The sequence below is a fragment of the Pelodiscus sinensis genome, chromosome 2 (assembly GCF_052426305.1).
Source record: "Pelodiscus sinensis isolate ZL-2025 chromosome 2, ASM5242630v1, whole genome shotgun sequence".
Classification (NCBI taxonomy): domain Eukaryota; kingdom Metazoa; phylum Chordata; order Testudines; family Trionychidae; genus Pelodiscus; species Pelodiscus sinensis.
In genome coordinates this window covers 203,707,612-203,828,061 of record NC_143053.1, presented here as the reverse complement: position 1 = coordinate 203,828,061, position 120,450 = coordinate 203,707,612, and the positions used below count along the sequence as shown (strand labels likewise).

The window sequence follows — 120,450 nt, the reverse complement described above, 5'->3', positions numbered from 1 at the left end:
CATCCGGGACATGCCATTGCATATTTCAGTACACCTTCAACAACAGGAGCTGCATGAAATGAAATAGAAGCTGGAGTGAGGAAATCGGTCAGCTTTCCAGCTCCTTTACCAATGTGAATAGAGAGGAGCAAATCTGGTATAAATCTGTTGATGGGAGTGGGGAATGTCAGGCAGCCATAGCATGCTACTTTCTCAGACCCCGCACCATGAGGTTAAGGCTTTGAGTGGATATAAGAGAATGGGAGGGGATAAAGCCAAAGTGATGGTCAATCTCTGTGTCATGGCCTTCTCTGACAAACTCATTTATGGACCTGCACAATATTTTACACAGAAGATTTTCTCATTGGATTTTTTTTTTCATTTCCCCAAGAAAATGCCGCTTTGGATTAATTTTATCAATTTTCCAATTGGGAGAATCAGAATAAAAGACCTCAGGAGAAACAACATTTTAAAATGAAATGGCTTTTTCCCTTTCACCAGGTTAAAATGATTTTTTCCTGATCAAAAATGTAGACATTTCCAATGAGAAATGTTTTTGACATTTTTGCGCTGAAACTTTTCAATATTTCAGCTTTCAGTTCCAGTACAGAACAGAAACTACTTTTAACATTTTCCATAGACTAAATCAGGGGCGGGGAACCTTTTTTGGGTCGGGGCTACTGACCCATAGAAAATAAGTTGGGGGCCACACACAAGTGAGAAGCAACTGAAAAGGAGAAAGACACTCCTCACATTCCCTTTGCACACCAGAGCCGGGGGGGAGGGCAGGCTAGTAGATTTTGTGTGCTCCAGCTCCGGAGGCAGTTGCAGGGGTCCTGGAGCACCAGCTCAGTCTCTCCAGTGCAGGGGAGAAGCCCTGAGACTTGGAGGCCAGATCCAGGCAAGGCAGGGCCTTAGGTTAGTCCAGGACCTGGACTAAATTCTGGTTTCCAACCACCTGCTCACTTGTATTTCCTTATAAGTCCAGCCATTACACTGAAAACCCCTGAACTTCAAGAGGTGTTCAGGATAGCTTCTTAGATAAGTCATGGAAGCACAACTCCAGAAGACTCCTGTTGCCATTGGGCAAAAGAAGCAAGAAAGCAACATCTGTGATGTATTAGCAGGAGTTTTGTAAGCAAGCCATGAGAAGTAATTCTTCTGTTCTACTCCATGCTGATAAGTCCTCAGCTGGATTATTGTGTCCGGTTCTGGGCATCACATTTCAGGAGAGATGTGGACAAATTGGAAAAAGTACAGAGAAGAGCAACAAAAATGATTAAAGGCTAGAAAACATGACCTATGAGCAAAGATTGAAGGAACTGGTTTTGTTTAGTCTGGAAAATAGAAGACTGAAAGAGGACATGATAACAGTTTTCAAGTACCTAAAAGGTTGTCACAAGTAGGAGGAAGAAAAATTATTCTCCTTCACCTCTGGGGATAGGACAGGAAGCAATGGATTTAACTTGTAGCATGGGAGCTTTAGGTTGGACATTAGGAAAAACTTCCTGTCAGGGTGGTTAAGCAGTAGAATAAATTGCCTAGGGAGGTTGTAAAATCTCCATCATTGGAGATTTTTAAGAGCAAATTCGACAAACACCAGTCAGGTATGGTCTATAGATGATGCTTGATTCTGCCATGAGTGCAAAGGCCTGGACGTAATGACCTCTCCAGGTTCCTTCCTGTCCTATGATTCTATGATTACCAGCAATATAATATGATGGGAAGTGGTGTATGAAGGAGAACAAGGATGAAAGAGTGGTTAGTCTACTAGCCTGGTATTTGGGAGACTTAGATTTAATATTTTTGTCCAGTATGGAGTTCCTGGATGACAGTATGAAAGTCATTTAGGCTCTCTGTGCTTCCTGTTCCCAACAGTAAAGGGGAGATACTATGGCTTCTGTGAAGATACATATATTAATGATGGTGGTGCACTCAGATAAAAAGTGGCCATACAAGTGATGGAAGTATTTTTGACAAAAGAGTCTTTATTGCATTCCTGGCTACACCATATTCATGCATAACGTTTTCTAGCCAGGACCTAACTCAGCAAATCATCCTCATGAAAGAGCTCTTATTCAACCTGCTGGGTAATATAGACACCCAAGAAACTTTCATATCTCTCAGGGTACATCTACACTAGCCCCCTAGATCGATCTAGGAAGGCTAATGAGGGCAACCGGAAATGCAAATCAAGCCTGGGATTTAAATATCCCGTGCTTGATTTTCATGTTCCCGGCCAGTTGCCATTTTAGAAATTGACTAGCCCGAAGTAACTGCCCGTGTCAACATGCGGCAGTGAAATTGGCTTCCGATTTAAAGCCCTAACTCGAATAAGCTGGTATTCCTCCTGCAATGAGGTTTAACAATTAATTCGAATTAGGGGCTTTTAATCGGAAGCCCGTTTCACTGCTGCATGTAGACGTGGGCAGTTACTTCAGGCTAGTCAATTTCTAAAATGGCGACCAGCTGGGAACATGCAAATCAAGTGCAGGATATTTAAATCTTGGACTTAATTTGCAATTCTGGTCACCCTCAAATAGCCTCCCTAGATCGATCTAGAGGGCTAGTGTAGACGTACCCTCAGTCCCTTATTTTGAAATAACAAGCGGAGCGTCCATACTACCAAGCCCATTATTTCAAAATAAGGGGCTGATTATTTTGAAATAGTAACTCCTGCTTTCCACGAGGAATAACACTTATTTCAAAATAGCATTCATGTGGATGCTCCTGTGCTGCTATTTTAAAATAACTACTCCCCAGAGTCATTCAGAGTAGTTATTCTCCAGTGCTTCCTAGGGCTCTAAGTCAAGGTAGTGCAGCGTTTCTCAACCTTTTTTTTATAAAGTACCCCTTTTAAAAAAATTATAAGTACCCCCAGTACCTACAGTTTTCAGACACACAACATTTATTTCTACCTTTGCAACATATTTCTTTAAACAACTTAATCATAGCCGGGCGGGTGATGAAATTTTAGGGTATAAAAAGTACAAAAATAATAAAGCGCTGTAAAACTTAAAACAAAAATTCAGTTTTCTCCAAATGTCAGTTGTATTGACGTAACCCCCAGACTTCTCTCGAGTACCCCTGAGGGTACTCATACCACTGGTTGAGAAACACCGAGGTAGTGCATCCATATTAAGGGAGCCTGTCTAGGACTAACTTTGAGGCTTCCTTGTATTGTGGACATACTATTTCAAAATTATTATTTTGGGAGTTATTTTTTCAAAATAAGCTATTTTGAAATAATTTCTTTGTGTAGACATGCCTTCAGATACTGGGAACAGATTTCAGCTCAAAGACAACTTTTATTGTACTTGTAAAGTAAAAAATGGGTTTTCAATAGAAGGGCTGGCTCAGTGTTAACTCTGTGCTATAAAATAAGCACTGTAACATAGAAGACAGTATTACCTTCCCCAACTCTCCCTCACTACCACAGAATGATTGCACATCATAATTGTACCATGTATCTTTATAAGAAAGTCAGTGTTGTGAAAAAATTAACTAAATGAAATAGCTAGTTTTATTATAGCTTTTTATTAAGGAGAAGCAGTGGTATTTTCCATACGAGCATGGTCTTCTACTCTTCTTCCAACTTAACTGGATAGTGGGGTGTTATTCTAGTGTTACAAGCCATCTTTTCACCCTGCCTTCACTTCTGCAATGTTCTGCCAGATTGGAAAGCAAAAGACCAAGATCAGGAATTAAGCTGGAATTCCCTGGGTTGCTTACAGACCAATGTGCCAAAGAACTGAGTTATAGCATTCTTAGTAGCCTGATTAAAATGAGTTGGTGGGTTCTCGGTCCAGTCCCTATCTGCCAGCTGAGTCCCATTTTGGGCATTCTTGTTGGAGAGCCCCAAAACTATGGAAGACTGACCTCTCCTCTTTCCCCTGTAGTTGGATCATCTAGGGCAGGGTTAGGGCACCTGGATGAGGGAGCAAGAGGAAAGCTTGCTGTCTCATCACATATGCTTTGCGTCTTCTCTGGACAAAAAATGTAAAGTCCCTAGAGCTGTCCCACAAATTAATTCAAAATGGTTCTTGAAAATAAGTGTCATGAACCACACTGAAAAGAGACCCTGCTGACCTGATGACACTCCGTCATCATGATTTTCCGCAAATGCTTTTAACGGAAAAGTTTTCCGTTAAAAGAATTTGCGGAACAGAGCGTCTAGATTGGCATGGGCACTTTTCCGCAAAAGCACTTTTTGCAGAAAAGCGTCTGTGCCAATCTAGACGTGGTTTTGCACAAGAAAGCCCTGATCGCCATTTTCGCAATCGGGGCTTTTTTGCGCAAAACAATACCGCGTTGTCTACACTGGACCTCTTGCGCAAAAGCATTTGCACAAAAGGGTTTTTGCACGAACGGGAGCAGCATAGTATTTCCACAAGAACACTGACAATCTTACATGAGATTGTCAGTGTTCTTGCGGAAATTCAAGCAGCCAGTGTAGACAGCTGGCAAGTTTTTCCGCAAAAGCAACTGCTTTTGCAGAAAAACTTGCCAGTCTAGATGCAGCCCGTAGGTTTGGAGAACAATCCTTTGTGGTGTGACTGCTTCATGGGTGTCCAATCTTCGCCAACTCTCCAGAAGTCTTGCAGGAATTGAATGTTGTAATGTGTAGCAGTCAAAAAATATAGCTCAGCTGCTATCAGCTTGAACTAATTATTTCCCTTCGAGCCCAGAAGGGTTTGTTTTGGGGAGCCTTAAGTAGCTGGATGCCTGTAACCCAAAGGAATTTTCATACTGAAAAAGGGCTAGTGTCTCATGTACAGAATATCAGGGGAATTACATTTTCACTAAAATAAAGTGATTACAAAAGAGTTTAAGGATGGGTTGGGTAAGTGGCAGCTGATTTAACATAAGAAGTCAATAAATAAACCTGTATAACCTCATAGGCAAAATAACTAGCTCCTTTCTAACAACTTCTCCAATACAGTGTAGGGATACTCAATACAGTGTAAAGTATCAGAGGGGTAGCCGTGTTAGTCTGAATCTGCAAAAGCGACGAGGAGTCCTGTGGCACCTTATAGACTAACTGAAGTGTAGGAGCATAAGCTTTCGTGGGCAAAGACCCACTTCGTCTTTCCACTACATGCATCTGACGAAGTGGGTCTTTGCCCACGAAAGCTTATGCTCCTACACTTCAGTTAGTCTATAAGGTGCCACAGGACTCCTCGTCCCTCAATACAGTGTAGGGATACAAAGCACCATTAAAGAGGGCTGCCCAGAGCTGAGTTGGGCTTCACCCTTTAGTACTGAAAGCCAGGCTTTCCTCACACAACTTGTATTAGTATTACTCTTGCAAACCAAGGACCACTGTCACTGAGGGAATTTAAGGTACGTTCTTTCCACTCTCAAATCTCTTACTTGACAGAAAGGTTGGATGTCCCTGGTCAGAGGTCCTGACTGGTCCCAAAGGAGGGAATTTGCTGGACCAAGGGTGGTCAGCCCCACTGCTGACAGACTCCAGGCTCTCTCAGTAAATGGCCAGGCTCCCCTGCCTCTGGGCCACCAGGCTCCTAGCTCCTCAGCTAGCCCAGGGGCTTCACTGCCCCAAGGCTGCCAAGACGCCGCAGCCCAGGGGCTACTGGAGCTACACTGCTCTGGAGTCACTAGGGCTCAGTCACCCCATGACCACTGGGGCTCAGCTGCTCTGGGGCCACCAGAGCTCCATGGCCTGCCCCCGGACCACTGGGGCTCTTCTTCCCTGGGCTGCTGGAGCTCTGAAGCCAGCCCCAGAGCCTCCAGAACTCTGCAGCTCCGAGGCTGCCCCAGGACACCAAAACTCCGCTGCCCTAAGCCAGGGCTCTCTGGTCCAACAACATCCATGGTCCTGCCAAACTATGGATGTTGCCTGACCAGACAGTCCTAGACCAGAAAGGTTCAACCTGTACCAATATACAGGAAATACTTGGCCGTAAAGATACTGTATTATTAGTAAGGAGAGTGGTGCCTCTGTGTTAGACAAGAGTTGTGTTATATTAGCTATAGGAATGTTCATGCATGACTAACTAAATGTGGTATACTTCAGTCAGAAAGATGTCTCTTTTTCTAACAAGTCTCCATGACCAAATTTTGAATTGCTTTATATTTACGTTTGGCTTCGGCGTCATTAGCATGGTCTTGAGTCATGTTTACAAGCCTTTCTCTGCAACCATGTGGGTTAGAAATTTACTCATATAAAAATTGAAATCTGAGGGTACATCTAGATTACAAGTCTCTTTCAAAAGAGGCTTTTTTGAAATAATCTTTTTGAAAAAGCTTCTTTTGAAAGAGATCGTCTAGACAGCCACAACTTTTTCGAAAAAGCGCTCTGCTTTTTCAAAAGAGAGCACCCAGGTAATCTGGATGCTCTCTTCAAAAAAGCCCTATTTGCAATCAAGAACGCCTTTTTTCAAAAGAGCTCTTTCAAAAAAAGTTGTTCGTCCTTATAAAATGAGGTTTACCACTGTCAAAAAAACCGCCGCGTTCTTTCGATTCAATTTCGAAAGAACACAGTGGCAGTTTAGATGCAGGTGAAATATTTTTCGAAAAAAGGCCACTTTTTTTTTTAAATAAACCCTGTAGTCTAGACATAGCCTGAGATTCACACCTAACTATATGCCTGCAGGAGCTGAGATGTTACAAAAACCCCAAACCAAACAGTTCAAGATTCATGACATAATCATGAGAGTTGATAACATTATCTCAGCAACAGAGCAAGTACCTCCAAACCCTTTTTAATTTTTATTAAATTATATAATATATAATGACATGTATCATCTGTTTTTGGTAGTTACCTTGTGGAATATCATACAAACAAAACGGAACTAACCTTTCCCAGATATCACCACTCACCCTCAGGATTTATGGCTGTCTTTGGGAAAAAGAAGCACTCAAGACTTCCCCATTATCGATAGCAGTCAGACAGTCTGGAGTAGTCTCAGTCAGTGACAGCAGCAGACAAGGCAGAAAAGGCACTAAAAATTAATGTTGAGGGACCTTCATCTTGCACTGAGATCCGGAATATTTCAGCCAACTAACAGTTACTCCTGCACCCCAATGGCCATGGAATCCTGCCCCTTTGTCTCTTCTCCTGCAGCTTGTTGTAGGAACAAAGGTTACAGACTGTCATGGCTCCTTCTCCACTCTGGCACGATAAATGCAGAAGTGGGGACCAGCAAACATACCCCAAAACCTTATCTACCAGGCTCTGGTATAAAACTCCCCCCCCATCTTAAAACCCTAGATTTTGGGGGATAAAATCTCCGCTGTCACCACCCAAGTATTGATGTGAAAATCAGGGGAGAGATCACTTGGGAAATCTCAGCCTAAAGTACAGAAACCAGGACACAACCATTAAGTAATACCTGGTTAATAAAAAGAAAAGAGAACACTTTTATTATCACCACAATATTCCTGTTGCAAGCATAATGACCAGATGGAAAAGCAACAAAATAATATACTCATGGAGAAACTCCATGGGCCTAGAACTTAGGGTATGTCTACACTACCACCCTAGTTCGAACTAAGGTGGTAATGTTGACAACCGGAGTTGCAAATGATGCCCGGGATTTGAATTTCCCGGGATTCATTTGCATCTCGCCGGGCACCGACATTTTTAAATGTCCGCTAGTGCGGACTCCGTGCCACGCGGCTACACGCGGCACGGACTGCGGCGCCCGGCTATATGCAAATGAAGCCCGGGAAATTCAAATCCCGGGCTTCATTTGCAACTCCGGTTGCCTACATTACCACCCTAGTTTGAACTAGGGTGGTAGTGTAGACATACCCTAAGTGACAAAATAAAGCCAAAGCATCAGATCCCATTTCCCAAACCATAAAATAATAAAATCTAACCTATTTATCTAAACTTTACCCTACTTCTTGGAGAGAGAGACATGTCTGTCTCCTTCAGTAGTTGGAGGTAACTCTCTGAGACCAAAGGAGGGAAACCCAAAAATTCCTTTGTCCTAGTTTGAAATTCCTACCTCCATTCCTATTGGCCAACTCTACCTGAGTTAGGTACAGTTAAGCCCTTAGTTCCCAGGATACTGGCTAACCCTCATGATCATGACACAAATGCATAAGCCACTACACCAAAATAACACTATTAAAAACTTTCATGCAATTCCAACTGATTAGATAAAACCAATATGATCTGTTGGATAAAACTTTGTTTGTGAGTCCGGACTAACCATTGTCTTGCATTCAGGGAAAATGGAAAGAAGTCATTGTAATCAGGTGGCTGAAACAGTTTGGCAGTCTCCATTCCAATGCTCCTTGTCTCTGGACAAAACAAAGGCATGTCCACGGTCACTCAGGAAGTTGACTATGTGGGCAGAGTTCTGTTTGGTTGGGTAAGCATGTGTGAGAGTGACTGAGTGAAAGGCAGGATGGACAAATGGACGGAAATAGGCCAAGCAGACATGAACAGATTCATGGGTAGCAAGGCCCTGAAATACAGCTAAGAAAAGACTCTTTTGGGCCGAGTGCAAACTAGACAGGACTTAGTCTCCCACTGTTTGATTCCTACTATGTTCAGGGAAACAGGACTTTAAGCATAATCTTTGTAACCAAAAAAGACCATGTCAAAGAAAATATCTCACTCCATTCACAATTTCTCTTCCTAACTGGAGTACCGTGCAACACCCCGAATTTGGCTAAGCATATGTTGCCCTGCTGCAGCAATTGGCCACAATTGCCTTCATCAAATGTTCACAAAAGTGCTGGAGAGGCCCAGTGCTCCACCCTGCATGCTTGGATTGAGCCTTTGTTTGCTGTCCCTTATGGAGGCAAAGCAAGAACCTCAGCCATGATGTATTATGTAGATAACATATTTTTACCTCCTTCAACCCGTGGGCTTAACCATGAATCATATTAAGTGTGGCATGGCATTGTGCTGTCTATTTGCACCAGGTGAATTCCATACCATATGCATTTCCCTTTCACTTTTTTGGCATACTGATTAGTCTTTGACCTCCTTTAGACAGCTTTGTATATCAAATAAAGCAGATGAACTCTTCTCATGATGTGAGTGTTTACTAGACTGAGTTACCAAATGCATGATGAGAGACACATATGAGGCTGCTCCTGTTAACATATGAATTTGTTTGCAAAGTTGAATATCCAAAAGCTCCAGTTCTGCTTGGATATATGCACTAAAACAAGTACAGGCTGGATCTCCCTGGTTTGGCACCCTCAGGGCCTGACCAGTCCTGAAAAAGGGAGTTTGCCGGACCAGCAGAGGTCAGCCCCTCTGCTCACAGACTCTGGGCTCTCCTACGATCTGTCAGCAAGTCACCAGGCTACACTGCCCCTGGGCCACTAGGCTTCCAGCTCCTCTGTCAGTCCCCAGGCTGCTGGGGTTCCACTGCCCTCAGGCTGCCAGATGCAGCTGCTCCCGGGCTGCTGGGGCTCTGTTGCTGTGGGGCTCTGCTGCTCCACTGTTCCGTGGCTCTGCTGGTCTGGGGCTGCCAGGCCTCCACCATCCCAAGACCAACAGATGTCAGCTGCTCTGGGTCCGGTGGCACTCCCTGGCCAGCCACAGGCCGCTGGCACTCCGCAGCCCCAAGGCTGCCTCGAGGCCTAGGACTCCACTGCCCCGAGTGGGGACTCTTTGGTACAAGGGATCTCTGGTCCAGCCACGTCTGTGGTCCTGCCAGACCATGGATGTTGCCAGACCGGAGAGTCCCAGACAAGAGAGGTTCAACCTGTATATTCAAAATCTATGTGTTGAAAGTCACTGTATGTCAAAACCTGCTTTCAACTCTTTAGGCCAGTTTGTGATACTTGGGGATCACTGGATAGCTGGCTTAAGCTGGAGCAGCACAAAACAACCTTAATTGTCACCAAGATCCGGCATTCTGTCTCCTGTGATGAAGGAAATGCATGCTTTCATTTCACCATGCAAGAGAAAAGATCTTCTCTAATGTCTGGTTCTTAAGAGGGCTCATAAAGCATTTATGACCTGTAGGATTTATCAGTGCATTATTTTATTTTGAATTTATCAGAAAAAGGTTTCCTGGTCCAGAGGAGCTGAGCCTGCAGTAAGGGCTGTGTTTTGTTCTCTGAAAAAAAAAACCATTGCACGTTCAAAACTTAGAAAAAAGCTTAAATCACTATTGAGGTCTGTCAGTTGAGCAAGTCTTGCAATCTCCCACAGAATTGGATTGAGAAACTGGGGGCATGGGGAGTGGGAAGGAAGGAATACAGTTTATATTCTGGATTATGACATTGCCTGGCCGCAAAACAAAAAGTCAACAAACACCATGCAAAACCATGAACAGCTAGGAAAGCCACTGTATGAAATACCAATAACATACAAATTAATCAATCCTGTAATGCAACACAATACACCTGAAACAGCACTGCTGCTCTCACTACATCTAGACTGCAAGCCTCTTTCGAAAAAGAGCAACTAGACTGCAAGCAGTACTTTCGAAAAAGCAAGCCGCTTTTTCAAAAGAGAGCACCCAGGCAGTCTGGATGCTCTCTTTCTAAAAAGCCCTGTTTGCATTCAAGAACGCCTTTTTTTGAAAGAGCACTTTCGAAAAAAGGCGTTCTTCCTCGTGAAATGAGGTTTTCCGCCGTCGAAAGAAAAGCCGCGTTCTTTCAATTTAATTTCGAAAGAACACGGCTGTAGTCTAGACGCAGGTGAAGTTTTTTCCAAAAAAGGCTACTTTTTTCAAAAAAAACCTTGAGTCTGGACACAGCCCAGGTGTATCTAGACTACATGGCTCCATCAATGGAGCCATGTAGATTAGACAGATCAGCAAAGGGAAATGAAGCCGTGATTTAAATAATCGCGGGTTCATTTAAATTTACATGGCTGCCGCGCTGAGCCGACAAACAGCTGATCAGCTGTTTGTCAGCTCAACGCACTAGTCTGGACGCTCCGTGCCGACCTGAAAGCCTTTTATCGACATCCCCGTTATGCCTCGTAGGATGAGGTTTACCGGGGATGTCGATAAAAGGCTTTCATTTCGACAGGGGAGCGTCCAGACTAGCGCGCTGAGCCAACAAACAGCTGATCAGCTGTTTGTCGGCTCAGCGCGGCAGCCATGTAAATTTAAATGAAGCCGCGACTATTTAAATCGCGGCTTCATTTCCCTTTGCCAAACAAACAAATCTACATGGCTCCATCGACGGAGTTATGTAGTTTAGATGTACCCTCCATCTCTGCTGGGATTTTTGGCCATATGACAAAACTGTCACACGCATTTCATTCAATTTTGTATCTTGGCAGCCTCTACTGTGACAAAACGTGGCTAATTCTGGAGTTAACTGTTTAATACATTTCACTGCAGGAGACAGTGCTCCTTTCAAACTAGAAATAAAAGAAAGTCCTTACATTTATGTCCATGTTTCGTCACTGGAAAGTGAGTTTTAAAGATATTTGTGTAAAATAATGAAAGCAAATCAAGTGCCAAATTTGCCCCTTGACTTCAAATTCACTCATTAAATTCAATGATTTTTACTTTGCATTATGGCATTGACATCAATGAAATTACACCTGATGAATTTGACTCAATATGCCCAATTTACTTGGCTTTGAAAAGTAATCAGGTATACGTGCTTGTTGTTAAATAGGAATCTGGACTTGAGATTAAACTAGGTTAGGGCTGACTATGATGTAACCACATATTGCCATTAATAGTTACGTTTATTTTTTCTTTCCTATAAGTAAAGCAACTATATGGTTACAGTCAGAATGACCTTCATTTTAGATTAAAGCAAGAAAGTTTTAAAAAAGTTTCCTATGCAAAAGCACATTGTGTAACTGACTCTTTTAATAGTCTGCATCGCTATGATTACACAGGTGTAAATATGATGTATGAGAGAGAGAAAGAAATTAAGAGGGGAGCTGGGCACACAATTCACAATCAATCGTCTACAAATAGACTGAGTGTTTTTCCAAACGTATTTATTATTAAAAGTATTCCTTGAATAATTAAATAATTGTAGGTCTTTGTAATGGTTATTAGCAGTAAGTTGCTAGTATTCAGTATAGGAAGTTCAAGCTGCAGGTCACTTGCAATGATTCTGTTCCCTGACTGGATGAGTATAAGGCCCGAAATCAGGTTTACAGTGCAAGTAATTATAATTATTAAATCTGAATAAAAGTATATCCTGCAGTATGTGTTTAAAAAGTCACTATGTTGGAAAATGCCATTGCCATTAAATCTGCTGCTCTCAGCAAATCACAGTATCATAGAATACTAGAACTGGAAGGGACTTTGAGAAGTCACCAGGTCTGTATCCTGCCCACACAGCAGGACCAAGCACCATCTAGATCATTCCAGGCAGATGTTTGTCTAACCTGCTCGTAAAAATCTCCAATGATGGAGGTTCCACAACCTCCCTGGGCAATTTATTCCACTCCTTAATCACCCTGACAGTTAGGAAGGTTTTTCCTAACATCCACCTAAACCTCCCTTGCTGCAAGTTAAAAAAATTGCTTCTTATCCTATCATCAAAAGTTAAGGAGAATATTTTTTCTCTGACTTCCTTGTAACCACCCTTTTAGGTACTTGAAAGTTGCTATCATGTCACCTCTCCATTTTCTCTTTTACAGAGTAACAAACTCAATTCTTTCAATCTTCCCTCATAGGTCATGTTTTCTAGATCATTAATAATTGTTGTTGTTCTTCTCTGGATCTTCTATAATTTCTCCACAACTTTCCTGAAATGCGGTGCCCAGAACTGGACATTTGAGGCCTAGCCAGCAAGAATACAGTGGAACAATTACTTCTCGTGCGTTGCTTACAACACTCCTATTAATGCCAGGGCTGGATTAAGGCATGGGTTAGCTGGGCAGCTGCCTGGGGTGCCAACCTATGGAGGGTGCCTGATGGCAGCTGTAAGGGGCGCACAGCACCCCTTATAGCTGCCATCCGGCGCCGCTGCCCGGCTCCCAGATTGCGGGCTGCAGCAGCTCCCAGAGGCCTCCCTGCAGCGGCCGCCCAGGGCGGGGGTCGCATTAACCCCTGCAGTGCCAGCCCGCAGCACCCTTTCCCCCGTGGCCGTGGGGCCCTGCATGGCCAGGCTCGGCCCGCCCCGAGCGGCCCGTGGCTGTGCGCCAGTGGTGGTAGCAGGGCTCGGCCGGGCCAGGCATGTGCGTCCTGCTGCCACCAGCTCCGCGCACCCTCCCCCTTGCGCCAGGCAGGGGCAGGGCGCCCTTCCCCAACCTGGGGCACAATTAAACTGTCTGCCTGGGGCGCCGGAATGGCTTGGTCCGGCCCTGGTTAACTCATCCCAGAATGATGCAACAGCATCACACTGCCAAACAAAAGTGAGATGTACACATAGTTAAAAGAAATTTGTTAAAAACACTCAACACATCTCAGACTTTTATTTTATTTTCATGGGATTTGACCAGCTTGAGCGGTTAAAGGTGTTCTATTGAGAAGAGAAACTATTATACACATATGCAGGACAGAACAACTTCTAGACTTAATAATAAGTATTACTGCATAGATGAACAGATAACAAATAACAGAATGTGATTATTATTCTATACTCAGGAATGGATGGGTATTTCCAAGACAGAGAATGGGACTGCTGAAGCTGAGTAGAGGCAGGGGCAGATATAGGGCAAGGCGAACTGGGAGGCTGCCCCGGGCCCCACGCTTCAAAAAGCCCCGCTCATGCGCCGTGGTGCCACTGCGAATGCGCATGGTGTCACTGCACATGCGCCGTGGCAAAGGGGGGCCCCCGCAGAATTATGCTGCCCGGGACCCCACAAAACGGTCATCTGCCCCTGAGTAGAGGTTTGAGACCTATACACCCCAATCCCGTACTGTGCTTAGCACAGCTCAAGGAAGACTAGATTTGTGTAGCTCACCATGTGGCCTTTAAATCTGAGGTTGTTTGGAAGCTAACCTGAGCTAGAACCACCGGATACTGCTCTAATGTATGCTGTTCTCAATCTCAGGGAACTAAGTGGAAAACAGAGGGTCTCCAGTCCTAATCCTTTTCTCATATGAATGCATGTTATACCATGGCCCAAGAATCAGTGGGGATGGTGGAGGGTGGAGTGTTAGGGCAATGGTGCATGTGGTGCAGTTATGCCAAGGTCCACAAGGTTATGGGGGCCCAATGAGATGGAGCAGCATTGTGGCACTTCACCTAACTTACAGGGCCACAACACAACTAATACAGGGTATGTCTACACTACCCCGCTAGTTCGAACTAGCGGGGTAATGTATGCATACCGCACTTGCTAATGAAGCCCGGGATTTGAATTTCCCGGGCTTCATTAGCATAAGCGGGGAGCCGCCATTTTTAAATCCCCGCTGCTTCGAACCCCGTGTAGCGCGGCTACACGGGGCTCGAACTAGGTAGTTCGGACTAGGGTGCCTATTCCGAACTACCGTTACTCCTCGTTTCACGAGGAGTACCGGTAGTTCGGAATAGGACCCTAGTCCGAACTACCTAGTTCGAGCCCCGTGTAGCCGCGCTACACGGGGTTCGAAGCAGCGGGGATTTAAAAATGGCGGCTCCCCGCTTATGCTAATGAAGCCCGGGAAATTCAAATCCCGGGCTTCATTAGCAAGTGCGGTATGCATACATTACCCTCCTAGTTCGAACTAGGAGGGTAGTGTAGACATACCCTCAAATATGGCCCCTTCATCAGACAGAGCAGGTATTGGGCCAAACTTCAATGGCACCGTGACTCTTCAGTTGAATTTGGCCCATGATGTATGAGTGGAAGGTGGGTGATGGGAACGAACAGAGCCACAGAGCTGCTGGGATCAAAGGAGTTGCACTAGCCAAGGGTAGGAGCAGAGCGCTGAGCCAGGAGGGTGCCAGTGTGTGGCCAGGCTGTTCATGGGGCAGTGGGTGATGGGCTGGGGTAGAGTTGTTCGTGGGTTATGAGGCCAGAGGTTGTGTGATATAACCTTCTCCTTTACCCCGGCCTTCTAGGGTTGTTTTACTCTGGTGGAGAGTGAAATGGTTATTTTGGAGAGATTCCCAGGTCACCGAGGATATGTCTAGACTGTATCCCTCTGTCGGCAGAGGGATACAGATTAGGCAGGTCAACATTGCAAATGAGGCAGGGATTTAAATATCCCATGCCTAATTTGCATAAAAATGGCCACCGCATTTTGCCGACTCTTCACTTTGTCTGCAAAAAGTAGCAGTCTAGAGGGAGAGCTGTCGAGAAAGAAAGCCTTCTTTGACAGATCCCTTATGCTTCCTGCAAGGAGGTTTGCAGGATCTGTCAAAAAAGACTTTCTTTCTTGACAGATCCCCCTCTAGACTGCCGCTTTTTGCCGACAAAGTGCTGAGTCGGCAAAACGCAGCGGCCATTTTTTTGCAAATTAGGTGCAGGATATTTAAATCCCTGCCTCATTTGCAATGTCGACCTGCCTAATCTGCATCCCTCTGCCAACAGAGGGATGCATTCTAGATATACCCCTAGACGCTGTCACATTAGTTCTAATCAAGTCAGCATGCTAAAAACAGTAGTGTAGCCAGAGTAGCTTGGGCAGTGTCTAATGACGGCATGAGCTACCTGTACTGAGCACAAACCTGCCTGCTATTGCTCACCACTTCCTTGGCTACCCTGGCTATCCTACTATTTTTAGCATGCTAGGTGAATAATAACTAGCACCAGTATGTCTACATGTAGATGTAGCCATTGTGACAGTTGTATGCTACCCAGGGGTTTTCCGTTCACAAGAGAAATGGACAGGTTGCCAACCACTATGCTGGTTGCTGGCTGCTTTGCATTGATGGAGCTGGGACTAATATCTGCCCAGTGTAAGGAATCCCCTAAACTATTCAAGGGGTTCTCATCTCATTCTAAAGTTCAGTTTCAGAAAGAAGCTAAACTAGGTCAGATAACTTTGGGTCCTTTTCTGGAGAGGTGTTTTTGAGATACACCTGACTGCTCTGATTCTTTCTCTTTATCTTTATCCTGACTCATTGCTCTGATTAAAGATAGCCAATTCCGAGTCTGGTTTGTATGAAACTCAGCTCATTATTTTGCTCCCATTAGGAAGCTTATGGCATTTAGTGGAAAATGTCAGTGATAATTTTGAAAAATTGAAATTCCTGCAGTACTGCCAATAGAAGGAATACATCATCTAAAGTGTTCCACTCTAGTTAAAATACAGCTAAATCTGTTATATGAGATTATATATGGGTCTGCTCAGAGTTAAAGTTATTTATAAGTAGAAAAGGCAGTCTTTATTACACTAGATGCTTTGACAGTCAGTTTTACCGATCTGATAAGAATCGTACCTGATGCATAAATCACTGGGATTTTCATAATGTGTTGTCTTTGGGCTGTGTAATTTATACTGGGGATCAGAAAGCTCCAATTTTCTTAGAATTGGAGGGCACTGCAAAGATATCCTTCCAGTTCAGGGCCGAGTGTAGCTCGATTGGACCAGAGAATCTCCCCCAAAGGGAGATGTCTGGAATGGAACCCAGGCATGTAGTTAAGGGGCCCAGCTGCTCTCAAGACCCTCAGCTGAAGGCTCCTTTCTGCCCAGCAGGTGTCAGAGCAGCCTGGTTGGCACTGGCAGAATCAGTTTGCCCTTTGGAAGCTGACTGATGGAAGATTTGCTGAAGAGAGCATCAGACATTACCTCTCTGTTCCATCCCCATCAAGCAGCTGAAAGCTGGGGAAATTAGAGATAACACATTAGTGTCCCTTCTAGGCTGAATTGAAAGCTGGTAGGAGGCATGTCCCCCAATCTCCCTCCAGTGGGCGTGGCTATGGATGTTATTAAGGAAACAGAGTTCACAGCTGGAGACCATGAGGCTTAATTACAGGCCTGTCCCATTCCTCGGAGTTCTGAAGTGTTCTTGAATCCAACTTTTCCCAAGTAATTTCATTCTCTCCACTGCTATTCTTGGAAGTCTTTAACAGGCAGTTTCACACCTTGTGATTCAAAAAAGCATGTAAAGAACCTTGTGTTAGTGACAGATTTTGTGACCGCCATATGTTGCGAGAGCAGGGACAAGCAGCACTATTTTAGACACAAACTAGCATTGGTGGCATCCCAGACATGGAGGAATTAAGCTCTGTTCATAGAGTCAGGGAATTTAAGACCTGGATGGATCACCAACTCATCGGATTGGACCTCCTGTATACCAAGGGACACAAATACTGTCCAACAACTGCACACTAACCCCAGTAATTGAAATTAGACCATCAGATAGCCATACAATAGTTTAGATGCTTAACTAAGACTTGTCTCCATTTTTCAAACATAGACAGTTCCAGTCGAGCCCTGGGATCTTCTGTCCACACACAGTCCCCTCCTATGACAAGCCCTATGTTCCTCATTCCTGTATGGTTGTCATCTTGTTAGGAGTGCCTACTCTGTTAGCAACAATAGGAGTCAGTTGGTTTGATCTATCTTCACCACCACTACAATTTACTCTGATCTTCTCGGGAAGCAAAGAGTGGTACTTCCTCCTCTGGTGCTGAGGAACTCAGTAACTGTTCTGCTGAGCTCTGCTGATGGGCCTCATTAGCATTTAAAAGACTCTATTGTATACAAGGTGATCTCATATAACTCCTTCCAGTTCTCTGACACTGGCAGATAACAGCAGGAAGATGAGTGGGAATTTTACTTCCAGATCTGCCCATACAGTGCTATGAGACCTTGGCAGTTGATGTGACCCTTTGAAGCCCTTGGATGAAAGATGTGATATTACTTCAGAACAGTTGAAGCATTATCACATTCTTTGGCATACAACTTTTAGGCTGTGTCTAGACTATAATCCTCTTTTGACAGAGGGATATAAATTAGACACTTTGAAATTGCAAATGAAGCAGGGATTTAAATGTCCCGCACTTCATTTGCATAATCATGTAATGGCGCTCTTTCGAAAAAGCGTCATTTCGAAAGTAAAACCATGGTCTAGACACGGTTCTTTTGAAAACAGCAGGCTTTTCCGAAAGATTCCGTACTCCTCAAAAAATGAAGTTTACAGGATCTTTCGAAAAAGCCTGCTGTTTTCAAAAGAACCGTGTCTAGACCGTGGTTTTACTTTTGAAATTGCGCCTTTTCGAAAGAGCGCCATTATGTGATTATGCAAATGAAGTGCGGGATATTTAAATCCCCCCTCCATTTGCAATTTCGAAGTGTCTAATTTACATACTTCTGTCGAAAGAGGGATGTAGTCTAGACACAGCCTTAGTGGGTTAGCCAATGTACATGAAGGGCCTGGTTCTCTTCTTACATGCATCACTCTGAGACTGGAATAATTCCATCAATCTTGAACCTTGTGTAGTCATTTACACTTGTGCAAAGCGGGTGCAAAATATTGCCATTCTGAGCTGGTGGCAGTTAGGATCCATTTTACATAGATACAAATAGTTACACAAGATTCAAAGCCATTTAGAATCTGGCTCTTTGACTTCAGCTGAGTTCTTCCTGATTTTCACAGGTGTGTGGTGATAACTGGCACCAAATTCTCTGCTGGTGTAAATGGTCAAAATTCCACTGAAATTATTTACACAAGTAGCAAATTTGGCCCACCATGTTCAGAGAAATTTTACTGTCTGTCCGCAGAGGCAGAATCCCTATGTCATATAGACAACTAGCTGGAGTTACCCGTCATTGCTCAGGAAACCGGAGGAACAAAATGTAGTAAACCCGTAGTCCATTATCTTTTTTTGAATGGTAGAAAAGTTGCACTGATTTCTATAGGGATTAAAATATAGGTCTGCATCATCCCCGGAGGCAGAGGGGAGGTTGCAGGTGGAGAGCAATCCCAGGTGGAGGGGAGGTTACATGCGGGAGGGGCGCCCCAGCTCGCTCCTGGGGCTGCAGATGCCGTGGGGGGCAGGTCACTGAGTGCCGGCGCAGGGGGCAGGGGAGAGGGTTGCTTAGGTAACCTCATGGGCGGGAAGGGGGCGAGTCCTGGATGGCACTGGGGGCAGCAGGCAGTGGGCATGTGACTTAAGGTGGGCACGGCGGCCCCTTTTTTATTTTTACAACTTGAGCTTGGGCCTGATTGGGTCCAAAAGTACCTTAAAAGCCTTCTCCTGGATGAAAGGTTATCCCATGCAAAGTTATCCCCTTTGGGTTGCGGTAGCTCTTATAGGGTCCAAGTTATTAGCGCACAAACTTACAAACATTCTCCTTTATATATTAGATTTACAAAAGCTATACTGAATAAGGCATTCCATTTTAATTATGCTGGAATGTCTTATCCACAGCCATATGGTTGCATGCACAATTTAACATTCCTCAGTTGCCTTTAGAATGAACAACTGTTACCACTCTGGTGTGAAACTAAACTATAATTAAATGATCTTAAAGGTTATGCTACACCCCTTCCAAATTTAGTACACTGAATGTATTGTGAAATGTGCGTCTTTTGTCTTTGTTCTTTAGTTCCCTGTAAAGCAATGCTGTGGACTTTTGCATAAGCTCCTTTGAGTAATTTTAACTTTTATCTACTGCCAGGCAAATGCTCATGCACAAAGAAAAGTGAGTCCATGAGGATGCAATCTAAAATTAGTACTAAACTATAAGCTAAGGAAAATGTACACCTAAGCTACGTCTAGACCGGAATGATTTTCCGCAAATGCTTTTAACGGAAAAAATTTTCCGTTAAAAGCATTTGCGGAAAAGAGCGTCTAGATTGGCACGGACGCTTTTCCGCAAAAGCACTTTCTGCGGAAAAGCGTCCGTGCCAATCTAGACGCTGTTTTGCGTAAGAAAGCCCCGATCACCATTTTTGCCATCGGGACTTTTTTGCACAAAACAGTTTTTAGCTGTTTACACCGGCCCTCTCCCACAAAAACATTTCCGGAAAAGGGCTTTTGCCCGAACGGGAACATCAAAGCATTTGCGCAAGAAGCACTGATTTCAGACAGTAGAACGTCAGTGCTTTTGCGCAAAATCAAGTGGCGTGGACAGCTGGCAAGTTTTTGCGCAAAAGCATGTGCTTTTGCGGAAAAACGTACCAGTCTAGTCGCAGCCCTAGGGTACAAATCATCCTGGTATAGGTAGCCGAGCACAATGACTCAACCAAATCCTCAAGACAGGTCGTAGGTAATATCTATGTTTTGTGCTTGTGTAATGCACACACCTTCTGGGTGTGGTGCACTGTCCAATGTAGTGGCACTTAGACCACTTACAGAGTGAGAGAATGAGTTCGCTCTACAGCAGTGGTCTCCAACCTTTTTAAGCACAAGATCATTTTTTTGAATTGAAGTGCAATCCAGGATCTACCTCAAACCCAAACACCCTTGCCCTGCCTTCTTCCCACCCCTTCTCTGAGGCCCTGCCCCTGCTCACTCCATCCTCCCTCCCTCCCCCATCCTCAGGTGGTGGGCAGAAGGCTGACATGCAAGGGAGGGAGATGCAGGCTCTGATCTTGAGCTAAAGGATTTGGAGTGTGGGAAGGACTCTGAATTCAGCTGGGGCAGGGAGTTGAGGTGCAGGAGTGGGTTCAGGGTGCAGGCTCTGGGAAGGAGTTTGGCTGTAGGGGGGATTCAGGACTAGGACAGGGGCTTGGGTTGCAGGAGAGGTTCAGGACCGGGGCTGGGGTTTGGAATGCGGGCTCCAGTTGGGTACCACTTACCACAGGTGGCTTCAGGATGGTGATACAGTGGGGCTAAGGCAGGCTCCCCCCTACCCGAGCCCTGCACCACTCCCAAAAGCAGCCAGCAAACTCTCTCCATTCCTGTCCTGCCCTGCTTTGTGGAGATGGGGTATGGACGGGAGAAGGGCACCCAGATATCAGCATCCCCACCTCTTTGTCCCATGCCTTGCACAGCAAGCAACAGGCTCCCGGGGGTGGAGGGCAACTGCAAGGCAGAGGGCAGGAGCAGCACAGCAGTGCTGAGAGGGGCAGATGAAGTACCAGCACTTGACAGCCTCCCGGACAAACCTGTCAGGATCAGCTGACAAAGGCTCCAAGATCTACCAGTAGATCCCGCTGTACTGGTTGGTGACCAAGCTCTACAGCCATGGCTGAGAACCAGCTGGCTTTTAACTCAAGCTGTGGAGACTCAGGCCCTAAGCGCCAGAGGACTGAGGTTCAGTTCCACCTGTTGCACTCAGCCTGTGGTGCATTTCATCCTTGTGAGAATATTGGTCTCCAGCCTGCATGTAAAGGCCAACATTTTTCACGTTAGTCCTTGCCACCCTGTGCCTAGACTAAGCCCAGCTCCCTAGATCACAGCAGCTGAGCCCAATCCAACTAATTAAAAGGGCTGAGCTATGGATTATAAAAAGGGCTGCTAGTAGGCAGCCAGAGGAGAAAGGACTGGGACAAGCTGAGGCCTAGGTGGGAAAGCCATGCTAGACTGAAGCTAACTCCTATGCTTGGTCCCTGGGGCAAGGGACCTGGACTCAGGGAAGCTGCTCCGAAACTACTATTGCAGGACTACTGAACTAGGAGGCTGCCAAGAGCTGGGGTGCCAGAGACCCTGGCAGGGTTGGCCCTGGGGCCAACAATTGAGTTAAGACTGTTTCCTGTTGGCTTGATTATCTCTTAAAGAAACAAACCTTCTTGATGGAGATTGGGCATGGCAGTGTGTGCGTTGCAGCTGGGAGAAGCACAGCTCAATGACTGTCTCAAATGAGGATCAAGCTAACTTTACTGAACACACCTATAAAAAGAAATGTTAACAGAAAGACAAGTAAGATGCAATATGGGAAAAGACGGTCCCCTTGGTTAGGGCTTGAGATCAGAACATATTTTGGAAAGGAAGGTGTTAACAGCAAAGCAAACCGAATATTAATGAAAAACAATTCGTGAAGATAAGTGTGAGCTCTGCTCTAAGGTACATTATTTCAAATTGCAGCTAAGTGCACTGAGCTCTTGGCCTTCTGCAGCTGACATCAGATGGACATTTTGCCATTTGTTACCTAGTCTGTGTCAGAGGTACGTGTCCTAAAGGAGACTGACCATGTCAGTTCAACTTAACAAAACCAACAAACCAAGTATAATGTGGCTCCCAATACCCACTGGGGTTTGCAATAAAATCCCAGTGACAATCTCCACAGCTTTACCAATGCTACACAGTACACTTCTGTTCCAAGAAAAGCAGTAGGCTGATCATTCTCTTCATGAAGAGCTTAAAATAGAAGCATAGCTGCAGCCAGCATCTTCAAAGCCCCCAAAAAGTAATCTTTAAATCACCTTAGCTCCGCTGAGATCAATGGAGATTGGCTGACTTACATCCGTGATGGATCTGGCCAACTATTTAACCTTCTGAGCAGCCATGTGAGGTTGCTATATAAACTTTATTGTTTTTATTTTGAAGGCATTGAGTTTGCTATTCTCACAAGTGATTTCTAACAGTTGCTGTGCATCCATTTGTGGGTGCAACTTTAGATGTCTAGGCTGACTCTTTCCATTTAGATGCCTAGAGTTAGTTATCTGAATATATACAATGATACCTAGAAATGTGGCATTTTTATAGGTCCTAAGCCTCTGGAACACCTACTGAGTGCAGGAAGAGATATGGGGGCTTAGCACCTCTGAAAATCAAGCAATGGGTTAAAAAAGTCAAGCTGAAGGTTTAAAAGGTTCACTAATTCTGGGTGCCTGGTTTGAGATAGTTGGGTCAAGCTGGTCTCTCAAAATCAGTGGATGCTTTGGGGAAATATTGTCCTGGGTGTCATGTGCAAAGCCACAGAGGAATCACTGGAGAGATAGGAACAGAACTCATGAACCCATGCCCAATATACTAGTTATCTCTGTTTCTAATATGAAATATGTGCACACACACCCCACTAATCTAAATTAGATTAGAATCAAGCCTAAGTGCTCAAATCACTGTTGCAGAATCACATAGCTAATGGCAAGGAAATAACACAGTGACAATCCAAAGAAATACAACAGCTGTAAATTAATGGATATCTGCAACCTTTCTGCATAGACAGGGAGAGAGAAACTACTATAATTTATAAGACACTTTACAGTTAGATTCTATATTTGCTTCAAGGGGCTCTTGTCAACTGTATTTCACCCTGAATTAGTGCCTAGCAAAATGGGACCCCGATTCTGACAGAGGACTCTAATATAAATAACACATAATATGAAAGTCCTTTTAAATATTGGCCTAGGCTACCTTTTGACCTTGCACCAGCTTTGTTTTCTCAGAAGCCGTTTGAAGAACTCAAGAACTAGCTCCTAGTGTTCTTTTTTTCTTTCCTTAAACCAAAACTGAAGAGGTACTTATTTTTCCTTTGTTTTCAGTCAGTTTGTCATCATAGCCTGCATTATTCCACTGCCTCAAGACAGCTTGGTGCCATTACATAATAATACCTAAAGGATAATATTTAAGGCCTGGTCTACACTAGACATCAGAAGGCTGAAGTAAGATATGCAACTCCAGCTACGTAAATTACGTAGCTGGAGTCAATGTATCTTACATCACATTTAATGCCATCCACACAGCAGGAGGCTTCCCTTACTCCACCTGAGGAGCAGGAGTACTGGCACTGACGAGGGTGCCTGGTGAGTTCAATTTGGTGGCCCTATGCTACACCAGCTAAATCAAATTCTGGAAGATCGATGGGGCAGAGCTGATCTTTTGCGTAGTGTAGATATGCCCTAAGGGCCAGATCCTTTGCTGTTATAAATTAGCATGGATCTATTGAATTCTACTGATTTTAACCTAAATATTTGGGTCATGTTTATTTAAGAAAACAACATTCCTTTGTAAGAAGTTTAGGGATATCATATTTTGTATTTTTGTTTCCAGTATGTTTGATTGGGCTTTCTCAAAATCAGCTGTACACACACAACACAGCCACTGCATGTTATCTACAGTAATATTAAACATGGCACGGACTTATTTATTTTGCAGTAGCTCCCCAAATATTTTCTACATATTTTCCAAACTGAGCAACCTATTGCTCCCAAGGAGAATACACTCTGAAAAAAAATACATAGTCCTGTATTTTGTTTCAGCTACCCTAGACTAACACGGCTACATTTCTATCACACTCTGAAAAGTCCAAGATGGGAAAGGACATGAGATATAGGCCACATGATCACAGTGCTTGTTGCTAGTTTCACATCTGATGGCTTGTAATTTAAAAATTCAATGCCCCTTTCCTGATGGTAACCAAGTCCTTCATCTTCCCTTATACAACAGTTCCCAACTTCAGTTTTCATGTCCTGCCATGTCTTCCTTCCAACTTTCACTCTCCTCCTTCTGAGTACATGAGCAGTTTGCACATGGAAAGTAATAAGTAACTGATTTAGTTTTTTATAAATGTCATGGTAAAAGTGGGACCTGGATGAGAACCTGAAGGGTGTTATCATGTGTCTGGGGTGGCATGGAATTAAGGTGTGGGAATGGCCATGGGAGATGAAGGCTAACAGGGCAATAGACAGTACCATACGTGATGTGAAGGGAGCTGGAGGATGTAAGGTTGGGAGAAGAGCATCAGAGGACAGTGATTAAAGAAAAAGGTGGATAAAAGAGAGTTGTTGGGGTTATTGTAATAATACACATCTTGAACTTAAGGTTATGGAGCAGGGAGAGCTAGCAGAGCAATGTAAAGGGGAGGGATATGACCCAGTCAGCATGATGGACAAGGGAGAGAATCTGAGCTTTATCATGCTTGTCTTTGTAGTGGCTATTGGCCGTTGCTATGTTGGTCTTTACAAAATGCAAAGAAGACATAAAATTACAAGTAGGACTATACAAACTAATGTCTACAGTTCCTGCTGGGTTACTGCCTTATCTTATACCAAAGTTCAGAGCTAATTGATTTGACTGAGGGGAGTACTAGCCGCAGATGAATATTTTACAGAATTATGTGGCAGCCACACCAGGTTAGAAAAAGGCACCTATATTTTTTCATTACTATAAGTATGTGCAAAATCCATCAGGTCTCTTCCATTAAGTGACACACAGAAGGAAGAAAATGCCTTCAGAGGGATGAAGAATCAGTCTGGTTCTCCTCTTTAATTGGTGATTTCCTAGAGAGAATAAATATGTTGATCATAATTTCCTCCAGAATCTGGTTGTTTTGCAAGTTTCTGGTACGCCCTAATAAATCTTTGTCATCTGAGAGTTCTGTGACTGCCACCACCATTTTATTTCACTGCTGACTGCCATGTATTAAGAAAAGTGGACTATTCTGGCTCCTTTCAAGCATTTGTGTAGATGCTTTCCCTATTAATATAAATCTCAGGGTTATGCAGCCAATATTTTAACAAAGCGCTTTCACAAAAATACCCTCCCTTACTCTGTAATAAATCCTGCATCCCAGTGGTGCACAGAAAGGAGGAGGAAAAGTACTGGGGCATACTAAATTTCTTTTGAAATGAGAAGAAATGAGTGTTTTAAATGTGAGATTTTTAACCTCAGGGATGTGTGTGTGTGTGTGTGTGTGTGTGTGTGTGTGTGTGTGTGTGTGTGTGGTAAAGAACTGAATATTTTGTTAGCAGACCTAGGATATTTCTTAAAGTGCAACCGCATATTGTATTTCCTAAACTAGATGCTTGAGTTTCAATTACATGGTGACAGAAAGGCAGCAGAATACAGAACAATATAACTGCTGAATGTTAGGATTTTAATAGATATAATGAAGTCTCTCATTATATCATTACATGCAATAATGTAGGGACAGGTCAGCCTTGGCTTATGCACATTTCTTCTAATGAGTGCAATCTACATTTGATGGGAGACAGCCAGAAGCAATATTCCAAGTTAATGGACAATCCTGAGGCCAGAAATAATTGGAGTTGAGAAAAACCTGTTTGAAATACAGCTCCCAAGTTTGGAGGCCTATGTGAGGGACCACTACAGCGTGAGTGCTATGCCTCAGAATATGAGATAACGAGGAACATATTTAGCATGTGTCACTCTGGGGTGACACTTTGTGGTGTCACTTCCAAATGGCCAATCTGTAGGAGACAGCATCTCTGAAAACCAGGTTAAAGCATGGAGGCTCCCCAGTGTGGGAATGATGTGAACCAGACCTTAATATGGTGATTAAGAGAAATAGTTAAAACTCTGCTTATGTTACATGCCAATGATTTTCCTGCCATTATCCCCAACATACACTCTAGCTAAGTAGCTATTTTCTTCCCTAAAGACTGGCCTGCTTATTGACTAATGGAGTCTTGGGGAAGGCTCCTTCCTCTGTATTCATTTCATTTCCTATTAAAGATACTCCCCAATTTAAAAAAGAAAAGAAAAGAAATTTAACTTATTTCAAGGGAACAAGCCATGTATGTATTTCCCAGGCTCAAAGGGAGCTCTTATAAAGGTTTCTGCTCTGCTGTCTGCCAGCGGGGAGTCACTAAAAGCATCTCCCCCACAGCTAGTCATGTAAACTTGTATATTAATGAATGACAAGTTAATTACAGTGGCAGCATGGCCCAGTGGATAAGGCATCAGAGTAGGCTTTTGTGGACCTAGGTTTTATTCGTGGCTCTGCCACTAACTATGAGTGTGCCATTAGGCAAGTTTCTTCACTTTTCTGTGCCTCAGTTTCCCCTCCCACATTTTGTCTGTCTTTTCTATTTCAACAGCCCCGTCCTGACATCTCTTACCATGCATATGTACAGCAATGTGCATAAGGGGGCTCCAGACTCAATTAAGGTCTCTGGTGTTAACACAAAATGTATTAATAATAATCCAAAGTAATCCCTCTTTTCTCCCTTTCAGACAGACAAACAAAACAACCTGTGAGGAGGGTTTGAAAACACTTGCTTTTCTGTCATGTAGTGATGCTAGAAGATTTTATATACATCATCTTGTTTTCTGTTATTTGTTACTGAAGAAAGAAATATAACGCTCTCTCTGTTTAATAGGAATTTATTAATCACCTATGGTCTCTATCAATAGGATTCCTATACTCTAAAGTTGTGAATTTCTGCACCAACAGTGCTCATCACATTGCAGTTATTCAGGAGGCAGCCAGGATTTACTGCCGAGGTGTCCTCACAGGTCTCTGGCTCCATTGATGATGGTAACCAGAAGGCTGCTTGCATGTGTGCCATGTCAGCTTGTGCACTTAGTCTCCACAGCAGACCCCACGAGAGCCCCCAAAGACCACTAAGGATCGAAGGCGCCAGGCCAAGTTTATTGTTAAGTGAAATACAGTAATAGTTGCCAGTAGACTCTACCAAACCACTACACACATGTACCCTGTAACAATGGAATGACTCAGCCAGTGGGAACTTTCCACTGCCCCCTAGGCTATACAAAGATTGTCCCCCCACAACACCACTTTATATACAGGTACAAACAAATCACACATCACTGCTGACATATAAGGTTGCCACCCTCTGATGTTTCTTAGATAACACCATGTACCTCATTGTTTGATTAGATCATTTCTATCCATCATGCTGTCATTTTAGACCCTTTCCTGAACCTGCGTCTGTATCTGTGAAGAGTAGGTACCAAGGTCTTTTTTTAATGAGCTGGTGGTACCATGTGCTTTCCATTTCTGATCAGTACCAATTACTGTTCTACACCTGGGTCTCTTACCAATTAGTGATTTGCACTCTTAGCCCTGTTCATGCCAAGTTCTGTGAGCAGGGGTCTGCCTCTTGCTCACAGCTTAGCTTTGCTTTATGTTAGCCATGTTTTGTCTGTTGTTAGCTAGGTCTCAGACCAGGCATGCGTGACACGGGCTTATGTTTTAGGCCTTCTTCTTCCTACACACATAACCTAACCCCCAAATTCCTAATTGCGAAGCCTCTCCCAGGAGAAGAAAAGCCCTGCTAGGCTAAATACCCTGTCAAAAGTGGGAGACTAGAGTGTATTTGTAGACTCGAAGAAGAGATGGCTCAGGAAGTCCAGTTCAAAATGTTGTCTGGAAATCCTAGTGTGAGCAGGTGCCTTTTCCAGCCTGCTCTATAATAAAGGCCAACTGCTGTACAGAGTCCATGCTCACCTTCTACTACAGCTTGCCTTTTTAACAGATAAATTAATTTTATGAGAACAGAAAGCTCTACTCAAGTCTTCTCACCAGGTTTGGCTATTCTGGGCTCCAATCCTGGAATTCCCTGCATGTGGGCAGACCCCAAATTCTGGCTATGTCTACACTTAAGTTCTTTTTCAAAAAAAAGGTATGCAAATTGCGAACCGCAATTTGCGTACCATTTTCTGATTCTTTTTTTGGAAGAGGCTTTTCCGACATTCGGCCCCTCTATGCGGGGTCAAATGTAGAAAAAACCTCCTCTTTCAGCATAGCCCTTATCCTCATAAAATGTAGGCAGTATTATTAAACCATCAGTTATAACTTCTATAGTAACAGCATGGCAAGCTTGTATAAGAATAATTCTATATACGATGGTATTAGGCTCTAAAAACAGTTTCTACTCCTAGAATCATCAAGTCATGGCATTTATGGCTGGGGGGGAGTGGTCCAGCAGATCATCTATTCTGACTTCCTGTATCTTGAGGTCACCAACACCCAGCACCCACCCACTAAGCCCAACAACCACAATCACACCTAAACATCACAGTTCATTACCAGAGCTATTTAAAAACTAGGCTTTCTGATGTGATATTTCCTTCCAGATTTATCTCACCAGCTTAGCTCTCTTCCCTGGAGAACAGCAAATTGGGGGGGACCATAAATAATATTCAAAATGATGTGATGCAACTGGATGTATTTCATATTTCATCTTTGAATGTTATCCTAAGTTCACCATATGTCCACCCTGTGTAGAAATGGGCTTGTGCCACACTATTTAGTTGGTTTAAAATTTAAAAATTAAGGTTTTAAAATTAATTTAAGATATAAATACACAGCACAGTAGCTCCTGTGTTATTTGTTAATTTAAATACTTTGCTGCCATTTAGGACTGATGTATAGAAAAAACTTCCTTTCTATGTCTGGTACAACGAACAACAATAAACTGGTCTTCAAAGGGGTAGCCGAGTTAGTCTGTAAGGCTGTGTCTAAACTGCATCCCTTTTTTGATAAAGGGATGTAGATTAGGCACGTTGATGTTGCAAATGAAGCCGTGATTTAAATATCCCATGCTTCATTTACATAATGGCGGCTGCCGCTTTTTTCCAAAACGGGGCTTTTTCAAAACAAAACAGCAGTTAGACGGGGCATTTTTTACAGAAATCCCCCATTTGGAAAGATCTTGTACTCCTCATTTTTTGAGGAGTACAGGATCTTTTGAAATGGGGGATTTCTGTCGAAAATGCCCCATTTAAAGTGCTGTTTTTTCAAAAAAAGTCCCGTTTTGAAAAAAAGCGGCAGCCGCCATTATGCAAATTAAGCACAGGATATTTAAATCCAGGCTTAATTTGCAATATCGACGTGCCTAATCTATATCCCTTTATCGAAAAAAGGGATGTAGTTTAGACACAGCCAAAGTGGAAAAACTTGAAAAACAACAAATAGTCTAGCAGCACCTTAAAACTAACAAAACATGTAGATGGTGTACCATGAAAGCTCATGATACCATCTATATTTTTTGTTAGTCTTTAAGGTGCTGCTAGACTATTTGTTGTTTTTTAAGTTTGGTCAAATACTGACATTTTAAATTGTCATCCTCAAGTTTCAAGGTTCAGCCAGTGATGCATAGGGCCATTCAAATCACACAGAACTATTGCATCATGATTCTTGAAGGCTCCGAAAAATAACACGTCTTTGGTTTACACTTGAATCACATTTGTACAGTTATCTTCAAAAGCAGGTGGACCAGCAACATATATTCTTTAATAAAATCTGAGAAGCTAGAGCACAATTGTATGGTAACTGGTGGATTCTTCAGCATATTACATGGTATACACAGAGTCCTGTCTACAATAATACATTTATTCTATTGTTTTACGAAGTAGTATTTTTACTTACGGTGAGTGGTACAGTTTGTAGCTGTTAACCTAGCAGCAAAACCATTAGTAAGTTTCACCAACAGAGGTGAAAGTGCAGTGTGTCCTTTTTTTAATGAATGAAGTATTACTGTATTTTCTCTATTACTACAAAAGTCTGCAGTGTCTCAATCTGTGACCTCTTTTAACCTCCTGTAGATGTAATGCAAAGATGCAAGTACACACAGTTAGTTTTCCTCATTTATTAAGTTTAAAAATATTTACTGTATTTAAAAAACTCAGATAAAAAAAGAGATGGTTAACAAATACAAAATCACAATTTTTTCTATATTAAGAATAATACCAGAAGGACGTTATTCCTATTATTGGGGCCTATTTCGGACCTGTACTGACAGCAAGTAAACTTTGGTGAACTATCAGAAAAAAATCTAGTGGGTTTTTACCCACAAAGGCTCAAGATCCTATATATTTGTTAGTCTCTGAGGTGCCACAGGATTACTTGTTGTATTAGAAAAAATGTTTATCATTACGCACATCTGATTAGCATTGGCTAAAATTATTGTGAAACTTCTTCGGAGACTCAAATAGTTTGATTCTCTTCTCAGTTATGCCATGAAAATCATGAGGAACTGTGTTGAAGTTAATAGGAGTTAAAGTAGCATAGGAGGAGGAAAACAGGCCGAGAATGAGCATCTCTGGTTACATCTACCCTGCACACTTATTTCAAAATAAGCTAATCCTGAATAGTTACTCTGGAATATCTTATTTTGAAATAGCACATCTATACTGCTGAGACGCCTCAAAATTAGTCGGAGGCAGTCTTCCCTAATGTGGATACGCTATCTCAATTTAGAGCCCCAGAAGGCACCGAGGAGGAATAACTTAGAATGGCCCTGGTGAGGGGCTATTTTGAAAGAGCAGCAGTGGAGCATCTACGATCTCGATAAATTGTCGACTTTTCACACCAGAAGTCTTTGGAGGATCCTCCGTATTTTTTGGCCAAGAATAATTTCAAATCAGGACCTACTTGCATGGTGCAAACAAGATGACATGGCTACCCATCATTATGAAAAGATGCTGGAGATGGATTGGGCACGTGCTCAGGAAAGATGGAAGCTCCATCACAAAGATTGCTGTGCACTGGACATGAAGAGAAGCAGAAATGAGGATGACCCAAGACAACATGACGCCGGACCACTGAAGTAGAAATAAAGAGCATGAATTACACTTGGGGCACTCTTGGGTACATCTAGATTACATGGGACCGTCAACGGAGCCATGTAAAATAGTTTACTCGGCATAGTCAAAGAAGCGGGGATTTAAATAATCCCTGCTTCATTAAAATAAAAATGGCCGCCACGCTGTGCCAACGATCTGCTGATCTGGCACAGCGCAGCAGTCTAGATGTGGCACGGTTGACAAGGGAAGCCTTTGTTGACCACTCCAGTAAACCTTGTTTCACAAGGCATACCGAAGCAGTTGACAATGGCTTCCCTAGTCAACCAAGCCGCATCTAGACTGCTGCGCTGTGCCGGATCAGCTGATCGTCAGCACAGCGCGGCGGTCATTTTTATTTTAATGAAGCGGGTATTATTTAAATCCCCACTTCTTTGACTATGCCGAGTAAATTATTTTACATGGCTCCATCAACGGAGCCATGTAGTCTAGATGTACCCATTGAGAGGCTGGCCAGAGACAGACAGAAGTGGAGGATCTTTGTTGCTTCCCTATACACCAGTGGGTGTGAAGGACGATGATGATGATGATAATGATGGAAGGTCAGCTCTGATTCCCCTTCCCTAATCGTCTGCTTCCTGAGGAACCATCAAGGAGGCCTCCCCACTTCCCACCCAGCTGAAGGAAAACTCCTTCTGAGAGTGAATAACTTGCCTTCTGACCCCCTTACCATGTAGCTGTTGGATTTCTGTCCTGCTGCATAGGCCTTTTAAATACTGTGGGGCAGAAAGCCCTCAGCACTTGACTAAGGGAAATGACTCTGAGGTTCAGGAGGAAACCTGCTCTTGTGTGAGTGATCTGGGCAGAGCCTTCCTTAGTCCATTGTGGTGTGGGACATGTCTGTCCTATGAAGGGCCACTGTATTACAACTCATCCATAATCTTACCACCAGATATTCTTACCAAAAGTGGCTGTTTCCACTTTCAGTAGTAACCTAGAATTGGCATTTTGTGGTTTAAAATATTTGAGCAATAAAATGTGGAGTTTAATACCTATTATTTTACACTGGGCGTAGGCTGCTAAAGTAAACAGAAGTATTGCATAAGTCCACACTTTGTTCATATGAGGAGAAACACAAAGCAGAAATGAAATTGGAATTAGCAAATAAAGGTCACAGCTGCAGGCCCTAGAGCACAATCTAATTGGAGAGGATATAAACAAACTTCAAGGACAAATCCCATAATACCACAAAGTGAGGAGTTCACTGACTCAATAAATCAATATTTTGCTGTGTCATTTGGGCCAAATTCAACGTTAGTTCAAGAGTGTCCCACTTCATTGCTGGGCTGGGCTAACGTCAGAGGAGAGGGTAAAACAATACAGTAGGAACATCATCAAAATAAGCCATGTCCTTTAATCATTCCCTGGTCTTGTGAATATCTTTGTAGTGCAGGGATGCCCTACCACAGGAATTTTTTCCCCGACATGCCTCTCTTCTGTTTAGGCCTTTTAAATGTGACAGAACCCTAAAGTTGTCATTTTGTAACTGGTCAGTTCCTGGCTGCATTTTTCTCTCTCTAGTTAGTAAGCAACTCTTATGTTTTCCTTTTTCATTATTATTAATGCTGAGGAAAAAGCAGCACCATTGGCATTAGTGGTAAGAAAAAAAAAAGCAAAAGCTGGCACTGGAGTTGGAGTTATGTGCAGCACAGCAGAAGCAGGTGTAAAAGGCCTTTCAGGGTGAATGCTACGGGGGAAGAGCAGTGAAGCTGAACAGAGCTTGGACAGGTGACATAGTCCACCTCTAAGGGCATATCCACACAGAAGCGTTATTTTGGAATAATGGCTGTTATTCTAAAATAAGCATGGGTATATCTACACTACCATCCTAGTTCAAACTAGGGTGGTAATGTAGGCAACCAGAGTTGCAAATGAAGCCCGGGATTTGAATTTCCCGGGCTTCATTTGCATAAAGCCGGGCGCCGCCATTTTTAAATGTCCGCTAGTGCGGACTCCGTGCTGTGCCGCTACACGCGGCACGGACTAGGTAGTTCAGACTAGGCTTCCTAGTTTCACGAGGAATAACAGTAGTTTGGACTAGGAAGCCTAGTCCGGACTACCTAGTCCGTGCCACTTGTAGCCGCGCGGCACGGAGTCCGCACTACCGGACATTTAAAAATGGCAGCGCCCAGCTTTATGCAAATGAAGCCCGGGAAATTCAAATCCCGGGCTTCATTTGCAACTCCGGTTGCCTACATTACCACCCTAGTTCGAACTAGGGTGGTAGTGTAGACATACCCTATGTGAGTATCTATACAGCTAACCTGTTATTTCCAAATAATTTTGAAATGACTGGCAGCTTATTTTGTGTTTGCAAACCTCATTCCATGAGGATTAACGCCTCTTCCAAAATAGCCATTTCAGAAAAGCAGGAGTGTGACCGCTCCACTGCTGCTATTTTGAAATAGTTCATCCCCCAAGCCATTCAAAGTAATGACTCCCCATTGTTTCCTAGGGTTCTAAATCAAGGTAGAGCATCCACATTAAGGGAGCCTGCCTTGGACTAATTTCCAGGCTTCTCTGTAGCGTAGACATGTTATTTCAAAATAAGCTATCTCAGAGTATTTCTTCCAGAATAGCTTATTCCAAAATAATTGTGCAGTATAGATGTAGTATGGGAAGGCACCGTGAAAGGCAAGAAATGATTAGTAAGCAACTCATTGATGAGCCAAGTCTGCCTGCTTTTAGGGAGGGTAAGGAGTAGTGTAATACTTATTTACCCTCATCATCCAGAAAGACAGTGAGCATGGCTCAGACAGCCACTGCATCATAATGATATCTGCCAGGAGCAGGTTTGGCAGTACAGGAGAAACATGCTGAAGTTGGGACCTAAGCAAGCATTCTGGGAGATGTGACCAGAATTCTTCTCAGGGGTTCACAGTGTGGCAGCCACTCTACTGCTCTTTAAGAAGGGACTGTGAGTATTCGCACACACCTCAGCAGTGCAAGAGGGAAAGATAACATGGGCCATGACTCTGTACCTTCCTCCCCTTTGCTCAGGGGGCTCATTGCTTCCCTGTGGTGCTAACAGGGAACAATCGTTGGGTCCTGCATAAATGTGCAAGGCAGTAGGGAAGCTCTGTGGTACCGTCTCTCCCCAATTCCTTGTACAATTGCACAAAGCCAGCATTGTGAGCATGTAAATGTTTCTCAGGGACATAGAAGGCTACACTATGTAGTCTGTGTGCTCAAATTCTATTTTGTCTTCATTCCCTTGATCACCAAAGATGTTGTTGGCATTAATACTCTGTAGACCCAATTCTTTTCTCACTCCAGTGCAAAACAGAAGTACCTGTGCTGAAGCCAGCCACCTTTCATGAGTCAGTGTAAATAAGAGTGGAACTTGGCTTTCTCTCTCCAACTGCCAACCCTCAGGTTTGCTGTTCAACCAGACTATTGCCAGCAACTAGTGACTTGGCCAGTAGTAAGTTTGCCAGTTTATTCAAATGAGCCTTCAGGTTTTCCAGAGCTGCTCTTTGAGGATTTTGCAGGTTGATTCAATTTTTACTGCTACCTTCTAGCTAACAAAAGTTTATTTGCTTCTTTGTTTTACCAGGAATTATTTGATTGGGCTGCGATTGTTGCACAAACCAGTGTTATCTATAAGGAGGTGCATGGTTACTGCAACTTGGTTCTTGTCATTGGTAAGACTTCATCTGAAAGCATTTATGCTGCATTATTTCAGAGCATGTAATCAGTGGAAATCAGGCAAATACAAATTTCTGTATAAACAAATCATAAATGAACCTCAATTTAATTATTTTTGTTAACAATATGTCTAGCACGTACCTTTCTAGACAAAATACTAGCTGCCTTTGGGTGTGTCTAGACTACATGCCTCCTTCGACGGAGGCATGTAGATTAGCCAGATCGGAAGAGGGAAATGAAGCCGCGATTAAAATAATCGCGGCTTCATTTAAATTTAAATGGCTGCCCCGATCTGCCGATCAGCTGTTTGTCGGCAGATCGGGGGAGTCTGGACGCGATGCCCCGACAAAGAAGCCTTTCTTCATCGACACAGGTAAGCCTCGTGAAACCAGGTTTACCTGTGTCGATGAAGAAAGGCTTCTTTGTCGGGGCATCGCGTCCAGACTCCCCCGATCTGCCGACAAACAGCTGATCGGCAGATCGGGGCAGCTATTTAAATTTAAATGAAGCCGCGATTATTTTAATCGCGGCTTCATTTCCCTCTTCCGATCTGGCTAATCTACATGCCTCCGTCGAAGGAGGCATGTAGTCTAGACACACCCTTTCTCTCTCATTTTCCCTCAATTATGGCACAGATTAGAATTATGAATAATAATGGCATATATATTCTTCCTCTACCCACTAAGCCCCTCTTCTCCATTCAAAATAGCTATATAAGAGGCAGTGGCTTATATGCAAGATCATATGCTGTAGGGCAGCATTGTGGTCACTGTTTGTATGGATCAGCCTTTTTTTAAATCTGATTCCACCCCCTTTTCAGGTGCATGCAGAAGAATTAGTAAATTTGTACTGTGCATCATGTGTACAAATGTGGTAGTGCAAAATGTAGAGAGCTATGTCTGCATAAGTAAGCCAACTTTTTCCAGAAGTGGCCACTAACTTGAATACCCCTTTCTTTCTGTGCTCATTTTAAGACATCTCTGGCCTTTACAGAGGTACTGCTCTCCTATTTGGAGTTAGTTAGGAAAAAAATTAACAAAACATTTTTGGCAGAATTTGCCTATTCATTAAATTTGCTGTGTTTTGTGGATAGGGTTCAATTTCAAGAAACTCTGGATGGATCTCAGGCATCCTGATTTGGGATGAAAAAAATTCCCAAAACCAAAAATTTCATAGAACTGAACTTTGGTTTTCCAGATAGTTCTGCTCTCACTGACTTCCACTGGAGTTACAAGAGCTAACCGAACCTGAAAATCAGACTCGAAGTATCTTCTTCTGTATGCCCAAACTAGGGATGTAAATTGGCATTGCTTACCAATAACTGATTAACCAGCACCCGGCCTCCCTGGAGTAGCCTCTGCCCACAGTGTGGTGCTGCGGATTTTGCCTGGTCTGGCTGTGCTCACCATACTGTGCCATGGGTGTGGGGGTGCTCCAACAGCTCCTCACCTGCAGCACGAACCAGTTACATATCTAGCTTAACAGGTTATCATTTTTAATGGGATTTTACATCCCTAACTCAAACCCCACAGAACTTTCAATGAGAACCCCAAGCCTGCAACAGATTATGAAAAGGCACAGCAGTGTGCTTGCTTGGAACCCCATTGACACCAGTGGGTCTTCCACATGGGCGCAATGGTTAAACCACGTGTTGTAACTTGCAGGATCAGAGTCCAAATTGTTACTTTTGAAAATGTTGGGCAAACGAATGAATACTGTCAGGGCAACCCAAAACATGTGGGGTTTCACTGATCTCAAAATATAGATTTGGCTTTATCATTATCTATAGTTGTAGCCTTATGAATTTTTCATTTAGGAATTGGTCCATGGAATTAAAATCTTTCCAAGGACCTAATTCACTTCCCAACTGCTACTTCCCCACTTCTTGGTCCTCTAAATATTATTCTGCAGGACATAAGAGTCCTTCAGGAAAATGGTGTTCCATAAGGTCTGTGCCACGTAATACATGTAAGTGCAGAAAAAAATCTAAAATTAAAGGATCTGTTATATTTCAAAAAATCACAGTCTTAAAAATAATGATAGAGTATAAAAATCGACACCATAGTTTTCCAATAGATAGTTCATAAAAGAATTTCAGCTTCTAGTCTTCCTCCTTCTTGGAAAAAGCATTTGCCCTTAAGATTTCCATGCAGTTCACTAGAATCAAAGTTCCAGTTAACTCTCGCCACTGCTTGGTTAGAGGGTTTTTCATTTTGTCCAAAGCTGATTGCAGGTCTTGTAATACATCTCTATAGCTGTCTCCATAGTGAGCACCCCATGTGTACAGGAAGTCATATGCAGGTTTCCACATCATCTGCAAAGAATTTTTAAATATTAGGAGAAAATAAAGCAATGTACAATTACTTTCTCAATCCATTGTAAGGGCATAATAAATTAAGCATTCTAGAAAAGGAAACATTAGCTTTTGCTCTTTGAGCACAATGAAGTACTTTCTTCATATAGAGCATGTTTGGACCCAAACTGCCATGATCCATGTATGCTGTTAGCTTTTCTGTAGATACTGACATTTTAGTGAAATAAGTTTCAATAAAAAGATAGAAATGAAAAATCTATCAAACTGACAACCATATTTCTGTCTGAACAATTCATACCTAGTATATTTAAAAGTAACTATCACTAACATTGAAAAGATCGTGTATAGGAGGGAATAGTTTCTTGTCTCACTTTAAGGTGTTCTTTTTAACAGCAGGTTTGCATGTGGTGAGATTCGTTATTCTGTTGATTGTCAGTTGCACTTATTTTTCTGTGAATCAGAATTATGATGTCTCCCTTATGCACTGCTGAGACTGGAGCTCATATCCATGGTTTGCAGAGGCAGAAAAGCTGACAGGGCAGAAAAGCTGAAACTGAAGAGGTTAGTTTACAGAAAAGAAGGAAGAAGAAGTGGTCTTAAGCGTATTTGGACTTATTGCTCTTTGTGGCTGTGATCCTAGAAACACTGGAGTAACTTGTGCATAAATGTTTGCCTAGCAGATGCTGATAAATACTAGCAAGGGACTAGAAAAACTTTTATAAAAAGTTGAATACAAAAATCAGGACATATAATCTATCATCAACGGCTACTAATTTTTAACAAAATAAAGTTGAGAGTACCCCTTTTAAAATATTCCTAAACGTTTACTTCACATCAAGCAGACTTCATGTCATAGCTATTGTTAATTGTCACAGCTCCATTGAAATCACTGGTGCTGTGTCAGTTTTCACCAGCTGAAGATCTGCCCCTACATCTTTTAAAGTGTCAATAGACACTAGAAAGTTATAGGATTCCTTCAAGGACTTCCAGATCAAATTCCCTCACTTGGCTTGGTTTACAAATAAAAAGGTTGTTTTCCTAGTTTCTACTTCTGCAAACTTAAACTGGGTTATGAAAATTAAGTCGTGTTCTCTCTGGTTTGCCGGTTATCATCAGTAATAAAGATTCCGCAACTGGAACTTAGCAATTGTATAGCTGATGCATAAAGCAGGCTGGAATCCAACTCTCTTTCCCAGAGATACATTGGCTCTGCTGTGTTAATGGGAATATAAAGCTACAGTAAACTGATAGGAGTCTGTGTATAAACAAATCGGTTGAGTGGTAAAGTACTATTTTTGTGTAGCCTTTCTGATTATTCTTGTACTTTAAGAGGCTTCTGTTGCATGATACTGTTAGCCTTTTGTGACCAAACTAGTTAGCCAATTGTGAGGGTCCTGTGGGTTATTTTGGCTAAGAGGAGAAACTAAAGATGGAGTCTGATATTTCTTTAGTGCCATACTATTTATTTACAAGGCTGTACAATGTCTTGACTCTCTGAACACAGCAGGAATCAAACCATAGTGGAATTTCTTTGCTCACAGCTACTGTTAGCATTTAGCCCAAAAGATCTCTCTCTCCATCACTTTTTCTCAAGTCCACATGTTTCTTTGCTTTTGCTGTTTCTCTCACAGAAATATACAGTTCCACCAGAGAACTGCTTAGCTCTGTTTCTGACAAGCTGTGGGTATTCTCATGTTTTGGGTGATGGATCCTATTGCTTCAGCTACCCCATTCCATGATATTAATAGCAGTGCCTATCTCATACAGAGAACTATTCATCAGTAGATCTCAAAGTACTATTCAAATTATCTCAATTTTACAAGAGGGGAAACTGAGGCAAGGAAAGGCAACATGATTTGCCCAAGGTTACCCTGCTAGCCAGTGGCAAAGCTGGGAATTGAATTCAGGTGTCCTGAACTCCTAAAGGAATATAAACAGTTTCCTATATTTATCACATATGAAGTGTGGCTGTTACCCTATTCCACCCATCATTTTCAATGAGGCTTAGCACAATAGGTGCATCTAGACTGGCAAGATTTTGTGCAAAAGCAGGTGCTTTTGCACAAAAACTTGCCAGCTGTCTACACTGGCCGCTTGAATTTGCGCAAGAGCACTGACTTTGTAATGTACAAAATCAGTGCTTCTTATGCAAATGCTTTCACGCTCCCGCTCGGGAAAATGCTCTCTTGCGCAAGAGGGCCAGTGTAGACAGGGAAGAACTGTTTTGCGCAAAAAAGCCCTGATGGCTAAAATGGAGATCAGGGCTTTCTTGCATAAAATCGCATCTAGACTGGCCGTGGATGCTTTTGCGCAAAAGCAAATCTTTTGCGCAAAGGCACTTGCCAATCTAGATGCGCTTTTGCAGAAATACTTTTAATGGAAAAACTTTCCCATTAAAAGTATTTCTGCAAAATCATGCCAGTCTAGACTGTGTGTGTGTGTGTGTGTTTGTGTGTGTGTGTGTGTGTGTGTTGTCCAGCACACACACAATAAACAAGGACAGCTATTTGTTTTCAGCATTATTTCATTTGATGCTTCATAACAACAGTTTAATACTATTAGGATCTGCATTTAAGTTTGACTAATATCACTATAGTCAAAGAAGGAATTAGACTGGTATACAATTTAACTCCCTTTTGTGTCAAAGAATATTCTCTGTATACTGTGGGCTGCAAACTAAATGTAATTTTCCATGTAAGATTTGAAATTTATCTTATCAAAGTCACAGTCTGCCATACAAATGAGAGTTGCAGCACAAATTTGAAAACCCAAAGGGCATTCTTCTTAAACCTTTAATGGGAACAAGATAACTATTACATTTTCCCTAAATGTATGTTCAGTTGTTGACAGTGAATCTGGTGAGAAATATGTATGACACCTCCCAGCTCTACAGCATCAGATTTGCTTGGATGTACGAAGAACAACATAATCAGTTGAAATGGAATAACACAGATTTTGAATTCAGCTTTGGGAAATAATTTAATATAAAAATGACAATTTGAAGATGTCTCTCAAAGACGTACTGATTCCATGCTAGTGTTAACAGAAAAGAAAAATAATATAATTGAATAGGCCATAAATTACCAATGTGTCGTGTATGTGAAAAGGAGACTTCAGACATAAATAGTTTTAAGGCAGCAATCCAGTTTTGGCAGCTTTCAGGCCCCCAAAATACTTCTATCCAGGAACTGAGTGAGCATGAAAACTGAGGTCTTCTCAATGTACACATTAATGCCTCTGAAAAAGGGATTTTCAACCTCACTCACAGTGTAGACCTTATCTTCCGAGGGCATGTCTACACTATGGAGATTGACCCTCCGGAGATTGATCTTCTACCATTCTATTTGGCAGGTCTAATGTACACCCTCAGATCAAAGGCTGAGAACAGCCCGCACCAGCATCTGGTACTCCTCGTACGTGAAGAGTAAGGGAAGCTGATGGGAGCATGTGATCCCATTGGCCTCCCTCAGTGTAGATGCCACCGTGGCTCCGATTAAGGTAAGCCGAATACAGCTAGCATTTTGAGTCCCCTTAGACTCAGAAAGGTGGTATCTTTGCTAAGGCCCTTTTCTGTGGTGAGAGCAAGAATATGATTGGTGGGAGGAGAGAGCAAGAAATAATCGTGAATGAAAGGCAGACATTCTCTGGTATTAGATAATCCACCTCAGTATGACTTAAAATGAAGCAAGTCCCAAGGAAGATGAAGGAGAATAATGTGGGGGCTAAGTTGGTCAAGGAGACAACATGATGAAAACAAAGTAAAGGAGCCAGAGGTGACTAAGAAAGAAAGAAAGAAAGAAAGAAAGAAAGAAAGAAAGAAAGAAAGAAAGAAAGAAAGAAAGAAAGAAAGAAAGAAAGAAAGAAAGAAAGAAAGAAAGAAAGAAAGAAAGAAAGAAAGAAAAATTGTTGATTGTGGGGGGGGAGGAAAAATGGTCTTGGAAGGGAGGAAATCAACTGAAGCTTAAAATGGGCCAAAACAAAGATTTGAAAGTAAATTCTTATTTATTATTTGATTACAGTAGTTCCAAGGACATCCAGTGAGATTTTTAGGCCCCCTATAAACAAAGAGTAAGTGGTAGTCCCAGCCCTGAAGAGCTTATAGTTTAAATATTGAGACAATTAAAGGAGGAGGGGTGGGTTGTACAAGGATGGTGAAGGAAGTTTCACACTGGATTTGCACATAGGAAAAGGTGCAAGTACAGAGTGGGAAGCCTTACCTCCTGGGTGACTTCCCCTCTTCTGTCTCGGTGAGGTACTTCATAAGCCTCCATTTGTTGCTTTGTGAGTCGGGCTAATCTTTCTGCCAGCTCTCTCCAGCATTTGCCAAGCTTGACAGCCGAAGTCAAAAGGACAGTGTCCTGGGTAAGGCGTGCTACTAATCCTTGGCAGTCTAACTTCAGAAGTGCCTGTAGTAACAATTTTTAGAATCAAGCTATTTGATCAGTATTTAAAAGGAAGTAAATATTGTTTGTTTTTGTAACTATCCAATAGAGCTTTTCAAAAGTTAAGGAAATCTAAACCTTTTTTGGTTCTTTGTAAATAAGTAATTATGTTTACACCTTTGATACAAGAAAGGGATTGCCAATAATTTGTATAGGAAAGTTGCCAGTAAGCTCAAGAAAAAATTAAATTGGCATCCCATTGCTTCAGCACTCCAGTGTCAGTTGAATTCTGCCAAGTTTGAGGATCCTGAAGGGAAAATAGCCTTCTCCAACATAAATATTTGGGACCTAACATTTAGCTTCATGGACCTGAAAAATGAAATCAGAGCATGGCTATAATAAGGCGCGGTCCTTGTTCTGCTTCTTTTCCAGAAAATCACTGATTACATTGGCCAGAGCATTTTAATTTAATCCCTCCACATACTTGATAATTTTCTGACTATGATTCAAACTTGCAAGGACACAAAAAGGGAAACACAATGTGTTATTTGGAACAAAGCAAATTAAAATGTCTCCAATAGAAAAGTCCTGAAATGAGTACATGTCACATTTCTGTTTTCTTACTGGCTTAGTTTAGAGCAGAGTGAAAAATAAAGTTTTTTCTTTTTTTCCTGAAGAAAAGTGAAAACATCTACAGTTCAGTGAAATACCAAATAAACAAAATATTGCATCCAAAAATGAAAGTTTTTGATTTTCAGATGTTCAGAGAGTTTATACAAACTATATACATTTTCTGAAGAAACCAAATATTTTTCAGGAAACTTTGTTTAGCTGAAAATCTAATTTTCTCTTAAAAACTTTTTAGAGGGAAACTTTTCAAAGGGGGTGCAGTTTGTGGGGCTGAATGAAACCCCTGATCTGTTCTGCCAGACCTTTTGTGGGCAGGGGTAATTTGCCACAAATAGAAATAGTGTTCACTGCCAGGTACAAATTCATTCAGAAGACTGAAGCTCCAGTTCTGAAGTCCTTACTCAGGAAAAACTCCAACTGAAAGCACTAGACATTTTGCCTATGAGCGGATTCAGAACTGATGCTTCAATTACCAAATAAATCACCATTATGAATTTTGCATTTTATAACTTTAATAGTCCTGCGTCTATAAATAACTCTGGATGTGCCTTGGTGCAGTTGAACGGTGCAGGGAAGGGAAATCTCACAAGTTCTATATAAAGAAGCAAATCCTGAATCCCCAGACCAAAATATAAATATATAGGCCTTCTGTGAGACACTGGGAGCATGGAATCCTCTTTTTTCCTCAAAGAGCAGCGACATAGCTGCCTCAAAACTGCCACCTCACATAGGCTACAGTAGGGTCCAGCCCTTGTTCTCTGGGCTTTTCCAGACAACTAATCAGCATATTAACAGAAATACTCACTATATTGCTGCCTCTTCTGCTCACCTTACCTACTGAATGCTCCCATGAATTGCTGTGGAAACAGCTACAGCAGAACATTGTTCCATAGGAAGCTAGTGGTTGAAATCCTCTCTGCCCCAACCTCTGCTCAGACTTCTCTCTTCCCCACAACACAGAACTGATAGTGTTACCACATGTGACAAAGTGGTTTTTTTTTGCCAACAAAAGCTTATGCCTAAATAAATCTGTTAGTCTTTGAGGTGCCACAGGACCCCCCATAGTTTTTGCAGAATACAGACTAACATGGCTCTACCTGTTGAAGCACTGGGATTCATCCTATTTTAAACATTAAAAGGACCTTCTCTTAAGTGGCATGGATGATACTATTTCTGTAACTATAGCTCTTCTGGGGTATGTCTAGACTGCAGGAGGCATAAGGGATCTGTCGAAAAAGGCTTTCTTTCTCAACAGATCCCCCTCTAGACTGCCGCTTTTTGCCGACAAAGTGCAGAGTCAGCAAAACGCGGTGGCCATTTTTATGCAAATTAGACACGGGATATTTAAATCCTTGCCTCATTTTCAATGTCAACCTGCCTAATTTACATCTCTCTGCTGACAGAGGGATGCAGTCTAGACATACACCTAAAGGCAGCAAGCCAAATTTGCATTTCAGAGCTGGAAGTTATATGCTAATCACAGATAAGATATCTCTTAGTTCGTTGAGATCTCTTTTGTCCTGGAATTTGAAAATAATCCCTGTCTTATATTCACACAGCACTATCTCCATTTGATAGGCTGGTTAATTTGTCCTTTAATTCTCCTTGAATAAAGAGAAACATAAATGAACCCAATTCATTTTAATATCACTACCTGGAATGTTAAGATCTTTACTCAGTTTCCTAGTGGCCACTTCTGCCATTGTCTCTGTGTGGCGTATTTCTCTGAGATCGTTTGAATGCTGACTTTCCAAAGGGAATGAATTAGTTATGTGAGGTAGCACTTTCAGTGTGACTGCAATACAGGAGCAGCTAAGGTATGTCTATGCTGCAATTAAACATTCCTAGCTGGCCTGTGTCAGCTGACTCAGGGCTTGAAGGGTTCCGCCTATGCAGCTGTTTAATTACAAAGTAGACATACGGGCTTGGGCTGCACAGTGCAACATGGGGAAAATTTAGTTGTGAACCCACAGTTATGAATTCCTCGGCGAGCCATTATTATAACAAATATAAAGCTTAGCTCTCTACTATTCTTTCTGTTAAGCAATCTAAAGGCATGTCTACCTTTGAGAAAGATCAGTGCTGCTGCGGTTGATCTTCCAGCTTCAATTTAGGTGAAGACATGCTAAATTGAACTCAGAGAGCGCCCTCGTCAGTGGTACTCCTGCTCCTTACAAGGAGTAGTAAGGGAAGCCAATGAGAGCATTTGATGTCATTTACTATCTGATTGTTACTCTCAACACCACTTTTTCTTGACTTAACACAAACCTTGTTGTATATATGCACATTTTCAGATGTAGATTGCATGAGGACTATAGGTTTTATAACTCAAACTTTTTAAATGTGTGCTTACAATTTTCAATTATTGTAGTCATATTTGCAAAGAGTCACAATACAGTACCAAGGTAATATCATATTTCATTACTGAAAATCATTACTCATAAACAATACTCATTTACTATCCATACAAAACAGATGAATCCACTTGAACAGTACTCACAACAATGAGTTCATAAAGAAACTGCCTTTTGGGTCTGTTAGCATGGCAATCTTCCTTCAATTTCTTCACCACGTATGCGACTCTTTCTGATTCTTTATCTGCTGGTACCTCACTGAAATCATTCAATGACATATGTGAATATCCTAGCACATTAGCCAAAGCTTTCCAGTTGTAAACACTCTCTGATACCGTAGATAGGACTAAGGAATAGATATATGTCAGTTTCTTAAAAGGCAGTGCAATTTGTTCTAGAAGATTCCTGGTAGGCAGCAGGCTATCATTGATATCCATAGCTTGTTCTTTTAAAATCACTTTTACATTTTTACAGTGCACAAGACCAATCTTTCTTCGAAGAACTCCGACATACCATTCTTTAACTTTAGTTTGTCCAATGGCCTTCACTTTGTCTTCACCGAGCAATGCTATTGTATCCCCTTTAAAATACTCTAGTAAATAGTCTATCTTATTCTGGCGTAAGACAGTTTTCAAGGCCACTCCGTAGTTGGTAATATTTAAAGTCTTATCTAGAAACTTGGGGTATATAACTGATGGTGTCAAAAGAAAAGGAGCTGATTTGATCTCTTTGCGTTTCTGTAAGCGGGTTGGCTTACCAGTCATCCCAGTTAACTTTGGAGCTGGATCAGGAGTTGTAATATGGAACTGGGTTACAAGGTTATTATTTGGGACTTTAATCTGAACTAGGAAGGTGAACAAATGCATTTCCCCAGTTCCCAGTACAGAAAATGAAAACTGCTGTTGGACAACTTCACCTGCTTTCAACTGCCCTTCTTTAATTTCTTTGCTTTGATCTTCCAACTTCACTTCAAAATCGGGATCACAGGATATCAAAGAAACCTTTAGATCTTGTAGCTTATCAAGTACAAATGTATGCTTTCCCCACAGCTTAAACACAACTGGAGGCATGTTCTTTCCACCCTTTTGAATGTCACAAATTGTGAGTTTTTCTGGAATGTAGTTATGACCAAAGGCTGTAAGAACTGCAGTGAAAGAAGGATGAATATGTTTGGGCCCATAAATTCCAATAGACAGGGTTCTGTGGATGTATTCCCAAACAGTTGTAGCCAGAGACTGAATTGGGTTCGTTTGTACTGCAACGACTGCATACATCACATGACTTAGATCTGTCAACTTCACCTGTAACGTATCTGTGAAAATGTAGTAGTTGTGCAGCTTTTCAAAAGGACCTTCTTTGTTGAGACTATAAAAGCACACAATTTCCGTCATAACTTGACTGAAAGGATCCTTTTTCACTTCAGCTGCAATTTTCATCTCTAGTAAAATGGCTTCCATTGTGTTTAGGTTACTTAATGTAAGTTCTATTAATGGGCTCACGGTGCTTGAAAGATCATGATTAAGTGATTTTGGGGGATTCAGAATAGCTCTTAAACCAACCTCCTGGAATTCCCCAGGTGATACATGACCCTCAGGGATGTGAATTGTGATATCTGAATCAGGTAGCTGCACTGAACCCCCTTTATGATTCACCTTGAAGATTACATGAGTGTCTGTAGGTTGTGTTTGTGCCCATCCTGGACTATGACTCATCGCATCCAAATCTAGACAAGATCGGGCCAGCTGTCGATGACTCAACCATGCCATCTTGTAGGCTTCACGGTCATTTTGAAGCCATTCCATGTCTGCATCTAAAATCTGGCCAGAGGATGCTGTGTTGTCAGGATCAAAGCTTTTGTCATCTACAATGTCCAGAAGTTCAGAGGCACTCTTAGATCTCCCCGATTTCCCTGCTGCAACATTCCTCAGAAGATGATGAATATCTAGCTCATCACCCGATGAAGCAAAAGAATCCCTGTTACTTGAATCTCTGGAGAACAAATAGGGGTCTTCTTTTGAGACAGAAATGTTTTTATTGTTCTTGTCACTATTATTTAACTGAGCTACATCGGATAAAAAAGGGTTGGACGCTGACAGTTCATTCCAGAAAGGATTAGTCTTGGGAACAGTATAAGCATGTTGTTTGAACACCTCTGGCCAGTCAATGATTGAATCCAATTTATTCTCTTTGTCATCTGTTTAAAAAAAAAACAAAGGTAATTATTCCTATCCACACTCAAACCCTATTTATTGGACAAAACTGGCCAAATTCATCTCTTCAATAAATCTCTTGCTGTTGTTACAGTACACTAGGACTACATTTATCCAAAGTTAAAAATTTTTAAAGCTTGTGAGTCATTTAGGGTCAGTTTATACTTTCATATTACTTTCAAGGTTTTAAACGTAACCAACAGAGTGTCAACTATGTAGACATATTTAAATTTGGATTCAAGGAGTGATATTAACAAAAAAACACCAACAAATTAGTCCTTATAATATGGGTTGATATTACAAGATATGGAATATTTGCAGCACGCCTTTTAGCACCTGCAATTCCCAGCAGTAGTAATGGGAGTTGAGAAAGCTGAAGTCCATCAAGAGCAGACCCTTAAACTGTGTGTTCTAGTGAATGTTGTCCATTAGAAAGACCATTGGCATTTTTTTGCCCAGTGGCTTGCTGTGTGCAGAAATACAGTGGCTAATGCTTCCATTTTGGAAACGATCTTATACTCACTGTGGAAAAGATTGTACACCATTCAGACTTCCATTTCTTCCTAGCACAAACACCTCAGAAATGCTTTTGTTGAACTCATTTGGTTTCAGCCCTAGAAGAATTTGCTCATATTTTCACTGTAACAATCCATAACTCTCATTAGGCTAGAGTCAACTACACATTTTACATTTGGAATCGGCAAAAGAGTGAATTTTTCCATTTGATTATTTGTATAGTGAATAGGAGTAAAAAGTAGGGGGGAAATCTTTGTTTCTTATATAGACAATATTTAAATACCCTTTTAGACTGAAATATGCATTGCTAGCAATAAAGTCTATTTTACTATGTCTATTTCTTGTTATAGATGTGCGGACACCCTTTTGTGTAGCACTCATATAGAACCAAAAGCTAAATGAATAAATTTGCATGGTGACAGTATATGGTAATTAAAGACTCCATTGCATGAGAAGCTAATTACCCCCTGCAAGGAACTGACTGAGAGCTTGCAACTCCCATTGCCTTACACAGGTTCTCTACATGCAGATAATAACACAAATAATAGCATTGAAAGGGATTCTTTCTCCTTCCCCAGCCACAATCTGCCAGTAAAGTTCCTTTATCTTTATTTAAAAACCAACAAAAGCAGCAGCTCAGCCTGGTTTTATTTATCCCGTTCGGCACACTCATGACTCCCCCTTTAATGCTGTCTCTCCCTATAGTTTATTGCTCCACCCTTAAGGTTACTGTAATTCTTACAAATTGAGCTGTCATTATGCCAGCTTCCCCCTACACCGGAGCCGCTCTCAGTACTGGAGATGAGTGTGGTAGGGTGATATGGACCTGACTGCAGCTTCCTGATTCAGAGGATGAGCTCTGGCCCCAGTAGTACTAACAGCTACTTCTGGACAAAGATCAAACTGACATGACTGATGTGCAATCCTTAATAGACCCTATGCTCCTTTTCTCTCTCCCCTGACATGCCCCCTTTGCGGATGGAAATAATGCAGACCTGGACCTGGTGCAACAGTACCCAGCAGAGTTCGCCTATACCAAGGAAGTATTCTGCTGAGCATTTGCAGCTAGAACGTGGCCCATTACACTGTGTGAATAGTGCAAAGGATACATAATGCAAAAGAGAGGATGTTGCACTGGATTTAAGACAACAAACTTCCAAGCAGAATAGTTCTTGCTTGGCTATTGGTGTCAATGAGAGTTTTGCCTGACTAAAGCCCACAAGGTGTGTTAGCCCATTATAATAAACAGACCTGGCAACTCGCAGCTTGTTGAAGGTTTTCTGTCATCCACGTCAATCACAGTTCCTTCGGATCTACTCCGTGCTATCTCTCTAGTGTGAGAAGAAGTTGTTCTGCTAGTGGACATTTTTTTTCCTCCTAGGAAATAGTAGGGTATGTTAGTGAGTGTACAGTTTGAGAAAGAGGAAGCTGACTGAAGAATTTTTGAGCACCAGTTCTGCAATGTGACACGTGTGGGCAGAGCCTGAGGTTTCATCTTGGGTGCATAGGTCTCTCCCTTTGTATCACATTTCATGACTGGAGCTTCAATATGTAAAGTAAAAGTAAAAACAGTACATTATGGTCCAATAATAACTTATGTCCTATAGAAAAGACAGGACTATGCAGCACTTTAAAGACTAACAAGTTGGTTTATTAGGTGATGAGCTTTTGTGGGCCAGACCCACTTCGTCAGAAGAAAATTGGCATGACCATATATACCAAAGTGATACAATCAAAAAAAAGTGAACACATAAAATTGACAAATCAGATTTTCCTAATAAACCATCTTGTTAGTCTTTAAAGTGCTGCATAGTCCTGTCTTTTGTTTCAGCTACACCAGACTAACATGGCTGCATCTCTGTCATTATGTCCTATAGGTCATGTATGTGCTTTGCTGAATTGAAACTGATTGCCCCCCCCCCCACAAAATTCCAGTAACTTCATCCTACTGTATCTTTAACAAAAATATTTTCAAATTAAGCCTTTTATTCTTTGCAACTAGGTTCGACGGGGACAGGTGAGCAAAGCCCACAGGTAAGTGCTGAATGTGCGGGACTGGGAGATGGGTTGGAAATGGGGGGGACTAAAGTATGGGTAATAAGCAGGAAGAACTGGAATTGCTAACCAATAAATACAACTATGATATCATTGGTATTACAGAAACCTGGTGGGATGGGATGCATGATTGGAATGTTGGTATGGAAGGGTACAGCTTGCTCAGGAAGGACAGACAGGGAAAAAAGGGAGGAGGGGTTGCCTTGTATATTAAAAATGTACACACTTGGACTGAAGTGGAGATGAACGTAGGAGATAGCTGTGTAGAGAGTCTCTGGGTTAAGCTAAAAGGGGTAAAAACCGAGGGTGATATCATGCTAGGAGTCTACTACAGGCCACCTAGCCAGGTGGAAGAGGTGGATGAGGCCTTTTTTAAACAATTAAAAAGACTATCCAAAGCCCAAGATTTGGTGGTGATGGGGGACTTCAACTATCCAGACATATGTTGGGAAACTAACACAGCGGGGCACAGGCTATCCAATAAGTTTCTGGACTGCATTGGAGACAACTTTCTGTTTCAGAAGGTTGAAAAAGCTACCAGAGGAGAAGCTGTTCTGGATTTGGTTTTAACAAATAGGGAGGAACTAGTTGAGAACTTGAAAGTGGAAGACAGTATAGGGGACAGTGATCATGAAATAATAGAGTTCATGATCTTAAGGAAAGGTAGAAGGGAGACCAGCACAATTGAGGTAATGGATTTCAGGAAGGCAGATTTTGATAAGCTCAGAGAACTTGTAGGTAAGGTCCCATGGGAAGCAAGACTGAAGGGAAAAACAACTGAGGAGAGTTGGAAGTATTTCAAAGGGACGTTGTTAAGGGCCCAAAAGCAAACAATTCCGCTGTGTAGGAAAGATAGAAAATATGGCAAAAGACCAGCTTGGCTTAACAAGGAGATCTTGCATGATCTCAAAATAAAAAAGGAGTCATATAAAAAATGGAAACTAGGACAAATAACAAAGGATGAATATAGGCAAGCAACACGGGAATGCAGGGGCAAGATTAGAAAGGCAAAGGCACAAAATGAGATCAAACTAGCTACAGGCATAAAGGGAAACAAGAAGACCTTTTATAAATACATTAAAAGCAAGAGGAAGACCAAGGACAGGGTAGGCCCACTGCTTAGTGAGGAGGGAGAAGCAGTAACAGGAAACTTGGAAATGGCAGAGATGCTCAATGACTTCTTTGTTTCGGTTCCATACATACAAGATGGGAAGCGACTGTCTAGGAAGGAGCATGGCGGAAAGGGATCTAGGGGTCATAGTGGACCACAAGTTGAATATGAGTCAACAGTGTGATGCTGTTGCAAAAAAAGCAAATATGATTCTAGGTTGTATCAACAGGTGTGTTGTAAGCAAAACTCGTGAAGTCATTCTGCCGCTCTACTCTGCACTAGTTAGGCCTCAGCTGGAGTACTGTGTCCAGTTCTGGGCGCCACATTTCAAGAAAGATGTGGAGAAATTGGAAAGGGTACAGAGAAGAGCGACAAGAATGATTAAAGGTTTAGAGAACATGACCTATGAAGCCAGGCTTCATGAACTGGGCTTGTTTAGTTTGGAAAAAAGAAGATTAAGGGGGGACATGATAGCAGTTTTCAAATATCTAAAAGGGTGTCACAAGGAGGAAGGAGAAAATTTGTTCCTCTTGGTTTCTGAGGACAGGACAAGGAGTAATGGGCTTAAAGTGCAGCAGGGTAGGTTTAGATTGGACATTAGGAAAAAATTCCTAACTGTCAGGGTGGTCAAATATTGGAATAAATTGCCAAGGGAGGTGGTGGAATCTCCCTCTCTGGAGATATTTAAGAACAGGTTAGATAGACATCTGTCAGGGATGGTGTAGATGGAGCTTGGTCCTGCCTTGAGGGTGGGGGGCTAGACTCGATGACCTCTCGAGGTCCCTTCCAGTCCTATGATTCTATGATTCTATGATTCTATCCCAGTCCCTGTTTAGAGATAGGATTTAATACAAAAATATTAACCATGGAAGTTCATATCTGTTCATTCCCCAGCCAATTTCAGATAACTAACTCTCCCTCCCGCCTCCCCCTGTGCTCAGCTCTTCTTTTTATGCATTTCTTTGAAGGGGACATCGGATCAGATTCTCCTCTCAGTCAGCACAAATGTAAATCCCCGTCACTGGGTGTCTGGACTCTGTAAATGTAACAGGCACTCCCAGCCTTGCCAATTAAGAGGCAGACAGCACCTGGGATTATGAAGGATGAGGGAGAAGCTGAGCAGAGGGACACCCAGGCTACATCTACACTGCTGGGTTTTTGTGCGAGAACTGTTTTGCGGAAGAGTTCTTGTGCAAAAAGTCTTCCACAAGAGCACGTCCACACTTCCATGTGCTTTTGCATAAGAGATGTGCTTTTGTGCAAGAGCGTCCATGGCAGTGTGGATGCTCTCTTGCGCAAGAAAGCTCTGATGGCCATTTTAACCATAGGGCTTTCTTACACAAGAAATTCATGTTGCCTGTCTACAGTGCTTTCTTGTGGAAGAGCTCTTGCGCAAGAGGGCTTATTCCTTATGGGGAGAGGAATAACTCATCTGGAAGAAGCCCTGTTTTCCGACGCTGTACTGTAAATTTCCTTGCACAAGAACGCGCATGCAGTGTGGCCGCTCTGCAAGTTTTTGCGCAAGAACAGCCATTCTTGTGCAAAAAGCCTGCAGAGTAGACGTAGCCCCAATGTTTCAGAGCTACCTGAGTCAGCCAGGAAAAAGGGCAGGTGAGAGTTACCCGGTTTGGTCAGAAAAAGATCAGGAGGGAGCAGCTTGGGAATAAGAGATCAGCAGGGGAGAACTTCCATTGACCAGGAGGTTGGAGGAGGGGAAAGCCAGATGGATTCACTGATGTCCCCAAGTCAAGAGGGCCAGGGCTGATGATTAGAGAGGAGCGGAGGAAATTGCCTACTGTGGTCTCTGAGGGTATGTCTACACTACAGCGCTAATTCGAACTAACTTAATTAGTTAATTCGAACTAAGCTAATTCGAATTAGCGCAGCTAGACTTAAAAACTAGTTCAAATTATCATTTTGCTAATTCGAACTAGCATCTCCACACAGAGTGGACCCTGAACAGAGGTTAAGGATGGCCGGAAGCAGTGCCGGCAGGGCATCAGGTGAGGACTTAGAGCGTGGAGCTGCTGCCTCAGGCTAGCCGAGGGCTGTGCTTAAAGGAACTGACCCCCACCCCGGACAGACAGTTCTCAGGGTTCCCTGCTTGCAAAGCAGTCCTGGCTTGGAGTGCCCTGAGTGCCCACACGCGGAACATCACAGCACTCGGCCATCACCCAGGCTGCACTTGCTGCAGGCTGCCATCCGGGGGGAAGGGGTAATCAGGGGGCTGCAGGAGAACTTCCACCCCCAGAAGCCCGCAGAGCCAGCCCAGTCCTTCCCATCGGGGGCGCGTATCCCATTCCTCCCTCACCTCCTTCCACTTATCCTTCCCTAGCCCCCCTTCCTGATGTACAAAATAAAGAAAACGTGTGTTCAAAAATAGAATCTCTCTTTATTGAACAAAACTGGGGGAGACTGGGAAAAAGAGGTGGGAGAGGGGAAGAGAGGCTGGGAGAGGGGAGGGCAACTAAAATGATCAGGGGTTTGGAACAGGTCCCATATGAAGAGAGGCTAAAGAGACTGGGACTTTTCAGCTTAGAGAAGAGGAGACAGAGGGGGGATATGATAGAGGTCTATAAAAGCAAGAGTGGTGTGGAGAGGGTGCATAAAGAAAAGTTCTCCATTAGTTCCCATAATAGAAGGACTAGAGGACACCAAAGGAAAGGAATGGGTAGCAGGCTTCAAACTAGTAACAGAAAGTTGTTCTTCACAAAGCAAAGAGTCAATCTGTGGAACTCCTTGCTGCAGGAGGTTGTGAAGGCTAGAACTAGAACAGAGTTTAAAGAGAAGTTAGATCAAGTCATGGAGGTTGGGTCCATGGAGCGGTATTAGCCAGGGGGTAGAAATGGTGTCCCTGCCCAAAGTTTGTGGAAGGCTGGAGATGGATGGCACGAGACAAATGGCTTGGTCACTGTCTTTGGTCCATCCCCTCCAGGGTACCTAGGGTTGGCCACTGTCGGCGGACAGGCTACTGGAGTAGATGGACCTTTGGTCTGACCCAGTACGGCCATTCTAAGCTCAGGGCTCAGGGTCGGGGGTCTCAGTGGACCACCTTGATTTTCATGCCAACCTGCTCCTGGGTGGCCAGACTGGCAGCTCTCCTGCCCTAAACGGCCACTTTCCTGTGCCTAGTGCGGAGGTCGTACACGAGGTCCATGATGTCTGCACTAGACCAGGCGGGTGCCCGCCTCTTGCGGTCCTGGGCAGGCTCCCAAGAGCCGCCAGCCTGGTCCCGGGAAGAGGCGGAGGGCTGGGGAGCATCGGGTGGCTGGCTCAAGCCGTGCCAGGTACAGGGTCTTCTGGCTGGGTGCTGGCAGGCTTGCACCTGGCACGGGCACCGTAGCCAGCCCGTGCCCCTTTAAGGGGTCCGGGGCCGGGAGGGGGCAGAAGAGTTTCCCTGGTGGTGCCCAGAGTGGCCACCAGGGAAAGTGGGGGAGGGCTAGCCTCCCACTAGTTCAAATTAAGGGGCTACACAGCCCTTAATTCGAACTAGTAAGTTTGAACTAGGCTTAGTCCTCGTGGAATGAGGTTTACCTAGTTTGAAGTAAGCGCTCCGCTAGTTCGAATTAAGTTTGAACTAGCGGAGCGCTAGTGTAGCGCCTATCAAAGTTAATTCGAACTAACGTCCATTAGTTCGAATTAACTTTGTAGTGTAGACATACCCAGACCTAGTGAGTGGAAGTGTGAAGGCAGGGGCTCAGCAGAGAGGCCTACCTGCTGATGGCTCCATGCTGAAGAGGTGGAGCCAGAGAATTGGAGAGAGCTAATGGAGCAAGGGAAGTGAAGGATGCTTCCCCAGAAGCGATGTTGTGGGTATACATGTGGGGGGAATGGGAGTTCCCTCCTGGGAAGACTGGGAGGTCATAGCAATGGAAACGGCTGGGGTGGCTGTCCTGATAGAAGGACAGCAGAGGCCTGTCCAAGTGCCAGGTATGGCAGAAGACACCAGAGTATCGCATGTGGGGCACTGAAGGGGACTAGATGCCCAGGGACTTTAAGGACAACATGCGCGGTGGGTGATAAATGGACTATGTTTGGGGTACGTGTGTTTTGGAATACCAGGAGAGATATTACTAAGGTGGGAGAATCTGGCATAGAGTAACTGGGAATTCAGAAAGAGTGAAACTGAGGCATCATACCTCTTGTATCCCAGCATGGCACAGAAAGGTGCTTTAGGTGGGGCACCCCTGTTATAGTTAATGGACAGACACTGACCTAATGTCAGTATAAGTGAGACAAGATTCAGGTACCTCCTCTTCTTTACACTGGTTGTGATAGCTTCCGCTCCTTCTCTGATGCCATCTGAGTGGTCAATATTAGCAAGCTGCCATGGCAGGACAAAGAAACCAGATACATTTACCAAGAAGAATGAGGCAGGCCAGATACACATTCAAATGGTAATTCCACCCTTATTCTGCAGCCAGGGGATTTCATTGCCCGGGGAATCATCCTCTGCTGCATTGTGTGCACACATGGATGTACTGTGGTTTTGAGAGCTGGTGGGAGGTCTGTGTGTGTATGAAATACCTGCAGTACCCAAGGACTGAAGCGGCCATCTGTAAGATGTAGCGTTTCCTGGGTGCTGACGGTTGCAGGGTAGATTGGGGAATCTTACTTCATCTTTAAAAGGAACAGCAAATGCAGACCTGCCAATATTTACCATGAGGTGTGGGAGCTAAAACTGTAAAGGAGAATATCAGCTATCTGTTAAATCAGCAGAAGTTCTACTCCTTTTCCTTCTGGAGACATCCCTGGTGATGTAAACAGAGTGCTACAGCTGGAAAAAAGAAGCAGCCAGGCTCTATGGCAGCAATAGAAGGCTGGGGGGAGGGGAGGAAATAATAACCTGCCCCTGCCCGCGCGCATGCACGCACACACACACAGATGCACCACATACACTAGAGACTAGTTTTACATAGAAAGTCTGTATCTCCAAGGATCACCATGCTAACCCTCCTCAGGCTGGTTCTGTGTGTAGTGGGATGATGATGATGATGATGGACATGAGACAATTAAGTTTAAGGCAGTGGCAAGAATCATTCGCCGGGCCCATCTCAAAACTCTAAAGCCAGCTCTGCTTCGGGGTCTGATGGACCATACGCTCCCCTCTGTGCAGCAGCAAGATTGATAGCTAAGCAGCTCTTCTCCCACCACTCCCCCACATCTGCCTAGCCAAGGTGTGCTGTGTGGGCTTTCTGCTGTGGCTATGGGAGAGTGAGAGCCTTGCAAGTCTGGGTGTTTGGCTATGAAACTGGAAGTAACACGTTAATTTAAAGTGATGCTAAGGGAGCTGTTGGCACTGCCTTAATTCAGTTTCTGCTTCATTTCATGCTGCAATATACTATGGTAAAATACAGATTACTTCACCACGAGCTCTGAGCATTATTTTTGTTTGTTGCCATCAGCTGGAGGTAACAATGTGTTCCCATACTGACGTCTGTCAGGGCAATGGAGCATTGCTGATGTTCCAGTTGGCTTTTCATCTGAACAGCAGCCCGACAGTCAGTGAGTCGGATACACTTTCAAGTTCCCCTGCCTTGTCTGGAAGCAAAACTACAAGACACCATTCGGACCTGACTTTCCTCCATTTTCTCTTGTCATCCACCAATGTATCTCCATTGACTTCAATGGATCTATTCCTGATTTACACAGCTATGTGAGGAGAACCAGGCTCTTGGTCTATAAAGAGTCTGCTGAGTGACATGTGCTTATTCAGGAAGTTAAGAGGCAGGTAACTGGGTAATTGTGTAGTCGATAAAATTTGTATCGACTACATGATTAGTTGTTAAGGGAAGGCACCACCCCGCTGCAGCCTGGCTCCTACTACATTTAAACTGAAGAGCTGCAGCAATGGTAGCTCCTGTATCCAGCACAGGCCGAGACTGAGCCATGCTTGCTTAGTCCCAGTTCATGCCGGGTCCAGCAGCCCCTGTCCGTGGGGGGGACAGCTGGGAGCTGAGACACACACACCCCTGTGGACAGGGCTGCTTTGCTACAGCCCTGCTGGGCCCCCCTGCAGACAGGAGCTGCTGCTGGAGCTGCTTTCCCTGCTCCTCCACGCTGCTGCCTCTCAGTGGTAGCAGCGTGCCTGTATGTGTGGGGGGGAGCGGCATTGCAGAGCTGATGCTGGGAGAGCCAACTTTTAAGCCAGGTCCACTCAGTACAGGCTCCTGCTTCCTCCTCTCCCCCGCCTTGCTGCTTCCAATATAGAGGCAGCAGGGGGGAGAGGAAGCAAGTAGTCCACTTGAGTACTCTTTTACATCCTTAGTGCTTATCTGTTAAGTTAATTTTATCGATTTGAGATTAGGGCATTGGCTACATTAACATGAGTATCATCTAGAAATAATTGTGCTACCTGACTGCATTTGATATGAATACTCAGAGTTAAGAAAGAACAGAGTCTACGGTCTGCCAAAAACTCTACTTTAGACACAGGGCCTGCTGATAGTGTTAACTCTCTTTCTCTCTCTCTCTGAAGTCATCTGCATGACGAACAAGTGGGCTACGTCTACACTGGCCCCTTTTCCGGAAGGGGCATGTAAATTTCAGCAGTCGTCGTAGGGAAATCCGCGGGGGATTTAAATATCCCCCGCGGCATTTAAATAAAAATGTCCGCCGCTTTTTTCCTACTTTGAAGTAGGAATAAGAGCCTCCGGAAAAGGGCGCTTTTTCCGGAGGATCGGGGCCAGTCTAGATGCTCTTTTCCGCCTTTTTTAAAAGCCGGAAAAAAGCGGCGGACATTTTTATTTAAATGCCGCGGGGGATATTTAAATCCCCAGCGGATTTCCCTACGACGACTGCTGAAATTTACATGCCCCTTCCGGAAAAGGGGCCAGTGTAGACGTAGCCATGTTTTGTAACCCTGTTGCCTTAGCTTTCCAAAGTTATAAAGCATTTATTTCTAGTCCTGAGAGGTTGTTGAAATTAAACTCACAATTCTAAATTCTGTCCTGTTTGTTTTTATTTTTCCCCCTCTCTCCTCCACCTGAATTCCAACATGAGTTTAGTATCTTCTATTCTGAGAATTGCTCATATCAGAAATCTTAATAGTTGAGCTTGAAATCTTAGCTATCAGAACATATAAAATGTTCATCTCCAGTTCTAGCAGTTCATGACAGCTGCTATTAAAATCTTGCCAGAATTGAAGTGCAAACTAAAAGTCATCTTCTAATCTGAATGCTGTGATTTCAAGGTCTGATATACCATGACCAGACAATGCTAGAAGCACTTTGACAATTCTATAACTTTTATTCCACAATATCTATGCCCGAAAATGCTGTAACATAAAATACTTTTACAAAATAATAATTGTTGTTAACTGCAGGGATTATTCACTGAGGCCATATCTACACTAGGGAATTATTTTGAATTTACTAAATTCGACTTCCGGACTCCTGATTTAACATAGTTCTAGGGCCTCACTATGGGGAAGCATCAAAATTAGTCTAAGGCAGGCTCCATTAATGTGGATGTACTCCCTCAGAGTCAGAGCCCCAGGCAGCACTCTAAGGACCTGCGGGAGGCCTCTCAGAGGCCAATAGGTACAAAACAGTGGCACCGAAGAATCCACACTGACGTTATTTCAGACTTACAAGTCTGGAATTAGCATTACTCCTCATGAAATGCAGGCGCACCAAGTTTGAATTCTGTGTCCCGTTATTCCGGAATAATGAGCTTGGTTGTGGACTCACTGGTTACTAATTTGAGCTGGAGGGGCGGGGTGTTTTTCGGACTAAGGTCCTAGTGTAAACCAGGCCTAACAGGCCAGATTGTCAATACTTTACTTATGCTGGTGAGTAACTGTTCATGAGCACTTCTTGAATAAGGACTTTGTAATATAGTACAAAATAAGCAGCACAGAAAAACGATGAGCAGTGTTTAGGAACATTTGCATATGTATGTCTTTGTTTATTTATGCAAATATAAATTGGTCTAAAGGTCAGCATTAAACATTTCAGCCCTAGTTGTGAGTTACTCAGCTCTGAGTCAACAAACACATGAAAGTCCATATACAAGTTTAAGAGCCAAATAAATGAAGAGCAGGACACAATATCACAAATCAGACAGATGCAAAGTGGCTAATTGCTATAAATTACATACATTCGAAAACAAAAGGCCTGGGGAGATGATGAGAGAGTGCCTCTTTGCACAGAGGGAGGATGTTGACAGCATGGATATGACGACAGCATCACAAACAGAAAAAATGGTAAATAGAGCCAACCATTCCTTAAAATTCCCTTTGGAATCGTTGTAAACTATCGGCCTTCATTATTAGTACAAAGACTGTAAAAACAGACTCTCAGAAGGAAAAACACTCTTTTCAAGAGTAAGATTCTACCAATCTCTCTATAAAGAGCTCACTAAGATAATGCCTGGGGACAGTCCTGGGATTTGCACATGTTATTGGTCATCAGCAGGGTGATGAGGAGAGAGAGAGAGATGACACAGTGAAGGAATAAATGCTGGGGGAGGGAACCAGAGCAGAGGGGAAAATACAGCAGCAGAGGGAGAAGGAAGGGAAGGGCTTAACATGGAATAGATCATGTATAGCAAGCAATGGGAGCTTAGTTCTCTGTAGAAACCAAGTGAGAGATAATATGACAACATTTAATGGTGCAGATAATTATTTGTGTCAGCATGCAGTGTGTGGTGAGCAGGAACTGAAATGTGGAGGTTGGGATGAGATTAACCATGCAAGTGACTGGTGAAAAAATGTGAAAGATAGCCAGGGAAAATGGATCTGTACTGCCAGGCAAAAGACACCTTGGCAGATGCTACCCTATTGTTAGGGCTAAAAGTATATCACCTGACTCATAAGGGACTTGAATCAGGAGCTTGCAAAAGTGACACTTAATGGGAAAAAAATAACGCAAGAGAGAATATAAAAAGTTTATGAAATTCTAAAGTACTCAGAAAGAGGTAGCTTGTTCAGCATGTGGGGCTTTGCAAGGTGCTGTGCTTCTATAAAACTCTGAATCCTTTTAAACTAAATGGTGAGCTCTTCAGAGTTATTGTTATCAAAGATAACAACAGCACATTAGCTGTTCGGGAGAGGGGCTAGTTCACCAGCACATTGCCTCAAGCAGAAGGGGCATAGTGAGGGCAGTCAGCCCTTAGCACTCCCCAAAGCGCGGCACCGAGCTTCCCCCTTCAGCCCTCAAAGCCGTGCAGAGCGGTGCTACAGTGCTCTCATGGCAATTCAAAGGGGCCTGGGGCTCCAGCTGCCACTGCTGTTGTAGGAGCAGCAGTGGTGGCCAGGAGCTCCAGGCCCTTTTGAAACACCTGGCCCCGGTGCAATTGCCCCCTTTGCCTCCTCCTCTCCATCAGTGAGCTGGGCTAGAGGCCTTTTTTTTTACTGAAAGATGAGCTTATCCTTTCTATTTACAAGTCCCCAGAATCAAAAGGGACGCTATGATGATGGGCTTCCTGTCTCCCACAGGCTGGATTTTGGCAGGAACAACAATGCAATTCCCGACCACACACCAATTCATCTGGTGTGACTTACAAGCCCTGAAAGGGTAAGACGATAACATTTCCCAAACAAAGACAGACTTGGATTGAGCAGTAACCTAGTCCTTCACAGGGAATTAACATTTATACACTCCACTGAGCTGCATGCTCCTAAATGTAATTACCTTTGCAATTTAACTGTTAATATCAGGCCAAAAAATTTCAACTCTTTCAACATTAAAACATCCCTACCAGCCCAGTGATGCACAAATTGCAATCATCTTACAGAATTCCACTTTCCACGTGCCATTGTCAAGGCAGCCCAAGGAGCAGTGGAGAAGGTGACCCGGAATTCACCTGCATACACAGGGCACCGCTTCAGTGACTCACTGCTCATTTCAGGCAATTCTAAACTGAGAACACTAGAGATAATACAACGTTGTGCTCTTTTCAAGCTGGGCTTATGAGGTTTTTTAACCCTGGAATTATGACTATGTTTTGTATGTGTCTTTATTAACATTGGCTGCATTACAAACTAGATCAGCGTGTCTTGTTACCATACCAGGCCACTGCTAAGGGTTGGGCCTAAAATGTAAAAGTTTTCACAATGAGACATGACCTGGAACTTTCGGGCATGGTGGATACCTGACACACCCACATAGAGAGATGATCCCCTCACCTGGGCTACGTCTACACTGGCCCCAAATTCCGGAAAAGTCATGCAAAGCAGGTAAGTCAGAATAGGGAAATCAGCGGGGGATTTAAATATCCCCTGCCGATTTAAATAAACATGTCCGCCGCTTTTTTTCCGGCTTGGGGAAAAGCCGGAAAAAAGCATCTAGATTGGCGCGATACTCCGGAATAAAGCCCTTTTCTGGAGGATCTCTTATTCCTACCTGAAAGGATCTCTTATTCCTACTTTCAGGTAGGAATAAGAGATCCTCCGGAAAAGGGCTTTATTCCGGAGTATCGCGCCAGTCTAGATGCTTTTTTCCGGCTTTTCCCCAAGCCGGAAAGAAAGTGGCGGACATGTTTATTTAAATCCGCGGGGGATATTTAAATCCCCCGCAGATTTCCCTATTCTGACTTACCTGCTTTGCATGACTTTTCCGGAATTTGGGGCCAGTGTAGATGTAGCCCTGGTGTTAGAAGATATCACAGCTATGACACACAAGGCATATAAATACAGTGCAAATGCTAGAGCAAATCCACTCCTACGTGATTAGGAATGTGATAAGTCTCAATCATGCGTTTTCACCTGATTATGCACTGGTGGCAGCTCAGGCTTGTTAAAGGGATGGACAGGAGAGGCAGACAGGGCAATTGGCATGGGTGGGCTGCTCTTCAGTTGTGACCACTCAGGCCTTGCATCTAGGTGTCTGTGAATTCCCTCTGTTCCAGGTATCTCTGTACCAGATGAGAAAAATTTCCCCAGAAGAAAGAGGACCAGTGAACTCTGAGGATGTGTGGTGCCCTGTACCTCAGTCTGATGTTGGTCTTCTGCTCAAATGTAGAGTGAAGTCAGTGTCTGGGACATGAGGATCAGACCTGGCAGCTTTGACACTGTGTCAGCCAAGCTCCCAAGAGACTTTCACTGGTACATAAGCCAAGATGAAATCATAGTTGAATGTGGAGAGGAAGAAAAACGAGTCCCAGGCAAGCACTCCTTGGCTATGTCTACACTGGCGGGTTCTTGCCCAAGAACATCTTGCACAAGAGTTCTTACTCAAGAACTCTTGTGCAAGAACACGTCCACACTGCCATGTGCTTTTTGGCAGTGTGGACGCTATCGTGCAAGAAAGCTCTGATGGCCATTTTAGCCATAGGGCTTTCTTGCGCAAGAAACCCCTGCCACGGGTCCACACTGCCCTCTTGCGCAAGAGCTCTTGCTCAGGAGGGCTTACACTTGTTAGAAAAGAGTGTAGCTCTTGTGCAAGAAGCCCTGTCTTCTGACGCCGTACTGTAAATCTTCTTGCGCATGAGTGGGCAGACAGCGTGGATGCTCTGCCGGTTCTTGTGCAAGAATGGCCGTTCTTGCGCAAGAACCGGCCAGTGTAGACATAGCCCTGCAGTCTCTTCTGGAAACTCTGATGGGTCTGTGGGGAGCTGGTAATTGAAAGGGTACATTTGTGGGAAGGAAGAACAATCAACATGTGGTCAAATGTCATCAGTAAAAAAATCATCTGCGACAGGAGTGTAGTCCCCTTAAATATAGGAGGGAAATTCAAGCTTTTGGCCTAAAGAGCTCTCTAGCTCTCACCAAATGGCAATTAAAGAGGTGAGGCCCAATGCTCCCTCTAATTTTTTCCATCCACATGCAGAATAAATGTTGTTGTGTGCACTAAGGCAAATGAAGATGTGAACCACCAATAGAAACACATGCTGCCCACTATGGGCAGTTGTGGGTACTCTGCTAATCAGCTGGGTGGCACCTGAATCTCTCCTGAGAGGCCGCCCAAGCACTCAGCATAGAGAGAACACTGGTGAGGCCCCTAATTGTAGAATAAAATCATGTGTTATACTTTAAGTGATGCAGCCATGTGATGTGTGTCAGGCTAATCCTACAGTGACTACTTGATGGACTCAGAGAAGAAGTCACAGTGCATATTACTTTATGTGACTGACAGTGATAGTATTTTCAAGGAAAGAATTATGCTTGTTTGTGTGTATTGATTTCTTGTTTAATAGTCCTTTTATAACACATATTTAGGAAGTGGAGATACTGAATACAGTATCAAAATGAGAACTCTGATCCCTACAATACTTTTGGGATAAAACTCTACAAATCAAGCATTTTATTTCCCTGAATGGCAATTATAATGATGCCTGATGCTTTGGTTGTGGCTTTTCTCTGCTAATGAGACTTGGCATCCTTTGGAAGACCTGCTTGCATGTTGTTAATAAAAGGACTGGCCACTTGTCCATTTGTTTTGCTATTAGAAAAATTAAGCTTCACATGTGGCAAAGTTATTATTTTTGACACACTTTTCTAAAAATGCAGGTGGAGGGGAGGGACATAAAAACAGAATTCATGGTGGCAAAGCTAGGTGAGGAGAGAAAGCAAATGCAACTATTCATGTTATTTTTCTATAAAGCAAAACCAGAACCTTCATTATGTAGCAGTGTTTTCTTCATGTAGCATTTATACAAGCTTTAGGTAAGTGAAGCATCTTTCTGTCATACAGGACTCATGTTAAATGGCCAATTTCTCCCTTAATAAGAGAAGGTGAATTCTCTGAATCCTGCTACTATCAGAAGCATTGCTCACAACCTGGGTCTGTTCCTACTGAATTAAGGTAACAATTGGCTCTCTGCTTCTCATTAGAACCTTGCCTTTTTAGTGCTCACTCTCAGGAATAGAAATTACCCCATTAGATCAGGCCAGTGAGCAACCCAATTTCAGTGCTCTCTCTCTCATCACAGCCAGTACCGAATATTTCAGAGGAAAGGCAAAATTCCTGCTGTTGACAATGAGGAAAACTGCCTAAATGGGAAGTTTCTCCTTAAGCCTGACTTTTAGTGATGGTTTTATACCTCAGAGTATAAGGTCTTACAGTCTTTGTTATATTTTTAAAATACTCTCCCTAATCTAATTGTGGATGTTCTCATTTTCCATATGAGAACCTATAGTCCTGTTTGGAATCTTACCAAGTCCTTGGCTTCAGTGGTATCCAGCAGCAATGAGTTCCACGGGGGTGGATTGTTTTAGTTTTAAAAAAATAGCACCTTTTTTTTTTTTTAGTGTTGTTGCCTTCCCATTTCATTGACTGGTCTCTTGTCCTAGCAGGATGAAGAGAGGTAACCAATAGCACCTGCCTAATCTCTGTACCACTTGTTATTCTTTATGCAGTAGTTATGAAGGGGCAACAGTAGGGGAGCATTAAGTGGTGGCATCAGTGGAGAGTTGTGCCTGGTGCTACTGTAACCCACACAGCTAGGGTATGTCTAGACTACATGGCTCCGTCAACGGAGCCATGTAGATGAGTTTATTAGACATAGGAAAATGAAGTGGTGATTTAAATAATCGCCACTTCATTTACATCAAAATGATATATGTAAGGGCCTCCGTGGGCCAGATCAACACACTTGGCAGGCCGGATTCAGCCCACAGAGGACCTTTTTCCCCACTCCTGGCCTAAGCTAAGAGCCAGCTGGCTTTATAGCTCAAGCTGTAGACAGTGGTAGCCCGTCAATACAGGCAAACTAGGCAGTTGCCTAGGGTGCCAAGATAAATGGCCATTGAGGGCTTTGGAGGCGGGGGCGTCAATCATGTGCCGATCACGTGTTTTGCCTAGGGCGCCAGTTGCTGGCAGCTCGTCTAAGGCCGCTCCTGGCTATAGAGGCTCCTATATTAAGCTCCAGAGGTCCCAGATTCAAATCTGCCTGGTGGGGATCACACTATGTCCTCATATCCTTGTGCTGTACCTAACCTCAGTTCCCCCATATCCTCATGAAGTGGGGGGTATCTGTGCCCCACCAGTGAAATGAACTTATCACTGATCCCCGGTGACACTGATCCCCGGTGCTTCCTCTGGATGATGTTTCACATCAACACTAGCAGTGGCGATATGACAAGCCTGCTGTGGGTCACATGATGTTCACAGGCAGGGGAAACTGTCCAAATGGCAGGTTGGCTCTGTTGCACCAGAAACAGTTTGAGTGCTGAGCCTTCCCCCTTGTAATGACTTTACCTGGGATTGGTGCAGTCTATTCCCCTTCCTGAGTGCCCCCACTCCCACCTCAAGCAGAGATTCCTCTGTTCCTAACAACCTTACTTCCCCCACATGCTCCTACACTTCCCTACTGGGGTCCTAACCCCATTTGGCTCCTTCTTTCCTGCTGCCAGACCTTCCTCCATAGGCTCTCTGTTGAGCCCCTCTAAGTTCAGGAGGCCATAGGAGAACAGAAGTAGCCGACAGAACATCAGTTGTTCAGCTGTCACGCCTGTTGGCAACCATTGCAGGCAGCAGCAGATCCCTGCCTGAGAAAGGAAGCTCTGCCTTCCTCCCCCTTCCCAGCTTCTTTCTGTGTTACCAACCAGGGAGGAAGCTCTGCTTCCCTTTTCCCCCCAGACAATTCACATGCAGCCGGCTTTGGGGAAGTAAGGAGAGTCAGGGCCTCCAGGATCTTTATATCCCCCTCTCTTTCTTCCTTTTTTCACACATAGTGAAAGTGAGGGAGAGTGTGCTGGAGGGGAGGCAATACTGTGAAGGAGGAAGTGGAGGGGAGATGTGAAGGGGTGGAATGAGAGGGTTCATACCAATTCATTTCACTCCCATAATAAAAATCGTAATAGAAGGAATATTATGATGGCAGCAAGACAGCCTCCTTTTGTGTATAAAATGAGTCAGCGAAATCGGGAAGCAGGGAGTTTCCAGTGAATCATCTGGCTGACCATACCCACCCTCAGAAGACAGAAAGGGTGCTACATGATGTGACTTCATTGGACAGGGGTTGGAGAAGTTTTGGGTGGGCCAAAAATGTTAGTAAGCTCACCCTCAAATGCTGTGTGAATCCGCATTTCAAATGCGGGGCGGAGGGGGTGCCATCACAGTGGTTTTTTCCAGCCTTAGATTCTGTGAATAACCATTCCGTGAATTCAGGAGCTAGGTTCAGCCAGCTGTGGTTTATAACCCTTCATTCGTTTGTGCTATCTGTTCTCCAGCTTTTTATCAACTGTAGAGAGTCCTGCACTATATCAAGACATTTGCACAGTAAATCCATCTTCTCAGACACAGTAGTGTCCTGATGATCAGGAACCAATATTGTTGGTGCCTCAACCTTCAACAAGTTTGGTGCCTCTAGCAAGAAGTAGGCACTGAAGGTGCTCAGCACCTTGCAGGATTATGTCCTTCAAGAGATTGCCGCACCGTGGCTTGATAGGTTTCTTGTTACACGATAAAAATATCGGCACCTGACACATCCCAAAACACTCTGCAGGTAGATAACCCTGTACAGAAATACAGCCAGCTCTAAGGTAAATATAGCAGCTACTTAAGGTCAGTATACTGGTTAATACCCATCCTCCTCCCCACCAAAAAAATAATATTAGGAAGAGCTGGTTGAGAACTCAGATTTCTGTTCTATGGGAGATTCCAAGAGTGGGGCTGTAGGAAAATGCTCCGAATCAGAATGAAAAGCTAACATTTTGAGATGTCCCAAGAAACAAACTGAACATTTTGTATTTGGAAACACTGAAATGTTTTATTTCAGTTTATTTAAACTTTATAGTAAATATTAATTATTTACTATATATATTAGAGGTATACACAAATAATAACATTAATATGTTGATATAAAATTGATCTAAACAGTGTCAAAATAAAACAATAGTTTTCAATCAAAAACTGTTCCACTGAAATTATTTCCAACCCACTTTTGTGTCAGAAGTCATCTGGTGTATCCCTGACTTAGCTACAGAGTACATGTGGGTTAGGCTTGGCTGCCTCTCACAGATACTTCCTCTTGTAGCCAATGGTGGTTCTGCCACTCTCTCCTTCAGTTCTTAAAAAAATCCACACACGTACACACCAAACTTTCCCAGATCCAATTACAGCCCTTCGCAGGGTTGGAGTTTAGTAAAACAACGTTCCAAAACAGAGAGTCTTCCATAGACAGACATAAACTGGGCACAGTTCCCCCTCCCTTCAGTACTGTCTCCTCCTCTTCTCTGCACAGCTGGAGAGGAAGCGAGGCCTGCTCTGTCTTCTTCCCAAAAGCAAAATAAAAACCCTTTCTGCTGCCTCTTCCCCAGACACAATGCTATTTCTGGGGGAACTCTGCAGAAGACTCTCCTGCAGCTTCGGCAGTTCCTCCCCCTTTTGATTATTTACTGGCATCTGTTTTTCTCCCCACACAGAGGCCTGGTTTAGTCACATGACTTCCTATCACATGACCTGTTTCATTCTCAGTCCAACTGGGGAAGCAAATCAGCTACGTCACAGGTGGGCTGACTTATTTCCCTTTGGAAGAGCTAGCTGCACTGCAACAGTTCATCATCATGGACAAGTCACTTACAATGGGAATGACTTTACTACCTTGCAGAGGAGATAAGAAGTTAAACTCATTTATATTTGTCAATCATAAGATCCTCCACTGAATGGAAGATAGAAGAGCTGTTACTGTATAACAGCATGTACAGACACCACACAGCTCTTTAAGATGAGTAGCGAAGAAGAAAAGTGTCAAACTGAAATCTCAGGAGGAATGTAATTCTTCAAACTGATCTCTAGGCAGGTCTCTTACTCTGGAAACATCATGGGGTTTTCCTTGGAGGTCTCTCATTCAAGTATTGACCTCTCCTGACATAGCTTAACCTGTTAAAGCTACTAAGGCCAGAGCCTGGGGTCATATCTACAGGCCACCTAGAAGCTTCAATAAAGTGAAAGGAATTTAGACCTTCCCATAAAGGTTGAGGTTGTAATATTCTTTCTATGTCACCATGTTATAACTAGGCCGCTAGCTTCACAAGCATGGGGTATCAGTAAGCAGGTCATCAGTGACCCCATGTAAAAATATCTGTGCCCTTATTTAATGCAAACACACAAGCCAGCTAATAATGCTTTTAGTTAATCTAGACTAGTAATATCTCTGCAAAGCTAATTAATCTTGCCAAGAAGATTCATTGTTGAATTTGTTTGAGCATGAAAATGCAGAATTAGATACATGATGTCAGATTCCGTTCTGTCACAGCTCTGCAAATTCACATTAGCTCCGTTGACTTTAGTAGAGAAATGAGAGCAGAACTTGTCTCTATTTCTGCTAGTATTCAGCACACTGAATCAACACTGTCCAAGGAGACAGATACCTTTTTATTTCAATGGTCTACTGAAATCAGCACAAAATCTCAAAGGCTTAAATTCTACCCTGTGCCTGAATTCTAGATCCTGAAGCCAGAAGGTACTTTTGTGATCATCTACTCTGACTTCCCATAGGAGACAGGCCAGGGACCTTCCCCCTAGAGTATCTCTTCCAGAAAAACCCACCCAATCTTGATTTAAAAATTGTCAGGGATGGTGAATCCATCACAATTCATCATAAATGGTTCCAACGAAGAAGCCTGAAAGGTGGCTCAGAAGGAGCAAGGGGAGAAAAGCAGATTAGATTGCATCTAGTATGAGCTGGAAGCCCGATTGGAGACAGGAAGCTTGAAAAGTAGCACTGTGGTGGAACCACCGAGTAAGCAGAAAACATGCCAGGCCCCAGACAATGAGGTTGTTTGAGGCTCAGGAAAGTGGGACTAGGCATGAAGATAAACGTCAGCATTCAAGGCAAGCCTGTGACGGAGATGCAGCCTGCTTAACCCAGCTGGGCTAAAGATTCTGTTGTTTAGAGTATTTCTGTTGGTCTTTGATAAAAGACTCTGTGGCACTGAAAAGGGCAAGACTGCATAATATTGCTTGTCTGGCAGGTCAAAATACTCCTATGACCAAGTCTACTGAAGGACAGTGTGGGAAAACATAGGCAAACGTTGCTGCAGTGCCCAGGCCAGCCACTAGGGGGTGCACTGGGACAGCCATGTTGCCACAGGGCCTACAGTAGGAAGGAAAGTAAGTGGATGCTGAGCAGTACAAAAATCTGACCCCAAATGACTCATTCAAGACCACTCAAGAAATCTGTGGCTGAATCTATGAATTGAGCACAGATCTCTGTCCCAGTCCGGTACTTTAACCACAAGAGAAACATTCCTCCAATGAGCACAGCCTGCACAAACACATTCTAAGGCTACGTCTAGATTGCATCCCTTTTTCGTAAAAGGGATGCAAATTGGACGTATCGCAATTGCTAATGAAGCGGGGATTTAAATCTCACCCGCTTCATTAGCATAAAAATGGCTGCCACTTTTTTTCAGCTCGGAGCTTTGCCAGAAAAAAGCACCAGTCTAGATGCGGATCTTTCAGAAAATAAAGCCTTTTCCGAAAGATTCCTTATTTTAAGAGGGATTCCAGTCTAGCAAAAAAGGTGAGATGTGATTCTGCACCTTCTCCCAACCCTTCACCCCAAGTCCTACCAAAGAACTGTGGAAGAAAATCCTTTTTCATTAATGCAGATTGCAGACTGCACCAGGACTGTGTCTTAGGGCAATGTTTCTCAACCAGTGGTATGAGTACCCTCAGGGGTACTCGAGAAAAGTCTGGTACGTCAACACAACTGAAATTTTGAGAAAACTGAATTTTTGTTTTAAGTTTTACAGTGCTTTATATATATATTTGGAAAAAGAGGGTACCTTTTTTTTAAAAAAGGGGGTACTTTATAAAAAAAGATTGAGAAACACTGTCTTAGGATATATTTTCATGGCAACTGAGAGATGCAATTCCCACTTCTGGGAGATGGACATGCCTCCACTCTGCTTGAGCTAGTGTGCTAATAGTAGCACCCTGCCCACAGCAATGTGGGTAACAGTTGGGACTAACCATCTCACTACAGTCCCACCTGACATGAGTATATACTCAGGTGGCTAGCCCAAGCCACTATCTTCACTGCCATGGGTACAATGCTATGTGTATCATGAGCGAAGTTAGCATGTTTGTCTATGAGAGCAGGCAATTACATCTGCCAGGTGCTGCATAGATGTACCCTAGGAAACAACTCTGGTCCATGAGTCTGCAGTCTGCATCTGCCATTTTCTTCCTCAGCACATTGGTAGGACTTGGAGTTGAAGAGTTGGGAGATGGAGAAGAACAGTGTCTTTCCTTCTATCTAGACAATCATCTGTCAAGATTGTATGAATAAACTAAATTTACACTAACATCCCCCATTATGCCAGACCAGGAGTTTTCTATCTGCTACCCAAGATACACAAACCTAGAAATCCCAGACGACCCATCATTTCAATCATTGGCACACATACAACAGGATTATCTGGCTATATCGACTCTCTCCTGAGACCCTATTCTACCGGCACTCCTAGCTACCTTTACGACACCACCAACATCCTGAGGAAACTACAAAACATCAGTAATCTACCTGAAAATACCATCCTGGCAACAATGGAAGTAGAATCCCTTTACACTAACATTCCACATGAAGATGGATTACAGGCTATCGGGAATACCCTCTCCGATGCACACCTGATTACAGAGCTCTGCGACTTTGTCCTCACCCACAACTACTTCCAATTCGGAAACAATTTGTATCTTCAAGTCAGTAGCACAATCATGGGCAGCCACATGGCACCACAATATGCCACTATATTAATGGCTGACCTTGAACAACATTTCCCCAGTTCTTGCCCCCTAACACTCTTATTCTTCTTACGCTACATTGATGACATCTTCATCATATAGACCCACAGGAAAGAGACCCTTGAAGAATTTCACAGGGATTTCAACAACTTCCACCCCACCATCAACCTTAGCCTGGATCAGTCCACACGAGAAATACACTTCCTTGACACTACAGTACAATTAAATGATGGACAAATTTCCACCACCCTATACCGGAAACCTACTGACCGCTACACTTCATGCCTGTAGCTTCCATCTCAGACACATTTCCCAATCTATTGTATACAGCCAAGCCCTAAGATACAACCGGATTTGCTCCAATCCCAAGGACAGAGACAAAGACCTACAGAATCTATATAGAGCATTCTTAAAACTGAAATACCCACCTGGAGAAGTGAAAAAACAGATTGACAGAGCCAAAAAAGTACCCAGACATGAACTACTTCAAGACAGGCCAGAAAAAGAAAACAACAGAAGTTCACTTGTCATCACCTACAGTCCACATCTTAAACTTCTCCAACACATTATCAACAATTTACAACCTATCCTGGAAAATGACCCCTCACTCTCAGAGGCCGCGGAGGGGGGGGGGGGTGGAGGGGGAGGAGAGGAGGCCAATTCTCACTTACAAACAACCCTTTAACCTGAAACAAATTCTTTCCAGTATCCACGCAATACACCTCCATCATAATCATCCAGAAACCCACCCCTGCAATCAGCCCCGGTGCCAACTCTGCCCACGCATTTAGACAAGTGATTTCATCACTGGACCCAACCTCAGCCACCAAATCAGAGGCTCATTTAACTGCACATCCACTAATGTGATCTATGCCAACAAATGCCAGCCATGCCTCACTGCAATGTATATTGGCCAAACTGGACAATCTCTACCGGAAAGAATTAATGGACACAAATCAGATATCCGAAAAGGCAACACACAAAAATCTGTTGGAGAACAGTTTAATCTTCCTGGACACTCATTAATGGATCTCCAATTTTCTGTTTTGTTTCAGACTAATTCCACAAGCCAAATACATAGAGAAGGGTTGGAACTTAACTTCATTCACAAGTTTAATTCTTATACAACTGGTATGCACCAGGTGGCTCCCACATTATCTTCACATCTTAATGACTTTACCAACCAAACAATGAAGGTGCTAGACTACATGCCTCCGTCGACGGAGGCATGTAGATTAGCCAGATCGGCAGAGGGAAATGAAGCCGCGATTAGAATAATCGCGGCTTCATTTAAATTTAAATGGCTGCCCCGCTCTGCCGATCAGCTGTTTGTCGGCAGATCGGGGCAGTCTGGACGCGCCGCGCCGACAAAGAAGCCTTTCTTGATCGGCACAGGTAAACCTGGTTTCATGAGGCATACCTGTGCCGATCAAGAAAGGCTTCTTTGTCGGCGCGGAGCGTCCAGACTGCCCCGATCTGCCGACAAACAGCTGATCGGCAGAGCGGGGCAGCCATTTAAATTTAAATGAAGCCGCGATTATTTTAATCGCGGCTTCATTTCCCTCTGCCGATCTGGCTAATCTACATGCCTCCATGGACAGAGGCATGTAGTCTAGACACACCCTAGTGGTTCTTATCAGCCCCTTGTAACTATTTACTCTTTAAAGTGCTACTAGACTATTTGTTGTTTTTTAAGCTTTTCTGTTACAGACTAACTTGGCTATCCCAAGCTTATCTACTCACTGTTTTTTTTTTTTTCTCCTATCCATTTTTTTCCTTCTTCCCCCTCCCTCCTTCCCTTATTTATTCTTGGATCTGGACTTCCAACACTCCAGACATCTGAAGAAGTGGGTTGTGCCCACGAAAGATCATGATACCATCCATATATTTTGTTAGTCTTTAAGGGTGCTACTAGACTATTTGTTGTTTCTAAATATTTTCCTGTTACAGACTAATTCGGCTACCCCTCTAAACCTTAAGAACACATCAGTATTTCCAAGATAACTAGGTATTAATATAGCTCGGTGTCTTCTCTTGATTGTATTTTCATTTTTCTATGAAACATATCAGTCAATAGCCAGTTACATAACCTAAAATCACACTGTTTGTCCCAACCACAGAAAATGAGAATTCAGTTACATTTTTTATGTCGTCTCTTAGTTTGCAGCAATACTATTGAGAACATGTTGAATGTATTTAGCATGTGCTTGTATTTTCTAGCATATGGGGAGAGATAAATAGAAGGGCAGTTTGCCTGTAGGCTAAACATACGTCTGTTTCTTCAATTGGAATCTGAAAATAATATTGTTTTGTAATAGAACCAGTCTTTTGCTATGTTGGCAACTCCCCTGACTAAGCACAGGTTTTGAGAAAAAATAAATACAAGCAAAACACACATATGCTTGACTAATGGACCAGCAAAAAAGCTAGTCCCCAAGTGGTTATCACTGGGAACTTTATTTTTTAAAATGACTTTAAAAAAAAAACTGGAAGTCCCTTTACAGTCTCTCAGAATTTATGTCTAGGTGAGCTGTTACATATTACATACCATGAAGAATATAATCTACTGCATGCGCTACCACTCATAATACTGCTAATCCATGTAAATTAGTCTTTTCAATGCAAGTTAGCAAACAAAATCTAATTTGTAAAACACTTTGAGCACATCTATACGGCATTTTACTTTCGAAAGAAGATATGCAAATTCAGTGGGAATTTGCATATCTTCTTCCGATCACTTTTTCGAAAGAGTTTTTTTCAAAAAAGCAAGCAGTCTAGATGCGGTTCTTTAAAAAAAAACTTTTTTCGAAAGAACCTGTAAACCTCAATTTTTGAGAAAGAAGGTTCTTTCGAAAAAAGGATTTGTTTTTTTTTCTAAAGAACCGCATCTAGACTGCTTGCTTTTTCAAAAAGAATTCTTTTGAAAAAGTGATCAGAAGAAGATATGCAAATTTCTGCCAAATTTGCATATCTTCTTTCGAAAATAAAACATAGTCTAGATGTACCCTTTGGGTATTACTAATCAATTAAAATAAGATGGACAATTTTTAAAAGCAAACTTACAATTGCGTTGTTTTGTATCAGACATGTCTATTGTGTGGCACCTAAACTCTGCAGTGATCAGCACTCTATAAGAAGATAGGGCAAAATGCTGTAGATACATGTTTGAAAACATTAGCAGGAACTTGGAGAAAGGTTTGAGGTGACAGGACAATGAAGATGGTGGGCCTGTGTATTTATGCATGTGCTTGAATAAAACATTCAGCTTAAATGTGCTGATTGCTAGCTTGCTTCAGGCAAAATAAATCATACAGAAAAGAACCCTGTTCCAAAGAGAATTTTTTGAGACTTGTAAACAGTGTATTTGATAACTGTGTATAGAATTTCCCTGTCCAAGAGGTTGGTTCGGCCATAAATTGGTTCAGTCATTCTATGGGTCTCCTTTGCTTTGTAGTGATGTGCTTCTTTTGAAAGGAATAAATGAATATTTTTAAAGGGTGGCCAGTGGAATCTAAGGGCTAGTCTGTATTACTGTGCTACAGCGCCTGAGGACACTTTAGGCCGACAGAAGACCGCTCTCCTGTTAGCATAATTACTCCACCTCAAGAAGAGGTGGAAGCGATGTCGGCAGACAAGTGTCTCCTGCCAGCTTAGTGCTAGTGTGGACAATGCTTAGGTAGATGTAACTTACATCACTCAGGGGAGTGGCTTGTTCTCACCCCTGACCAATGTAAGGTACATAGATATAAGCAGTAATGTAGACAAGCCCTAAGTCTGGTTCAAAAATGTCCTTTTCTAGGAAAAGAGTGCCTCCTTGGAAATTAATGATGAGTTTAGCATTCCCTACTACCCTGCCTCAGTTCCCAGTGCCTGTGACTTCACTGGGAATGGTAAATACTCACTGCATAGAGGAACTCCAGAGAGTAGATGTACAGAGGAGATTCCTGATCCCCTTCCAGGTTAGCAAAACTCTTTTGCTTCAGTTTGGCCAAGAGCCACATCAGAGTCCATTTAAAGGTGCAGGCAGCCCTCAATTACCCGAAAGAACCCAAAAATTCACTCAGTCCCTCCAACAAAACCATAATTTTCCTACTGTAGGAGGCCAGATGGTATTTTTTTAAAATATTGATTTAAATCTACAGGCTACTGAGTTTGTTTTCTATTACATGGCTGTAAAGCTGTTCTATTACAGTAATTATGTGAGTGGACTGGATGTCTTGGGAAATTGGAAATGAGGTTTTCACATCTCTGTGGCTCTTTTGACTTCAGATTCAATGTGATGGTTGTTTGAGACCCCTAACTCATTTCTTACAGGTCACCAGTCCAGGTCAGGAGTCTGCATTAAAAAAACAGACTCAGTAATCTCAGTAGGGAGAAGGAGGAATGACAGAGCATACAGACTAAACCTGGTCTCCTTCAAATCAATGAACTGTCATCCCTGGATGATGTAGGGCAGCTTGCTTCAGCTGAACTGTACCAAGTCTATGAATAAAATACAGGAATCTAGACTCCAAACCTTGTCCAACAAACATGTTTAAAGAAATCCTATAATGGATCCTAGGGTTTAGGTGCATGTACTGTGAAGAGTTCACAATATGCTTCCCTCTCTAATGTTCAGATGTTTGGTGTTGGAGGAGATTTTTTTTTAAAGTTTTCCTTAATTTTTTCTCAGAATTATTAGTCCATGGGTGAAACTGTTTCCCCTCAACTATATAATATTAGGATACTTACCGAGCAGTGCCCTGGGCTTTCAGAGCAGAGGGCTGGCAGTATAGGAGGTACAGGAATCAGGGCAGGGCCTTGGGGATGTGAGAGGCTCAGGGCAGGAGGCTGGGAGCATTGAAGGAAACAGGAGGCAGTAGAGGAAGTGGGAAGGGGCTAAGGGCAGGTAGTGGGGGTGGCTTCTGGCTTCTCCCTTCAGGGCAGACAAAGCAACAGTGACTGTGTATCCCACCCACCAGTTTGTCCCTGGAGACCAACAGTGGCTACCACCCTCCTCTCTGCCCCAGATTGGGGGAGCTCTTTCCCTCCCCGCATTCCAGCCTGGCCTGGCAAAATGGTGGATCCTCAGCCCCGCTGGCCACTCACTTGTGGTATGGCTGCCCCCAGTGCTCACTCTGCAGGTAACTCTCCCTTGTGGGCTCGCTCCCCCCCCCCCCATGTCCATTCTTACTTTGCGTCCCTCAGAACAGCAGCCCCCCCCTTTTGCATGTTATAGAAAACTGTTCCTTTCCTGAGGCTTCTGGCTCTCCTGGCTCAACCAAACCATGACATTGCTTTAAGCTAGAAGAAGAGGAAGCTGCCTACCAAATTTGGTGACCCTAGTTCTTACTGTTTAGGAAGTGTTTTCGAACAAACAGACTCACAGATAAACACACAGACAGACTCACTCTAAAATACATACATACTATGTATATATGCAGCTCGATTGTGATCACCTACACCACAATTAAACAGCCCCAGAGGCCAAGGCTGAGCAAGCTGGCATGGGCTCACTGCGGGTGTCTAATTGCAGTGTAGACATATCTTTAGGCTAGCATAGATCTAGCACAGTCAACTATGTGCTCCATTTCACTATACATGTAGGAGAGGCTGAGGCTGAACATGCTATGTTCAGGCAGACCCCTTCAGCAAAACAGACTCATAGGAGCCATTGCATGCTGATACAGCTTGGTACAGCCCCAAATCTGCCCCGACTTGTGCCAGGAACTGATCCAGAGCTCAGCTTTTCCTAGTATCTGAAATGTGAGAAGTAGTGGCCCTGTTCCAGTGTACCTAAGAATTCAGCCCCTTGTGTTCAAAGGGAATCCTATACTGGGATGATATTTTGGGAGAACTCCTGATATTTAATGATTCTGGGCCTTCTTTTCTCAATAACCTCTATTTACAAGAGAGTGCCCAGCATGGGACCTTGTTTCTCAGTGTATCTGCAATTTTTCATAACATAACATCATAACATTCTTTTAGACTCTGGAAGAAGAGGAAAAAGAGATGATAATATTTATCTATGACCCAAATTACCTAGGTTAATTAAAACTCAAAAACGTGAGTATTTCAGAAGAGCTCAACAAAACTAGGTAACTGGGCAGCACAGAAGATGAAACTCACAGCATGTAAGTGTTTGGAAAGGCACTTTTAGAAGGAAGTTTAAATTGCTGATACACACTAATGGATTCTGAATGAACTGTAACGTCTCAGAAAAAGGAAAAGCATTATTATGAACAATTTGAGGGTGTGCGCTCAATGTATAAGTGAGGCTGTGTTACAGAGTGAACAAAAATAATAAGGAAAATATTATAGAGCCATTACTGTAGGCAAATTGATGTATTGCCCTATTTCATTGTAGAGTCAGTTTCCAAATAGGACATTTCAGAAAACACACGGCATATGTAGAAAACAGAGAGACATGTAAGAAAAAGGATGAGAGAAAAGGGAGGGGGCTTCCAAATCAGGAGATATTTTAAAGAGATATTGAGAAAAGTTCTTCATGAATAAGGCTATGATTTTGTCATGGATACTTTTAGCAAAAGTCATGGACAGGTCACAGGCAATAAACAGAAATTCACAGAAGCTATGATCTGTCCCTGACTTTTACTAAAAATGCACATGACAATATGCGGAGTGGAGAGGGTCCAACAACCTGCCACACTGCATGCAGGGGCAGGGAATTGCAGACCCCCTTTACCTGCCCAGTGGCTGGGAACTAGGAGGGACCCCAGACAATGGGGCTAGGAGCTGGAGTGGGGATCCCCCGTTGCCCTGCTTGGCTGGGAACTCAGGATCCTCCACCACTCACTGGGGCTGGGATCTATAGGATCTGTCACTGGTGGCACCTGGGGAGCTCTGGTGGATCCTGCAGCCCTGCAAGGTGGGAGTTACCAAGTTGTGAGTATTTTCCAAACCCTGCAGGGCTGGAAGCTATGGTGGGGATCTCCCACTGCCTTAGCATATGAGCTGCTGCAAGGCCCCAATGTCATGGAAGTTGCAGAAAGTTACGGAATCCATAAATTACACAACCTCCATGACATACTCATGGTAGTAAGAGCTCCATGCAACTCAAGGGAGATCCCCACTTCCTCTCCTCCAAGAGCATCGGTTGTGTTTTCCCTTTTCTTTCTGTGTTTTCCATTATAGGGCATCATGGAATCATAGAACACTAGAACTAGAAGGGACCTTGAGAGATCATCAAGTCCAGTCCCCTGCCCTCACAGCATGACCAAGCACCATCTAGATCCAGAGACATAGCAAAGGAGGGACAGTTGCACCCGGGCGCCACGCTAGGAGGGTGCCAGCCTGTGGTGGGAGTTAAGCGCATGCTGCTCTGGCCCACGTGACACTTTTGAACAGAGACCCTGGAGCTACGTGCTCCCGGCTCTACACACTGCAAGCAGAGGCAGCAGGGTCGGGAGGCAAGAGTGGACACTTTAAAGTTTAGATTTCCTTACCCGGCTGTCCCTTCCTCCAGTGCCTGGCACTTTTGGGGGGGGGGGGAGGATTTAATGGGGGGATGCTCCCAGTGCTGGGGGGGTCTGGTTCAGGGGGCGGGGTGATTGTATTGGGATGGGGGGTGATGGGATGCCTGGCTCTGGGAAAAGGGTGAGTGCATTGGGATGGGGGGATGCTGGGGAGGGGCTGCCTCTGGGGGAGAGGTGGGTGCATTAGGGTTACTTATAATTTTTTTTAAAAATAAAAGATACTTTATAACAAAAGGGAAAACTTAAAAAATAATAGTCTGGTTACATTTTAAAGACTAACAAACGTATAGCTCAGGCATGTCAAACTTGAAGCCCTCTCAGGGCCACACAAATGAAAACTGATAGCTTTCAGGGACACCAAAGAAAATGTACTTCTATCTGATAGTTGTAATTATTTATTACTATAGATTATGTTTTAGGTATATTTTATCATATTTTTTCAGGTCTTGTTTTAATATAATACAATAATTTGATGTGTAAAATTGTTATTTGCTCATAAAATAATTTTTAATTTCAGTATAAATATAAGATACTTTTAATTTTTTTTATATGATGCATAACTTGTTTTGTTGAAATAAAAACAAGTATAGACCATGGTCAATCAAATAGAACAGGCTTCTGTGAAAATTTCAGATACTTTGTAACTTTGAGATTTTGCATAAACATAATTATTCGTGCAATTGCAAAAAATGGACATATTTATTTATATAAAATGAATATACATTTTGTGATTTTATTTGGAAATAAATAAATAAAAACCAAAACATTAACAAAATATTCCCTTCAACTCCCCCAAAGCCAGGCACTCCCATATCCCCATTCTAACCCAATTGCCTTCCACTCCCCCAGACCATTCCCTCCTCCCCACTCTAACCCAATGCCTCCTCCCTTCCTCAAACCCAGGCACTCCCAGTCCCCTCCCCCCATACGTAATTCCTGGGTCCCGGAGCCAGTGTCGCTGCCACACATTTCTTCCTCAGGCGCTGGGGAGGCGTGAGCACAGCAGCCAGCTGTGAGCAGGCACTTGATGCCTGTGCAGAGCAGCCCAGCCAGCCGTGATCTGCACTCGGCCACGTGCTCTGAGCGGCCAGAGGGCTGCACTTTATTCTTTTATAAAAATGTAGTGGCAGGCCACAAAAAAATTCAACTGGGCCACGTGCAGCCCGCCAGAAGCCTGTTTGACATGCCTGATGTAGATGGTCTCATGAGCTTTTGTGGGCACAACCCACTTCCACCCACAAAAGCTCATGAGACCATTTACATAAGGGGTAGGCAATAATTTTTGCCTGGGGGCCACTTCTAAAATTTTTGAAGTAGCCCTAGGTCACCCAGGAAGGGGCGGGGATACCCAGACCATGATTGGTCTAGGGTGAGGGAGCCCCTTTTCCCCCGCTTCCCACTAGGCACCCATGCCCTGGAAGAAGCTTGGCACATTTCCCTACCCCCAGGCCAATCAGGGCTTGAGGGTGGGGAAGCCTTCTCCTACCCTGCGAGGAGCTCTACCTCAGCTGGTGCTGGATAATCAGAGCCTCAGTACTAAAGGAATTGGCATTACTGAAGTGATAGATCACCCCACGTTTTGTTGCAGATTTTCCATCTCCCAGTCATAGCAGAGATTTGAGATTAATGTGGCTTTCTCAGCTAAAAGAATTACACGTTTGGATGTTGTGATTGTGAACACCTGGAGAGGCAGTCTGCTCAAGGCAAAGTTGGCCTTGAATCTTGATATCTATGGCTTCAGTTGAATGGCTTGTGTGAAATTTGGAAGAGCAGCTCAGAGAGACCTCTCTCCTTTACTTAAGGATAGAATCTCAGGGCAGCCTGAAGGGAAAAGTTCTCATGGCAGACAGAAACACACGCTTGCAGGGTATCCTCAGCCTTAGGCTACTTATTGCTTCAAGTGCCTTCAAGAAAGTGAGGGTGAGTCTTGTGTTGTGTGTTAGTTTTACTTAAAAGTTTTTCGGAGTGTTATATTAACAGGTAAGTTAATCTCTTACATTCATAACTCTCATAGTTTTTCGCTATGTGATAATGTGAAAAACAATTAGGTTAACTAGGTAATTAAATGGGCAGTTAGGAAACATTACAGATTGCTTACAATAAATTTATTAGCTACCTTGTTAGTCTTTAAAGTGCTACATAACCTTTTACTTTTTGTTTTACCAAGATCAGACTAACACGACTACCTCTCTATTATAATAAATTTGATATGCTCAAAATCTTTTTTACTTTTTATTCAGTAAAGCAATGTGTTACTCATTTGCTATAACAGTGGTTTTAAATGCTTGAATTAAATATAGTGATGAAATTCATATTTAGGTTGTATAATATTTATTTCTCTCCTGTTTTATAAAACTTACATATTTAAGAATTTTTATGTAAAAGATATGAAACTAATGAGAACAGGATATGAACAAATTACAGAGAAAAAATTATTTAACAGAATGTAAACCACAAAACTTTATAATTTATATGTCTGTAGTTAGGAAAATAAGTAATTCATTAAGCAGTAAATATCCTAAGAGGTGGATTATTTACAGTGGTGTAGTAAGGAGGGCATGTGGGGGAGCGGGGGAAGTGGCCCCTGGGTGCCACACTAGTGAGGTGCCAATATAGTCCCCCTACACTCCCTGTCATCCCTCTGCTTACCTGCTCCTCCTCTGCCCACCACCACCAGCTGGAGCTACCTCCTCCTCGCCTCTCTGCCCCCAGCCCGACCCCCTCCACCTCTGCCAGAGGGTTAGTGTGTGCAGGACCCAGCCCCAAACTGGAGGGGTTGGGTAAGATGTGGTACAAGCTCCCCCCAGTCCTCCCAGGGTCAGGCTCAGCCGTGCACTAGGTTTGGGGCCCCACCATTTAGCGGTGGGGGGGCACCAATCTTGCCTTCGCCCCCAGGCACATAACACCCTCGCAATGCCTCTGTCTAGATCATCCCTGATAGATGTCTATCCAGCCTGCTCTTAAATATCTCCAATGATGGAGATTCCACACACTCCCTAGGCAATTTATTCCAATGTTTAACCACCTGCCCATTAGGAAAATTTTCCTAATGTCCAACCTAAACCTGCCTTGCTGCAGTTTAAGCCCATTGATTCTTGCCCTATCATCAGAGGCCAAAGAGACAATTTCCCCCCTTCCTTCCTGTGACACCCTTTTTGATATCTGAAAACTGCTATTGTATCCCCTCTCAGTCTTCTCTTTTACAAACTAAACAAGCCCAATTCCTTCAGCCTTGCCTCATAGCTCATGTTCTCTAGACCTTAGAGCTTGAATTCTTGCTGGTGAGCCACAAGAGCACTGCTGATGGAAAATTCTCTGGAGAGCTACTGAGTAGGTGGACTGTCGTGCTGCTCAATCCTCTTGCAACAGCCATTTTTGTTACTGTGTGAGCTCCTTATGTTTCCCCACCCTGTGAGCCCTTGAAGTTCAAGGGTGGAGGTTTGACTGCAGAGTTCAAAGAAGAAATGTATACCAGTATGAGCCAATGTAGTCCTTCAGGGAATGTGAACCACAATTTGGTGTGCAAAAAGGAGATATGTCAAGAGAGTTAAACAGAAGTGAGAATTGCACTGGAAAAAGTCAGTCAAGTGCTCCCATTTACCTTTCTACTAATAAACGGCAACAGAACATTAAACTTTAAAAGGCAACACAATGAAGTAGGTAATAGGACTTTGGATCTAATATATAATTAGCCTGGTGAATACAGTACCACAGGATATCATTGTGCTAAATAACTTAGTGTAGCTGCAGGTGCCAGTCTATTCTTTTATGTTGCTCAGATAAATAGTATTTTATATATCCTGAAGCAAATCTCCATTAACTCTCCCAATGCTTCCACCATTGTGTAGTGCTGCCCAAATCAGTTGAACATGAGAGTTTTACCCCTTCCCTAAGAGTATCTGGCACTGGCTGTTTTGAGGGGCAAGATATCAAACTATCTGTCTAAAATCCACTAAAGATAGGATATTTAGTTCTAGAAAAAGACCAGGAAGCAAAGTGCATATTGCTGTTCAGTATTGCATAATGGGAAGCTAGGCAGAAAGGAAACAAATTAAATTTTCGGGAGGGATGAATTAGTATTTTCACTAAAATTCACAAGCTTTGGGAATTTTGACCGGCTCCATAGTTGGTCAAAAATAGGGAATGTTTTACGGAAAAATTGATTTTCTTCCAGTTTTTCATTGAAATAAGAAACATTGATCAGCTCTACTCATAACATTTTATAAATCCCTTACTTTTCTGTCAGCATTTTCCTTCTTTACTTTTAAGAATATGTAGCTGCTAGATTCCCTCTCCACTTCCTTTAATGTTCATAGTTATACATTTTCTTTACTGCCATCCTTCTGGCCTTCATTATATTTTTTTGTTTCTAATCAGTATGATTCTGGGATTCTTCACATTTCATTGACCAGGTTTGTAAATAGGGGGTTGCAAGGTAGTTACCTGGTGGTCATAAGCTATAGTTACATGGGGGTCGTAAGCTATTAGCAATGTGGGGCTGACAGTGCTGACCCCTCATTAAATAAAAGTACACACACACATTTTTAATGTATAAGATTTGCTATTTGAATACAAAAAGTTTGAAAATCACTTCTAATCCAAAGCCTGTAGAAGCCAAGAAAAGCATTTCCATTTACTCCAATGGATTTTGGCTATGGCCATTAAGAAGCTAACAAATGAGTAATGGCTTTACTCTGTTGGATTCATGAAGGCAGAACAGCCTCCTGTAACACATTGGTTTATGGAAATTGTACCATCTTCCCATGGTATTTTAATCCAGGCTCTCAGTCTTCTCCCACCTAATATTCAAGCACCTCACAGGATTTTAAATGCAAAAAACAATAACAAAGTTAACTTTTTTAGAAAAACAAAACACTTACTATTGTGGAAACAAGCAGCAACTTCTTTTGTTCAGGTTCAAATTATGACATTGTCTAGGAGGTTTGCAATATATAAAGCATGCCCATTTCCGTGCTGGCTTTGAAGAATGTCAGTTGTACAGGGTTAGGTTAGCTGCACTGCACACACCTTGTGTCTCTCAAGGCTTATGAGCAATGCCCTCTGGGACTTGCAGTACCTCTACTGCTTAGCAGCACCTGTTTAAACAGATTATGTGGAAAGCAGAAACTACCTTACCCATAATTGCTTTCAGTTTATTTCTGATTATACCTGAAACCAGGAGAGCAGGTCTGATTGCTGGAGTTTCGCCTTAGGGAGGGAGCGAAAAAAACAAGTGGGAAAAGGAAAGTAACGTATGCTAAATTTGTGCATTTGGAAGACATTCTGTATATTTTTAACTCTTCTGTGTCATGCTGAAGATACATTGATCTCTCTGGAATGGTAGAGAAGAGAAGTGCTAGGATAAAGCTCTAGTTTGAATTTTAAAACAATTATCTTCAAAATAAATAATCCAACATCCAGAATAGCACAAACCTGCATAACCACGTCTGCCTCTCTCTGTGCGAGACACACACTCTCAGCTACAGAATGAGCTAGGGGTGGGTCCAAAACCTTCAATCATCAACTGCGGTGGAAATGCAGAAATATGTTCTAGGAAAGAGAACAGAGCCTTGCTTACCTCATGTGCTTGATCAAACAGACATATAAAGATTCCAAGTGTAAAAATTCATACAGTTTTTGTAATCATCACAACAAATTAATATATTAAGACTTTATCGGAAGTGATGATGGGTGAATATTTTCAGCTGAAACTTTTTATGGAAAAAGATGAAGATTTGGAAGCACTGCAGCATTTAACAGGTCCATGCAATTTATCACATTATTTGTTGCAAAACAAGCCTCACTAAAATTCTGAAGGCATTAGCATGCAACGGTTTGATGTTTTGATTTGAAAAGCCTTTTCATTTCAAAATCTCCTTAAGGCTTAAAGCTAAAAAAAAAAAATGTAAGAAAAAACATTTTGTTTAATCCGAGACAATTGTTTGCTTGGCCAAAAAAAAAATCTAAAGAAAATTCTTTATTGGGTTTTCCCAAAATTTAATTTCTTTTTTTAATAGCAAACTGAAAAATCAGTTATTCAGGCACTCTGGAGAGACAGAGTTCAGAAGAAAAGGTTGTGCCTCTGAAAATAAGAGCAGTCACACTCTTGAGTGGTTTTCTTTCATTTGTCCTCACTTCACATCCTGCTTTCACACGTGGCTCTAAGTAACTCTGAGCTAGCAATAGTAGCCACACTCCAGGACATCATGTTTATTGGGGGTATAAACCAGGTTGAGGGTAGCCATTGGGAAACACCCATGGTGGGGAGAAATGTCTATCAGCAGAATACTTAGTGTGCTTTGGCAGACCAGCAGAGGAGACCTATTGGTCCAACAGAAGGAAAAGCACTGGAGCAATGCTATGTGAAACCACAAGACTTGATGAGGCTCAAAAAAGTCAATGGCTGTCCACTGTCCAATCATTGAAACCATTGTAGCATTGGTCTTGGACTTCACCAAGAGAATGAGACTGCCTTTGTATGCAACAGAATTCTAACTTACAACCTCCTGCAGCATGGGCATTCACATATCAACCCCTGATGCCGCAATGTCACTGTGGGATACAGCCAACAGCCATATGGCCAGAAAATGCACCCGCCACAGTTCAGTGCACTCAGGCCTAAATCCTGCACTTGGCCAGAGCCCAAGTAAATAGTCTTTGAGCAGGGGTTCTTGTCATGAGTCCAAGAGCAAGTAAGTCTCCCATCCCAATTTACATTTCTTACAGAAGTACCTAATGAGATCAGAGCCCTGTTGTACTAGGCACAGCAGTCCCTGCCTCCAAGTTCTAAAATGTAAATACACAAGACACAAAGGGGATGAGAGGGGGGCAGTAAATACTGTTATACAGATGAGGACCAGAGACACAAAGGGATAGTGTCTCAGTAGCATCACACAGGAAGTATTGACATACCCAGAACTTGAATCCAGCTCTTCTGTGACCCAGTCATAGAATCATAGAATAATAGGACTGGAAGGGACCTCGAGAGGTCATCGAGTCCAGCCCCCCGCCCTCAAGGCAGGACCAAGCTCCATCTACACCATCCCTGACAGATGTCTATCTAACCTGTTCTTAAATATCTCCTGAGAGGGAGATTCCACCACCTCCCTTGGCAATTTATTCCAATATTTGACCACCCTGACAGTTAGGAATTTTTTCCTAATGTCCAATCTAAACCTCCCCTGCTGCACTTTAAGCCCATTACTCCTTGTCCTGTCCTCAGAAACCAAGAGGAACAAATTTTCTCCTTCCTCCTTGTGACACCCTTTTAGATATTTGAAAACCGCTATCATGTCCCCCCTTAATCTTCTTTTTTCCAAACTAAACAAGCCCAGTTCATGAAGCCTGGCTTCATAGCTCATGTTCTCTAGACCTTTAATCATTCTTGTCGCTCTGCTCTGTACCCTTTCCAGTTTCTCCACATTTTTCTTGAAATGTGGCGCCCAGAACTGGACACAGTACTCCAGCTGTGGCCTAACTAGTGCAGAGTAGAGCGGCAGAATGACTTCACGAGTTTTGCTTACAACACACCTGTTGATACAACCTAGAATCATATTTGCTTTTTTTGCAACAGCATCACACTGTTGACTCTTATTCAACTTGTGGTCCACTATGACCCCTAGATCCCTTTCCGCCATGCTCCTTCCTAGACAGTCGCTTCCCATCTTGTATGTATGGAACGGATTGTTTCTTCCTAAGTGGAGCACTTTGCATTTCTCTTTATTAAACTTCATCCTGTTTACCTCTGACCATTTTTCTAACTTGCTAAGGTCATTTTGAATTATGTCCCTATCCTCCAAAGAAGTTGCAGCCCCACCCAGTTTGGTATCATCTGCAAACTTAATAAGCATACTCTCTATCCCAATAACTACATCATTGATGAAGATATTGAACAGTACGGGTCCCAAAACAGACCCTTATGGAACTCCACTTGTTATCCCTTTCCAGCAGGATTTGGCACCGTTAACAACAACTCTCTGACTACGGTTATCCAGACAGTTATGCACCCACCTTATCGTCCATTGCCTTGACCACAAAACCATCCATCTTCTAATTATCCTGCAATAGCTGTTGAGGAGAAGGATTTAGCTGGTGAAATTCATATAGTTCCACTGACCATGATCAATCCCTCACCCATAGTTGTGCAATAGCTGCACATTTTGCATTAGCATCACGCCCTTCCCTATTCAGCAGAACTGCACCAACTGAACTGCATTCAATGGTCTGAAGATTTGGTCCTCTGGCAAGGTAACACCCTCATTTAGGGTTTATTTGCATGTATTTTAAAAGTGTCTCTTTCCAGCAAGGAAAAGCCCTAGAAGGACATGATATTCATCGTAGTAATAGAGAGGTAGCTGTGTTAGTCTGATCTTGCTAAAACAAAAGGAAAAACTACGTAGCACTTTAAAGACTAACAAGATGGTTTAACAGGTGACGAACTTTCGTGGGCCAGACCACTTCCTCAGATCATATTCTGGAAGAGAACTGGCATGACCATATATACCAAAGGAATACAATGAAAAAAGTGAACACATTATTAAACTGACAAATCAGATTTAGTACAGAAGGTGGGGTGAGGGGGAGGGAGGGAGGGAATAGCTATTTGAGTCAATGAATGGCTAATCAGGGGTGATAAGTGGGAAGCTATCTTTGTAATGGTTAAGGTAATTAGCATCTTTGTTAAGGCCCATTCATAAAGTGTCAAATTTAAGCATGAAAGAAAGTTCTGAAGTTTCCCTCTGTAATCTGGTGTTAAAATCTCTTCGAAGTAAGATGCATGTAGTAAGGTCATTAAGACTATGTCCAGGTAGGCTGAAATGAAAAGCAACTGGTTTTTCCTTGTGAAGATGTCTGTTGTCTGATTTGTGGGCATTAATTCTTTGGTGAAGTGTCTGAGAAATCTGTCCAATATACATAGCAGAAGGACACTGTTGTCACATGATGGCATAAATTATATTTCTGGATGAACAGGAATATGTGTTCTTGATCATATAACTGACATGGTTAGGTCCAGTGATGGTGTCACCAGAGTAAATATGTGGACAAAGTTGGCAACGGGGTTTGTTGCAAGGGAAATTCCAGGGTTGGTATTAATGTGGTATGTCCTGTGGTTGTTGGTAAGAATCTTCCTGAGGTAAGGTGGTTGTCTATAGGGGTGTGTCTAGACTACATGGCTCCGTCGACGGAGCTATGTAGTCTAGACACACCCTAGGAGACTATGGGTCTGTCCCCCAGAGCCTCTCGCAGCGTAGTATCCTGTTCTAGTATAGGTTGGAGGTTATTGATAATGCTTTGGAGGGGTTTAAGTTGGGGGCTATAGGTGATGACAAGTGGTGCTCTATTGTTGGTTTTCTTGGGCTTATCTTGAAGTAGATGGTTTCTGGGTATTTGGCTCTTTTCAATTTGTTTTTTTATTTCCCTCAGTGGGTAAAATGAGGTGTACAGGATCTGTCGCCAAAGGTTTTAGTGAGCGATAGAACCGTGGCTAGACTGCCACTTTTCGTCGCCAAAGCTCCATGATGACAACAAGTGGCGGTCATTTTTATGCTAATGAAGCATGGCAGATTTAAATCCCCGCTTCATTAGCAATTTCGGTATGTCTAATTTACATCCCTCTGGCGACAGAGGGACGTAGGCTAGACATACCCATAGGGTTGGAAGAGACCCATAGGGTTAGAAGGTCATCAACTCCAAAACAGGACCAATCCCAACTAAATCATCCCAGCCAGGGATTTGTCAAGCTGGAATGTAAAAACTTCTAGGGATGGAGATCCCACCTCCTCCCTAGGTAACCCATTCCAGGGCTTCACCACACTCCAGGCTATGTCTATACTGCAGTGCAAGAACCCTTATTCCTCATTTTAAGAGTTCTTGCACAAAAGGGGTTTTTTTCCATGAAATGGCCCCGTCTACACGGGGGGTTTTTGCGCAAAAACCTCTTCCACAAAAAGGATGGGAAGAGAATATGCAAATGAGAGCACTCCATTTGCAAATGAGCATTCCATTTGCATTTTCTCTTCCAAAAAACTGCCACAGTGTAGATGTAGCCCCAGTGAAATTGCTTTTCCTATTATGTAATCTAGATTTCCTCCATTGTAACTTGAGACCATTGCACCTCGTTCTGTAATCTGTCACCACTGAGAGCAACCTTCCTCCATCCTCTCCTGAGTATTGAGCTCCATCCCTTTTTTCTGTCCTTCAGAATGATTTCCATTTACAGACAGCCTTTACATGGTAGGCAGTTACCATCACACTATTCATTTCTCTGTAGGCTCACTGGCCCAAACTAGAAATGTCGCACTCCCTAGAGAGGCTGTTTTAGACAGTCTTTCTGACTCTCTCGATCCTTCCTCACATTTAGAAAAAAAACCAAACCAATCAAAATCAAAGACGGTTTTACCTAGTAAGAATGGCCTTTGGATTGAATCCTCAGTTCATATTAAACAACCTCTCTTCCTGGAAATTGATTAAATATTTTCATTAATCTAGTATATGTATTTTAAGTGTATTAATAAATATATCAAAATATCTCCCAGGTATAAATATCAGTTAAGCATATTTTTCCCTAGCTTTTGGAATCGTTCAATAGGGGTGAAATTTAACCTCTGAGGAAGAATTGCATGTGCACTACCTGAGTGCCACTTAAAATCTCACAATAGGGTATATGTGGTGCATATATTTATGTGGGCCCTCTCCACAGAAGAATGAAAACTAGGTATATACTTAGTTTTATTAAACAAATGCAGTGCCTGCATGTACTGGGTGCTTTCACATAACAGGATGGAAGTTTGCAATTGCAAGTGTCTGTAGTAGGTGTTTCCAAAGAATCCACATTCTTGATTTTTCTCTCTACAAATAGATTTGACCCGTCAGCTTCTCTTTCCCGACACCACTGAAATCTACTCACCCACAGACCATTTTTCCTTTGAAAACCAGCAATGAGACCCTGTTGACATTCACAAAGTTTGCCTCATTTCCTAAGCAAAAATCCTCTACAAAGCAGATATAGATCATTATCTCCTAGGAATGCTAAGCATTGTTGTGGTTAATTAATATGTGATTTCATGTGTTTGTTTAATTAACTGCAGTGTTTGTATACAGGGGAAACCCACATGCTGTACACGCACACAAAGACAACAACAGATGTTCACTAATCCATCTGGCAACATATTTCCACATTTTTGTTTGCTAGACGGTGGCTCTATTCAGATCTCAGATATGCTTTCTGTGTCTTGAAGTCAATGGGAGTTGTGGGCGAGTATTTCAGGGCAAGATGGGATCTGTGGGCTCATTTATGTCTCTTAGGGGATGTCTACACTGCCACCCAAGTTCGAACTTGGGTGGCTAATGTAGGCATTCGAACTTGCAATGAAGCCCGGGATTTAAATGCCCCATAGTTCGGACTAGGTAGTTTGAATTAAAGCTTCTAATTTGAACTACTGTTATTCCTCCTGCAAGGAGGTTTAATGGTAGTTCGAATTAGGAGCTTTAATTTGAACTACCTAGTCCATGCCGCGTATAGCCGCGGGCAGGTAGTTTGAACTACGGGGCATTCAAAAATGACGGCACCCGGGAACATGAAAATGAAGCCTGGGATATTTAAATCCTGGGCTTCATTTGCAAGTTCGAATGCCTACATTAGCCACCCTAGTTCGAACTAGGGTGGCAGTGTAGATATACCCTTACTGCCTGAAATATCAGAACAAATTTTCCGAAGTGCCTGGGTAACAAGAGAGGCACACTATGAATTTGTCTGCACTAGTAAGGTCACATGTACACTATGCAGAAGATCAACACTGCCACAGTCGATCTTCCAGGGTTCAAATTAGAGGGTCAAGTGAAGAGTCGCTAATTCAAACTGACAAAGCGCCACCTTCAGCACCAGTATTCCTGCTCCTCATGAGGAGTAAGTGAAGTCGATGGGAACATTAGGCTCCCTCAAGTGTTTACCTTGACCTGCTGATACATGTTAAAACTGCAACTACCTTGTCTTCATTAGAGAGATAAAATGGGTAAGGTAACATCTTCGGGTGTATCTACACAACAGGGCTTATCTCAAAATAAGCTACGCAAATTGAGCTATGTCAATTGTGTAGTTTATTTTGAAATTGGGAGCATCTACACAGCACTTATTTTGAAATAAAGCACTCTTCCTCCGACTTCCCTTACTCCTCGTACAATGAGGGTTACAGGAGTTAGAGTAAGAAGTTACAGCATTTCAACATTCTTTCAAAATAACTGCCAGCTGTGTAGATATGGACTAACTTATTTTGAATTAATGTTGCTGTGTAGATGGACCCTTTTATTAGACCAACTTTTGGTGATGATACAGACAAGCTTTCATGTAACACAGAGCTCTTCTTCAAGTCTGGATTCTGGTCTACACTACAGAGTTAGACTAACACAAAGGCAGCTTATGTCAACCTAACTATATAAGCATCTACAGTAAAATTTCAAGTATACCAATGTAACTGCCCTACTATGCTGACTTAATAACTACATCTCTATGGCTGTGTCCAGACTCCATGCCTCCGTCGACGGAGGCATGTAGATTAGCCAGCTCGGAAGAGGGAAATGAAGCCGCGATTAAAATAATCGCGGCTTCATTTAAATTTAAATGGCTGCCCCGATCTGCCGATCAGCTGTTTGTCGGCAGATCGGGAGAGTCTGGACGCGATGCCCCGACAAAGAAGCCTTTCTTCATCGACACAGGTAAGCCTCGTGAAACCAGGTTTACCTGTGTCGATGAAGAAAGGCTTCTTTGTCGGGGCATCGCGTCCAGACTCTCCCGATCTGCCGACAAACAGCTGATCGGCAGATCGGGGCAGCCATTTAAATTTAAATGAAGCCGCGATTATTTTAATCGCGGCTTCATTTCCCTCTTCCGAGCTGGCTAATCTACATGCCTCCGTCGACGGAGGCATGGAGTCTGGACACAGCCTATGAGAGGCATAGAGTCTGTGGAGGCAGGAAAAGGGAATAAGGGAATTTGTGTGCAGCCATCTTGGTCTTGTTAACAAGAGAGCAAGAGTCAGGCTAAATCTGTGGCCTGACAACGCGAGATCTGTAATTAGATGCTGCCTTTGCCTCTCGCCTTCATACGGAGATAAGGATAGAATGCTGACTCTGGCAGGGACCTTGAGATAAGGAGCATCTGGGTGGAACTAAAATAACTGTTAGCCATTGGTGTTTGTAATGGAAAGGAGACTAATTGTTATTGTTATTATATTTAATAGATAGTATATAAACTGCTTCATAATTGCTTGTGTTTGAAGATCTGCCTCGGAAGGGAGGGGCTTTCCCCCTGTCCGAACCAGTTTTTCCCTTGCTGCAGCTCGTAATAAAACTGCCTCTGGCTACTTGTTGCTTAAACACAACGCAGAGTGAAGGCTTGTTTTCTTCCACAGTCAATGTCCAAGAAACGCGTCCACTTTTCCAAAAAAAATTTGAAAAAGCGAAAACGCTCTTTTGCCATCCCTGTAAATCTCATTCTATGAAGCATAAGGGATGTATCAAAAGAGCACTTTTTTCCAAAACTTGGCACTGTATAGATGCGCCAAATTCTGAAAAAGTCTCCTTCAAAAGTAAATCAGAAAAAGATACACAATTTGCATACTGCAAATTACATATCTTTTTCCAATTTAACTCTGCAGTCTAGAAGTAACCTGAGATTGCTGAACACTGAAGAAAACTTTTTCCCTGATGAGCCAATGAGCGGACTGGAGCTGTGATTCTCAGGTGAAAGCTCAAGAATACTTTTTGACATATGTAAATATTTGTATTTCCTTTCCTGAACTGAAGCTGAGAACACCTTTCTAATTTAGTTTATACATATTATAAATCCAAGTATGTTAAGGAAATTGCTTCTTTTTGTGTTTACTCCATATTCTCTGTTTCTTCAAAACAAAAAAAAAGCATTCAAAAGAGGTTCTGGAATTTACACTGTTTACTCTTGTATCAATCAACAAAGCCCAAACAAAGGCGTCCACTCCCCATAAAGGCTGTGATGAGCAAAGGCTCAAGGAAATGCCAGTGGAACCAAAGAAAAGTTGACAGTGAGGTTCTAATTCTTAGTATTAGATTGGCTCCAAACATAGCAGCTCTTGTGACAGGGACACTTTGTTTTTCACCAACTTTCTCACTAAATTCCTCATCTTAATTATAAGAGAGTGATTCATTTATTATGTATTTCTACCACAAATGCTCTTTTGCATGACTGTACAAATATTCAGCTGACAAGAATGTTGAGCCAAATAATAGGACTTGAGCCAAATTTCTCCTTTTAAAATAGCATTTGTCCAGTCAAGCAAAAGGTGCTGAGCTGTTCTCAACTGAAAACAGGACTAAAGGTTTAAATAATGTCTCCCAGTTTTGATGTGGTCTTTGAAGGGTCTCTGTGGCTCCTGATTGGCCCTCCTTAGTTTATCCTTGGTCAGGGTAGTTCTTGGACCCTTGCAGAAGTCTCTTTTGCTTTTTTTGTGAGTGCAGTCTGGTACAGGGATGTCACCCCTTTCCTGTCTAAGACCTTTCTGCCTCCATTTCCTTCTCCTTCTCCCTTTATAGCAGGCCTTGTTTCCTCTGTTCACTGCAACTATGGGTGGCCTGCCTCTATGACTGACAGCTATGTGACGACAGAGTCAAGCTGCTTGCTTGTAAACAGGATCTCCTCCTTCCCTCTTCTATCAGTGCTCAGTGTGGGGTTTTCTATCCCATTGCAAATGTTTATGGCAATAAAATGTTTATGGCAATAAAATGATTCAGTTATGTGCACATAAATACAGATTCTTGGAACAGAGTTGGGATTAACTTGATTTGATAATATACACATCAGTTTCGTAGATGAAATTTTCAAAGGGTTCAGTTACACTTCTTGTTTATTTTCCTAGATCATTATATCACATTTATATCAGTGGATAAATTAATTAATTGAATTATTCTGTGATTTTAGTGGTCTTAAGTACAGAATTGTGAATCTTATCCTCCTTTTCTTATCTTGCTCTTTTTTACAATTGTATTTGTTACACAAAGCAAGGTACATTGTTTAACCTGAATGAGTACACCTTTGGGTTCAATAACACTGTAAAGAAAATAAGAAAGAGTTCTACTGTGATAAGTACACATTTAAACTATGTAAGAATTTAAATGTTGAAATTAAGACCTTGATTCAGAAAAGCACTTAATTACATAGTTAAATCCCTTTGAAGTCAATGCAATTTAATCACGAGTTTAATGCTAATCATGTGCTTGCGTGCTTTGCTGAATAGGGCTGGAAACATCAGCTTTAATTTTAAGTATATCCTTATATATTTTTCTTAACTCAAATTTAAACAATAAAGTTTATGTCTCAGTTCTATCAATTGCTTGTCCTAAAAACAAAGTATTGAAATCCTGAAAATAATAGCAATCTACCTCTTAAAAGTTAAACTTACAAAAGGATTCACAAAGGAGACACCTAATTTGTAATATATTAAATCTGAAACTGAAATATTGTTTGTTCATGTGACTTCGGTGGGCGTTGCTGATCCTTTGGGTATGCTACATCTGGTGCACCTGCTGAAAATGAACACAATTGGTGGCAGTACTGCTCTGTGCAGATAAGTAGGATCTGCAATAATTCTCTAATTTTGTATCAGGGTGTGGAAGAGCTTCACAGGCAAGATATGTGCACACTTTGTTCATGGGGCTATTTTGTGTCATACCTGGCTCTAGTAAGAAGAAAGTAACATGAGCTTGTTGGGTTTTTTGCCAGTGTTAGTTGTGACATTTGGAGAGGAGGATGGCTTTTAGTATTTCTTAAAATTTGATTTGCCAAACACAAGAAGAAAACCTGCAACAAACACATAACAAATAAGAATACAGAAGGACAAAGTATGCAAATCCCCACGTGGCTGAGCTGATTGGGACAGGTACTTAAATCTCCATTATTACTGCTTTTGAAGTCAGTGTTAGTAATGAATAAATATGTGAGAATAAATGCTGGCCCATACAATTCAGACATACTGTACTATGTGAAGTTACTGGGCAATAGCTGTTTCTCCTGAATGCAGGATGAAGAAATTCTCGTATGAATTCATTTGCATGTCCAGAATGTAGCAAGGTTTATCTCTGACAATCCTTACACTGTTCTTTTCCCACCCCATATGCAGGAGGCCACAGGTCTCTTGATACTGGCAGGTGAACAAGCCTTGAACAAACCACTACAGTATGTAGAGAAGTCACTGCATCCAGGTAGTTTGTCTGCTCACAAAGTGATGGAAAAGTGGCCTGCAATAGGAGAAATCAAACCATTGCATGTTCTCATGCCAGTCCAATCCCCATATGGAAAGAATCACAAGTTTAAAAATTTAAAGGAAGACTTTAAAGGGACTATAAGGGAGATTTGAGGATAAAAAAAATATATACATTTGGGCTACGTCTACATTGGCAAGATTTGTGCAAATACTTTTAACTCAAAAGTTTTTGCATTAAAGTATTTGCGCAAGAGAGCGTCTACACTGGCATGTGCCTTTGTGCAAGAGATGTGCTTTTGCACAAAAGCATCCGTGCCAGTGTAGATGCTCTCTTGTGCAAGAAAACTCCAATGGCCATTTTAGCCATCGGGCTTTCTTGCACAAGAAATTAACGTTGCCTGTCTACACTGGCCTCTTGTGCAAGAACAGTTGCGCAAGAGGGCTTATCCCTGAGCAGAAGCATCACAGTTCTTGCGCAAGAAGCACTGATTTCATACATTAGAACGTCAGTGTTCTTGCGCAAGAACTCCCCGCCAGTGTAGATAGGCAGCATGTTTTTGCACAAAAGCAGTTGCTTTTGCACAAAATCATGCCAATGTAGACACAGCCATATAGTATGCATATACAGTTTTATGCAACTGGTTAGGATTACAAAAAGCAATTGTTACTGTACATAGTGTCAAAGGCCAAACAAAATTATTAGGGCTGTCAATTGACCTGCACTAACGCCTGCGATTAACGCAGGACAGGATTAACGTATTAATTTTTTTAATGCATTAATTACAAGCATTAATGCCGGGCTGCCCTTTTGAAGTGCCGCTCCAGCGCTTCAAAGGGGCAGTGCAAGTGGAGCCAGGCATCATATGGAGTCCCCAGCTCCGCTGTTGCAAAGCCCCTTTCAAGCACTGGAGACACACTTCAAAGGGGCTTTGCAACGCAGAGCCAGGGATCAGCTGGGCACTCCAGCTGATCCCCAGCTCTGCTTGCACTTCCTCTTTGAAGTGTTGTTTTGGTACTTTAAAGGGGCAGCGCATTAGGAGCCAGGGATCAGTTGGGGACTCCAGCTGATCCCCAGCTCCATTGTTGCAAAGTACTTCAAAGGGATTTGCAACATGGAGCCGGGGTTCAGCTGGAGTCCCCAGCTGATCCCAGGCTCCTAGTGTGCAGCTCCTTGGAAACGCCACCGCAGTGCTTCCAAGAGGCAGTGCTGCATGGAGCCTGGGGTTTGCTGGGGACTCCAGCTGATCCCGGGCTGCATGCAGTGCTACCCCATTGAAACGCCTCCATGGCATTTCAAAGGGGAGGTGTGCACAATGAATCATGTAATTAATCGCGATTACATTTTAAAATCACTTGACAGCCCTACTTTTTAGATAACCTCATTGTGCCAAATTTTTAGAATCAAATCCTGGCAGGTAGAGTAATTTCCTACTAGATGAGTTTGCTACCAAAGTGAGCAAATTGAAATTAGCCTATAGAGTGATGCAGATATGGATCAGGGTGCCAGGAAAGCACTGCTTAGAGTGGCAGAAATTGGTCAATAAGTTGTGGGGGGGTTGTTTTAAATACATTTATTTCTTTGCACTGTACATAGATTAGTAGATTCTGAATTTGGGTTTCTCTGATATCTTCTTTATGTGTAAATTTCAGTGTAAATCACAACAAATATATTTTCATATTGACTTTCTGTATGTTACCCATAGATGGAACTCTCCCTCTGAATTAGAACTTCACCAGCAACTAAAAACAACGAACCAAAGACTCGAAATTGGGTCACTGTGTTGTTGGAGGTGAAATCTTTGTGACAAGACATCAAATTGAGGCCCAGATACTGATATTCATTAAGGATAGTCACTTTTCCTGATAAAATAACAAAGTACACAGCTGAGGAAGGCTACAATGCACATAGGTGTTGGCTACGTTACACTGAGTACATACACTGACACTGATGCAGTTACACCAACATGCAAGCAGAGTTTGTCTCACTTAACAGAATTTATATCTCATTCTGTTCTAGTCATAACACCCAGGTTTTTGACCTTTTTAATATTTCATGTTTTGAATCGCTAGTAAGGTTCTTCCTCACAGGTTAGAAACATTGAAACAAGAGAAGAATTAAAATGTCCAATGAGTCAAATTAAAAAAAGACAAAATACTGTACAAGTTAAAGGAACACTAATTAATACAAAATGTGAGACACTGCTACAGAGCTGATCTACTATTCAAAGTGCTAACACTGTTCACACTCATTGCAGGTCCATACATTATACAGATAAGCACACATGGATTCATAGACATACAGAGAAACAAGCTTGTCTCTAGTGTATGTTTGAAGAAAGCAATTTCAGTGTGAATTGGAACCAATTAAAAAGTGCTTATTGATTTCACAATGGAATGACTGTATAAACCAGGTGTAATATGGGCCGGATTTACTGGCAAACTCCAGCTGCTTTATGCTGCTCTGGCAGTGAAAAACAGCGGTAAACCCACATCAGTCAGTCATTTCGAATAGTTTCACTGCTGCTTTACATCACCAGAGCAGTGTAAAGGCCCCAAAAAAGACTTACAAATCTGGTCCAAAGTGTATAACAAAAATGAAAAAGTAGGTTAACCGCAGACATTGACGTGTGCTCCATTACGTTTTGTGGTTTCATAAGCATATTTTGGTACTGCATGAAATAAGGAAAGAAATCCTGTTTCTGATAAATACACATCACAGGCAGGGCAGGGTAACAATAGATATTGTTACATTAGAGACATGTCACCATTGTGTAAAAACTATTCTATATCTTAAGAGATGACTCTTTGAGAGATGTGATCAAGCTGCAGCAGCTCTTGTCTTGAGATTGTACTGAACTAGTGTTCATATCGGTGTATTTGAACACAGCTTCCCTCTTCTAGAATCAAAGAAATGTTCATGGGTGAGCCATGGGCCCTTCAGTGCTAACAGCTTGGAGAAATTCCCCTTTAGCTTGAAAGTTAGAGGAGTTTTTGGAGCAGAAGAAGCTGGGTCCTCTCACCAGAGTTACTAAGAAATTTGAAACAAAAAACAGGACGATGTAGCACTTTAAAGACTAACAAGATGGTTTATTAGGTGATGAGCTTTTGTGGGCCAGACCCACTATTTGATCTGAGGAAGTGGGTCTGGCCCACGAAAGTTCATCACCTAATAAACCATCTTGTCAGTCTTTAAAGTGCTACATAGCCCTGTTTTTTGTTTCAGCTACACTAGACTAACATGGCTACATTTCTATCACTAAGAAATGTGAGTGATTATAGTGTGCAGTATTTACTCAACTATGAACTTGTAGATAGCTATGTATTTGTTATAGCATGATCTGCCATTTATACATTCCAGTCTCTATTACTTTAAACCAGAGACATGGGGGAGTGGAGTGGGAGAAGGGGGTGGAGGGAGCAGGGTCACAATCTCGCAAACAGTGGGGCATAGAACTTCTTCAGAGCTGGGGAAGGGAAAACAAGCTCCCTTGTCCCTGGAGTTGCACAGGATGATCCAGATCTTATGGCTGCTATGGGCTTGGGAGGCAGCTCATCTGGCTGTGGGGACACAAAACTGTACAGTGTTTTCTTTTCTATACAAGTAGACAGTGCTTGGTCCTGCCATGAGTGCAGGGGACTAAACTTGATGATCTTTTGAGGTCCCTTTCAGTTCTAGTGTTCTATGAGTCTATGATTTTATAAGCACATTAACTCCCACAGAACTCAAAATTTACTTTTACTAAAAATGCAATAATAAAAACCCATCCAACAACTAAACTTTTCTAATGATTGCTCACTTCCCAGGGCTTTGCCGCAGATCACCTGTTCAGAAACACAGAGTTTACTGTTGTAATCTCTACTAAGAGGGCAGTACTGTCAAACCCAGCCATTCAAAATTCATGAGTTAGACCTCTCTAACCCAAAATCATGAGATTAACTTAAAAATCATAAAATTATTAAAATAATAAAATGTTTGGCTCTTTTTGCCTTCTGCTTTTGAGCCTTTAGGGTCCATGTTATCATGGAATTTATTATATATATAAAATTAAAGCTAAGATTCTCCCCATCAAGTGTGCCATTTATGGGGCCAAGGGGGACAGTAGCCTCCCCTCGAGATTGGAACCCCCTGGATACTTGAGCTCTGCTTAAAGCCCATACCCTGACTCCAGAGGCAGTTCTTAAACGCAACAGAGTTTGAGCTGCTTGCAGCTTTGCCTGTGGGGCAAGGAGTTTGTTATAAAAAGAGGGAGGCAGGTGATTAAGAGTAACAAAAGGCGGGGTGTTCAAGTAATTGAAGGATCATTAGATCATGATGAAAACATTGCCGGATGCTGTACTTAAAAGATAGGGGGGAAAAGAGTAGGAATGAGTGCTGTGCTGCTGGGATTTGCATTCCGATCACTGTTGTTAAATGTATAAATGTTCTTGAAAAAGGGGTGAACAGTGACTAATCCAAAGGTGACTGCAAAGAGTTACGAAGGGATCTCACAAAACTGGGTGATTGGGCAACAGCAGATAAAATTCAGAGTTGATAAGTCCAAAGTCATGCACATGGAAAAATATAATTCTAACTATAGATACAAAAATGACGGAGTTTAAAAAAGCGGTTACCATTCAAGAAAGAGATCTTAGAATCCTTGTGGACAGTTCACTGAAACTATCTGTTCAATGTGCAGTGGCAGTCTAAAAACTAAAAAGCTAACCAAATATTGGGAATCATTAGGAAAGGAATAGGTAATAAATCAAAATACCCTATTGTCTCTATATAAAGTCATTGTATGCCCACATCTTGAATACTGTATGCAGATCTGGTCACCTCATCTAAAAAAAGATATATTGGAGTGGGAAAAGGTGCAAAAAGGACAATAGAAATTATTTGGAGTAAGGAACAGCTTCCATTTGAGGAGAGAACAAGACTGGGACTTTTCATCTGGGAAAAGAAATTACTAAAGAGTCGGGGGATATGTTAGATGTCTAGAAAGTCATAGTGATAGAAATGTAGCCGTGTTAGTCTGGGGTAGTTGAAGCAAAATGCAGGACAAAAAAGTCATAAACGGTGTGGAAAAATAGCATAAGGAAATATTATGAATTCATTCACTAACATAACACAAGAAGCTGACCCAATTAAATTTATAGGCAGCAGATTTAAACAAACAAAATAAATTATTTTTTCACAGTCAGCTTGTGGAACTCTTTGCCAGGAGATGGTGGAAAGGCCCAAACAATAACAGGGTTCCAATAAGAACAAAATAAGTTCAAGGAGGATAGGTCCCTCAATGACTACTAGCCAGAATGGGTAGGGATGGTGTCCCTAGATTCTCTTTGCCAGAATCTGGGAATGGGCAACCAGGGATGGATCATGGTGATTACCTGTTCTGATGAATCCTTCTGAAGCGGCAGCCATCAGCTACTGTTAGAAGACAGGAAACAGAGCTAGGAAGACCACTGATCTGAACCAGTATGGCCATTCTGATGTTCTTATATGGAGCTGAAATGCATCTGCCCCCTTGCTGTAACCCACTAGAGCCCACCCACTCACCTTCCAGATCTGAGATACAGTTCAGGAATCCTGACAGGGTCTTTCTCTCTCCACAGAGTTAGTAACAAAGTAAGAATATATATTAAAATGTTAAGGCTAGCCAGTGTCCCTTATGTGACTTGTCACAAAATGTCAGAATATGCTAGTGTTAGAGCTGAGTGGGTCTAACATTTATTTAATTTTCTTTCTCTTATATAGGATTTAGATATAGTGCTCCTGTCAGCTAACTGCTAAGTTGTCTGCCAAAAAAATACAGTTTTCCGGTGCCTCATTAGACCCTGGATAGGGGCGATGTGTGATGTGGAAGGGCGGATGGGGTTGATCCCCCTCTTCCCCCATTTGGTGCTTGGCTTATACTGAGTGAGCTCAGTAACACTGCTGAAGCCTCTGTCCTCAGTCTGCCACTCCCCATGCTTTCAGTCTCTCCCTCTCCCACATCACAGTATGCATAGGTCACCTCCCGCCCCTTCCAAAATCTGAAATCCGCCACTGCTTCCTAATGACTTAGCTCCAGTAGCTGGAGCTTTAGAAAAAAACCTTCCCAATATTGCCAAACTTGCAATAAAATTGCAAAAGCTGGCAATCCTGGAATGTGCAGCAGTCATGAATTTATATTCCAGCCCTATTGTTCCTCACTCTCCCACAGATGCTAGCTGCTATCAAACTTTACCATCTATGTCATATACTGAGTGGAATAGCAGCAGAGGGGCTCTGTCATCTTGTAGGCTGTAGGCTTGGTGGGGGGAGGCGGTATTCTGCCCTCAAACAATGAACCGTCCTTTGTGCAAAGCCAGATTACTCATGAATGAACTTCAGACCCGGGACATATCATTCCATGGTGGTGACACAATATAAGTTAACTAATACATTCATTCTGTACATTTTCACACACATTTTAACACATATAGACAAATGATAAAATTTGCACATGAAAATACACGTGACTATATAAAAATAGCAACTTTTTGCCCAACAGGTCTATATATTCAATATTACAAGCACTTATTTTAGTGACATATATAAGGCTGTGTGCACGTGGTTAGCATCACAGGGTATGTCTAGGCTACATGGATCCATCGACGGAGCCATGTAAACTAGTTTACCCGGCATAGGCAAAGAAGCGGGGATTTAAATAATCCCCGCTTCATTAAAATAAACATGGTCGCTGCGCTGTGCCGACGACAGTTGATCCGGCACAGCGTGGCAGTCTACACACAGATCGGGTGGCTGGGGAAGCCTTTGCCAACTGAGCCCTTATGCCTGAGTTTTTAAAAACTTTTCACTCATAAGCCCTGTATATTTGTAAGCATCCTGGGACAGAGTTTATCTATGAGTATATGTGTTTTCAACACTTAGCATAATAATGCCCTAAAACCCAGAAGCAAGTGGGCTACCACAGTACAAAACATAATAAATAAAAGACTCAACAAGCTCTGAGAAAGTGAGCTAGATTCTAAATTGGCTCATGTATCATGTGCAGAATTGTTAACTTGAGTTCCAGCTGTAGCAGTTTCTGATTCTAAGTAAGCCTGAAAGGACACAGTTTGACATGGGTTCCAGATAGAGTTTAATTGGCTGTCTGTTAGAAAACTTTTTTTTACTTTTCAGCAGGTTTCATCTGGAAATCATTGAGAAACATGCATAGAATTTACAAAGTCTTAACATGTCAAACAGCTGTGGGATAGTTTTCCCCAGATCTAAATAAAAATACCCACCTACTGTCTATACATCAACATACTTTTAGAAAATGCTTTATTTAGGCATGATAGACTAAGTGGCCTTGCATGTAAAAATTAAGAAACTGGCAAAGAAATTGAACAAACTCTGTGTGTGTGTGTGTGTGTGTGTGTGTGTGTGTGTGTGTGTGTGTGTGTGTGCGCGCGCATGCGCATGCACGTACATGGAGTGGACTAGGGTGCTCCTTTAAAATGGAATCCAACTTTTAATATTTCTGATTAATGTATTGGAATGATTGATACTGGTAGTGTCAGAAGGAGGAGGGGATGAGAAAGGAAAGAAAAAACTGCTCAATCCTTTATTTATAGCTGTAATTTATAGCTTTAAAAAATGAGGAGACTAAGCAAATTTGTAAGGACATGTCATTTAAAAATAGCTTAACATGTTAGCAGGCCAAACATTAACTTAAATTCAATGGCTGAATTCAGCTGAAACACAGTGTCTGGATTTTAAAGTCTGCAGACTAACTTTTTTGTTCCTGTAATTTATATGATTTTATTGTCCTCTTTCTCAAGTGAAGAAAAATATGGTGAAGATACACAGCACTCTGTAAAGTTTCAATAACAGTGTAATTTTTGCTTACTGTGCTCCCCATTGTGGTAGCATCTGTATGCTTCCCAGTCCTTCATGGGCTTAGCCTCACAACACCCTTTTGATATGCAGAAGTGCTCTTGTCCCAATTTTATGGGAATGAAAGTACAAAGAGAATAAGTGACTTGCCAAAGGGCATGTCAGAAATTTTAGACACAACAAGAGGTCTGAAATTGAAGGTTAGTGCCTAACTGCTGGAGCATTCTTCCTATTATTGACCAGTACAGTGTTTTAGGTAATTATCTAGGTCCCTTTTTGGGAAATCCCATCCTCTAGATATAACTGTATTAGGGCTGTCAATTGATGTGCATTAACGCCTGCAATTAACGCAGGGCAGGATTAATGTGTTAATTTTTTTAATGTGTTAATCTCAGGCTTTAATGCTGGGTTGCCCCTTTGAAGCACCGCTCAGGTGCTTCAAAGGGGCAGCACATTAGGAGCCAGGGATCAGCTGGAGTCCCCAGATGACCCTGGGCTCTGTGCAGTGCTGCCTCTTTGAAGCGCCAGTCTGGACCTCCAAAGGGGCAGCGCAAGGTGGATCCAGGGATCAGCTGGGCACTAATCCTAATGCACTGTCCCTTTGAGCCGCCGGGGCAGTGCTTCAAAGGAGCAGCGCAACATGGAGCCCAGGATCAGCTAGAGTGCACCGGGGCAGCCTTTAAAAGGGGCAGCGCTGAACCGAGCCAGAGTCAGCTACGGACTCCAGCTGATCCTGGGCTCCCGCAGTGCTGCCCCTTTGAAACGCACTGCTGCGTTTCAAAGGGGCAGTGCACACGATTAATCACACAATGAATCGTGATTAAACTTTTTAATCGCTTGACAGCCCTAAACTGTGCTGACTGCATCAAAGTTTGATCCTGCCAGGTGATAAAATGCCTTAAACTCCCATTGACATCAGTGGGAGCTAAAAGTGCTCAGTGCTTTACAGGACCGGGCCCCACGTCTGTTCATTTACAAGGTTTGCATGCTTCCATGCTTCTGTTAATACTCTGGAATTTGTTTATGCTTGTTAATCTGCCATATGAAAGAGTGATATACAGTACTATCGTTAGTCCAAGGATTTTTTTTTTGCTCTCTTTAGGAGACTTTCCAGTCATATATTTTGAGTTGTTGTTCTTTTCTTGGACTAAATTAAGTTCCACATCTGGATTTTCCCTTAATCATAAATATTTTGACAAATCACTTGATTAAAGGCCAAATTTTCAAAAACAGCCTAAAGACTTGAGCCCAAAAGTTTTCATGCCTATGGTTTTGATTGTTCTTTACACGTAACACTGAAATCATATACATAAACAGGCTAACTATCTGATTTACAAACAGAATTGAAGTTTTTGCACATGTAAAGGACAGATTAGAATGAAACTTTGCTAGAGTTATTGTAGATGGCAAGATGAACATTTTTAGGAAAATCGGGCCTGAGGGGAAAAAATATATATATTTAGGAACCATCAAGACAGTTGTGCTCCTCTGGAACAATGCAGATCACAGAGGCCAGAATGAAGTAGGTGATTGAGAGGCTGTGAAACAAACTTCCAGAGGACATTAAATTAAAAAAAGACTCTCACCACCATTTGGAAATGTTGCAAAACTCTTTTTTTAAAAAAACACAGTTTTTCCACCATAAACAGAATGGTATTCACATCAGTCCCTTTTATTTGCCCCTATTGTGGGGGGAAAAATAACAAAAACCTACCTACCCCAAGGAGGTATACCCTTTGTGATCTTTTTATAACCCAAAGAAAGAGAACAGCCACAGACTCAGAGTTCACCAGGAAAAGCATTTTATATGAAAGACACTCAGATCCTATGGTGATGGTCAAGAGTACAAAACTTTAAGGTAGAGGGAAGTCAGTAGTCTAAACATTAGTGCTAATTGTATGGCTAAAATTGTAGTGCAAAGGCTTTGGCACTGACAGTACTCTAGGCATCATATATTAATTTGCCAGGTTAATAAAGTTACCGATTTTATTTTAAGACATATCCCTTTAATTCTATTCACAGATTATCATGACTCTCCAACTGAGCAACTGAAGCAGCCTTAACAGATATACAATAGGCTGTTCAGTAAACAAATTTTTGGCACATTTCCCTTTCATTTTGCACTTGGACTAGGGGTCAGACACTGCTGTAAATCACCACAGGGTGTGTACACATGCTGGCATGCATACACACACAGCTAGGCACAGTCACAGTTTATGCCCTGTATGTGGTTTTGAGGATGCCATACTCCCCATCTCACGTGTCAACAAACAGTGAAAGTAGCCAAGCAGTCAGCCCTGAAGAGAGACATGAGAAGTTGCATTGAGAAGGAATGGCCGACTGAGAGCTCCAGGTAATGTAGCTGCTTTGCACTGCATCAATGCAGGACCGCACAGCTTGGCCAACAGCCACAGCGGGCCCCGGGAGGCGGGGAGGGCTGGTTCCATGCCCCTGGAAGGGGCAGAGCCTTGGCAGACAGAGCAGTGCCAAGGACAATCATTCCTGAGCACCGCCCAGAGAGCAACACTGAGCCTCTCCCTCCCAGCCCTCAGAGCCACAAGGAGCAGCACCTCCCTGGGTGTTTCAAAGCAGCTGCTGTGGTGGCTTGTGAGCTCCAGGCCCCTTTGAAACGCCAGGCTCCTGTGGAATTTCCCTCTTCCCTTCCTTCCTCGCCCCTCCCCCATTGGTGGGCTTGGGACTGCATCCAAATGGCTTGACTAGTTAAACCCTGGATTTGTATATGCCACACACCTCCTTGCATGTGTCCATTCGGATGCTAATAAGAGTTATATACACACAAAAGACTATGGGAGAGTTTGCTTTTACTAACATACATCCATAATTATCATTAGCTCACTTAGCTATAGAAAATTTTGCTGATAATATTATTAGATGGCTTCAAGTTACTAAGGGACTGATGTTTCAGACCCTTATTAGTGAGCACAGTTCAGTTCTTCCTCCCCTCCCCCCCCGCCAAAATCATATTTCCATGCTGAAGTGAGCTATTTGTCATCAAGAGCATCAGTCACGATTGGTGGCAATAATGATCTGTTATCACTGAGAAAAATATATAAAATTAAAAGCTGAAGAACCCAAAAGAAGTCAAAGAGCTGAATGAATTTTCTTGTGGACTGAAAACTAAAAAAAAAAAAAAAAGGCATTTTTAGAGAATGTCTGATTTAATACAATCAACTTCCAAGACAATTTCATAGAAAAGCAACCCTCTCTCTTTCAAATTTCAGTGCTTAATTGTACAACCTATTTTAGCAAGGATATTATCCCTAGCAATGGGAGCACTTCCAAAGTTTCCGCTTCAATTTAACTGAGGATAATACTCTAAAAGGTCAGAGACATACAAGAGGATTATTTGAAAATAGGGGAAAAAAAGCCCCTCTGGACTTATTTTCCTTATTTTCTGTAACTCAAAAAGGACACAAAGGGTCCATGAGGCACGGCTAGTGTCATAATGGGCCCCAGAATTATAAGAAGGTATCTCCTCCTAGTCCCCATCAAGTAATATCTGGTGTTGTCCCCTTCCATCCAATGAAAGATGGGAGTGACTCAATATGCCCAATACCGGTCTCTTTTTATTATTTCTTTTTTAAAATTGCTATTGAGGTTGCAAAGTTAGGTACTCAGAAATTAGATGCCAGAATTAAAGTTGCCTATACAAGTTTAATTCACCCTCATTAAATTACATGATCACATGTTATTTCCCCGCCACTATAGGAGGCCTTTTATTTGCAGATCATGGGGAGGCCTCAAACTCCCCTAATTCTGTACTCTCTGGTGTTTCAAACTACTTCACTAAGGACACTATTTTCCAGAAACTTCTCAAGGTTTCCTGATTCTCTGCTTTCCTTCAATGGATTTCTTCACAGAAGAGGGCATTGTGGTCCAGGGTATCAATTTTTTGAACAACTCTGTTAAAACAGAAGAAATGCAGATACCACCAAACTATTCTTAGGGCTTCTAGAGCAGCATTACAGTCTTTTACATTAATACGTGACCACGCTTACATGAACTGAGCAAGGGAAAAACCCATGGATTTTACCTCATTTAAACTGCTGGCTATTACAAAAATAATACACAGAAATGCTGCTTTGAATATCTTCAGAAGATGAAAGAAAACCACTGCTCCAATCCTTTGAGAGTACATGTGGTGTCTGAATATGAAAAGATAAGTTAACAAAAAAGAGTTCGCAAGACAGCCAGAAATTCTATTAACTTTGGGATGTTTAGATCTGGTAATCTTTCAGTTTTGATAATTTGACCTCAAAAAATGAGGTTTACAGGATCTTTCAAAAAGGGGCATTACTGTCAAACAAACCCCGTCTTGACCATGTTTTTTTTTTTTTTTTCCCAAAAAGCAGCTTTTCAAAAAAAAAAAGCCACGGCCACCATTATGTAAAGGAAGCACGGGAAATTCAAATCCCAGCTTCATTTACAATTTCGATACATCTAATTTAGATTACCTTTATCGAAAAAGGTATGTAATTTAGATGTAACCTTAGAGTTAGTTTCATCACATATTTGCAGGTTCAACTGGGAAATTATTAAGGGCTTGCCTACACTACTACTTAAGTCAATGTAACTTACATTGCTCAGGGGTGTAAAAAAGTCACCTCCCTGAGGCTATGTCTAGATTACAGAGTTTTGTCAGGAAAATGGCCATTTTTCCGACAAAACTTGAGTTATATCCACAGTGCAAGTGCATTCTTTCGACAGTAAATCGAAAGAACGTTGGGCTTTTTGTGCACTTGGTAATCCTCATTCTACAAGGAAGAAGCCTTTCTGGGTATGTCTACACTACCCCACTAGTTTGAACTAGCGGGGTAATGTAGGCATACCGCACTTGCAAATGAAGCCCGGGATTTGAATTTCCCGGGCTTCATCTGCATAAGCGGGGAGCCGCCATTTTTAAAACCACGAGGTGTACCGGTAGTTCGGAATAGGAATCCAAGTTCGAACTACCTAGTTCGAGCCCCGTGTAGCTGCGCTGCACGGGGTTCAAACCAGCGGGGTTTTAAAAATGGCGGCTCCCCGCTCATGCAAATGAAGCCCGGGAAATTCAAATCCTGGGCTTCATTTGCAAGTGCGGTATGCCTACATTACCCTCCTAGTTCGAACTAGGAGGGTAGTGTAGACATACCCTTTGTGAAAGAGCTCGTTCGCAAAAAGGTGTGTGGATGGGGAAGAGGGAGTTTTTTCGGAAGAAGAGGGAAGAGGAAAAAGCACACGTGCCCTGGTGGCCATTCTGTCCATAGCAATCATTGCTTATATGCAAGTGATTGCAGTCAGTCCAGGCAGTCTGGACACTGTCTTTCAAAAAAGCACATCGCTTTTTCAATGCGCTTTTCCAGTGCGGACGCTCTCTTTTGCAAGAAGTTTTTTCAGAAGATCTCTTCCAAAAAAAGCTTCTTGCGCAAGAAGCCTGTAGTCTAGACACAGCCCGAGTGACCTCACTTACATTGACCTAAGTGCTGTCCACTCCAGTACTCACTTGATGGGAGATGTTCACCTGCTGACATAGCTTCTGCCTCTTGCAGAGGTGGTGTAATTATGCTGATAGTAGAGTGCTCTCTTGTAGGAATAGCGTGTCTTCACCAGTGGAGCTTCACTGATGTAGTGCAGAAATTAGCTCTAAATCATGAGAGGTTCTCTTAAAAATGAAAGTCACCATTTTACTGTTGTGCTATTCTGATCAAGTGCTGCTGAAGTCTGGTGTGCTTTCACTTGCTGAGATGTGGGCGTAGCGGTGGAACTCTGAAAAGATGAAGTCAGATATCTTCCTAGAAACTTTCCATCAAAGCACAAAATTCAAACATTTCAAGACTGATAAATATATAAAAAGAATTCTAATTGGTGATTTTCACCGTAGCCGTTATATTCCCAGCACTCTCGATAAGTCTATAAGAGACAGATGTCCAACTGCTGTGGGTACCTTGGAAAATTTCCCCCCTAATTTCTGATTAAGATGCTGACTTTCCTAAAGGTATTCAACACAAGCAACTCATTTAATCAGGGCTGAGAACAACAACTTTTTTTCCCATGTCTTTTTTCTTACTACTGACCTGATGTCTCCTGCTGTCTGAACTCAGTGCATGCCGGTCTGCCTGGACCCAGGCTTTATGCAAGCTATCCTGGGCCTACAATTAGGTGACATTATATGTCAGTAAGATTCTTGGCTTGGTAAGTCTGCCTTCTTTTCCCTGGCCCAGCCCTTATAGGCTGTCCATGGCTCAAGCATGCAGGTTAGACAGACCTCTGGAGTCCATAAAGCCGCACTCCTTTCTGAAGGCTCCTGATCAACTTTGTGTAGCTCAATGTTGCCAACAAACATTCACTTTTTTTTTCTTTTTCCCCATCCTACCCCCCATTTTTCCCTAGCAATTGCTTCTGAAATGGTGCCTCTGGGAGCTGCTTCTTATAGACCTTCTAATGGCTACAGGCTATCAAACAACATTCCATTATTTACCAAAGTTAGCTCCTTGCTATGCCAGTTTATTCCTGTGATTTTCTCAAAGACCCGATCTGGTTTTATGCCCTGCAGTGTTTTTGCTGATTTCTGTCTCTGCAAAGGAAGTTCTGCATCTGAAAGTTCTGCAGGATATGGCTTCGTATTAAAGGGCTTGAACTGCTTTGTATTAAATGGCCAAAATCTGCCTGGTCACCTTAGTCACATGAGCAACCTCAATAATGTCAACAGAACTATTTGAGGTTGTAAACAGACGTTACATTCAGTGATGTAGTGGTAAGAAGCTAAATTTAGCATCCATATTGTACATTTTGAAATAACATTAAAAATATCAAAATAAAACCCTTTTATATTAATTTTGAAATTTCTAAAAGCCTCCAGAAAATATTATATCAAGTTTTCATTCATGTTATTTAATTCTACATCTAGTCACCAGCATGAATCCTTCATTTATAATATATATTGATTTGTTGACTAAAATATAAGATGCATTTTTAATGTGATTTTCATTCTTTCAAAATGTAGTTTACTTACTTGGTCTGCATAAATGCACATTCTTTTCAGCTGATCAAGTGTACTGTGTTCCAAACCTTGTATTTCATAGAGAAAGATTTGCTGTCTCCCCAGCAAAAAGCTGGCAAAGTAGTAACTTCTGGAGCAAAATTTATTCCACTATAAAACTACTGTGAGGTTCCAGCATTTTTGTGTGTGTGTAATAAAGTCCTTTAATAGTAGGTTTTTTATTGCAAAGCTTTTAAAGTACAAATCACTGATTGTTAATGGAAATGAGTGTAAAAGATGTTATAGCACTCTCTTAAAAATGGGTCTGTTAACTCCCATTTCCACTATTTATATGCAGATCACAATTAAAATTTCAAGATTCAAATAATTCTGCATATAACTCATGTAAGTTAAATGTCACTTCACATCTTCTGTGCAACATTCCACGTGGCATCTGTTACACTGTATTAAAATACTAACAATTTTTCAACAATATCAAATCTCAGCCCCTTTATTCTGTTTGAATACCCCAGTTCAGCAAAGAACATACTTAACTTAACTTTATACATAAGTATGTGATTAAAGGAAACACTTAAGTGCTTTCCTGAAGCCAGGCCCAAAGAAAAAGGAAATTAACCACTCAGTACACACATGAATTAATCCAAATGCTAATGGAAGTGGATACTGGAAAAACATGCATAAAAGTATATTTATGTTATCCCATATTGATAAGATCATTAAGGTGAATGTGTAAAGTATTAAAGACATTGAAATGACTGCTCTATAAAGTAACAACAATAAATAGTTGAAAAACCTAATCATAAGTGGTTAGAATTTTATTGCGATTTTTAACTTACAGAAAAATCTAACTTTGTTTTTTCCTTTCCATGGTTATTACATGTAGGCCTCTGAACTCTGTGCTATGACCATTCACTGAACTAAGAATTATTTTTAGTGAAATGAAAAAAGAAGAATTGAGGAGGAATGATGTTTTAGCTTGGGAAAACCAAATGCTTCTCTTTTGTTTTTCTAATTAGATCAAGTAATTTTTAAATTGGTGCTTGTGTATCTCAGATTCATCAGTATTTCTGCTGACGTCTAATGCAATAAACACACATTTCCCTTCTGGCTATATTGCCCTTTCTGATGAAGATTAACTTGAGACATCCAGCTGTGCATTACCCAAAAGTTTATTTTCTTCAAAAGTTGCTCTTTTGTTAGTTTCATAATTTTCAGGAAGAATAAAAATAAATACAATTAGAGCAAGCCACACTTCTGTGAACTTTTGAGGGTATAAAATTTGGAAATACAGAATTGAGAGGAAAGATTGATCTTGTGAACAAGATATTAGATTGGGATTTAGAAAATCTAGATTCAATTCCTCAGCTCTGCTCCCAGCTTTCTGTATGACTTTCAGTATGTCATTTTACTCATAGAGTTGGTAAAAAAAAATTACATCACAATTTTTATGTGCTTAAATAAAAACATTTGTGAATAAAAATCAATTATTTCCACCTACTTATGGTCTTGTAGGTTCTAAAGGTTTTTTGCAATGTAGATTTTTAACATAAATTTAACATTTGTAAGTTCAAATTTCATGGTAGAGTGCATTATTATACTTGTATTAATTGAAAAAAAAATAGTTTAATTTTTTTGCCAGTGCAAATATTTATAACACAAAATAAAGTGAGTTCTGTATACTTTCCATTCTGTATTGTAATTGAAATCAATATATTTGAAAATATGGAAAACATCCAAACTATTTAAGTAAATGGTATTCTATTAGGGTAAGTCTAAACTTGCACCCTAATTTGAACTAGAGATGCAAATGTAGGCGACCAAAATTGCTAATGAAGCGGGGACTTAAATATCCAGCGCTTCATTAGCTTGATATCGCCGGCATGTTACTCCGCTCAACAGCTGTTTCAAAAGTGAAAGTGTGCACCGGGACGCGTTAGTTTGAACCAAACCCCTTGGTTCGAACTAACGTTACTCCTCCATTTTTTGAGGAGTAACGTTAGTTCGAACCAAAGGGTTTGGTTCGAATTAACGCGTCCTGGCACGCACTTTCACTTTAAAAACAGCTGTTGAGTGGACTACCACGCTGGTGAGATCATGCTAATGAAGCGCGGGATATTTAAATCCCTGCTTCATTAGCAATTCGGTCACCTACATTTGCATCCCTAGTTCGAACTAGGGTGCAAGTGTAGACGTACCCTTATTGTTTAATAGCACAGTCAATCACAATTAATTTTTAAATCACTTGACAACCATAGTTTTTACTGGGAGGTCTTACACCTTTAAGACTGGCCTTATATGGGCCAGCAGTGAGGTGCTTATTCCTTCCACGTGCACAAAGTACACACAGGCTGGAAGTTTCTCCCACAGCTCTTTTTTGGCCCATTGAAATCACATAAATCATATTCCATAGTCTTTCCTCCAGTTTACTTTGCTTTTGGCTTGAATCTGTCCCTCATGAATTGCCTCCCTACAGCCAGAATATCAGGGTTCCTCCCTTCTCTTTGCTTACCTTGTTCCTGGTTCCGGACTCTTGGGGTACTTTCATCCACCCAGGCTTCCTCTCTCTCTTCGGTTGGTTCTTCATTCTGTGCCTTGTCCAAGGCTTATTCCTCCTCACAGTCATCCAAGCCTTTGCCCTCCTTCTGCTCCATGTGTCCCTGGTCTAGCACTGCCTGCTTCACTGCCCACTACTTGGAATTTTCTCTTCCTTGCAAGTCCGGCCTGTGTCTGTTGGTTTTCTCTAGGCTTATTAAACTATATGTAGGGTTATTACATATCGAACTCCAGTGAACTGGGTACAGTACTACTGTGTATAGTGCCCTTTCACAGACCTATAGCAAGAAAAGTTTACAAAAGATTTTGATGAAAAACATCCTCAATGATCCAAAATGTAGCATGACACGATGTTATGCAGCCTTGATTGGGTTTTCTGTGTTATTCTTCTGAAAGCAGGTGTTTTATTTGCAAGGCTTTAAGGAAAACTTACAACCCTTTTTATTCGTTGTCACTAGAAATCCAGTTCACATGGACAAATTTACCACCGATGTAGAGCATCTGAAGTCAGTACAATGAGCAGTATCTATGCTGAATCTGGCATCCTCTCAGTTCCATCAGCCCTGAGTAATCACATCTTTCTTTCTCTCTATGTCTCTCTCTGCAGGGCTTAGCTGTTCTTCTGAAAAAATCGTTTTTAAAATGCCAAGACAATTGTATTCTACACTTCAAAGACATTAACTTCAGAGATCACAGCTTACATTGTTTTCTTGTAAAAAGTTCCCTGAACATTCCATGCCATTTATTAAACAAAATTCAATGTACCTAATTGTTTCTTCTTATCCCTCTCCTGTGGGTTTCTACAGAAATAAATCCATCTCAAAATGCAGGCAACACACTAACCAAGTGCCACTTCTCACTAATGGCAATGGGAATTGAAAGCACTCAGTACCTGACAGGACATGCTCAGAAGTTCACAGAATTATTCCCATAACTTCATTAAATAGGTCCCTCAAACATGCCATTCTCAGGTAATAAGGAACAATACATACAAAAATTCATTTTGGTTAATGTCATATTTAAAAGTACAGTGAAATACAGAACGCCCCTCCAATAGTCACTCCTGTACCATCCTACAGAACCACTTTACAGGTTTCGGATAATATTTCCAGCATAATTTTTAGGGTTGTAAAGTAATTAAAAAATGTAATCGTGATTAATTGTGCGATTAATCACAAGCGCCTCTCCTTTGAAACATCGTGGCAGCGTTTCAACAGGGCAGCACTGCATGGAGCCCATGATCAGCTCCAGCTCCAGCTGATCCTCGGCACTGCTTGCGCTGCCCCTTTGAAGCGCTGAAGTGGCACTTCAAAGGCGCAGCTCAGCATTAATGCTTGCGATTAATGCATTAAAAAATTAACACGTTAATCCTGTCCTGTGTTAATCACAGGCGTTAACGCAGGTCAATTGACAGCCCTACTTTAAATGCAAGTATTCCTTTTCTTTCAAATATTTATCGTTTTCAGTCATGGGGGAAAGTATGTGCTCATAGATCAGAGTTTTGTAAAGGTTACCCAGTTGTAAAATCTAAATTGAACTTCACATGCAAATTGCACTTTAAGTAGAAACTAAGATCTGAGGTGAAATCCTGACTCCATTGGAATCAATGGGGGTTTTGCCACTGACTTCAGTAAAGCCAGAATTTCAGCTGTGACCCATGGAGTTTACAATCCAGGGGTGCAAACCCACAAAGACTACTCCCAGACTGTGTCTACACTGGTGCGATCTTGCTCAAAAGCAAGAAATTCATGCTGCCTGTCTACACTGACCATGTGTTCTTGCACAAGTAAACTGACGTTCTACTGTATGAAATCAGGGCTTCTTGCACCAGAACTATGATGCTCCCTCTCAGGAATAAGCCCTTTTGTGCAACTGTTCTTGCGCAAGAAGCCGGTGTAGACAGGCAACATGAATTTCTTGCGCAAGAAAGCCCTATGGTTAAAATGTCCATAGAGCTTTCTTGCACAAGACAGCATCTACACTGACATGGATGCTCTCGCGCAAAAGCACATCTCTTGTGGAAAAGCACATGCCAGTATAGACGCTTTCTTGCACAACTAATTTAACACAAGAACTCTTGCACTAAAGAGTTTTTGCGCAAGATCACACCAGTGTAGACGTAGCCCCATTGACCCCAGTGAGCTCACTCAGGCCAGAGTTATAACAGACCTGGAAGGTTGGCTTAAGGTATGCAACTCCAGCTATGTAGAATATGTAGATGGAGTTGACTTACCTTAAGACAAGATTGGCAATGTCCAAACTGTGGGAGGCCAACGGGAGTAAATGTTGCCCTCAGCTTCCCTTACTCCTCACATCTATGAGGACTACATAAGCTGGCCAGAGCTGCCCTCAGCGATCCATTTATGGGTCTATAACACTAAATCAAATGCCAGAACATCGATCTCTGGCACGGGGAGCGAAGACATGTCCTTACAGCAGTAACCACTATGTCACTAGTATTTGCAGTATTGAGTCTCAGGATAAATACAGTAAAGCATGATGGAGAGAACAATTATGATAAAGGGAAGAGAGGATAGTTATAAAGTAGTTTAAGTTTATATATTGATGGATCAAATTAGGACTTTGAGGGGTGGGGGGGAGTTGATTCTGTAGCAGCTCAGATGTGTTGCCTCCCCTTTCAAGCCTCTGCTTTGATTTGTCTCTTCTCATCTGTCTCTGGTTGTTTTGTCATGAGTCATCCATCTAGAGCTCGCGCGGAAATGACTCCAGTTGAATGAAAGAAAAGGGTTGGGGGTTTTGTTTTTGTTTTTTAACACAAACATTTGTCCTGAGACAGGCTAAAAATACAAAATCTTTGAAACTGGAAGTCCTCAAAATTTTATTTCGAAAACACCAACATATCCCCACTGTGGATCTGTTTAGTATTTTTTTAAACAACCAGGTTCCCTGAGCTTCCAAGCTTTCTGCTTCTGGACAGCCTGCCTGGTGTACTGCTGAGGAGCAGGGAAACCATCAGCCCTGGGAAATTAGATATAGGATTCCTAGGGCTTCCAGTTCCTTGACAGTCCACCAGGAAGCCTGCCTAGGAACCTGCAAACCCTAAGAGCCTGAAAAACATGTCATCAGAATATTTCCAGCTTGTTCTATTTCTATAGCTCTCTCCTCCACTTAAACCAGCCACACAGTGTGATGTGATATATATATTCATTATGTCTACAACTTTAGCTTCATTCTCACCTAGTAGCTCCAAATCCTTACTTCTCTGTCCAATTAATTTTGAAACCTTTTTCACAACAGTGTATCTAATTCCTGGAAATGCTTAGTTATTCCAGTTTATGAAATGTCCCTTGATCTAAGTGCTTTGCTTTTTGATACCTGTCTCTTGGGAGGAAGGAAGAGCAAGCATTGCCTTATCAGAAATATTTTTAAGGTAGGCTTTCCAGTAATTGCACTGACAGTTTGCTCTTCCTGAAAAATCCTCTGGGAAAGGACATCATTAGCTCATATTATAAATAGCATCCTGGTGCTCTTCATACCCTGTACTGGTTGGTGACAGCTTTGCACTTGAGAAAATGAAAGCCCAAGTGAAAACCAAATACAACCTTCATAGAATCATAACTGCAAGTTTAGAGTTGGAAAAGACCTGTCAGGTCACCTTGTCCAGCTATTACAGAATTGTTCCCTTTACCACCAGCTTTACTGCACGTCAGTGGGGCGAGAGATGATATAAGGCAGGGGTGGGGAATCTAAGGCCCAAGAGCTGGATGCAGACCCTGGTTTGCCTGGATGTGGCCCTCAAGGCTCAGGCCTCCCCTCCCTCCGCTTGGCTGGAACACACAAAATCTACTAGCCTGGGCCCCACTAGGCTCTGGTGCGTGAGGGGAATGTGGGCAATGTATTTCTCCTTCTCAGTCAGGGGCCACAACTCTGAGGATTGATGTGGGTTTTTGGGGGGGTTTCTTTTTTTTTTGCTTCACACTTGTGTGCGGCCCCCCCGACTGATTTTTCTATGGGTCATGGGTCCTTGACCCAAAAAAGGTTCCCCACCACTGATATAGGAGAATGCAGAAGCTAAATGGTTTTTGTTGTTTCCTGTAGCCTGCTCTAGGGGAGACATCTGCTTTTGTAGGTAGAAAGCCCATGCACCAATGTTCCCTCTAATATTTTCCATCCATGATCAGATTTTTTCCATCCATGTGTGGAATAAATTTTATGTGCAGCAAGGCATGTGCAAATGTGCATCACAAATAGAAACACAAAACCTATCTGTGGGCACTCTGCTAATCAGCTGGGTGGCATTTGAATCTCTCCAGAGAATCTGCACATGTGCACAGCTGTGGCAGGCACCTCCCGCCTGAGTCCCCAACACCACTACGATACAGTTTATAGCTGGCCCTTTAAACAAGGCCTAGGCCCTTTGGCCTAAGTCCACAATGTAGTTCAGGGGTTATAGCAGGGCACACCCCCGGGTAGGGGGACCCAGGCCCACCCTACTCCACCGGGTCCCAGCCCAGGGCCCTGTGGGCGACCGGGTAACGGGTCACTCCCTCGGCGGGGCAGTCCGGCCGAAACGCACCAAGGATCTCTGGGCGGGAGAGGCGGCTCCCGCTCCTGCCCTGGGCCACTTCCTACCCAGTCCCTGGGGGTGCCTTCCCCTGTACCTGCCCCGCTGGCTGCGAGCTCCATGCCGGTATCCCCTCGGTCGGTAGTGCTGGGGTTGCCCCAGCTCGCCGCCACGTCCCTTTCCGCCTCTCCTGGCGTCCCCAGCAACAGCTGAGTGGGCGCTCCCTGCCCCATTCCTTCTCCTCCGGCCGTCTCCCCAGACTGAGTCGTTCCCCCGGCTTTTATAGCCCTGCTGCAGCCCGGGCATGCTCGGTAGAGCTATGGGGGAGGGTCCTCTGCAGCCAGGTAACCCTGGCTGGGCCCTGTAGGTTCAGTGTGGGGCTGCCTTGCCCCGTCACAACAGCTTACAGGGAACACTTCCCTGGACCCCACAAATGTAGCTTCAATGATCTTTTTGTGACTTCTAGGTTTGATTACTCCATCTCAGTGAAACATGATCACATCCTGAATGACTCCAATGGGTATAATTGCAGACGTTTATTTTGGCAACACAGCAACTTCTGAGCTGGTTGCCCATTAAATACATTGTATTTAAAGATTTCTGTGCTAATATTCTCAGTGCTCAATGGGACTGACCTGAGATACCTGTAAGATTGTCTCTCTGTTTTCACAACCATTACCTTCCTCTACAGCTAGGTACCAATAGAACTATTGCACATATCAGCCAATAGCATGAGGTCTGAGTGCTACAGAGATAGAACATTTGCAGGAACTGCCTGTAGGACAGGGAAATGACCACAGACGTCAGTGTTTAGAAATGAATTCAAAGTCCACCTCTTGGCCTAATGTTCTTGCAATAGCTAGTCACATACATAGTTTCTATATAAACACATACATACTCGCCTACTCATTTAAGTTTTGTTCCTACAACTAGGGAAGGGAGAACATTTTTGTAATTTGTTATTGTTACGACTTAACAGTACTGTAGTGACAAGTGTCGATGTAGAAAGAGATTAAGGTCTATTGGGTGTAAGAGATTGTGGTTTCTCATTTTCCTTCAGATACAACAGAGTTTCCATTGGTGTCAGAGTTACAGGATGGTGCTGAATTTGTAACAAAAGAAGCTAAATTTAAGGAAGACCAAGAAGTGAAGGAGAGGAAGCTGAGACAGATGGAGGACCTCCTCCAGAGGGTGAACAGAGGAATGGGGAGATCTGATGCCAGCGAAAGGGCTTGGAGAGTTTGGCTTATGATCTTGGATAGCTATTGTGCAATCTGAGCTCTGTAGAGAGGTAATGTAAATTGAATCCATTTGATCATTTCTTGGGTCTTTTACTTCCAGAATTGTGACTTTTTTTAGCTAGGACATCCAAATGTGAAATACCTACTGACCCAATCATTTACCAGTGGCTTAGCCAAAAGGATAAATATTCACAGTGGATTCACTCAGATGCCCTATTTCTAGCATATTAAATAGTGCAACTCTATCAGATTCATATCTGTTCTGACGTTGGTTTCTTGTATCTAAATATTACAGCATATGGTTTTAGACATTATTCATTGTTCGCTGAACTAATTCTCTGTGAGATGCAGAGGTTTAAGACTTTATTAAAATATAACCAAAAGAATTTCAGCTTTTTTGTTTATTTGGACAATATTTTAAATTTTGCTCTCTCATTTTATAATGCACTGATAGCATTACCCTTTAATAAAAAGGAATATTCTAAGAAAAAATGATCTCAACTTGTTTATTCAGCTGTTTCCATAAAATCTCCAGTTCTTTGGATACTAAACAAAGAAGGTATGTCTACACTACAGAATTTTGTCAGAAAAACAGACTTTTTCCAACAAAACTTGAGGAATGTCCACAATTACGTTCTTCTGAAAGAAAATCGAAAGAACAGAGGGTTTTTTCCGATGTCGGTAATCCTCATTTTATGAGGAAGAAACCTTTTTCCAAAAGAGCTCTTTCAGAAAAAGATGTATGTGGATGGGAAGGACGTTTTTTTTTTTTCAAAAGGCCTCCAGGAAATAGCATAGGTGCCCTAGTGGGCACACCATACAAAGAAATCACAACTCTACAGTTCCTGTCTCCTGGCCCTTCTTAAAGCTGCAGGCAACCCGGACAAGCCTTGTGGCAGGAAGCTGGCATGGGAGTAGCACTCTGACCATGCAGCTCTCTCTGCCACAGGCCTGTATAGCAACAGCACAGCCTCAAGCTCCCCACAACTCCCCTGGCCCTCTCAGGGAGCAGCCCCAGTGGTCCCAGGAAAAAGGTGTGCCTCATCCTAGTCCACCTCAGAGATCTAGTCCCTCCTCGAACTGTGGGGCAAGGAGGAGACTTTACAGGATCCCTGGGCCAAGCGCTGCAATGTGGACATTATGGCCAGATGGCCGAGTCCCTGATGGAGTGCGGACACCCACCCTGGACCTTGGTACAGGTCTGGAATAAAGTCAAGGAGTGCAGCCAGGGATATATCCTGGCCCCAGAGCACAGCTCGCGCTCAGGGGCAGGACCCTACACCTGCCCTATTACAAAGAGCTGCACCAAATACTGGGGGGAGGGAAGTCTTTCCCACCCATCCTCATTGACTCCAGCCTTGACACCCCCATGATCACCCAGCTGGAGATCTCCACAGAGGAGGAGCAGGAGCGCCGGGGCCAGACGGTGGCAGAGGAGAGATTAATGTACTGGGCTGCTCAACGTTCTGGTGCTCAGATCGGGGTGTGGGTCCCATCAATGGCTCCGCTGCAGTTCAGGAACCTCAGGACAGCAAATCCAGCCATGGTTGCATCCAGGTCTCCCAGATGGATGACCCTCCACAGCAGGATCGAGTTGATGGCCCTCACCACCTACAGAAGGAGACAAAGAAACACACAAAACAGAGAATGAGAGAGGGGGTGCCTGAGCCCTTGGGAGGTGCCCGCCCTGCCTCCCCAAACACCCCAGGAGCCACCTCCTATGAGCATGCCCCCCCCACCAGCAGGGCTGTATGAGGATGGGATGGTACAAGCCCCCAGGGGTGGGACTTCCTGCCCCAACAGAGTGGAGCAGCTGCACCCAGGCAGAGTGTCCCCAGAATGAGCTCGGGGTCCAACTCATACAGGACCAGGAAGGCAGCTGGAACAAAGTGCTGCAAAAACTGCAGCATGGCCATATGGGGTCATCACATGTCCAGGGGCAGCTCTGGCTCCATGGCTCAAAGTTTTTCCTTTGAAAAACTGTGGCTTCCAAAAAAGAACAGGGCAACCACAGCAGGCACTGCTAAAGCTTTGCTGTCCCTCACAGAAGTAGCAAGCACACAGCAGAAGCAGAGAAACAGCTGTCCAGGGGGTCCCTTTAAGCGTGTGTCTCTGCAAGGCTCCGGCACCAGCACTGGGAAGCAAATGGTGACCTAAAGCCCTGGCTGAAGTGGGTCCAGGTGGCCTTTTATGCGAGAGAGCGTCCAATCAGTCTGGATGCTCTCTTTCTCAAAAGCGCATTGCTTTTTTGATATGCTTTTATGTGTGGACGTGCTCTTTTGGAAGAAGTTTTTTCAGAAGATCTCTTCCAAAAAAAGGCTTCTTCTGAAAGACGCCTGTGGTCTAGATGTAGCCTGAGTCAAAAGATAGAGATTGTATTCCTGGCTCTGCCACTGATCTGACATTTGACCTTGGGCAGGTCAGGCTGGTAACTAAATTGCCTGCTGCTGTAAAGTTTTTGACCTTCTTTATACAATAATAGGCAGTCAAGTTCTAAAGAAGTTACTATTTTCAGATCATGCTCAGTCTTTTCACTCAATATCATCCCATTCCATTATTCTCTAACTACACTCCCTAATTATATTTTACCTTCCTATACAATTTGCTATACTTTATCCTAGCTCTCTTGATTAATCTACTACCAGATATCAACTTCTCTCACTAGGTTTGTAAATGTTTGTGACATTTTTAAATATTTGGAAGCCTAAGATGTATGTATTTTCAAAAGCATCAAAGACACACTGTTAGTACCATGGGCTCCTATCTCTGGGTATGTCTACACTACCCCGCTAGTTCGAACTAGCGGGGGTAATGTAGTCATCCGCAGTTGCAAATGAAGCCCGGGATTTGAATTTCCCGGGCTTCATTTGCATGAAGCCGGCTGGCGCCATTTTTAAATGCCGGCTAGTTCGAACCCCGTGCCGCGCGGCTACACGCGGCACGGAGTAGCTAGTTGGGATTAGGCTTCCTATACCTGTTCCACGAGAAGTACAGCTAGTTCGGATTAGAAGCCTAATCCGAACTAGCTACTCCGTGCCGCGTGTAGCCACGAACTAGCCGGCATTTAAAAATGGCGCCGGCCGGCTTCATGCAAATGAAGCCCGGGAAATTCAAATCCCGGGCTTCATTTGCAACTGCGGATGACTACATTACCCCCGCTAGTTCGAACTAGCGGGGTAGTGTAGACATACCCTCTGTTATACAAGTTTTACAATAGTATAATTCTCTTCAGAGCTTTGTGGACCAACTCCTGATTTGACATGGTATCAGTAAGAGGAAAATTGGGCATATGGTGTCATGTTAATGATTAGTAAACCTGATAAAAAATCAGAATTTCCATCCCCCAGAAAATTCTGATATTTTGACATTTGAAGTTTTTTCAGTTGAGACAAAAATTTGAAATATTAAAAAAATCTTAAATGAAAAAATATTTGATTTGTTAGAAAAATGTCAGAATAAAATGTTTCCAACTTTTTTTAGCATTCTTGACATGTTTTACAATTTATTCCATATGCGTCAGTTTGACATTAATACAGGAGTCCTCTGACCTGCCATAGGGCCTCATGGGAACTGTAGTTCGAATTCTTCAAGCTTCCATTCTCCTCCTTAGGGCAGATTAATTGTCAAGACTACAATATCTCCCATCATGCACCACACCCACAGGTTTTCCATGATGTATAATGGCAGTTCAACTAGAAAAGAGTTCATGGTATGTCATGGGCGAGAACAGAGGCATGAATTACCTATATTACTGTTCCTATGAAGT

At 42.6% G+C, this 120,450-nt stretch overlaps 1 protein-coding gene across 1 annotated transcript; it reads right to left on the bottom strand.

The window, feature by feature from the left end:
- Positions 1-35,190: 35,190 nt before the first annotated feature.
- On the bottom strand, positions 35,191-82,341 carry MACC1 (MET transcriptional regulator MACC1). The gene is made up of 5 exons (XM_006138341.5): positions 82,171-82,341; positions 48,267-48,392; positions 44,436-46,483; positions 41,141-41,329; positions 35,191-36,923 (listed from the first exon to the last, which is right to left on the bottom strand). The coding sequence occupies exons 2-5, from the start codon at positions 48,379-48,381 to the stop codon at positions 36,711-36,713; spliced, it is 2,565 nt and encodes an 854-aa protein (XP_006138403.2). The 5' UTR covers positions 48,382-48,392; positions 82,171-82,341; the 3' UTR covers positions 35,191-36,710.
- Between the last annotated feature and the right edge of the window lie 38,109 nt (positions 82,342-120,450).

Coding starts and splice junctions, on each gene's coding strand:
- MACC1 (XM_006138341.5), bottom strand. CDS start 48,381: ATGTCCACTAGCAGAACAACTTCTTCTCACACTAGAGAGATAGCACGG. Junction 46,484..48,266: donor AACAAGCTGCGAGTTGCCAG/GTCTGTTTATTA, acceptor TTTTTTAAACAG/ATGACAAAGAGAATAAATTG. Junction 41,330..44,435: donor TTCTTTATGAACTCATTGTT/GTGAGTACTGTT, acceptor TTGTTACTACAG/GCACTTCTGAAGTTAGACTG.